Source organism: Vigna unguiculata, chromosome 4 (assembly GCF_037176805.1).
Source record: "Vigna unguiculata cultivar grain cowpea cultivar isolate G323 ecotype 2 chromosome 4, ASM3717680v1, whole genome shotgun sequence".
NCBI classification, from domain to species: Eukaryota; Viridiplantae; Streptophyta; class Magnoliopsida; order Fabales; family Fabaceae; genus Vigna; species Vigna unguiculata.
The window spans coordinates 38,730,114-38,874,292 of NC_140795.1; the positions used below are offsets into that span (position 1 = coordinate 38,730,114).

The window sequence follows — 144,179 nt, forward strand, 5'->3', positions numbered from 1 at the left end:
TTATGTGCCTATAAATAAAGGTACTAAAAATTGATGTACATACTTTGAGTCATATATTGAATTTGATTTCATTAAAGAGAGGGTTCTCTTTGTTCTTGGCTTAGGCATCTGGTTCTTATCAAAGATTAACATCTTTGTGGCGAATCTTCATTTGACTGATCAATCTGCTAGATTGTGGTGTCCTCCATCTCTGTCTTATTCCGCGTTCTTCTCTGATTTATTCGTGTCGTGCCTATTGAGGATTCAAATTCAGAAACGATCATACTCTTTCCTGGATAGGAACATATCATCTGGTATCTAGATCAAGGTTCTGGTTTAAATTTCCTCTTCTATGTTATTTTTCTGTCATATAAAAAAACTACAATTTATCAATGTCTGCTTGTTTTGTGTTTTGTTTTAAATTTTGTTTGTTTCGTTGTAAGGAGTAAAACCCTTAAGGTTGTTTCCAATTTGGTTGATTTTTTTTTTATTTGGCCTATTTTTTTCTCTTTTCTGTTCTTTATTTAAATTGTGTATTTCTACATTTGATTCGTGGAAATTATTTATTTTTGTGTTTGGGATGTGCAAGTACACTTACTTTTGATTTACATGAGTATGAGGTTTTGCAGGATCAATTGTTTAAGTTTTTTTTTTTTGAACTGCAAAAAAAAATAAAAAAAAAATATTGTGGATCAAGTCCAAAGGAAACAAATATATATTGAAAAAAAAGTAGAAAAAGAAGGATCCAAAAAAAAAAGGAGTTCAACACAATTTTTGTTGCAATTTATTTGTGATTTATTAATATCTACTTCCAATCAGTCTTTCTCTTAGAGTCTCCGTGTTGTCTCATTTAAATCTCTTTGGTAGTCCTATTATTTTCTAACTTTCTAATTTTAATTTTCTTGTTTTGGTCTTTCTTTTAGAGTCTCTGTGTTGTCTCATTTAAATCTCTTTGGTAGTCCTATTATTTTCTAATTTTAATTTTCTTATTTTGTGTCTTTAAAATTCCTTGAAGTTTTGTCTAGAGTTTTGAATTTTCTTTGTCCTCTCAAGTCAAGATTTATATCTCACAACATTTTTAACATTGTTTGTTCACTCTTTGCTTAAGTTACTGGAGTTCTTTGTCAAGCCCTAAAGGGAATTTGAGTGGTAAAAGGCAAGAGAGTACATTCCAGAAAAGCCTATAAGTGTGATACACGAGTGAGAAATTGAGTGAAACACTTAGCAGAGTGGTGAGGTCCAAAAAAAAAAATTGTTGCTAACATTTGCTTGTAGGGCATGACTTCTTCCCAGAATAGTGAGCCTTTATCACCTAAGACTGCGACACTTATGGTTGCACTTGATAAGCTCACATTACAAATGAATCAAATGCAACAACACAATCAACAACAGTTTGAAAGGCTCCAAAAGTTTAATGAAGATGTGAGCGTGAGATTAGAGGGAGTGGAGAGAAGAAGGAGACATGATTATTCAGACCATTCTTCTCATAATGATGAAGCGACACATGTTTTTACGCCACGACGAGGCCAAAGACGTGAGGCATTTGGGGACCACATGCTTAGGAGGGATAATGATGATGAGGAGCATGATTTTAGGCCAAGACAAGGCCAAAGATGAGAGAAGTTCGGGAACCACACACCTCGATGAGATAAGATGTGGAAGAAGATTATAATTCCTAAATTTAATGGAGCTAATGACCCGGAAGCTTACCTGGCATGGGAAATGAAGCTTGACCAAATCTTCAACTCTTACGATTATGAGGATGATGATAAGGTGCTTATGGCTTCCTTGGAGTTTGAAGGCTATGCTATGAATTGGTGGAATCAAATCACCGTGGACATAGCTAGAAGAAGGTGGTTGCCAATTTCTACATGGGAGCAATTAAAGGTAGCTATGAAGGAAAGATTTGTTCCTCCTTATTATAAAAAAGAGATCTTCAACAAATTACAAAGACTTACACAGGGAAATAAGAGTGTTGAAGAGTATGTTCAAGAGATGGAGGTCACATTGATGAAAGCTGAAGTGGAAGAAACACATATGGCTACAATGGCTAGATTCTTGAATGGATTAAATAGGGAGATTCAAGATGTGGTGGAAATGCACCATTATGAGACCTTGGAGGATCTTATTCACCAAGCCACCAGAGTGGAACAACAGCTCAAGAGACAAAGCACCTATAGGAAGTCATCCACCTCATGTAGAGATGCGGAGAAATATAAGAAGGAGGAAGCTACTTCTACCATTCCTAAATCTAAGGAGAAGGAGTCCTCACATGGTAAAGTAACTTCTCAAGCTAGTAATAATGATTCTTCACATTCTAGTGCAATTAAATGTTTTAAATGTTTGGGTAGAGGACATATCACAGCCGAATGTCCTAACAGAAGAACTATGATGTTGTTGGCGAATGGTGAGTACATTAGTGAGCATTCCGTGGGTGAATCATTTGAATCATCTAGTAGTGATGAGGAGGAAAAGGAGTGTGAAGTCCCCCCTGTGGAGGGAGATCTCTTGATTGTTAGGCGGTTGTTGGGTAGTATGAATAAGGAGGAAGATGAGACCCAAAGAAGAAATATTTTTCATTCTAGATGTATGGTTAAAGGAAAGGTGTGTTCACTCATCATTGATGGAGGAAGTTGTACAAATGTAGCTAGTAAACGGCTAGTGGAAAAACTTGGTTTTGTGACATCTATGCACCCTAGTCCTTATACTTTGCAATGGTTGAGTGAGGATGGAGAATTGGTGGTAGATAAGCAGGTGAACATTGCTTTCTCTATCGGTAAATATGTCGATGAGGTAGTATGTGATGTGGTACCTATGGAGGCGAGTCACTTGTTGTTAGGGAGGCCTTGGCAATATGATAGAAAGGTAACCCATGATGGTCTAACCAATAAGTATTCTTTCCTGTTTAAGGGGCAAAAGGTGTCCCTAACACTTTTATCTCCTAGAGAAGTTTGTGAGGATTAAATTAAGATGAGAGTGAGAAGAGAGCAAGAGAGAAAAGAAGGAAGAGAGAAAATTCCAGAAAAAGGAAAGCAAAAGGAAGGTAAAAAAATAAGGAGTGATAAAAGCCTTTTATTGAGAGAAAAAGAAATAAACAGAGTGTTGATTAAGAAACAACCCTTATATTTGCTTATGCCTAACAATATTTGTCTCTCTTCTGTGCAAGCTTATTTCTCTTTAGGTATAAAGCAACTTCTTAAAAAGTATGATGATGTCTTTCCTAAAGACATCCCTCATGGTTTATCTCCTAAAAGGGGTATTGAGTATAATATGGATCTCATTCAGGGTGCATCCCTTCCTAATAGGCTAACCTATAGGAGTAACACAGAAGAAACTAAAGAGATACAGAAGCATGAGGCGCAACTTATGGACAAAGGATCGGTTCAGGAAAGTTTGTGTCCCTGTGCTATTCTAGTCATTCCGGTACCTATGAAAGATAGATTGGGGTCGATGTGCAATAACTGTAGGGCCATCAAAGATATCATTATAAGTTGTGTATTTGACCCGAGAGGACCTTTCAGAATTCGGGTCGAATTCTCTCCAAACAGGGGAGAATGATAAAGAATCTTCAAGTGAGACGAATTTGAGGACAAATTCTCTTTAAGAATGAGGGTACGATAGAAGTCTATTTCCTAAACTTCAAGTGGTACGAATTTGAGGACAAATTCTCTTCAAGAAGGAGGGAATGATAGAGGACTATCCCAAGATTCCATACAAGAAGAACTTGAAGATGAACTTTTGGGTTTTCTTTTTGAAATTAGTTATGTTTTATGTTTTTGGGTTTTGAGCTTTCTTTTATAATTAGTTTATACTTTTATGTTTTGGGCTTGGGCCTTCTTGTAGGTTTTGCAGGTTTGCTTAAACTTATGTGCCTATAAATAAAGGTACTAAAAATTGATGTACACACTTTGAGTCATATATTGAATTTGATTTCATTAAAGAAAGGGTTCTCTTTGCTCTTGGCTTAGGCCTCTGGTTCTTATCAAAGATTAACATCTTTGTGGCGAATCTTCATTTGACTGATCAATCTGCTAGATTGTGGCGTCCTCCATCTCTGTCTTATTCCGCGTTCTTCTCTGATTTATTCGTGTCGTGCCTATTAAGGATTCAAATTCAGAAATGATCATACTCTTTCCTGGATAGGATCATATCATACCCTCTCATTTTGCACTTCATCAATGGCGTCATCTTTCTCTCGACCTAAATTGCGGATGAAGTGCACAGCCACCAACCCAACGTTCCGTTCTACGAACATTGATTGATAGATTAACGATGAAGAAATGCAAGTGATGAGCTGATAAAATATATGTGTATTCATGCATTAGTTTAGGCCATTTTTATTCATTTGTTCATTATTCGACTAATTTCATCATGCATTATCTTGTTTTGGATCATAATTTTGGTTTGTGCATTGTTTGTGTAAACAAGTGGCGAGAAATCTAAATATGACATGGAATGACAAGGATTTAAAGGAAAAAGAAAATAAAAGAAAGAGAAAGAGAAAGAGGGGGAAACATTTAGAGGAGAGAGAAATCCACCTCAACAAAGGGAGAGAATGTGGAAAAGATATAAGAGGGGAGGATCATTCACAAAAAGTTTCTTCTTCATCTTCGTCATTCTCTTCTTCCATTAGTTTTAGTTTTTTTTTCATTATGCAGAACTAATTTTATTTTTGTTGGAGGATTGATGTAAGACTCTAGATTTTAGTTTCTACTCTTTACAATTGATGTTTTGTTAATGTTATTTATCCCAGTGTTCTGTTTATGGTTTTATAGTTTATTCTATGAGCAATTTCACAATTGGGAAATTGGAGATTATTTACGATTATAAATAAGACAGGTTAGGTTATGTCATAATTGGGAAATTGGACATATCTAATTAGTTTGCAATAGAGATGATTATTTATTTTTCATGATTCTATTGAATTTTTGTAAACTGACCTAAGGAATTGGGGGTTTGAGTTCAATGAATAGATTTTACCTACTAAGGGATTAGGGGTAAAACAACTTTGAGTAAACTCAAGTGGATGGTTACATCGCTTGCATCAATTGAAAAGGAGTAGAATTCTATAGGAAATGGTACGAAATCAATCCTCTGATAGTTCTTATATTAATTGAAGTTTTTGTTATAATTTTATGCTTGCAAATCTATTAAATCTCATTTGCTCAAAATTACGTAAATTAAGAGTCTAGTATTCAATGAGTCAATTCCAAAGGAAGATATTTTATTACTACATTAATGATTGGTTCACTTGTCAAACGTTTATCAGCAAGCAAACTTTCTTAAGAATTGGAGAGTTCACAACCTCGCCAATCCCAAGTATATAGATATCCCCTTCTTCCATGAAAATGGGTGGGTTTCTCTTCCAAGAACAATTCTCTATTAAGGTCTGAAGCAATTCGTGCAAATGAGAGGTACCTATTATCCTGATTTAGTCAAGGGTTTTATTACAAATGCACAGTTGGAAAATGAAAGCATTATGTTATGAGTGAAAGGGATAAATATTGCTCTAAACAATTCAGTTTGGATATCTGTCGTAGGATTCAAGCTAAGGGGAGCAAATCCTATTTTGGACCTCAAAATGTAAACAAGCTTACAACCTACAAAGTTGGTGATATAAAACATGATGATCGTGTGATGGCATTCATAATAGGATGGATCTTATCTCTAAAGACAAGAAATCATGCTCAACTAACTACTGAGGATATCTTTCTAATTTTTGTCCATGATACAGACCAATTGGGCAGAACTTGTCCATGATACTATTCTAAAGGCCACCAGATTACCCATGTACCCACTGCCATATGGGTTGTTCTTGTCCAAAGTATTTGAATACTACAAATTGGACTTTGTAGAAGAAAACTCCATTGTCCTAAACCACAACAAGTTAATTGAAGTCAACGCTCTCCACTATATGAGTATATTTCAGTTTGACAATGGGTGGGCTTTCAAAGATGAACCCCCTAAGGTTGAGGAATATATTCCACCACCAATCTCCACTGATACATCAACATGACAACCAATGTTTGGTGTCAAACTGAAAACCCCTTTTGAGTGTGGTGTTATGAAGTATATGGTTGTTCTCTCACGCTCTGTCAAGTAGTTGGATGTAAAGGTCACTAAGTTGCTCACATATCACAACATTGATGATGAGGATGCTGAAGTTGATCCAGATAATGTCACCAATGACACTGACCATGTTGATATTGATCAAGATGAGGCAACCAACAAAGACGACACACCTGATGAAGAGGCTGATGATATTGACACTACTACAACTGCCACAAATGATGATGAAGATTCCACACAAGATGAAATGTTTGATTGAATGTGGTTCCACTATTTCTCTGCTTTTGTTGTTGGTTGATGCCCATTTTGGCCTTATGTGGTTTTATTCTGAACATCTCTACTCTAATTTAGTCTTACATATGCTTTCTGGTTTGCATACTTGTTTTGCATACTTTCTTTTTCTTGAAAAATCATATGTGAACTTATAATTGCCAAATCGATCCTTATTTTGACAATGCCCAAAAGGAGGAAGAAATATGTGTATGAATGGAAGTATGTGTGTGAATGGAAGTATGTGTATGCATTGTTGCATAATGTTACTCTTTGTTTATGTGATGTTGCATAATGTTAATGGAAGTATGTGTATGCATTGTTGCATAATGTTACTCTTTGTGTATGCACTGCTGCAAAGAGTGTGTGTGTGTGTGTGTGTGTGTGAATGCATAATGGTACTCTATGTGTATGCAGAATACTGGTGTTGTGTGTGTATGCATAATATTGAGTGCATGGTTGAGTATACTAATTTGATATGTTGATGTTTACAAAAGCAAACACTGAAATAGTATATTATGCTGAAGTTTTTTTAGCCATCATAAAAAAAGGGGGAGATTATTGTTACTTTTAAAAGAAATTAAACTGTTATTTTTTATGATGTCCACATGAAAATAATTGCTTAGAGTAAAGTATATCTTAACAGGATATAGATATGTACCTAGACATGTTGTTTAACCAAGCTAAAGGTGTTAAAGTTGTCATACTAATTGATTAGGATGTTAATCTAATCAATTAGACTAAGTTTGGAAAGCAACAATTAGTTATGTTATCATATTATTTGATTAGGCTATTAATCTAATCAATTAGGTTAAATACGTGAAGTGACCACTAGCTCTGCAAGCATAGTAATTGATTAGGATACTAATATAATCAATTAAATACACCAGAAAATAGTCTGTTCTAACATCATATTTGCATCAACTTTCATTTACATTTTTTAGACTCCAAAGATTAGGGAAAGCATTCTAATAGAGTTCTTGGAGAGAATCTACATGAGTTCTTTAGTGTTCCTCCATTTTTCACTAAGACTTCAAGAAGATTGGATGCTTGTGATGGCAACCTATGCATAAACTCAGGTGTACTTGTTCCATGATTTTCTACAATTGAATTTCTAAATTTTGTCATTGAATTTGTGTTGTTTTGTCATTATGTTAGTGATATGAGTTGGTAATTGCGTGTAGCATTACCTAGTTAAGTTTTTTGAAGGGTTTTTTCAAGGTTTTGTATATCTTATGTGTAAGGGTTACATAAGAGGATCTTGTAATTCTAAACCTTTGATGTTTTAGTGGAATTTCTAGCTAGAATGGCTAAAGACTAGATGTAGATTCAATTGAATCGAACCAGTATAAATCTTGTTGCATCTTGTGCTCTTCTTTCATCATCTTTCCACATTTTGTTGTATAAAGGTTTAAAACAATGCATTATTGCACACACAATGTCAATTGATTAAAGACTCTTTAAAATTTGTTTTAAAGTGTAAGGAATTGCAAAAGATTTACAAAACCAATTCACCTCCCTTAGAATTATTATCGTCAATAACTACTTCTCTTTCTCTATTGTTGTTGTCACCTATATTTATATTGTTATTATTTTGTTCCTTCAAAGAGCATCCACCTATATTTTCCAATTCATAATTTTAAAGTGTAAGGAATTGCAAAAGATTTACAAAACCAATTCACCTCCCTTAGAATTATTATCGTCAATAACTACTTCTCTTTCTCTATTGTTGTTGTCACCTATATTTATATTGTTATTATTTTGTTCCTTCAAAGAGCATCCACCTATATTTTCCAATTCATTTTTCTTATCTGTTTTTATAAATTTATTCATAACTCCTTGATGCAATTAAAGTTTATATCCATCTCTTCTTCTGGATTTTTGGATAGTTTGATTCAAATTTTCTAGTTGACATATCTATATAATTTATGTAAAATAAAAAAATTGCAATATATAAAATACAAGTAAAGATAAAAATATAAAATGAACAAGTTAAAACAATAAAACCTAGTTTTGGTTGTCGAAAAAGTAAACTCGATAGTAAACTTGTAGTGTCTTGAAGTCTGAAGTCTCTTTCTCCTTCTCAAGTCTCAACTTTTTCACAAACCTGCAGAGTTTATTTTAAGATTAATCATTATTAAAATTAATTAAAAAATTAATGTTCTTCTCAACTCGGTAGTAACTTTTTTTTCCATAAACTTGAATTATCTTTCTACAAAAAACCCAACTTTGAATTGTACTCCAATTAATCTATTATCCACCTAAAAACAACTAAACCTTAAATCTTATTAATACTTTTATAGAAAAATTTCAATTTCTCGTCAAGATATATGAAAAAAAAAATCTCAAAACTCGTAAATATAAAAGTATTGAAAAACAAAAGTGGGCAGAAAAAATGCATTTCTAGTGATAATACAAATCCAACAAACAAAACAAAAAAAAAACAAAACAACAACACAAATAGAAAGAAAAAACATTCTAACCTGAAACGAGGATGAAAAGATTCGTACACACGGACAACATGAGATTCAGAAATCTAATATGCAAAATCCTAAAATAAAAGAATAAAATAGAATCAAGATTCATTAAAAGAGAATAAAGATAATTAATAACTTTCTTTTTCCTAAACAAAATTATAATTTACTAAAAAAGGTTTTAACTCATTAAAACTCATTTTTAATACCAATAAAAATTAATAAACAATAATAATAATTAAATTAAATTTTATTCTCAAACATAAACTTATAATTAATTTAATATTGCTTTGTTAGTAATAAAATATTCTTTTTTGAAGCTTTTTTTCTTAAACATAATTTTATAATTAATTTAATATAGATATATTAGTACTAAAAAAATTAGGCATTTTTATTAAATGTAATATTATAATTAATTTAATAGAAAAATATTAGCAGTAAACAAATTTTTTTATGTCTTCTTTCTTTGGAAGCCTAAAACGGGTGTTTTACTTGTTTTACCCTTAACCCGGGCCTGGTGGTGAGTTTCGAAGCTTGTTATCTGGTAGGTTTGTTGGTGTGGGAATTTATGATCAATTTGTGAGTATTGATCTTTAGTCAAAATGGTTAAACAATGAAAGAGAATTGGTAATCTCACTTAATCTTCTGGGTAATGATGAAAAGAAGGATAACATTGCTTAGAATTGGGCAGTGAAAACGAGAGTCATTTCACTTCTTTTATTAGTAAGATCCATCTTTATGACTAGTGGCAATTCTCAACCATAAGTTTTGAAGGATGAAAACGAGAGTCATTTCACATCTTTTATCAGTAGGACCCATCTTTATGACCAGTGGCGAATCTTGACCATAAGCCATAAGTTTTGAAGGGTCAAAATAATAAATTCAAATTTTATATATGTTTAAAAGAGTTAATATGAAACTTCTCACTTATACGCACACTTAATTCTTTGAATCTTAACAAAAATCCCTTTAGTTCAACATTTGAATCCTTACAAGTATGTGAAGAATTCAAAATATGTGAAGAAATAGAATTTGTTTTCATCTTGATGGATATCTTCACTTTTATCATTTTAAAAAAATAATATATTCTTTTATTCTTTATTTATACCTATTTGAAATAAAAAGTTTCAGAATAAAAATAAATTATCAAAATCTAATAAAAATTTGACAAACGTATATATTAAAAGAAAAAATTATGATAATTCAATCACAATTAAAAAATGGTTATGAAAAAACATATAATATATGATTTCCTTTTATATTCATAAAATAATAGATATATAAAAAACTCATGAGATGAAAAATATTTTTTATTAAATTAATATTTTACTATCAAGTAAGACAAAAGAGGGTTATTCATTTTATCTTCAATAATGATGGAATAGAATATATGAGAAATAAGAATAGAAATAATGAGTGTGTGTCCAACTTCCTATTTTTCTTCATACATAGCAGAAGACGTATGAGAGTGAAAATTGGTAAAAAATTAAAAAAATTAACGAGAGAGAAAATAATAAAATATATCAATAAATTTATTTAATTTTTATTATATTTAATTTTATATTTTATTATTTATCATATTAAATATTATACTTTATAAAAGAAATAAAAGTTTACCTAATTTAGTTTCTACTAACATAATATATATATATATATATATATATATATATATATATATATATATATATTACATATAATTTTAAATCTTTTTTAAAATTTAAGGGGTATGGACCAGTAATACTAAGATCTGTCATTGTTTATGACCCAACAACATCGTCAAAATTAAGCATGTCAAAGTGGGCTAGGCTCGTTGGCTCGACCCGCCAGCTCACCAGACCATTAAAAAAAAAGACAGGATTGGTTGGAATTTCTAACTTGCCAACCCGCTATGGTCCGACCCGCCTAGCCTGCCAAACTAGCGGGTCAAAGGCGGGTCAGCCCGCTCTGACCCGCCAACCCGTTCTTTTTTATATTTAAAAATAAAAAATAATTAAAAAAATAAAAAGTGGTGGGTCAGCCTACCGATCTCGCCCTGAAGTGGGACGGGTTGAATTGTCCAACCCATTTCCTAATGACGAACTAGTTCGACCAGATTCGTTTTTAGCTGGCCAAAGACGAGGCGGACCAAAATGAAGGGTTTACTGTTTTATCACCCCTAATCAAAATCCTTCAATGAAATCAGTTGAGGACTATTGCTCCTAATACTTGATTTTGTTTGAGCATAGACATACTTGTTACTCGTGTTCCATTAGATTCATGAGAGTTCACCCTTCCATCAAAGTATGCATAACTTTCCTCCGCAACCACCATGTTTTGTCCCTCGAGAACAACTTTTATGTAACCAGCTAATCATTCTCGATGACGGATCTAATAAGTAGAAATTAAATTAGGTAAATTTTTATTTTTTTTATAAAGTATAACATTTAATTTAATAAATAATAAATCATAAAATTAAATACAATAAAAATTAAATAAATTTATTGAGATTTTTTTATGTTCTCTCTTGTTATTTTTTGAGTTTGTCACATACTTTCACTCTCACATGTTTTCTTTTGTTTATAAAGGAAAATAGGAAGTCGGACACAAACTCATTCTTCTTATTCTCATTCTTCATATATTATATTTCATTATTCAAGATAAAAGGACAATTCTTTTGCTTGATAATAAAATATTAATTTAATAAATAGTATTTTTCATCTCATGAATTTTTTGTATATTTATTATTTTATGAATATAGAAGGAAAAATAATGTATTATATGTTTTTTCATAACCATTGTTTAATTGTGATTTGATTTGATTATCATATATTTTTTCTTTTAATAGTTACGAAATTTTTATTAGATTTTGATAAATTATTTTTATTCTTAAACTTTTTATTTCAAACAGTTATATAAATAAATAAAAAATATTTTTTTAAATGATAAGAGAGAAGATACCTGTGAAGATGAAAACAAGATAGATTCTTTTTCTTCATATATTTTGAATTCTTCCCATATTATGAAGCATGACAAAATCCAATTGTTGAATCAAAAGGATTATTTTTTAATATTCCAGAATTATATGTACAAGTGAGGTTTCATATTAACTTTTTTTTCAAACATATATAAATTTTGAAAGTTGATTATTTTAACCCTTCAAGAATTCTGGTCAAGATCTGTCACTGATATTTACTTATCAGTGTGAAATACAAAACATTAACTCTATCTTGATTATATAAGATTCAGCCATCACAAAATAAGATTCTTATAAGCTCAAGCTCTACACGATCTAATAACATTTTTAATAAGATGTTAGTACATTTTATTAAAGATGTTACTTTAGATCAATTTTATAAGTTATAAGTTATATGTAACATATTTTAATCAATTTTATAAGTTATAAGTAACATATCTTAAATAAATGTCACTATTAATAAAATGAATATATTATGTTATCATTTTGATAAAATGTTTGCTAAACATTAAAGATTGATAACTTTTACAAAACATATTATTATTTATTTTATAATATTGCTAAATTATTTATATTTTAAACAATTTGTAAAATTTGATAAATCCAAGTAATAATTCAATAATAAGAAAAAAGGTAAAACTTTAGTTCATTGTCCTCAGAAACAGAGTCCTTGAAGGTCTGCGATGTGATTTTAACATCAAAACAAAGTCCAGGTGTTGCATAGTCACAGTGAATTTTGAATCATAGTTTTATTTCTCTCTTTTCCCTATCGGCGACGCAAGATCAAGACAGGACAAGTTTAGACAGTGTTGTAATTCGAGTCTCTGTCATCACCTTGCTTTGATTTTTCATTTTTCTCATCTCTGTTTCTGATGTGTTTCTAGTTGTTTTTTATGAGACGAAAGCTGTAGCTAACTTCCTCTAAGAAGTGAATCAATCTTTACCTTTTCTTATCTCATACATATTATGAAATTGGAAGGAAAAGTATGCATGTGTATAATCAGAATATCAAATGTATCTATATTCATTGCTAGTTTTGTTACAATTAACGAATATGCCAAGGCATTTCAGTGCTTCCATGAAGGAGCTTTTCAAACAATATTATTTTCAAACAATTTCATGAAAACAAATTTATAACAATTACAAACTTTTAAATTTTATATTTGAATTTTATAATTGTTATAAAATTTTATATTTGAATTTATAAAATTGTCTAAAAATTATTAAAAAAAATTAAAATAAAGTTTAATATAAAATTTAAATTTAAATAGACTTAATTTAGTTAAAAATATCTATTATAATAAAAATTTCATTACAATATTTATATATTCAAATTGAAACGTTGAAATTACTTCAGTTTAAAAGAAATTATGATTAAATTGAAATAAAATAATAAATATAGACATCAAATTGAGATTTTTTATATTAATAATTGACACATAAAAAAATCATAATTTGATACGTGACAATTTTTTTAAATTAAAAAAAAATTAAAAATTAAAAATAAAGAAAATCACAAACTGACACATAATAGAACCCTAATTTAACACATGACATGATAATTGTTTTAAAAAAAAAGTTAAAAATTTAAAAATTTAAAAAAAAAAATACCACAAGTTGACACGTGATACAAAGTTAATGTCATCCGTAATATCCTAACGAAAAGAACTAAATTAGAATAAATTTTGAAAATTAAGATCCAATTAGGACGAATTAAAACTTGAGGACCTAATTTAAATTTGAGGATATTCCGAGAGATTAAACTTTTATCTAACAATCATATTTTACATAATAAATTTAATTTTACACGAAAAAAGATATATCAACTTGAAAATTCTTCAAAATCAAAGTGGTGTAAATAATTCGTTTTCTCCAACCACAGGTTGAATAATGCACTGAACCATTCCTTTTATAATTTACCTTTTTTGAAAACTACAATAATGTATTTCTCTTCCATAATGTGCAGTAGCATTCAAATTTTTGGAAAGCTATTTGAATTGAATTTAAGTAAAAAGCAGGAGAAAACCATCATGATAGACATGCCCCTATTTATTTTATGGACACATATGAAGCACTTCATCTTCCACTTAAAGATCATATACATACAATGCACACCTCAAACACACAACAGAAGATATATACAGGATATTCTCAATCAAACAAACGACTAACTCTAAATTTTATTGGTAAGATTACTAAAAGACAAAATCTTTTACAAACATTTCCAGCAAAAAAAAAAAAGATTTAAAAGAAACAAAAAATGAATGAATCTAATATCTAGTAGTGGTAATGTGAGAGTTAGAAGTTGCAGCAGCTATCACAGATGCTCCCTGAAATTCTGCAAGTTATTCTTTACAACTCGTGAAATCTCCTGCAACATAAAGCAGAAAAGGATTTTCAGAGATGTTCAAGTTCTTAAATAGTATTATTGAGACCAAGACAAGTAATAGCTGATGCAATCCTAATATAGCAACTGAGTTGATTATAAAAGTCATAGCAGTAAAAATGTGTATGCAATGAGGTTTTGATAAAATTTGTGGACCCTATTGAAAATTTTGCAAGGGTTGTGATTCTCATCAACAGTGAGGGGTTGAATTGGATGCAAATTATTCATTTGAAAATTCATGACACGAAAAGCAATTCACCTGTCCAGTTAAGCAGCTAATTCCAATTACTCGAATTTGTTATGGCTTGTTCATTTTCTATCTCTGCATCAGTGAAAGTTAGAGCTCGCTGTAGCTTCCTTGGAGAGAAGGTTTCAACCTCAACCATGTATGTGGCCGTCACAGGTCTGTGATCGGATAGTTTGAGCTCTGCCCTTCTGTAACTCAACAACTTCATTCCCTTGCCATATGAAAGAATACGATCACACCTGAAAGGTGATTACAAACAACCAAAACTCATCAATGGAAAGACGTGTATCAGATACCACTAGTTCAATTTTCATACATTAATGGAAAATTTTCTCATACAATTTTCAAATAAAATACTAGGGTTAAAAAATATTGATCGAAGAACCTTAGGAGTTGACAAGTTTGAGGTCTTGTCGCTTATGACATTTAACTTGTTTCTTACACCACATACCTGATCTAAAACACCTCTTTTTGACTTTTATGTAGCAGATATGGTACAATCAAGAATAAACATAACACAGAAAATTATTATTATTACTATTATTATGTAGTCCTAAGAAATTTGAAAACAAAGACAAAACAATGGTTTTGTTAATAGATAAATAAATATAAAGGCACAAGATTTGCAAACATGGAATCAGCATCTCAGAATAAATGCATACCATGCAGGTGAGCGCTTTCCAACCTTGGGATCCTCTCCATAGTATTTATCTGAATTAACCTCATACTTGTAAGTTGGTGGAAAGTTTAATATGCCTTCTGACCATCCTCCAAACACACCATTCTTGAGTTCTCGCATGAGCTGTGATAATGATGTCAATTTATTTTATCAAACAGTTAGATAATTTTATAGGATCAAGAGCTAACTAGTTAAAACCTCTTATAGTTAATTACAGTTATTAATGGTACTTGGTTATACTTGTGGGTTAGCTGAAATATTAGAAGAGAAATGGAGGATGAGGCATAAAAGTTGTAGAATTATAGTTATTAATACTAATTAGTTACACTTAACGGCTAACTCAAATACAGTAAAAGCAAAACAGATGGTGAAATTTCCTATAATTATAGTTCAAGTAATGATCTAGCAGTATTAGTGACTTGTTAATTTAGTATGAAACGAAAAACGAATAGCAGTTGAATGGCAGTAGAGGTTAGAAAAACTCTTTTACTAAACAGATAAAGGGATCAAAATATCTTTCCACGGAAACTTTTTGCCAAAAGAAATCCTCTTTAAGTTGGATTAAACACAATGAGGTTGGAGATCATCAGATTTGACCTCATTTAATAGGACTCCAAAGAATGTTCTTGCTCACAAAAATACAAAATGTAGGAGTTGCTATAATACCTGGTCTTTCTCAACTAATTTTGACCACTGCTTTTTTGAGATAAGAGCTTTTGTTTCCACATTTGATAAGTTGATACGATAATTCAGATCACCCAACCAAATTATTCTTCTGCAGATAAATTGAATTTATTAAGCAATTATAATCCACAGAACATTTAAAGAAAAAATTACTACCGTGACTAAACAAAAACAGAAGTTAAAAATGATCCAACCAAATGAGTGGTCTAATAAGCACCCAAATATGGAGAAACCTCCATTAAAAGCTAGGTGTCAAGGTGGGACAACCCAATCACTTCAGTACTCCATCAGGCATCTCATACTACTCAATATGGAACATGGGAACCCCATAATAATCAAGGCCTTATCACAGTCAAGCTACCTAATTTTTCTTTATTATGGCTTTCAATTGTTTTCAGACTCGTTAAATACATAAAATGCTTGACTACAACTTAGTGTGTCTAGTTTTTCCATTTGGAAAACCTCAAACCATGGTTTTGGGGTTCTAAATTGGAAAACATAACCAAAGAAGAAGTCGATAAATTATGCCCACGTGTAAAACTAGACAAAATAGCAAATGCTCTCTGATAACTGTTACAATTTTCTTCTTCATTTCTTTATGTACATCTTTCCTTCCTAATATTTATAACCAATACATGTGAAATACAAACCAAAATATTCATAGTGCAGAATCAAATGTGGGTGGTGGAAGTATGAAATGTATGTGTGTTCAAGTGCATAATGTAGCAAGTTTGTTCATGTTCCAATTGTCAATTACATTATAAATATAGGTTACATATACAGGGAGCCTAGATGAAGTTAAAGCATCATTATTTTGATACTGAGAGACCACAACCAGTTAATTCGTCAATATTTTCCTTGTATTATAATTTTACCGTCTCATACCATGGCAATCTCCATTTCCCTGTATAAACAGTAACTTTTGGTCTACCATAATTCCAACTGATAGAAAAGTGATATCACAGAAGTATTAACAAATAATTAAGCTAATCAAGATACATGTGGAAAAATGCACAACAGCTCTAACAACAAAGCAAACTAACAATTTAGTTTTGTCATGGTATATTAAAGATTGCACTCACTCATGATCAAGGATTCTTTTGGGAAGCCCTATATAGGAAAGAGAATGGAATTGGGTTCTACGAAGTATTTCATGAACATCAGCATTCCTTTTAAGTTCGTCTCCTTCCTTTTCACCCGAGGTAAGGTGGGTACATATGAAACAAAAGAGTGTCTGATGTATGGACATACTGATAGATATTGATCCCTGGAAAATTGGAAAAAAAATTATAATCTGATGCAATATTAAGCAGATGCTCACTCTCCATAACATTAAATATCCCAACAGCACAATCAAGATGGGCCAGATTTGTAATGACTTGTGAGATAAAAATCGTACAGAATAAGAGAAACAGAAACATGATAACACGACCAGCAGGCAATGAGCAATATCAGCAAGCAAAAGGACAGAAAGGGAGAAGGAAAAGGGCAAAATATCATGCACAAAGTTTGATCTTATGTGGAACTATGAAACAGAAATAGAGTATTTCAGTCCTTGATAGATAGCAAGCAAATTATATAAGAACTTAATATCATTAGGATAATACAAGAAAATGTAAAATACAAAACGAAAAGGGGAAAAATAGAGCCGAATTATCAAATATGAAAATATAAGGACCAAAATATACAATTTCAAGTGGTGGACTAAAACTACTGAAGAAAGGGTATAGACCTTGTTACCAATATAGCCCATAATACCAACACCAACAGTTGAAACCTTTAAATTTTGAATATGTTTACGCAAGCTCCGACGAACCCATACAGTGATGAAAATCCCAACCATTTGCTTGCTAACAATCCTTACATATGAAGATCTTCTTTTTCGCTTTATCAAAGCTTCAAGGTCAATTTCAGGAATCAATTCTGTCCCTGGAATTTCACCCATAATTGACTTGAAAGAGTTATATGTTTTGAAAGACTTAGATGATTTAAAGGATTTCAATGATTTAAAAGAAGTTGGTCTATCCAAAACTCTCTGAGATAGCAGATGCAATGGAGGCTCTGGCCAGCTCAAACCAATCCTTTCAGATCCACTAAGCATTCGAGTTAGTTTAGTGGCCTGTTGGGAAAATGACGTGTCCATGTTTTCTGACAAACCCTGTTGCCTATCAAACATCTTTGGAAAAGAAAACTGTCTCTGTAAACCAGTTTTAACCGGCAAATTGGAGTTTACAATATCAGCAGCATCAGAAGCTAATAAATTTGTAGTCTCGGTTGCATCTATGATTGTTCCATCAGCGCGTCCATCACAAAAATTGTTGTCTTCATCCAAAGGATGGACTTCCTCACCAATGTCACTATCACTTTCAAGCAATATTTCTTCTTCTATATCAGGCACATCATCTGATGGCTTAAATTTTGATGGAGAGGGAGGGTCACTAAAGGACTTTATCTTTGGTAGTTCAGGTCGAACTCTATTCAGTGTTTCTCGAATAATATCCTCCCATTTTGGAACAGGACGAGTATCTTCAGCACCAAAAATATTAGCAGGGTTTAAGGGTACAATCTCTTGAAGACTGCAAGTGTAAAGATTTATTTTAGTAAAACGAATGGGATGAATCTTAAATGCATGAAATAGAAGCAATTAAGTATAAAATATTCTAAAAGTGATTACAAAATGGCATCAGACATATTCAGGAGAACATACAATACTGGAAGTGGAGAAAAGAGAAACTTATGACTAGGACTATCACAAAAAATTCATTCAAATCTATACCCAGACAAGCTTAACACGTTGAATAAGTAACAGTATTTGATGTGACACTCATCATTATGTACTTCAAGAAGAACTTTCAGTAACAATCAGTGAAGAACTTACCCGAGTACATAGATGTCGGCTGGTTCAGTGACACCAAGCCAATCATCAATAACAAGGTCATCAGGTGGAAGTTTTCCTCCAACATTCCATGTCCCAACACATATCCTAGGAGGTAAATATACACCAAAATTCAGATAAAAGTGGCTTCAGCAATAACACCAAATAAATTGTGTTTTTCACACTTGCAAACAATTGCACATAATGTGCATTTTTGCTTGACAAATAAACATGAGAATAGTGTCTCACTTCAACTCGTTTTTGTTTATATACTGAGATCTAAAAGTTGATGACTTTTGCTTCCTTAACCTGGGAAGAAAATCTGCAATATAATAGAAAAAAATTAGGCTGATACAATGGACAACAAAGAAATGCAATATACTAAACATTCACGGAAGAGGTGAAAAATCAGAAACTACTAAAATTAGAAATTAGAAGAACTGGATGTTCAAGAAGCTATTGATTACTATGGCATGCTAAAAACTATAGTAATACGTAGCTTTAGAAAAGGAGGAAGAAAGTCCTCACGACAAGAATAACTTTATAAACTGTCTTATTTATTACAGCCGAAAGAGTGTTGGAAAAAATAAATCAAGATTTGCAATTCACAAAGGATATATAAGAGCTACTTGTACACACACAAAAAATCACCTGTAGATTCAGATGGAGTTTCATCATCATAACCACTGTTGTCTGCAAACCGCGACTGTCTTCCCCATTCTACATAATACACCAAACTCAAAGTGAGACATCATCAGCCAAAAGACAGAAGCCTATAACACTCTGAAACAACATAAATATCAGACTTCTTCGCCACTCTACATGACACACCAAACTCAAAATGAGACTTGAACGATCAAACGAAAAAAAAAATCATCAAACACCGCCTATGACACCCAAAAACAACCTCAATTCAGACATTTTTCTAGATCATTCGACAATGAATACACCAACCCCATTGATCGCACGCACAACTTTCCTAATTCTAATTAAATCGACAAAATCCACAGTAACCACCACCCCAATATCCAGAAAGACACACACACACACACACTAAAAATGACAACAAAATGAATGTCGCACAAACTCACCTTCGTTGTCTGAAGCACTTTCAGAATCATCATCGTCTTCATCAGGGTCAGCACTGTAATCAGAGTCGTAACTCCCCATGTTAAGCCACTTACGCATGACCAGCTTTGCCCAGAAGAGCTGTATGCAGGACCAACCGAAACAACATATTTCAGCCCAAGTCCTCTGCAATTTGCCTCAGTTTCCCAAAATCAACAAAACCCCACAACACCAACAACCACGACCACCACACACACAAACAAAAAAAACCATCACAAGGGAGATAGCGAGAGAAAGGGGAAAAAAACAGTACCTGTTGGAGGTGTGGTGACCTATGATTCTTCATCACTGCTGAATATGGCTACCAAAATATAATTAACCAGAATGAGAAAAATGAAGATGGGTAAGAGAGAAGATTGTTGGGTTGTGCCTATACACATGATATACACAGTTAGGTAACAAAGGAAATGCAGTTGGAGCTGAAAAAATGTGCTCCTTTTTTGCTGAAAGATTCCGGGGCTTTGACTCTACAATTTAGTTGGGTTAATCGGAGAATTTTTCGGGGTTTGTAGGAGAAAGATTATAACTTACAACTTTAATCAAATAATTAAACAAAGGGCAATGAAGTTTAAAAAGAATTTTCCGCAAAAACATGGTTATCAACAACATTTGACATGGTTTTATAAGACGGCAACTAGTGGTCCACGATAATCCTAAGTCACCATGGACGGTTAGATTATTCAACATTCATCATTGGACATTATACTTCTACAGAATTTTTTCTGTATCGTTTTATACTGTTGTGTTTATTTTTTCATTTTACATCATTGTCATGTCTCAATACTCAGTGTTAAACTAATCAGAAAGATAGAAAGTAAAGCTCAGCACATTAATCACTTTATTTAACTTGTTAGGTACAATTACATTTAAAGATTATATTTTTACCTATCATTTTTATATTTGCACTTGTAGCAATCAAAAAGTCCAACATAAACCACCAAAGTTTTTCTAGGAAACAATGTTGAGACACAAAATTGAGACAGGAAAAAAAGTTATATAAGAAAAGTCAATTTAAATAACTTGTCTTTCTCAAATTTAAAATTAATTTGTAGTTCTTTTATTTAAAAATAAAAATAGCTACTTTTCTATGCCTATTTTGTAGTATTTTTAGTCCCATATAAGGATTGAAAATAGGCTATTTCTAAATTAGTAAACTTGTGGTGGTAAACACCATCAAGCAATATGTTTTTTAATCCAACTAGGACAAACACAAAGACAAACACAACCTCAACCTTAGCTTTATTTTATTTATTCATTATATGTTTATTTATTACTTATTTTACTTTTTGTGATAATGTATAAGTGACATGTGTGAGTAGAAGAGAAGCAACAAATTAGTATTGTTTTAAACTCTGCTAATATATATAATCTCTAATATTTGTCCTTTTTACCAGTTCTAAAGTTATGTGTATGCATAGATGCATCAAAACACACTGACATTAACAAATGTTATTACTATATAAGAACAAAACAAATAATGAGGATTTGGACGGTGTTAAACCCATAACATCACTCTACAACTAAAACAAAGCAACTACACTATAACAAGGTTAAAAAAGTGAGCGTCACTATGTGTGTAAGTAGCACCTAGGTTCACTAATATTGGTTCCCATTTTATAGGAAATACATAAAACTATCATCTTTTAAAAAAAAAAAAAAAACCAAAGTATGTTTCCCAAAAGTAATAAGCACAAAATAAGCTTAAACAAAAGGCAAATTAGTGATATAATGAATAGGCTTAAAGGAGATGAAGGAATTAACAATTTTGCTAAATTGTTTTTAAGAATATAATTGATCAGACAAAAGTATGCAAACGAGATGTAATAAAATATTATCATTGCTATATTTTTTTTTCATTTTACATTAACAAATAATAATTATTTCTCTTTTATTTTATTCTGTTTTTATTTTCTTTTAATTGTGACATGTAGACTAAAAAAGTTTATTGCAAATTGCTATAAACAAAACATGATAACAAATTTGACCAATTGCTAGCTACAACGATACACACATTTAAATGATAACTACTTCCGTTTGGTGATAAATCAGCAAAGATTAATCCATATAGTATAAATAAAAACTTATTATAATGATTTATTAATCCATTGAACTATTTTACTTAAAAAAAATAGGGATGATTGCATTAATGTGATTGACTGCTAAATAATAGTTAATTTTGAAAAGTGTAAATAATTAAGAGGGAAATAATTGTAATAGTTGCAAATACAATAAAACATGTATGCACCAAAACAGCTTATTTTAACTTGGAATTGAAGAAAGTATAGGTAAAGTTGGAGTCAAGTCATTGCTAAACATTATCACATAAAATTATAAAAAAAAAATGTAATGTATGAGTATTTCATCTTATTATCGTTTCTTCTTATGGAATGGATGAGCATTTTCACTTAATATATGAATACTCTCAAAGCATTTTTTATTGTGTTAATAATCACAAAACACAATGTAATGGGTATAGAGTGGAATAATTGAATAATTTATTTTAAAATTTGACTAAACAGTTTTTAAGCTTTCTTTATTAATCAAGTTGCATTATGAATTGGATAAACTTTTAACATTTTAGCCTGCTCAAAATATATTATGAATTTATGATTAGGATCATCATTTTAAAATCCAATTTTTTTTTTCTCAACTAGCCCATAACACAATAATGATATTTGCAAATAAAAAAATATATGATCATTATAAAATAACATAAAAAGTTTGATTAAATTTATTATCATCATGATTAAATCTGTCTTTAGTGTCTCATTCATCAGTTCTTCATATCTAAAATTTTGACAAAGCATATAATTGCCGACAAAACATATAATAGATTCAATCTATGCATGATTAATGCCAAAAGGTGGCACTGAATTAAACCACCAAGAGAGATGCATGCATGTGATTATGTGAATGTTTGTTCTTCACAATCATTGCCACAAAAGCAATATTGTTTAACAAAGCTAAACAAATTTAGTTTCATGTAACAAAAAAGATAGGCTTATAAATCATGAAATGAAAGCTCTATAATATTTTTTGCATATAGATAATTAGAAGATGTGAGAAAAAGAAAAACAAAATATCGAGGGCATGAAGGAAATAAAACACATACAAAAACAGAACTCTGAAATTTAATGATTTAATGTATTGGTAATAATATTATGTAAACTAAAAACATCTATGTGGGGATATTATGCATTTGAGTTTTGATTCAGATAATTTTTTTAATAAATAAAAATAATACATACTGATCACTCATGTAAAACAAAGACTAATGGGAGAAAAAATATAAACTATTTGGAATTAAAATTTAAATGGGTGAAATAGAATGTACTTAGTGCAGCGTTTTTTTTTTTTTTTCTGTTTAATTTCAATTAATGTAGCCTTGTTGTCTTGATTAATAATTAACAGTGTATAATTAAAGGAATGCAGCTAGCCAGCGAATATTTTTAAGAAAAAAGAATGATTCATTAAGAAAATTATCGGAAGGAAAACATGAACCAAGCCATGACTTATATACTAAATATTATAAAACAACATTTGATTGATATTAAAAGATTAATTTTTGCGATTATTTCATACAATTTTGCAATTAAATGTTTAATCTATATTTCTTTTCTTATTCTTAATATTCTAATACTCCTAAATGAGGAACCTATAATTAAAATAACATGGGTAAAAATTAATACCCAAAGAGTATACATCACCGTTAGTATTGTTTGTATATTAATTAAATAATTTTAAAAAAAATAAAAATCAAAGAAAGAAATAATATTATCAATACTTTTTAATAACTTATTACTTAAAAAAATATCAAATACAAATATTTTAGCAATTTAAAGCAGAATCAATAAATAATATATATATATATATATATATATATATATATATATATATATATATATATATATATATATATATATCACGTCACACACCACACCATTAGTATAGACCCTTTCTATTAATGGGTATGATTCGAATTCCATCATCCACCATTTAAAAAGAAAAAAAAAATAAGAGCATTATATAATGGTGTTTCTTAGTTTCATAGCTATTGTGGGGAAATTATATATGCATCATCACATGCAGCATGGGGCCACTTAATGGAGGTTTTCTAACAACCAAACAACTCAGAAGCATGCATGATCATATATGGAGGATTCATGGAATGTTTCTAATTGGAATCTAATGAATAAAAGCAACAATCTTAAGTGTTTCCTTTAACTCTTTGTCTCAGCACATGCATGAGAGAACATGTTCCCTTCCTTTGTCACATCCATGGAATTTTCAGTTTTTTAAATTTCCAAAACTTTTTCACACCCTTTTTTTCTCTTCATGTTAACTAAGCATCTTCTTTTTCAACTTTTCATGATCAAAAGTTGGAAAAAAGAGCACTTGATTATATTTTCCCAGAAAGATATATACTTGAAAAAGTCTACCCAGAAAATTCATGTGCATGTGGGTGTGTGGGTGAGATTTTGTGCAAGGTTCCCACCTTGTAATTAATTTAATATGTATAGTTAATATGGTATGATATAAAAGACACCCCTCTTAGGATATGGACCAAAAAGTTGATAAAGATCTAACATTTAGATACATACGAGGTGCAATTCAAGATATGGTCCTCGTTTGGTGTGAAGGAAAAATTTTAGTTGATATGGTGTACCTAATTAATATAATATTATAATTATAATAAGAATATACAAAAAAAGACTATTGATGCTTCTTAATTGCTACACTCATGTGAACTATTGATGCTTCTTAATTGCTACACTCATGTGAAGTAATATATATATATTATGATGAATTATAAGAAAAAGTTATTAGTGACATATAAAAAAAATTGTATTGACAGAGTTAATGATTAGTGAATGCTTCGTACTGTTTTTTCTGGTAAATTGAAATTATTTATTTCCCCTAGTCAAAGGTAACTTAATTAAAAAATAATAATTAATTCGATTGATGCATAAATGTTTAAGGAAGCATATTTTTCCACTCCTCTAAAAAATATTTTTGAATAACATTTTCAATAAATATAAACAGAAAGATACCAGCAACATCAAATAAATCAAATCTCTAACAATAAAAATCAATTTCTACAATTTTCATTATAGTTTTTCCACTTCACAAAACAAGTTGAAAAACAAAATCATATTTTCTTTCTCTCACTTATAACTATTAAGAAAGTTATCCAAGCAAAACAACCTTTTTCACCCTCATTATCCATGGCTACACTTTACCAACATCATGAACAATGAAATTTTCTTAGGAAACATTCAAATCACATACACACAAAGAAGAACATAAGACACTTACATGAACAATGAGGATAAAGAGAAGAAAAAAAAAGGGGGAGAAAAACATACCTCGCTAGCTTGAACAATTTTAAAAGAAGTATTGAGCTTGTGAAGTTATTATGATATTGTTGAAGCTAAGCATGCATTTTTGAGAAGATGCTGAAGCGTGAAATTGAAACTTTGCACTTTTCTTTCTAAACCTTTCTATGAAGAAATAGTTGATTGGTGTTATTGTATGAGAACATGAATATATATATAGTGGGAAAAGGAGGCATCTTTCTCTATTTTGCATCTTATTGTTTATCTGGCTCAAGGTGTCGAGGCACGTGGCTTTGGTGTGCTATGTGTCAAAGAGGGTATGATTTAATGTGTAAAATTACTAACTATAGTGTTTGTGTGTATATAATATAAATAAAGTAAACGGTGTGTGTGGTTGTGTTGTAATTGACAAGGAACAAGTTTTAATAAAGACAATGCCATTTAATGAGCTTCTCCTCCTCTTTCCATTTTTCATGTTTTTTATTATATATATATATATATATATATATATATATATATATATATATATATATATATATATATATATATATATATATATATAATATTAGTTCAATTAAATTTATTTATTTATTATCAATTTTGATATTTTTAAATGAGTTTATGATAACTTTTAATGAATATTTAAAATGTTTTAATTTTTTAACTATATTTTGTAGTTTAATTTTTATCAATTTTGATATTTTTATCAAATTTTCATTGTATTAAAGAATATGTGAAGTTAATATATAATAACTAATAAACTTTATTATTGTATATTAATCATAAAAATTTAACATTTTTTTAAATGCAAAAAGATGATAAGATGAAATCAAATTATGAAAGAAAAATAAATTATAAATAGATAATTAAAAATATATAATTTTTAAATACTTAATATATTAAAAAGTTTAATAAAAAATTAATTAAAAATACTAAATTTGAAATTTAATGTGTGTATTATTGGTAAAAGATATTTTGGTGATTGGTTTTTACTTTTGTGATCTATTTATGATGATGATAGGCTTTTGACTAGTCTATTCTAATAGATACACCGACCTATTTGGATAGTTAAAGAATAATAGTGTTGATAGAGTTTTATTGTTTTAGTGGATTAGTGAATTTTGTTTCTTAGGGTGTGTTTGGATACATGTCAATCACTTTCTGATATGTGTTTCTGACACCCAAACAGGACAAAAACAAGCTAATGAATATGTTTGAATTTTCACGGTAAAACCAGTTTGAGTCTCCAAAATCAATTAAAATCATATACAAATAACTCATCTAAAAGCTGAATTTTAACTTCTTTTTCTAATACACCTTTTGTTTTTATTGAGGCTCTTATGATTAACTTTATAAATGCACTATAAAAAATATATACTCATTTTTGGAAAGTATTTGCTTAAGAACATTTTGGCATTAAAAGTGATGTACATTTAATAATCATAATATAATTATTATAGTATAATAAACAATAATAGTTTTATTATTTAAAATTAATTATTAAGGTTTTATTTTAAATCAATTTTAACTAATTTGATTTAATTTTATATTAATTTTAATTATAGGGGTACAACTCTAATATTATATATTTTAATCTATTAAAACAATTTTTTATTTATCACTTATATCAAATCATTTACAAATTTTCATAAATTTTACTTATAAATATATTCATTTTCAACTTTAAATTCCTTAAATAAATAAGAAGTTTTACCTTCAAATCTTTTAAAATTCATCAAATTACACTCTCTTTCAAATCCATTTTTAAAAGTAAACAAAGCCTGAAGGTTTTAATCACTATTTTATATTTAATATAGTGAAACGTGTTTATTTAGTATATTTTACTTTTATCTATTTAATTAATTATTTTACGTTGTGATATGACTTATGTGTTGCTAACTTGTCTTCTCTTTCTTCTTTTGATACTTTTTATTTGAATTAAGATATTAAGATATGCATTTCACTAAAGAAAAAAACATTGTCAATGGACTAAATTATACACTTGAAATCAATCCTAAGAATAAGTTTTCAAACATTGTTTTGGTTCAAAAATCAATTTTAGAACACGTGTATCCAGACATAAATCACATAATTTCAAAATCAGTTTTAGTCAAAATTAATTTCCTTTGAAATAAATTTTGTGAATGTTCATCCAATCGCATATTTTACAGACAGGTGCATTGACTTATTTAAGCCTATAGAAAAACAATAAAATTCATGTTGACTATGTAATGCACTTTTTTGGCTGCTTATAATGAGCTCGCAAATTTATTAGGACTAATAATAGTCTTATTGGTCAATTTGTATGTTCTACTATAAAACAAAAATCTTTAAAAAGTCTTTCAAGTCAAGTAAGGTGTTATAGGAAGTCTTATAACATGTACGCAAATTAGATTCAAATCTTATATAAAGTGTAATTTGACTTAATATACTTTTATTACCTAGTTTGAGTTATACTTGTCAAAAAAAAAAAGAAAAAGTCTAAGTCCATTGGTTCCACTAATAATTTTGAAAATAAGTTTAATTCAATGTACTTACATTAAAAATATCTTAGAGATGACTAATTTTCTTTATTTATTTAATGTAAAAATAATTATATTCTTCATTTCTAGTATTTCAAACGAATTTTTTAGTTGCAATTATAGAATGGTGTCATTGATTGTTATTAGACCAAGCACAACGATTAAACATGGAAAAATAATAACAATCTTAATTGAGTAAAACTAAAGATAGTAACTACTATATGGAGAATTCAACAATTATTATAAATCAAACTTGCAACTTTAATTGTGATATCAAATTGATAAACAACATATTTATCATTAGACAAAAAATTATAACTTCTTATTTTACTTAACAACTTAAACATTATTTTTAACTATGATTTGTGTTACCTAAAACCTATATTAGAGGATAATTGATCCATTTGCAAATACTACACCAAAGTAGGTCCAATTACATTAAAAGACAGCTAAAGCAAAACCTAACTATTCTTAATCATGGAGAAGAACAAAGTGATGAAAATATGGGGCATTTTTTCTTTCATCTCCAAAAAAAAAAATTGAAATCCAGAAATTACCCTTTAATCATTTAATTATAGTAACGCAGATCACACTCCTAGAATGTCGACTTCTGATAAAAAAAATTTTGAATGTCGACATCCAGTGAAAAATTTGGATTATCAAACGTCAAAATAAATATATACCGAAAATTGACTTAAAACATATATATATATTAATTTGAAGTTTTGATTTTTTAATTATATTTAATTTTTATTTTTATTAATTTTTAAGCAAATTATATTAAATTAAATGAAAATTTATAAATATAAAAAATATGTAAAAAAATGAGAAAAAATAATTAAAGTTTAAAAATTTACATTTTAATTAGAATTAAAAAAATCAAATAAAATAAAACATAACATATAAATATATATATATATATATATATATATATTAATTATACAAATAAAATAATAATAATAATACTTATAAAATAAAGAAATAAAGAAATATTTAAATTAAAATAAACAAAACTTCAAATTAAAAAGAAGAATATATATATATATATATATATATATATATATATATATATATATATTCGTTTTTTATTTTCTTAAATTTGAAGTTTATTTTTTTTAATTGTATTTAATTTTTACTTTTATTATTTGTTTAACAAATTATATTAAAGTAAATTAAAATTTCAAAATATAAAAAATATATAATAAAAAAATAAAGAAAAAGAAATTTAAATTTCTAGTATAATTAAATAAAATAAAAAAAACAGAAAGTAATATATTTATTAATTATAAAAATAAAATAATTATAAAAAAACTTATAAAATAAATAACATTAAAAAATAATTTAAATTAAAATAATAAAACTTTAATTAAAAAAAACGAAATAATTAAAATTAAAATAATAAAACTTTAATTAAAAAAAAGAAAAATTATGTATATATAAAATATATTGGAAGTTCGACTTTATATATATATATATATATATATATATATATATATTAATTGAAAGTTTACTTTTTTTAATTATATTTAATTTTTATCTTTATTAATTTTTTAAAAAATTATATTAAAGTAAACTCAAATTTAAAAATATAAAAAATATATAATAAAAAAAAGAAAAAATAATTAAAATTAGTGTTAGTTTTTTTATTTTATTTATATTCTAATATTTTATTTTTTTACTACATATTTTAAAAATAATATGTATTTTTATATGTATATGTGTATATATTTTATTATTTTATATAGAAAAAATGAAATACTTATATATATATATATATATATATATATATATATATATATATACTAATTATTTATTTCTAAAAGATATATTAAACAAATAAATAAAACAGAAAATAATAAATTAAAAGAAAAATAATTAAAATTCGTAAAAATTTAAACTTTAAATGAAATTAAATAGAAGCAAAATAAATTTTTTATTTATTTATTTTTTATATTATTTAAGGTTTAGTAATTTTTAGTTTTATTTATTTTTGTATTTATATTTATTTTTCAATACATTATATACAAACAAAATTATATGTATATATATATATATATGTATATATTTTTTTTTTTCAAAATATATATTAAGAATCATGAAAACTTATGATGCACCAATACTTCAACTTGGGTCACGTATCAGTGTCCAGTCTTTTAGAATATTTTACCTATACTTATCAACGAAGTATCTAATTGATAAAATCGTGTAAACTACAAGAAATTATTTGAATAATGATTATTTTTTGTGACAACAAATAATTAGTCATCACCAATTTCGGTACCAATTTAAAAACTAAAAACTATTGACAACTAAAATAATTAAAAAAAGTTATAATTGGTCTCTAAATTGATAAGTAAAATAATCATTATTATGAATTGTTTCTAAATTGTTCACTAACATTAGCTACAAAAATTTTGACTATCAAAATAATTGATTTCTAAATTGATTACTAATATTAGTTACAAAGGTTTTGGCTACCAAAATAGTTGCTGTCTAGTTAGGAAATTGGTCTCTAACATATTTTTTGTTACTAAAATTTGTCATTATTTAAGAATTGGCTTAATTAACATTTTGGTTCCCTAATTTGTTGGTTTGGTTCAATTTGGTCCCCTTATTATTTTTTTGTTTAATTTGGTACTCTAATTCTTTAAAAAAGTTCAATTTGGTCATTACCGTTAAGTTGACGTTAACACCGTCTCCGTACATGCCACATGTCATTTTGTGGAATTTTTTGTTTATTTTTTAATTTTTTTTAAAATTTTTTAAATATAAAAAAAAAATTAAACTGCCACGTGTTATGTCATGATTGTGCCACGTGTCAACCATGACGATGCACAACCATGATGTGACACATGGCAGTTTATTTTTTTTATAATAAAAAAATTTAAAAAAAATTAAAATAATTGAAAATTCCATAAAATGACACATGGCATGTACGGGAATGGTGTTAATGTAGACTTAACGGCAGGAACCAAATTGAACCATTTTAAGGAATTAGAGGACCAAATTGAACTAAAAAATAATAAGGGGACCAAAATGAACCAAACCAACAAATTAGGGGACCAAAATGGTAATTAAGCCTTAAGAATTTTCTTATAGTAGTACTTTTATGATGACAATTATTTATATTTTTTATGTTGACAACTTTAGTAATATAGTTTTAATTTAGATTCACATAATAATAATCATATATTTATTATGTTTTTAAGAATTATTGTATATTTTTTCAATATTCATATATTGCATATCTATTACGTATTGTATCCTATTATTTTCAAAATAAATGTATAGACGTATTAGATACATGTCGTATTCGATACACATATCGTATCTATGCATTATAGATAAAAACATAAAAAATAAATGATAAAATAAAAAGAAAAACATTTAAAATTTAGAAAACATAAACTTTAAATAAAATTTAAAAAAGTTAAAACAAAATTAATATTTTTTTAATTTAAAGTTTAAGTACTTTTAATTTAATTTATTTCTTAAGTATTTTTAATATATATATATATATATATATATATATATATATATATATATAATTTTGTTTTAATATAATGTATTAAAAAGTAAATTAGACTAAAAAAATTTAAAAACGATTAAACTTTAAATTAAAAAAATATGAACGAATATATATATATATATATATATATATATATATATATATATGTATATATATATATATATTTCGGAAGTCGACATCCGTAATATAAATATTCCGAAAATTTATCTGGTAATATAAATATTTCAAAAATTGACTTCCAATAATATATTTTAACATGCAAAAGTATTTTTCATCAGAATCAACATCCGAAAGTTATTTTGGAGGTGTGATTTGTGTGGCTTTGCTCAAATAATCAAGGAGTATTTTTTAGATTTAAAAAAAAAATTGGAGGTAGAAAAGAAATTTTGGAGGTGAGGAAGAATGCTCCAAAATATGATGGAAATGGATCCCTAAGTATTTGGGTCCTGGCACATTTCTTGGATGTCTTGTATCTTGATGTATACTTTTTCTATTTTGATTAGGTTAGAACAAAATATGTCAATTTAAAGTAATGGGTATATTACAAGTCAAACCTAAAATAAATAGATAATAAATCAAAATTTTATTTCCATATGCATGGTACAAATGTGTTACTCACTATATCTGTGTGCAAATCCTTGAATTTAGAGATTTTTTTTTCCTTTGCATTTGCATGACCTTCAAGTTACACATTTCAAACCAAATGGGTTATACATAAAATTGATTCACCTAAGGAACCCTTTCATTGTTTAACCAAGCTTTAAAAAGTTCTAGACAACTTAAGAAATGTGGAAGGCATAAGCTAGAAGATCTTAACTAATTCATACTTTTTCAACTAAAATGAACATAACCAAATAGCTTAAAAATATAAAAGATATCACATAATTAGCTTAAAAATATACTACAAAATGTAATAGTATAATGCAATTAATATGAAAGGATTTCTTCTAATATTGGCATAAAATCATATATTTGAAAATTATAGAATTACAAAATGTAAAAATATGCTGCAATTATTAATGTGAAAGGATTTCATTTAATATTAGTATGAAAATTATAGGTTTAAGAATGACTTGATTACTATACAAGTCTACATAGATCTAGAAACTTTCAATTGAGTCTTTGATAACTTTATGTAGTACATTGAGTACTCAATAAATTTAATTTTATCAATTGAGTCCCAACTGTTAACTTTTCTGTTAATGGAATGATGTGGTGGTTAAGTGGTTGATGTGATTATTATCTTGTTATGTTACCTTGCTTGTCGCCACATGTCATTTTATTATTTTATTATTTTAAAATACTCATCAAGATAACATTGGCTAAATAATGACCAGGTTAACTCGTTAACAACTATATTATCCAATTAACAAACAAAGTTAATAGCGGGAACTCAATTGAAAAAAAAAATTAAATTTATTGTGGAGTTAATAGACCACAAAAACTTGTCAGGAAAAACTTATCAGAAAGTTTCTTACTTTATCAAGTATTTAAAATACTTAATTGAAAAAAATAGATTTATCGAGGAGTCAATTAAATCAGAAAATCTTACTAGAAAAAACTTATCGGGAAATTTTCTAATTAATCAAGGATTTAAAACATAATTAAATTATTAAAAATTATAGAATGATGCAGTAGAAGCGGCTGTAACCTAATAGGTTGTCTTGATATTTTTCCTCTTATAATGATATTGGATTCCATTAATTGATGGTTAAATTAATGAGTCAAAATTGTAATATTGTTTATGTTTTTTTTTTGGTATTGGTTAAATTCTTAATTCAATTATTTACATTTTACTATGTTTTAAATGCATTTTTATACTACTTTGTGCATGTAACCTCATCAAAGTCATTCGTTCTTAGATTGGCTAATCAAAACAAAAATGGAAACTAGAACTATCCCTCAGAACAACTTGGACGAAATGATATTGGAAAAAAAAGAACTTTCTTGAATTGTACACAATAACTATGAGATGTAGTTTCTACAATGAAACAAAGCAATATGACTTTGACGGATTGATGTTGGAAATCTAAAAGTGAGTCTAAGTCTCACATTGAGTAAAAATGAGACAATTGAACATCATATAAGGATAAAGACCCATAAACTCATCGCCTTAAGGTTTTGGATTAAGAGTGATATCAATTTCTTATGTGTGGGTTGAACTTATGTCTCATTAGTGTTAAATCTCTCCGGTAATCCTCTCTCTCTCTCAAAAGACCCAACAATAATATTAAAGCCTGAGTGCAATGCCAAAATTTTGGTTGAATTACTCTTTTGTTTTATTTTGTTGTCCAAAAATATCATATTGATTTTCTAGTTTTTTTAACCTTAAATTGGTCCTGAATTTTTAAAAATCGATACAATTTGATCATTTTTGTTAAATTTTTTGAAGCGAAGTAAGGAGTTTTCATCAAAATTAACAATGAGATTGTGTCAGTCACATTAACAAAGAAAATCATCATTATTTATAACTTCAATTTTGATGGAAAATTTTTAATCCAATTCAAGAAATTTAACAAAAATAAGACCAAATTGCATTTTTTTGAAACATTGGGACCAAATTGAAACTAAAAAAAACTAGAAGATGAACTTGATATTTTTGAACTGAAATAAAAATCAAAAGAATCTCAAATCTTTTATATAAACTAGTAAAAATATTGATTTTATTTTTTTATGATAATAAAAAATAATAAAAATATTATTATTATTATTATTATAAAATTAAACATAAATAATTTTTATTTTACTATAATTAATTTTCATTTATAATGATTAAGTTTAAAAAAATAATTAAATTAGAAAATAGTTAAATTAAACAAGTGATCACTTAAAAAAATATTAAAAAAATAATTAATTTTATTTAAAAATATTCAAAAAGGTCAAATTAAAAAATAAATGTAGATAATAAAAAAATATCTTATGCATTAATTTATAATTTTTTAAAATATAAAATATATTAAAATATTCATTTTTTAAAAAATATATTTAAAAATATATAATAAATTATGTAAGTATAAAAAAATTTGGGGGGGCCATAGCCCCCCTATGTCATAACATAGGTATGCTACTGTCTGAGTGTGTGTGGTGACCGACTGATAGTGGGTCAGGTAAGCGAGTTCCGTTAAGAAGAATGACAGTATGGACAAATGGATATTTCTTGGACATTCTGATCCACTTGCAATCAGGCCGCCAACGAACCACCATTAACGAGAGTGTGTTGGAAGTCCCACATCAGCCTAACGAGAGTGTGTTGGAAGTCCCAATCGACTAGAAATAAGGCAATTTCATAGTATATATAAGTGAGGTGCAAACCTTACCTTACAAGTCGATTTTGTAGGTTGTCAATCCCTTATGTGTGGGTTGAACTCATGTCTCATTGATGTTAAATCTTCCACAAATTTCAAGAGTTTTCAAAGTACTTTCATCTTTTATTATAATATGACTAGAAAACACTCTGCATGCATGAAGTTTATAAATGGTATGTGAGTCAATGTAAAGTAAGCCATCAAGTAGTAAGACATTCTCCTTTTATTACTTTGAAACTTTTTAGACAAATCTAAATTATTAATAGTGTCCCTATTCTCTCTTATCGTATTACATATATCGCAAAGTGAATGTGCATTCACTAATACTTCCAATCTCTTTAGTATCTAACCACCAAGTCTAACTTTTTTCATTTATTCCATTATTCCTACATATATCTCAATATTTGATTTTTTATTAGTTTATTTAAATATGTACAATATCCAAATTTCTTAATCAATTTTAAGATTTAGAAAAGTGTCTCAAATATGAAAATCTTAAAGTTATTCAGAAAATGGTTTCTTATTTATATAACTTTTAAAATATTTTTGTGATGGTTAAAAACTATCACTACCAATTATACATATATAAATACGTGTAGACAAATGAATGTTGTTTCCTCATTTATATTTATTAATAAAGTTATTTTAGACTGGTAGAATGAAGAGAATTTAGCATAATTTTCAAAATTAAAAGGCAAATGTACACTTATCATTAACTTAAGGGTAATAAAAGTTATCTTTAGTAAAATATTAGTTTATTTAATGTACATTTTTTGTTTTTTAACATTTACAATAACTTGTAATGTATATAATGTCATATTTCTCAAATAATTAAAAAATGATATTGTAGTGTATGGCCCATCGGCAGATCAACCAAGCAGATCAAGGTCAAGCGGTCGCAGGCCGCCCGCTACAAGCGAACCTCATATTGGACGCTGAGGCGACTGGCTCATCGGAGTCTCAGCACTGAACACACCAAATCGGCTACCCGTCAGGCAGACGGACTAAACACTCCCTCCGCCTTCATTTTCAATTGCACTTTGTCTCCACTTTCATGGAGACTCTCACCTATAAGGACACCCGTTAGGCCGAACGACATTAATCAGATAGACCCTCCACCTTCAGTTGGTCGGCCAAACCAAAACCTGGACCAATCAGTTAGACATTAATTAAGATAAAGCAAGTCAGTAATCAAAATTAAAAAGCAATTGGGCCATGATTAAGGAACCCTAATCATAGGTCCACACCAAAAACTATAAATAGGGACTCAATGTAGGTTGATGAGGATCTTTAATTCGCATTTATTACCGCAGTTACGATTATCTATCGATCTTGACTGACTTAAACATCTTAGCCTTTTAGACAAGTATACCGAAGTGGTGGTTGTAAGTGCTTGGCTCCTACTCCCAAAAATATATATATATATATATATATATATAGTATTTTTATAATATTTTTCAAATAATTAAACAAATAAAAAGTATTATTTACCTTCACCAAGAAATATGAAATAAGATAGATAGTAGTGTAATGTACCCTTATCCCATTTCAATAATCTGTGTGATTGGTATGTTGGTGACATTCTGAACAACTTACGAGAACCGAAAGAAGAGAGAATGAAGCAAATGGTTGAAGAGGATACTCCGAAGTGGCACGAAACTTAGAACTGAACCAAACTTCAAATTGTGTCTAGAACATGACACTGATTCTTTGGTCTTGTGAGTCCCTTTTACTTCTCAACTCTTCATTACCTCTTAATCATTTCAGAAACCCTTTGAGGAACAAACAACATGCCTGCCCCGTGAAACTCCCATCTCCTAAATTTTGCCCTTTTACAAATAAATTTACAATTTCGGGTGCTACCCATGTTCCACTTTGTTCCAAGAACGAGGAATTAGTGGTTGATGATAGAATCCAAGAGTTCGAAACGCTAGAGTTGCTGGACAAGCCTTCAATGGTATCCGGTAGAAATGGGTCATCTTCTGAAATTGATGTGCACAGAGAGAGGGATTCTACTGAAGAGGAGGCTTTGGCATTGGCACCCTTTGTGAAGTTCTTAAAGGGAGGAGATGATTCTGTGGTGGAGAAGGAAGATGGTGGGGTGTCTGAAGGTTGTAAGGGAAGAGATGGTGTGGGTGATGATAGTGGAGAAGATGAGAAGGGTTGTGCTGAGTACTATGAGCCCAAACCTGGGGATTTTGTGGTTGGTGTTGTGGTTTCAGGTAATGAGAACAAGCTCAATGTGAATGTGGGGTCAGATTTACTGGGGACAATGTTGACAAAGGAAGTGCTTCCCTTGTATAGCAAAGAGATGGAGCACTTGTTGTGTGATGTGAGCAAGGCTGAAGAGAGTGTTATGGTTGAGGGAAGGATGGGGATTGTGAAGAATGATGATGCAATGATTGGGGGGCCAGTACCTGGGGGAACTGTTGTAGAAATTGGGACCATTTTGTTTGCTGAGGTTCTGGGTAGGACACTTGCTGGTAGGCCACTGCTTTCTACCAGAAGGCTCTTCCGCCGGGTTGCCTGGCATCGGCTTAGGCAGGTTTTTTTCCTTCTTTCCTTCTTTTTTTCCCTTACACATGGTTAGAATTTTAGGTATTGTAACTTTTTTGTGTGATTTGTGAGCGAAATGCAAAATGCTAGGTTATTAAGACTACCAAGTTGGACACAAGGAAGAACATATACAACAAAAGACACGAGTGTGACATGACACCAGCACAAAGACACTTTAAATTCTAAAAATTGTATGACACATAATGGTTAGGATTAAGCACAAATAAATGGTATAAGACATCAATGTTTCAAAATAAAAAATCTTTCCTTATAAATACATCAATGTTTCAAAATTTGACATTTTTCATTGTGAACACAAAAATACTATCATTTATCTAGTTATGGTGTCTCATCCATGTGAGGGAACACATTCAATAGATAGGGTAAAATAGTTGAAGGTTGGTGTATCTGACACTGGCATGGAAAACATTTGAAGATGTCTTTGATTCCTTGGTTTGAAAGTATTTTCATATATTGATAAGTGAATGTTCACAAATGACTATAGTTATATGTGATAATAACAAACTTCAAAGCAATGATCTTATGCCAAATTGTTGCTTTAATCCAATTTTAAAACCTACAATGTCCAATAATCTCTTCTCGTGTCAATGAGATTTAAATCTTCTACATTTAATGTCTTGGGCAGATAAAACAGCTTGGTGAACCTGTAAAAGTTAGAATCACTGAGTGGAATACTAAGGGCCTACTGACAAGGATTGAGGTCTGTGCCATTGAACTGAATACTTTTGTTCATGTATCATACAAGTACATAATTATCTCTTCTTGAAATTGGATATGCAGGGTTTGCGAGCTTTCCTTCCCAAAGCCGAGCTTATGAAAAGAGTAAATAGCTTTTCTGAGTTGAAAGAAAATGTGAGTTCAAGACCTGTAACTTTCCTCCCTGACAAGAGAAAAAGTAATATATAATAGAGTCTTATTTTGGGATAGCTAATTTACTTATGAGCTTCTTCTGAATTCTGATACTCTGTTATTGTATTATCTAATATTGAGTGGATGGACATGTAATAATATTTATAGCTTCGCTGATGTGGATAGTGTTATTATTAGGCCCAATTAAAATCTTTTGTAATTTGGTTCTCCTTGAGTGTGATTGGTGGAAGCCTCTACCCTGTTAATTTGTTGTTTTTTAACTGAGAAGCAATTATCTTTTCAAGCTTTAGGCATGTCTTTACCTTAGAAAGTGGCCACCAATTTTAATAACTACATCCTTAATAATAGAAATATTCGACATTCATACAATTTTGTTTTGACATGTATTCAAAATGATATATTCATAATTACTTTAGTAAGATCTCTATGTTTCTTCACCGGCTTATATTGGTTTATTTTATTTTTTAATTTTTAAACTTCGCCAGTATATTAAAATTTTATGTATCATGATATGTTATGGAGTTCAAGTGATGATCTCAAGTTGACTTTCAAAGTACTTTATGACCCTCATCTCTAGCTCGATGAATTTAATCTGCTTTTCAATTCTTATTGCTCGACATGTTGCCTTAAATGTTTTCACTACTTAAATGCATTTTTCCTCCTTATGACTGAAAATCCCCATCAGTTTGAACACATTAGATGTTTCTCCCACCATTCGTTGTTAATCTTACAGTGTTTTCTTTTGTACATTCGTTGTTCTTCTTAGTTCTTACAACTATTTGATAATAATGATATAGGTTGGACGCTGTATGCATGTACAAATTATTCAAGTAGATGAAGCTGATAACAGTTTGATAATTAGTGAGAGGGAAGCTTGGGTCAGTATGCAAATCTGTCTGTTTCGCTTCTTGTTTCCTAGTTTCAATAGTCAGTGGACATCTTGGTTCTGGTTGCTCTCTTTTGTCCTTTGAAATCGCTGCTACTCTGTAATTGATACGTTGCAGGAAAAACTATATCTTCGAGAAGGAACACTTCTTGAGGGCACCGTAAAAAAGATCCTTCCTTATGGAGCCCAAATAAGAATAGGAGAAACGAATAGAAGGTGAGTGATATCTTGGATATAGATTGTTGGCCCTTCGTGTTTTCTTTTTTGGCTGGTTGGTAAGTCATAGCATTATTCAACAAATTCACATAGGTGCAGTCCTTATTTTCAAAGGAACAATTCCATAAAGTATTGTTTAGATGCTTTCATGTTTCCAATTTCCCTGCTTTAATGTTGCCACTTGTGAAGATAAGAAAAGATAATGCAAGTTTATTCTGCTTATGTGCCCTTGTGCACAGCTTGAACACTGGCTTAAAATCACCTCATGCTTTGAATTTATTGTCGTTTTATCACATTTTACAGTTTACACAGGACTTGTGCTTAGGTTTTCTTATATAATACAGAGATTCGAAGTCTGTTCTGCTGCCAAATTCTAATCACTACATCCTTAATTCTGAATTTGTTGGAATCCTGTAATCATATCAATGAAAAACACAGGGTATAGCAGAAGAGTTGTAAGTAAGTAACCAATAAAATGACAAAAAAATAGTTTCTTTTTTATTTTCTTTTAAATGTGCAGTAATGTCTTTTGCACCAGCCTTTAAGGAAAGCATTGTTACGACTTGTTTGGTGAACAGATATTATATATCATATTGATACACAAAAAATTATCTTTAAGATTCAGTGATCTCAATAATTATTACTGGAGACTGGAGTGTCTTATGAACCTCACTTTTTAACAAAATCCATTGGATGAGATCTTTAAAATGAGAATGGATGTAAAAGACGTAATGGACACCTTTTCCATTGAATTATGGGTTAAAAAAGGTTCCCCTCCCGACCAAATAACAAAATTCCACTCAGTATAATGGGATTTGAACCTAGTTATCACTACATAGTATTAAATGCTAACAGCCAGGGCATTTTTTTCGAGTAGTAAATATGTCCTAGATTGTGTACTTTGATTTGGCAGTTTATCTGGATCAATTCTTGCACTTGTTTCTAAACTTTAACCTAGAAGTACACATGACTAAACTTCATTTATATGCATCGGTGCATTTTACATTGAAATTTGTATTATCTTAGTGAGCACATGATTTTAATAAATTTAAGGTGTGTCAATCTGTCTTATATCACAATTTTTATACTCATGCACATATCTGTCCCTTTTCTTTTTTTGGATAGAGTTGCACCATCTGAGATCCTAGCTTGGCTTTTTTGTTGTTAAGAACTTAATTCGGTCATCCAATTGTTCTTATTTAATATCTTTAAGATCTGCATATGTTTGACTATATATAGCTTGACCTGACATTTAAGTCGTTGAGTTAAAATTGTTTGAATGAATCACTACAGTCTATGTGCATAACCCGACTTTTAAAATTAATCTGTTGGGTACTTTCAGTGGATTGCTACATGTTTCAGATATCACACGAGCCCGAATTCCTTCCATCACTGACATACTTTCTGTTGGTGAGAAGGTTAAAGTTCTGGTCCTGAAGTCACACTCTCCGGATAAAATTTCTTTAAGGTACTGGATTGCTGTTGTTTTTGACTGATATCTCTTATTTTTGGGTGCATCCATTTGTTACTGTTTATTTGGGTTATTTAATGAATCAGAAGAAACCTTCTATGCTAATTAAAATTCTCTACACTTACCACTTATTACACGTGAACTCCTTACAAAATTAGGCATCACCAGGCTAAGAACAAGGTAATAGTGAGGCAAACAATCAAAATAAGATAGAACGATATCCACCAAAAAATAATAACAACTGCTTTATAAGAATACTATGTCTTCAGAATTTATATATATCACCTATCTTGAAATTTGAAATTCCATCATCATGCGACCTCTTTGGATGCCCTTCAGTTCCAAAAGGCTCTTTCCTATGGATACACTAATTGTGTATTGTTTCATGCATATTAACAAGTCACAAAATTATTCAAGCAAATCAATATTATTTGTAAAAATAGAGTGAAGGAAAGGATGGCTGGAGAATGTGATATATCCATAATGAACTGTTCTGCAAAATGGTTTAATCCATTTTTAAAATGAAGTTTTCCAAATTTTAGATATGGTTATGTTGTCACTCTTTGGGAATTTTGTCTTTAAATGAATTCAATGGCACCATGTCATCTATGTAACCAACCTCACCAAGTGGGATAAATATTTTGTAGTTATTGTGCACCATCACAAATGAAAGAAAAAGACCAAAATGTTTGAGCACTATTCCAGGACTTCATGAGTTTGAGTGAGAAAATCTAGCCCAGTTACCTAATGAGTAATGATACGACCAATAGAAAAGGATTATATTAGTCCTTTCATCCACTCCTTTAACAATGCTTTCTTGCAAATTGAGATGAATTAACTTTGCTTTAAGTTGAGTGGACGTGAACTCAATATACTCAAATTTATTTGTTACTTTCCGGTAGACATGCTTTGTTCAACCCTTCCTTTCTCACAAAAGTTGTGTTGAATAACATTAAGTTGTGTTTCTCTTCATGGCATGCAGTATTGCAGACCTTGAAAGTGAACCTGGCCAATTTCTTTCTAATAAAGAGGTATTTATTTTAGTGTTTAATTTCTATGTAAAATGAATTTTTACATTTTCAACTAATCTGAAACTGTGTTGGTATGACTTTTTAGTTATGAAGCCTTAATACTTAAAAAATGAAAAAGTACCTGGGTGTCGAACACCAATACTCCTCAAATACTTCCATATATGCATCTTAAAAGTATACTATGTTTTTTTATTTAGATTTTTATGAGATACTTATGAGTACTTATTTTGAGTGCTTGTGAACATGCATTTGAAATGTATCCAATCCTATATTTTAGGATATGGCTTGGATACTTTCAAAATAGCATCCAAAGAGCTTGCCTTGAAACTTTCTAAGCAGTCATATTCCTCCTCATGGTTTGAAAGGAATCGGAGTACATACTCCTTCATTCATTCTTTGAAGAGAAACAAGACGGATCTATAAAGGGGTGGATATTTGGTTTCTGTTCACTAACTTCAAATTTTTCCCAGAAAAGTTGAAAGTCATAATTATAGAAAAAATAAGAGGCTAAGTTATGGGACATTAGTGGAGGATATATCCATATGATGATGGTGTTCTCTCTTGATGAACCAAACTTCAAAATTATGTTAATTTTTTCTTGATGCTAGTGGAGGAGAGGAGAATGATACAGTTAGCATTAGACAGTAATTTAACAATGATATGCATAATGCTTGTGAATAGGCTATTATATATAGTTAATACTTGTTTTGAGTTGTGCCAAAAGTGTGTTTTTATTGATACAGTTACCCAATACTTGTTATGATATTGAAGAAACTATGCTAGATTTTTAGCTAATTTTTACAAAAGTCTAAGTTTCAAAAAATTAGTGCTAAGTATCTGGACTTAGCAGATTTTAAGCTAATTATTATAGAATTTAAGCTTACTATACACAGTCTTTGATTGGATAACAACATAGAAACCTTTTACATTGTTAGTGCATATACTAGTTTTATTTATTTGTTTAAAGTTCTTTGGTTTGAGTAAGATTGATCTTGGAATATGCTTGTTTCTTTGGTGTCTAAAGAGAGTATTTCTGGAGGCTGATATGATGGCCAAGAAATACAGGGAAAAGCTACCTCCTGCTTTTATCTCTCAACAACCAGAAAGCCTACAAAACAGTGCCCTGCCGTTTGAAAATGAAGCACTTTATGCTAACTGGAAGTGGTTCAAGTTCGAGAGATAATGATCAAACAATTAACCTTGAAAGCATAACATTATTTCATGGAAAAGCTTGATTGACAGAACCTGAAATTGAATGGCACAAAATGTTTTCGTTCTTTGAAGAAAACATTATGAGCTTTATAGCATACGAGCTCTTGATTCAGTCAGTTTCTAAGTTGATTGCATCCATTGCAGAGCACACAAGGTATGAATGTGGTTTCAATAGATCATCAAAGTATTATATGCTTTAATTTTTTTTCCTATTACTTTTTGACCTGTTGATTAATAATCGTTAAATTCATGCAGATTCTTAATTTTGATGTAAGTTATATTTACATGTATATGTATTCACTTCAATTTTGATGTTTTCCTTTTCATCTTGTTTCTTTCCTTAACTTTTCACCTCTTTTTGTTTCATCTTTTTTCTTTCCATAACTTTTCACTTCTTTTTGCTTTTCCTTTTCAAGGTTTCATATCACATGTATATGTATTGCTAATTTGGATATATAATTGATGTTCCAAGATATTGAATCTTTTGATGTTCGGAAATGTTTGCAAGTACCAAAATTATTTTTCCACCCTGCCAAAAAAGTTTTATATAAATAATTATTGGATGAAATTGTTTTAATCCCTTAACTTTGATAAAAAGATGTGATTCTATTCTTTCTAATTTTAAATAGGTTAAATTTCACTACGTTTAAAAAACATGGACCAAAATTATCATTTTAAATATGTTAAAATGTTGTAACAGTAGTTTACGTACCCATTCCAACAAATATACTAAGCAGCATGACTTAATAATGTTCATTCAACATTATTGATCTAAAAGTGATTAAATAATATTTTAAGAAATATTTGTTGGTGTAATTTTCATATATTAACAAAAATATATGGCTAAATTGTAGTTTGATTATGTTATAATATCTTTTAATATTATATATTAACAAAATATATGGCTAATAATGTAGTGTATTGTTGTTATTATCTTGCTAAGTTCATATATAAGCAGTAAATTGTTATATTTGTTAAATTTATCTTATATTCTCTGAATATTTTATGCTTTTATAACAAATTTCATAGGGTCTAAAAACTTTATAAATATACATAGTATTTAACTAAAGAAATATAGAAACAATTTTCTCATAATCTTTTATTCATAAAATTCATAACTCTCTAGTGACTTGGATCACCTTTTCTAAGGTCCAAGGTCCATGCTCTGAATTCCTGTAACAACAAGCATAAGTAATATTCTTGGGTTATTACAATTGAAAGTTTATCTTTTAGGCATGTTTAAAAGTACATTTACTTGAATTTACATGTTCTTTATAGATTTTAAATAAATTAAAATAAAATAAGTTAGAATTGAATTAAAAGGTGACACTTTTATGTGACTGCAAATTTTCTGCATCCTAGCTTCTTGAGGGTAAAAACTACATAAATAAGAGAATAAAAGATAACTAAAAATATGTATTTCACTTCATATTTTCAAAAATACAACAAAAGGATTAAGTATAAAAGGAAAAGAGTTTGATAGAATATCTAAAAACATATTTTACTCGAGTTTTGAAGATTTGTGCAATTATATATTTCTTATCCTATTTTGAAGTGATCAGATTCTCCTCAGTGGTTTTTTTTCATGGTTGTTGTTTGTTTTGTTTTTTTTTTTTTTGGATGTGGTTTTATCCATTGTTGTAATTTTTCTCATGGTTCTGGTTATCCCATTGTTGCGATTTTTCTCATGGTTACATTCTGGTTAATCCATTGTTGTGGTTTTTCTCATGGTTTTGATTATCCTATTGTTGTGGTTTTTCTCATGGTTGTGATTAGAGCCGTTAAGATGGGTTATAACCCGCGAACCAACCCGATTCATCACAGGTTCGAGTCGGGTTGGGTTGAAAAAAAATTACAAATTTCAGTACGGGTTAATAATGAACCCAACCCACTAAGAATCCGACTCATTCGAGTTGAACCCGTGATGAGCCGGGTTGGCTCACCAACCTGCTAATAAAATTTAAATATTAAATTAATATATATATATATATATATATATATATATATATATTATATGTATATATTATATATATATATATTATATTATATATATATATATATATATATATATATTATATGTATATATTATATGTATATATTATATATGTATATTATATATATATATATTATATATATATATTATATATATATATTATATATGTATATATATATATATATATATGTATATTATATAAATATATATATATATATATATATATATATATTATATATGTATGGTTTTGAATTAATAGGTAACATTATTGTTAGTGCTGTAAAATTAATTTAATTATTTAATACTTAATCTTTTAATATTATTAGTTAATATTATTTTTTTCTTGTTTTATTGTAGACGGGGATAAAGAAGATGCTTCAAGAGATGAAAATGTTGTGGATTTATCCATTCAAGACTCTAATACTATAGTTTGATAAGTGATAAGATTGATTTGATGTTAGATAGTAATTTATATTTTTGTGATTTTGGTTTGTATTTGGAGTTTAACATAATTTGGGATTTTATTTGGATTGTATTGAAGTTTATTTAGATTTTAATCGGAATTATAATTTAGTTTTCTTGAGATTGAAGAAAAAAAATTGTGTGTTTTTTTTTTTAATTAAGTGAGCTAGTGAGTCAACCCGTTTAACCCGCCAACTCGTGGTGGGTCGGGTCGGATTCTAATTTTGTTGGCTCGCTAATAAGTGAGCCGGGTTGGGTTGACCCACTAAGTGGCCAACCTATCGCGGGCCGAGCCGGGTTGGGTCGGGTGACCCGTTTTGACTGTTCTAGTTGTGATTATTCCATTATTGTGGTTGTTCTCATTGTTATGGTTATTTCATTGTTGTGGTTTTTCTCATGGTTCTAATTATCCCATGGTTGTGGTTTGTTTCATTGTTTTGCTTATCCTATGGTTGTGGTTTTTCTTGTAATGGTTCTGGTTATCCCATTGTTTTGGTTTTTCTCATGGTTTTGTTATCCCATTGTTTTGGTTTTTATCATGGTTTGGTTATTTGTTTTGGTTTTCTCATGGTCATGATTCTCCCATTGTTTTGGTTTTTCTCATGGTTTGGTTATTTGTTTTGGTTTTTCTCATGGTTTGGTTATTTGTTTTGGTTTTCTCATGGTCATGATTCTCCCATTGTTTTGGTATTCTTCATCCCTTGTCTTGGTTTTTGTCATGGTTATGGGTCTCTCCATTGATGTGATTTTTTTCATGGTTCTAATTCTCCCCATTGTTGAGGTTTTTGTCACTGTTCTTGTTCTCTCCCATTGTTGAGGTTTTCCTCATTGTTTTGGTTCTTCCCCATTATTAAGGTTTTCCTTATGGTTCTAGTGCTTCCCATTATTGAGGTTTTTCTCATGGTTTGTGTTATCCCATTGTTGTGGTTTTTCTCATAGTTCTGGTTATCCCATGGTTATGATTTTTCTCGTAAAGGCTTTAGTTATCCCAATGTTTTGGTTTTTCACACAGTAATGTTATTGATATCGGATAACAGAAAATATCGGCGATCCCAAAAACCTTTATAAAGTTATAACGGAAACCATAACGAGTTATGGCGGAAGTATTGCGGTAAAAAAATATAATTCTACCACATATAATTTTAATTAAAAAGTAATGATATTATGTATAAAAATTCAATTAATAATAACATCATATCAAAACACTACCAATTTAAAGTTCAAAACATAAAATAACAACAAATCATTAAATGTATGTATTATGTTTCTTTCTAATCATCATATTCTTCTTCAACTCCAACATAATTGTCTTCAATGTCATCATCCAATGGGGCATATCCCTCCTCCTCTTCCCCTTCTGAGAGACTCTTGTCAAAGTTAAGTAATCTTTCAAATTCAAAATCAGAGCTATCATGCAATTCATTTTGAACTTGAATTTGAGTCCTCTCTTTACCCTTCTTAGGTTGTGTTGGAGTTGGAGTTGGAGTTGAAATTGCACCTGGAAGATCCAATAACAATACCATCACTTGATGGTTGCTTTCTTTTAATCGTTGCTTGTCTCCTTGTATAAACTACTGGTTCTCTAATATCTGAAGCTTCATAAACATTTGCCCAATTAAGAGTGAGATCGTCATGAAAAACCAAATCATTACCTTCCTCTTCATTATCGTTATCATCATCAACTTCTCCCACTAACCACTCATTACATTCATCAATGTCATTCAATAGAATAGGGTTTATTTCATCCCTAATATTGTATCTTCGAGCAAGTTGTTGATTATACTTTATGTAAACCAAATCATGCAACCTTTTGTGGTCCAGTCTATTCCTTTTCTTTGAATGAATCTGCAATGTGAATAAGTAATATGTAAATTAATTTCTTTCTACAACTTACAAACTAATATAATAATGAAATGAGATATGTCTTATTACTTGCTCAAAAACACTCCAATTGCACTCGCATCCCGGTGAACTACATGTCAAGCTTAAAATCTTGATTGCTAGCTTTTGTATGTTGGGAGTTGCATGCCCATAATTCTTCCACCATTGAGCTACACAAGCAATGAAAGTAGCTTAGAATGTAACCATTATATCTTAGCACAATTTAAAAAGTGTTTAAGTGTCTCACATGGGGCTGTGGTTTTCTTGATTCTTTGGCAAAATCATCACCAAAGAGTCCATTTGCACTCTTATAAAAAGGTAACTCAATTAAATTTTTTTGCTGCACATCTTTACTTGGCACCAACCTTCTGATGCAATCATATAATCCATTTGTAACTTCCAAATCATATTCCATGTTTGGGTTGGAATAAAAGAACTCTGGGTTCAAAAAGTGACCAGCAACATGCAAGGGGCGATGAAGTTGACATGTCTATCTGTTATCAATGATTGTAAATACATCATTGTATTTACTTTCATCGTTGTTGAACGACTTCATTATTGTTTTCTTGGCTTTCTCCATTGCTTCATATATATATATATATATATATATATATATATAGATATGTATATATGTATATATGTATATATATATACATATATACATATGTATATATGTATATATACATATATACATATGTATATATGTATATACATATATACATATGTATATATGTATATATATATATACATATATACATATATACATATGTATATATGTGTATATACATATATATATGTATATGTATATACATATATATATATACACATATGTATATATATATATGTATATATATATATATACATATATATATATATATGTATATATATATATACATATGTATATATATATATACATATGTATATATATATATATATATGTATTTACATATATATATATATATATACATATATATATATATATATGTATATATATATATATATATAACTAGGGATGTCAACGAGGTGGGTAGTGTATGCCCATACCCTACCTGCTGGATAAATATTTGCCTTGTACCTGTACTCATATTTGTTGGGTATCCATTGTGCGGGTATATAACTAGGGATGTCAACGAGGTGGGTAGTGTATGCCCATACCCTACCTGCTGGATAAATATCTGCCTTGTACCTGTACCCATATTTGTTGGGTATCCATTGTGCGGGTATCCGCCTATTTTTTTTCATATCCACGGGTACCCGCGGATATTTGCAAAATTATTTAAAAAACAAATATTTAATCATAAATTCAAATAAAATAAAATAAAATACATCACTGTCATAAATTTTAAATAAAGTTCAAATAAACTCAAGTTGCTAAGTCCAAATAATTGTAAAAGTAAATATAAAATGACGTTCAACACAATGGAAATTCTTTAATTAGTGCTTTGATCAACAAAATCACTTACTCCGATTGGTTCCTGAAAAATAAACAAAATAAGCAAATAATAAACCTCAATTGTCACATGCCAAGTATTCTTATTTGGATTCCATCATTTGACAACAAGCATACCATAAACGTCATTGTCTATATAAGGTTTGATGTATATGCCTAATTTCAAAGAAAGGAAAGAGAAGAATGTCAAGAGGTGTAAGTTTAGCGGGTACGGGTGTAAGATCCGCGAAATTTAATTAATTAATTAAATAAATAATTAATAAATGCGGGAGAGTAGTGCATTTATGACATTAAATTCTGTTATGTATGACGTGGAAAGGTACTAGCTCAAGTGGTTGAGAGTACTTTGTTTGTGTGAGAGGACTTGGGTTTGAGTCCTATGTATGCCAATTGTGTGTGTTTGTTATTATTGTTTTAATGGTATGTTGGGCCATATTTCGTATGAGATAATGCTTGAATTGTGTGTGTTAGCAAGAAACATAAGTTGGCCTGGTGGTTTAGCTTTGATTTGGCATTGGAAAGGTCATGGGTTCGAACCTTGGTAAGTCAAAATTAACTCTTTTTGTTAAAAGATTAGTTGTGGGCTGAATAGGAAAGGGTGGTAAAGACCTAGACAACTTTTAAGAAGAGAATAGGGTTTGGAAAGCTGAACCCGTAATATTATAATCTGATCTGGTTGTATGAATTTGATGATTTTCTGCCATGGATTCTCGGGTTAGCCATGTGATGAATTGGTACTGTTTTATTGGGTGAACCTGCATTTCTCGCTCAGGCGAGATATGCAGGGACACGTACTCTCAATCTGCTCATGGCTATCGCCTAGGCGGAGAATTTTGGGGTTTGGGCGAGGGTTCATCTCGGATTTTTTGCTATCCCGTGTTATTTCGACACCTTGGACTTCGGCATCTTTACTTAGGGATTCCCTGGGTAAATCATCTTTCCCTGCGAGAACAGCTCTTCTTCAGCCACCCAAGCTTGCAGGTGTATAGCTTTTGAATTCGGGTTCCCACCGGATGAGTGGTACGTCTTTTATGTCCTCATCAATGACTTCTCCCTGCATTTCTCGCTCAGGCGAGCTAGGCTCGCCTAGGCGAGATATGCAGGGACACGTACTCTCAATCTGCTCGTGGCTATCGCCTAGGCGGAGAATTTTGGGGTTTGGACGAGGGTTCATCTCACTTACGCGAGTGAGACTCGCCTAAGCGAGAATTCGAGAGGGGTTGGTGCTTTAGTGTGACATTCCACCCAGGCGGGAACCCTAATTTGTTGAGCGAAAGTATGTCTCGCTCAAGCGAGAGGTTTGATGTTTTGGGCAGAACATGATCTCGCCCAGGCGAATGTAACTCGCCTAAGCGAGAGTTCGAGGCGGGTTCTATGCGTGGTGCTCGCTTAGGCGAGGCAATCTAGCTTAAGCGATTTACAAAGGATGGCAGGATTATGTACTTAAGACGTATAAGGTTATGTGGTACTAAAATGTTTGGTGGTGGAATTTGGAAATGCATGAACTAACATGCTTCTAGGGTATCTTAAATGGTGAGCTTGCTGGTGTTCCATGGATTGTGGCTCGAAACGTATCCTTGAGTTGTGACTCAGGATAGGGGTTAGGCACATGGCATTCTATGGGTTGTGGCCCGGAATGACTTCCTTTGAGTTATGGCTCGGGATAGCGGATGAACACGAGGAACCTTGAGTTGTGGCTCGGGTTGGCGAGTGTGCCGGTGGGAGTGTGCTGGTTGTGGCTAGTACGGATGGGTCCAGATGGATTGCCCTCCTCAGTGAGTCACTGACGAGTTTGGTAGTCCTGGGACGTTGCAGACTATGTTCATATTTGGGAACTCCACCCGGCGTTACGGTGTGTGATCCGTAGCATGGTTTCCGCACGTGCTCTATCGATTGTGGCCGATAGGTGTGGCAGCAAGGCGCTTTAAGATACTTAATAGGAGATGTAGAACACTGCTAACATGGTTGTGGCCATGTGAGAGAACTGGGACGAGGTTCCTGTTTGTACTTTAATATACATGGTGGTGACCATGTGGAGGGGAGGTAACGAGTTTTCCCTCTTATTTGTAAATTGTCTCAACAAACTCAAGGTACTAGAATGACTATAGATAAAGCCAACAAGACTAACTCCTCTTTGAATTGTCTTCTTTATCAAAGGAAGCTTTCCAATGTCTTCAAGCATCAAATCTATACAACGGGCAGCACAAGGAGTCCAATAAAGATGATATCTTTTCTCTTCTAACAACTTACTAGCCAACACATAATTGCTTCCGTTATCTATTATAACTTGAACAACATTTTCTTCCCCAATCTCCTCCACAAGGGATTAAGCATCTCAAATAGTTTTTCTCCTGTCTTCACAAAGTTTGAACCATCAATGGACTTGACAAACATTGTCCCTGCAAGGGAGCTCACCAAAAATTTAATTAAGCATCGTTGCTTTCGATTAGTCCATGCATCTGACATAATAGAACAACCATGTTTGCTCCATTGCAATTTATGATCTTGCAACAACTTTTTCGTGTACTCAACTTCCTTGTTGATAAGTGGAACTCTGATTTCATGATAACTAGGAGCGAGTAAATTAGGTCCATAAGCACCTATGGCATCAATCATATCTTGAAAACTTTTCAACTTCACAAGGTTGAATGACAAGCCTGCTTGGTACCAAAATGGAGCAATATATTGATGAACCGAGACCTTTAAATTTTTGTCACATGCCTCTTTGATGTTAGCTTGCCTTAATTTTTCCTTTTTTCTCTTCTCTATTGCAGCAGTTGGATTTCTACAAAACATATCCATTGGTCCTTTTCTTCCACCGCTATTTCTCCCTTTATCATTACTAGCAATGGAAATTTCAACCTCATCTTCACTCTCATGGTTAGCATTGGATGCATTATATTTAGGATTGACAGAGGAGTTGTCTGCTTTTTCTTTGTATAATTTCCAAAGTTCTTCTCTCACATTTTTCGGAGTCTTGGTGCAAGCAGCAGCATTGCCCTTCTTTGCCATGAAATGTTCTTTTGCTCTAGTTACTCCTCCTTTCATAACTTTCCCATAATAATTGCAAATAGTTGAATTTAAATTTGATTCATCCATCGGATGACAATGTTTCCATCCTGGGTCACTCCTATGGGATGTTCTTGAAGGATCATTATCATTAACCATTATTATTGCTGAAAAATAGGTATATTTTTTACAAAATAATTATAGTGAAATTAGATAAATAGAAAAAATAAATAAAAAAATTGAAAAAAAAAACTTGGCAGCGGCGACGATGGGGGCCGGTGACGGTGGCGACCGACGCCAGTGGTGGTTGGTGAATGTGGTGGCCGATGACAGTGGTGGCTGCTGGGTGCTGCTACAATGATGTTGCAGCGGAATGTTGCAGCGGAATAATGCAGCGTTGAAAGAAAAAATTGACTGTTGCTGGATTGATTTTGAATAAAGGATTAAAGAAAATTGACTATTGGCTAAAGGAGAGAATTTACTGCTGGATTGGAGAGAATTTACTGCTGTTGGCTAAAGGACTGAAGGAAGTTAGGGTAAAAAAATAAGAATGAAGAAAAAATGTAAGGTAGATTTGATTAAATAATATTTAAGTGGGTGTGGGCCAGGCCCAATTATTTAAAATAGTCCAACTTTTTTCCCACTCACGCATTTAGGGTTTCCATGCGTTTCCTGTCTTCCTCACATGCCGCCGCCGCTACAAGTCCTTTCTCCTCTTCGATGCTGCAAGTCCTTATCTTCTCTTTCGCTCATCCTTTTTTTTTTCAGTCCGATATTTTTGCCTTCACCGTTTCACCACCGCAACCCGCCATGTACAAAGCGGCCGCCATGGGCCGCCATAGAAAATTGGATTCGCCTCCGCCTTGTTGTGGCGGCAGGCTCGGAAACCGGTACCGATTTCCGCTATGGCAATGCCATGACCGATATTCAATAACACTGTCACACGGTTTGGTTATCACATTGTTTTGGTTTTTCTCATGGTTCAGTTATCCCATTGTTTTGGTTTTTGTCATGGTTTGGTTATTTGTTTTGGTTTTCTTCCTCCCTTTATGTCTTGATGTGGTTTTCCTCACGGTTCTGGTTCTCTCCATTGTTGAGGTTTTCCTCATGGTTCTTGTTATCCTATTGTTGTGGTTTTTCTCATGGTTCTGATTATCCCATGATTATAGGTTTTCTCGTAATTGTTCTGGTTATCCCATGGTTGTGGTTTTTCTCGTAATGGGTTTGGCTATCCCATTGTTTTGGCTTTCCTCGCGGTTTGGTTATCCCATTGTTTTGGTTTTTCTCATGGTTCAGATATCCCGTTGTTTTGGCTTTTGTCATGGTTTGGTTATTTGTTTTGGTTCTCTCATGGTCATGGTTCTCCCCATTGTTTTGGTATTCTTCACCCCTTGATGTCTTGATGTGGTTTCCGTCATGGTTTTAGTTCTCCCCATTGATGTGGTTTTGTCATGGTTCTGGTTGTCCCCATTGGGTTTTCGTCACAATTTTGATATCTTGATGTGGTTGTCCCCATTGGGTTCTCCCCATTGTTTTGGTATTCTTCACCCCTTGATGTCTTGATGTGGTTTCCGTCATGGTTTTAGTTCTCCCCATTGATGTGATTTTGTCATGGTTCTGGTTGTCCCCATTGGGTTTTCGTCACAATTTTGGTTCTTTCCATTGATGTGGTTTACGTCACGATTATGGTTTTCTCAATTGATGTGGTTTTTGTCACGGTTCTTATTCTTCCCATAGTTGTGGTTTTCCTCACGGTTCTGGTTCTCCCAATTGTTTAGGTTTTTCTCACAGTTCTGGTTCTCCCCATTGTTGAGGTTTTCGTCACAGTTTTGGTTCTCTCCATGGATTTGGTTTTCGTCACAATTCTGGTTCTCCCCATTGTTGTAGTTTTCCTCATGGTTCTGGTTCTTTCCATTGCTATGGTTTTGCGCATGGTTATAGTTCTACCCATTGTTGAGGTTTTCCTCTAAGACTCTGGTTCTCTCCATTGTTGAGGTTGTCACCACGATTCTGGTTCTTCCCGTGATTGTGGTTTTTGTTACGGTTCTGATTCTTTTCATTATTGTGGTCCTCATTATTTTGGTTCTCCTCGTTATTTAGATTTTCTTCACGATTTTGGTTATCCCTAATGCTCTTCTTCTTTATACACTATAACAATGTACTCTACAATATGCAATTACAAAAGTTTAAATGTGGTCCCAAACAATTATATTAAATTAATAAAATTTAATTTTCATAGTCATGCAAATATTTTTTTTATAACATATTTGTCAAATATATTTTTAAAAATTGTATTTTGTGATACTATTTATTTAAATTTTGGTTAAAAAAGATTAAATTTAGTTGTATTGATATTTATTATGTAATTTTATTTAAATTATATTTTAAAAATACTTTTTATTTAAGTTTATATTTTACAAATTTATTTTTAAATAATTTTATCTTTTTAAATGTGATGGAATTGACTATTCATCTTTTTAAATAAAACCATTTTATATTTTTTTTCAACTATTGAGCTAAACAAATCTTATGAAAAAAAATCTCAACCATGTATTATTTAAAAAAAAAATCTTCGTTAAAAGTTAAAATACGTCAAGAAAGAATTCAATGTCTAACCAAATATTCTAATTTATTCAATTCAAGGATACAATGACACCACTTGGTTTCTGATTTCTAATTCCATCAATTTAATCTTATTTCTTTATCTGTCACCTCCTTTTCTACGTACACCATCCCATTCCATAAAAAAAAGACAAAAAAAAAAATAATTATACAAATATTAGTTTTCATCGTAAAAAATTGACAATATAATCTAAAACTTCTTGAAACACTATAAAATGGGGTAAAACCCTATACATTTGTGTGTGATTTGGAATAAATTGTTAGGTTGAAGCACTTACATTTATTTCACATAACTTTTGTAGTAGAGACTTAAAAAATAATGTGTTAATCTACATTCATTTAACATGATTTTTGTAATGAAAAAATGAAAAATAATGTCTTAACCTACATTCATTTGACATGATTTTCGTAATGAAAAAATGAAAAATAATGTGTTAACGTACATTCATTTAACATGATTTTTGTAATGAGAGAATAAAAAATGTGTTAAATGAATATAAAAGCATGTAAAGTAATTTTTTTATCAACATTATAACCATAAAAAAACAGGTCATATTTCTCACCATACTAATATTAATATGTTTTGTTTTTTTATAATTTTTTTAAATTTAAAATATAAGAAGTATCTACAATATTTTCTTTTAATTTTGGTATTTTCAAATTTAAAAATCTTGGCACATTATTTTTATAAGTTTTATTTTAAAATGATGGTATTTTTTTAATATAAAAAACATAATATTATTATTATTATAATTATAATTTATTTATTTATTTATTTATAATTGATACGTTTGTCTTTAAATCAATCGTGAGGAAAGTAATCGTATTTGAAGGACATCTTGCTCTGTATTCACTCGTGTCACAACTCAAAAAACATAAAAAAATAAAAATATAAATCACTACCAACAAAGTTATTTCCGTATTGTTGTTGGGCAACTATTTAAGGCTTCCTATTCAAAGCCGCGTTACATGTCTATATCGTAACGATAATTTAATTATTGAACATGAAGTCAAAGTTACCACCTTAATCTCAATTTATTATTACAATGATGTCCCTTCATAAATTTAATATTTATAAAACAAATAAAAAATTATAAATAATAATTACTGTAACATTTTTAGCGGCTGCATAAAAATTAAAAAATAGGATCGTTTCACTATAATAATTAAAACAAAAAAATTTAATGTACAAAGTATATTAATACAGTCCTAGAACAGAAAAGACTATAAAAGTATAACATTTATACAAATCAACTAAAAAGATCAATTCTAATTCTAACCATAGACTACTCACTTACAACCACTCCCACTCAAACTTTTTATCAACTTAAAAGATGACTCATCAACCTCCATAGGTGCCTCTAACACTGTAACCACATTTGCTCCCATCGAATAGGTGATCATCGCAAAAGAAAGACAAATAACACATAAACACAAAAGAATGGTAAGCTAATGTAAACAAGAAAATATTCATATGAAAACTTAACTCAGTTTACCAACATAACACACATAGGCATACATATAAACAAAGATACAATTACACTAAACTCAATTATCCGGATACATGCAAGTGACATCGGATCTCTTGGTGGCTTACACTTGTGCGTGGTTCCCAAACTCTGCAGAAATTGGCCTCAAGGGGTTATCACCCAACCACTCACAAGGTAAATCCCCTTCACGCCTAAGACTTGATCAAGTCCAGTGACTAGGACCTCCTGCTACTCCTCACAACATAACTCATTATGCTCTACGTGAGCCTTAATGATTATTAGAATGTCAAGATACCAACCAATACCAAGTCTTTATGTCATTGCATATACTAAAAAACCACCATATAGAATTTCTCCTTGAATAAACATCATAACTTCGCATGCTCACACAACATTTCATACCAATCATCATCTTATATATGCCCACAACAACATTTTTATCTCAATTCATAGCAATAAGGACTATAAAATCCAGTTCAAGTATACACAAAACATCCAAAGTAACCAAAATAGCAAAAAGCAGAGTAATCAGTGTTATACATAAAATATATCCAAACGGTGAAAACCATTTATTTAACCATAGACTTCAAAACAAAGATCCTACTAGTCAAAATGAAGATTCATGTGCCTAGGATTAGCTAATTTCAACTTAATCTGACGGTTAACAAAGTGAGAATCTTCATTTTACCAATAAGTCGTAGTGCTGAAAACTGGGTAGCGCTCAGTGCCAGAAAGTAGTGCCCAAACTAATCAATTCGCAAAATCAGCGCTCAACACCACCTGGCTAGCACTCAACGCCACCTGGCTAGCACTCAACACCACCTGACTAGCGCTAAGCGCCAATCGATAAGCAACTTTCACTATATTTAAGTTTTTTCGTTTAACATTTATTCACAATGAGATGTAAATAATATAAAGACATTTTTTTTACAATTTTGCTAACCTTTTTCTTTAAATGATTTTTTTTTTAAAATAATGTAGATGTGAGTCTAACTTAGTGATCCCTCAAATTTCGTATAATAATCCCTCAAATTTAGTTTCTAGCAATAAAAATTAAAATCGACAAAAAGGTTCTTTGAGTAAATACTATAGGATTATTATACACGGGAAGTGATATTTTGACAATGTTTAAGTGGTTCTTATGTGTCACTTGATTTTTTTTAATTGCATATTGTTTTTCACGATGGCAAAGGAACAAGAGAAACCCGTGATTCTTTGTAATTTTTTATTTTGAATGTCAAACTCTTTCGTGCTCCTGCTTTGTGTTGAATATAATATTGCAAAGGCATATACATATATATATATATATATATATATATATATATATATATATATATATATATATATATATATATATATATATTACTTTTGTAACAAAATCACGCCTCCCTTTTAGTTGCCATGATATTTTGAAGCTATACCCACACCTTCTAGAGCAGCACATGAAGTGGAGATATCCTTTAACATGCAATGGGGTGGTTTGGCAATTCCGTGGCATGATTCTTATGAACGTTGAGGAGTTGTTGATGTTTTTCTGCAAGTTGTGTGATTCATCCACAAACCTTGGTGGGCATATCTTGGATCTATTATATTCTCTCCATAGGCCGTGGTGTTAGATCTACTCTCCAACCTCTATAAATAGAGGCTTAAGTTCACCTCTGAAAACACACAACTCACACTTCCTTTCACCCTCTATTGTTTCTCACTCTTTCCCATCTTATACTTCTTTTTAATATCATGGGTTATTTATTTACTCTTTTTTTAAAGAGTTATCTTGCTTGTTCTGAGATCCTCGGAAATTCTGAGAAGTTCCTGTTGTATCCTAGGGGGCTTGCGCAATACACTATAGATAGATCCTTAAGGGCAATGAATCTACACGCTTGAGAAAGTATTTTTGTTCGTGATTTTGTCAACTACTACTACAATCTTAAGGACTTATGGATGAACAGAACAACAACAACACATCCTCTACGGAGAATCCAAATACTGTTTTCAGAGCTCAAATAGTCTTTGCAAACCTTTTCCGGATGTGTCAAAAATTGAGGTATTCTCTGGACAAAACTTCTAGCGCTGGAAAGAACGTGTGTCTACCCTTTTAGACATGTATGGAGTTGCTACTACTCTCACATCTTCAAAACCCAACTCTAGTGTCCCTTCAAAATAAGTTGAAGACTGGATTCATGCAAATAAGGTATGTCGACACACTTTACTTAGTGCATTGTCTAATGACCTGTTCTATGTGTACTATTCATACAAGGAAGCGAAAGAAATTTGGGATTCATTGATCCTCAAATATATTATTGAAGACGTAGTCAGACAAAGATTCATCATAGGAAACTACTATCGTTGGGAGATGATTGAAGATAAGGACATTAAGATCCAAATCAACGAATATCACAAGTTGCTTGAAGATATCAAAGCAGAGAACATAATATTTCCTGATGAGTTCGTTTCAGAACTCTTGATCAAGGAACTACCGTCATCTTGGACTGACTATAAACAACAGCTGAAACACCAGCACATGAAGATGTTGCTTTAAGAGCTCATTACACATATCATAGTTGAAGATACCAACATCTAGGAATGTGCTACTACAAGGGCTAAAGCATTATTTGCAAAAGCTGACATTGTAGAAGAAAAACCTACACCAAAATGGTACACGAATAAACCTAATCACAATAAGAAAAGTAATTTCCGAAATTCCCGTCCCAAAGGATCTAACCCCACCTTTAAGAAAAAGGGAAATTGCTTCGTATGTGGGAAGCCTGACCATCATGCACCTCAATGCAGGCATAGAGCAAGAAATGATAATCCTCCTAAGGCAAATATTACCCAAGGGGAAGATACTATAGTTGCAGTCGTCTCACAAGTAAATTTGATGACCAATGTGAGTAAGTGGGTGGTAGACTCTGGTACTACTAGGCACATATGTGCAAACATAAGTGTTTTTACCTCTTATACCAGTGTAGGGGAAGGAGAAGAACATGTCTATCTTGGTCACTCCAGGACAACTCCTGTCCTAGGGAAAGGAAATATTCTTCTAAAACTCACATATGAAAGACTCTAGCCTTGAGTGATATGTTGCATGTGCCCTCTATTAGAGTTACCCTAATATTTGTAGCACTACTAGGAAAAGTTGGGGTTAAAGTGTCATTCGATTCTGACAAGATTGCAATGACAAAAAATAATGTTTTCGTGGGGAAGGGATATATTGATCAAGGTTTCTTTGTACTCAATATTTCAGAAATTATTAATGAATCTTCTTCTGCTTATATTGTTGACTTGTATGATGTGGCATGCTAGATTAAGACATGTGAGTTCTTCATATGTTATGAAATTGCAATGACTAGGATTAATTAGCGTGCATGATAAACAAAGTGGTAAATGTGATATATGTGTAGAATCTTAAAATAACAAAGAAAACTTGTTATTCTGTAGAATGTCAAACTAAATTGTTAGGGTTAATTCATTCTGATCTAGCTAATTTAAAACAGACTATGTTTAGAGGTGGTAAAAATTATTTTGTAACCTTTCATAGATGATTATTCTAGATACACCAAAGTGTACTCAATCAAGCATAAAGATGAAGCTTTTGATGTGTTCTTAAAGTATAAGGCAGAAGTAGAAAATCAATTGAATAAGAAAATCAAGAGAATTAGATCAAATAAAGGTGGTGAATATGTTTTGTTTAATAAATATTGTGTTAGAGAAGGTATCATCCATGAAATAACCCCACCATATTCACCTGAGTCTAATGGAGTAGCTAAGAGAAAGAATATAACTCTTAAGGAAATAATGAATGCCATGCTTATTAGTTTTAGTGCACCTAATAACCTTTGGGGAGAAACCCTTCTTATTGTATGTTTTTTATAAAATAGGATAGCTCATAAGAAAACCAGTAAAACTCCTTATGAGTTGTGGAGAGGTTATCAACCTAATCTTAAATATCTAAGAGTGTGGGGGTGCCTAGCTAAGGTAATGTTACCCGATCCTAAGAAAAGGAAAATAGGTTCTAAAACCTCTAATTGTATGTTTTTAGGCTATGTTGAACATAATGCTGCCTATAGGTTTCTTGTTCTTAAAATGATGTAATTGAACATAATACTATTGTGGAAACAAGAAATGTTGAGTTCTTTAAACATATATTTTCTTTAAAGGTTAGTGAGACACCTAAACAGTCTATAGATAAAAATAGTGATGACATGTGTGAAGTTTTGAGAAGAAGTAAAAGACAGAGGAATGAAACTTTTTTTGGAGATGACTTTTACACTTATCTAATTGAAAATGATCCAACAGCCTTTCTAGAGGCTACTAGTGTTCTTGATGCAAAACAATGGGATAAGGCCATTAGGACTGAAATTGAATCAATTCAGAAAAATAATACTTGGAGTTTAGTAAATTTGCCTAAAGGAGCAAAACTCATTCGTTGTAAGTGGATCTTTAAGAAAAAGTATCACCCAGATGGATCCATAGATAAGTATAAAGCAAGGTTAGTAGCAAAATGTTTTACTCAAAAACCCAACATAGATTATTTTGACACCTTTGCCCTTGTGACTAGGATTTCCTCAATTCGAGTTTTGTTAGCCTTAACAACTACCCATAAGCTAGTGATACATCAAATGGATGTTAAGACTGCTTTTCTAAATGGTGATTTAGAGGAGAAAATCTATATGACTCAACCTGAGAGGTGTGTTGTCCTTGGTTAAGAAAATAAGGTATGCAAGCTTTTAAAATCTTTGTATGGGTTAAAACAAGCACCAAAACAGTGGCATGAAAAACTAGATAGTGTCTTACTGTGTGATGGTTTCTTACTTAATGATGTTGATAAATGTGTATTCTAAATCTGAAAATGGTGAATGTGTCATTATATGTTTGTATGTGGATGACATGTTAATATTTGATACATGCATTGATATAGTTTCCAGAACTAAATTCTTTCTAGGATCTAATTTTTAAATGAAAGACATGGGTGAAGCCAATGTGATTTTAGGTGTTAGAATCATAAGGAAGGGAGATAGTATATTACTATCCCAAGAATAATACATTGAGAAACTTCTTAGGAAGTTTGGATATTATGATTTCAAACTAGTGAGTACCCCATATGATGTAACTCTAAATTAATGAAAAATGGAGGAGAATCTGTTTCTCAACCTCAATATACCCAGATAATTGGGAGCTTACTGCACTTAATGAGATTTTCAAGACCTGATATTGCTTATGCAGTAGGTATATTGAGTAGGTACACTCAATGTCCTAATCAGGAACATTGGGATGCACTTGCAAGACTTATGAGATACTTACGAGGTTCAATGGATTATGCCATTGAATATAGTGGATTTCCTGCTGTACTAAAAGGATACAATGATGCTAATTGGATCTCTAATTCAGATGAGACAAAATCCACTAGTGGTTATATATTCACACTTGGGGGTGGTGCGATTACATGGAGATCAGCCAGGCAAACAATTATTGCAAGATCAACAATAAAATATGAGTTTGTTGCTCTCGAAATGGTTGGTAGTGAGGCTGAGTGGTTGAAAAACTTCTTAGCAAACATTCCTCTAGGAATGAAACCAACCCCATTTGTGTCAATACATTGTGATTGTCAATCGTTAATAGCTATAGCTAAAAACAAGAACTACAATGGAAAGAACAAATATATACAATTAAAACATAATTTGGTTAAGCAGCTGCTAAAGAGTGGAATTATTTACATTGATCATGTGAGGTTAAAACAGAATCTAGCAGATCCTCTGACTAAACCCTTGGGAAGAAACATGATATTAGAAACATTAGGGGAAATAGGTCTTAAGTCACTTCCAAACAAACAAGTGATGGTAACCCAACCTTTGTGATTGAAGATCCCAAGAACAAGGTTTATATGGGTAAAAACAAGTAACTTGTTAGTTCTGATAACACTAAATTGATTTTAAATCAATTATGTCCATTCTTATGGTGTGTGTGTGTGTGTGTGAAAGTTCTAGAGACTGCATTTTTTAGAGGTTAAACTTTGTGATTAAAATTCTTCGTGGTGTAAGAATTTTAGTTTAAACAAAGTTTTAATGATTTTCATATCCCTTACGAGTGGTGTATGATTTGCAGCATACACTTGATGAAATCACCTATATGAGTGTCAAGTGGGGCCGCTTGTATAAGATTTTTGCATGATCTCTAGAGCACTCATGAATTTCGGGCATGCACATGGCCTAGTAAGCGCAACACAATGATAACAGCAAGGATTGTGGGGGTGTATTGTGATTGATAAACCGCTAACACACACTAAGTATTTTAGTTCATATAGCTTACTATACCAACTCTGATGCATTACATCCTATGTGAGACCCAATGATTTTCTTTCTTAGTTCGTTCTATATCTTACCTTTTGCAATATGTGGGGGACTGTTGAATATAATATTGCAAAAGGTATATATATATATATATATATATATATATATATATATATATATATTTCTTTTTGTAGCAAAATCTATTTGAGGCGCCTCCCTTTTAGTTGCCATGATATTCTGAAGCTATGCCCACACCTTTCGGAGTAGCACATAAAGTGGAGATATCCTTACGCAAGCAAAGGGGTGGTTTGGCAGTTCCGTGGAATGATTCTTATGAACGTTGAGGAGTTGTTGCTGTTTTTCCGCAAGTTACGTGATTCATTCGCAAACCTTGGTAGGCATATCTTGGATCTATTATATTCTCTCCATGGGCCATGGTGTTAGATCCACTCTCCAACCTTTATAAATAAAGGCTTAAGTTCACATCCGAAAACACACAATTCACACTTCCTTTCATCCTCTCTCGTTTCTCACTCTTTCCCATCTTATACTTCTATTATAATATCCTAAGTTATTTATTTACTATTTTTTAAAGAGTTATTTTGCTAGTTCTGAGATCCTCAAAAATTTCGAGAAGTTCTTGTTGTATCTTGGGGGTCTTGAACAATACATCGCAGATAAGTCCTTAAGGGCAGTGAATCTACACGCTTCAGGAAGTCTTTTTTTTTCGTGATTTTGTCAGCTACTACAACACTTTGTTCTCTCTCGCCTTTTGTCCATATTGCTCCATCGTAAAGGTTTATCTGTCTCTTTCGCATTGTTTTAATATTAAGGTTTCTTACATTATGATGGTTGTATATTCGTTTCTTCTTGTTGTCTGTTCTTCCATCTTTGAGGAGTGTGTGTGACGTATTCCGTTTTCCCTTTCGTTCTTTCAGCATACTAGTTCAAAGATATTATAGGTAAGTTTTCGTTCTTCCAGCATTATGTTACTTTCAAAGTCTTATTTTATGTTTTTTAGGTTTAGGGATTTTGTAACCCTTGTTTTTGTAACCCCTATTTTCATATGTGTAGGATGACTTGATGGTTTATGGAAGAAAATCCTTAGATGTCCTTGATTTTTTTTTCTTGGGGTTTATATTTCGTAGTTTTCCTCAATTGACTTATATTTAACATGGAATTGAATTGACAAATGGTTATCAGGAAGTGCCTTGAAGCACATGGCTACATTTTGTTATCTTAAAGAGTGTTGTCTTTCCTGCTAAAAGGTTGTGGAAGTTTTTTTAGGTCCCAAAACAAAACTTTACTTTGTGTTTGGACGAGGGATTTCAACAATTTCAAGAAATTGAAATACATAATATTGAAACTCTTATCTCATATTTTTTTAAATCAAGCTCTTTGTTTCCATTGTGTCAATTCCCATTATATTTTATATTCTACATTTATTTTCCTTCAACCCACGAATATTTTGTTATTATCACCCTTTATCAGCAACTAACCAATTAATTTAGACCATATTAGTACCCCTAGGATAAATATTTGAACTTGTCCACTATATTACTTGTGTGATTTGATACACTTACCAACACGTAACAATTAGCCTATGGATTTGTTCTTTGGTCCTAGGCACGAAGGGGATTAACCTTGTATGGCTGGGTGATAACCCCTTGTGGCTTTGTACTCTACGGAGTCTAGAAACCATCATAGGTGCACACCTCCAGTGAATCTTATATCCAAAGTATGTATCCGGATAATTGAGTTTAGTATCAACTGTTATTTTTGTAGAATCATGTATTTTATTTATATTAATGCTAAAGTGATATGACTTATTTTCTTTTGTATAAATTTCTTTGTATGCAATTTACCCTGTGGTTTCTGTGTTGTTTGGTTTGCTTTTATTTTTCTTTTGCAATATCACTTAATTGTGTGAGTAGAGAAAAACATAAGTGAGATTCTCCTCTAATAGACAATCGTGAGGATGCTGAATAAAATTATATAAGAATAAAGTTTATATCAGAATAAAATTTTAATAGAAATATTATTACTATTTAATATAAATATTATCACTATTTTTAATTCCATTTCTTCATAAATATGGTCTCATCTCACATATTTTTGTAATTACATTTTATATAACCAAATAAATTATTAATTATTTTTTCCAAATGTGCTCTAACTAGTATCACGTTTAATTTTATAGTCATTTCATTTTACTAATAATTATTTTAATAGTTACATATGTATTAACACATAGAAATAAAATACATTAATGAATTCGTTCTCAAAGGTGTCTTTGTTGTTCTTACTATGTAGAAACATTCATCTTCACCTTAAAATTCATTCAAGAATGACATTAAGGATGAAGTATATGTTAGAAATATTTTAATATAATTTTAAAAATAAATAATTAAAATAAAAATTCTACTGTTACTCATGTTTTTATAGACCTTTAATTTATGGGTTAATGTGTTTTATGATTAACGACTATATTTTTATTACAATTTACTCCTTTGTCTCCTTTTGCTACCTATAAATACCACCTATGTGCATGGAGAAGGAAACAACAACAACAATAGAGACAACAAACACTAGAGTTTTTCTTCTTCTTTTCTTCTCTATATTATCTTTAAGACAATGTTATTAATAAGGTTTGGAAATCCTTGGCTGCACTCGATCGATCTGACGGGTTGTCGTATCTTGGGAGGGAAACGCATATGATTTGAAACACATATGATTGTGTATTTTTTTAGCCCTATGCAATAGGGGCGTTTTCTCTCTAAGGATAATGATATGCGTGTCTCAACCCAGACTATTTATACTCCTTACCTTTTATCTATTATTTATTATTATTATAATAATTATGGAGTCTCTAATTAATATTCTTTGTTTTATATATATGTTTTATATTATTATTGATTTAATAATTATTATTATATCATTTTATATTTTTATTATTATTAGTATTATTTGAGTAATCATTTTCTAACTGTATACCTTTATGGTATTCGAATGAGTCTATATAAAATAAAAACATTCAAATCAAATAAATAAAAGAAAGATGAAAATAAGTTTTGACAACCTTTTCTTAATATATAAAAATACTCCAAAACAATACATATATTTTGTATGCTCTTACGGTTCTCAAATTTATTAATTTTCTCGCCTTTATTTCCCTAAAACTTACCAACAAACCAGTGAAAAGAACTAAAGATTTCATCTACCAACAAGAACAAGATCCAAATCTGTGTACCAATAGAGCTTAGGAACATCTACTCCTATGTGATGATTACATGGTTTCATAAAGACTAGGAGCCAAACGAGGTTTGATGAGAACTTCAAGGGGAGTAACCCTAACATTGGTCAATTCCACTGCTGCAGTCATATCTATAGGTTCACTTGAGGTTTTTGAGACATCAAAGCAGTGAAGAAAGTTTGCCAAAGTTAAATAAGAACTTCTAAGCCCAAAGGTTATTCCTGGGCATACCCTCCTACCACTTCCAAAAGGAATGAGCTCAAAGTGTTTTCCCTTCACATCCACATCTTTGTGTGTGGTGAGGAACCTCTCAGGCTTGAACTCCAATGGCTCTGGCCAAATGCTAGGGTCTGTTTGGATCTTCCACAAGTTTGTGATCAAACGAGTTCCTTTCTTCACATGGTATTCTCCAAGCTTGCAATCTTCTCTGAATTCACGAGGCGCATTAAGAGGAGTGGGTGGATATAGCCTCAGCGATTCCTTAACAACTGCATGAAGGTACACCAACTTGTTTATATCTGACTCAGTCACAAGTCTCTCTTTCCCAATGTGAGTGTCAATTTCTTCCATCACTTTCTTCAATGTGTGAGGATTGTTCAGCAGCAAAGACAGAGTCCAGATGTTAGTAGCAGAGCTTGTGTCTGTTCCTCCCAAAATCAATGCCTGCAAAAAAAATTGGGTACCAAGTCTTCAAAATTTGTGATTCATCAAGTTATAAACAAAATCTACTAGATAATAACAAATCGAAAAAATTAACGGAGAGATATAATACGAATGAAACATACGTGAATCTAATTTATACATGATATCACCTCCGATCAGACCAACACAAATTAATACAAAAATGAAAGAGAAATTGATGATGGCAATCACAAAGTGAAACGCAATAGAAACGCACCATTGCGGTGGCTTTGATGATAGTATCAGAATCAAAGCCATGAATGTTGGTTCCATTGATCTCCGAGAGCATCAATTCCATGAAATCTTCACCTTTGTCACCTTTCTCGGCGTTCAAATTCCTTTTCCTCTTGTGTTCTTCCAACCATTCCGCAACCACAGCATCCAGCTCCTTGAAATTCTCCTTCATGGCCTTCTCATGCCCTCCGAAATCGAACCGCCTCAGCCACGGCACCGCGTCCCCTACGGCGAACACCCCCAACAGCCGCATGTACTCTTTGAACGCCGCCAAACAAATCCGCGCTTCTTCCTCCTCGATCACCGCGGTTTCTCCGAAGTACCTCTTCCCGGCAACCATCCTCAGCACCATGTTGAACGCAACCTCCTTCAGCCACTGCGTCATGTCCACCATGAAAAACTCCTTCTCTGTTTTCCCACGTCTCCACTTGTGGTAAAGCTCTTTCGCCGAGGTTCTCACCTCGGAGATGCGCACGTGCGAGAGCGCCTCGATGCGGTGGTCTGCGAGGAACACGAACGCCACGTTCTTCCTCATGTCGCGCCAAAATTGGCCGTAGGGTGCGAATCCTAGCATGGCGAGGTTGTAGGTCATGTTTTGGCAGGCCACAAGGTAGGGGCGGTAGGACACAGCGACGTCGTTTGTGGTGAAGCACTCTTTCGCCATTTCCCAGTTGCTTATGACTACGGTTTTCACTGTGCCTATCTTGATGCTGAAGATGGGGCCATGGCGGTCCGCCAACTCGCCCAGGAGGTAGTGGGTGGCCGGGGACCGCGCTAGCAGGGGGAGGTGGCCGATGATCGGCCACGCGCCGGGAATTGTTGGTGGTTCTTTGTTTCTGGTGCGGTGGAGCACAAGGAAGAGGTAGAGGAATGGCGGGATTAGAACCAGAAGAGCAACTGTGAGAGGGGAAAGAGTTTGGAGTGACTCCATTTTAGTCACAATATTTCTTTCAAGCTTCTGTACCCATGTTATATATATATATATATATATATATATATATATATATATATATATATATATATATATATATATATATATATATATATATATATATATATATATATATATATTTGTATGCGATCACCAATAGAAATACATGCATACTGAAGTTCTGTGCGAGTTTTATAAGGTAATAAAAAATATTTACCAAAAGTATTTATCAAATCAATAAAAGATAAAATTGGGCAATAAAAATGTGTAAAAAAAGAGAAAAAAACTGTTATTAATTGCTGCAATGAATATGTTGTCCTCTTCATGTTAATAAAAATTGAGATTATCATCACAATCTTTGTTTCTTACTAGGCTTAAAAGTTTTATGGAAAAAATATATCACATATTTTTATCATAATAAAATAGCTAAAGAAATTCGTCACAATGTATATATAAATTAAATATGAGATAAAAAAGAAAGACATAATTAATAAAAAAAACATTAACATTATGTTGAATTGAACTTTGAACAGTATAGGTCAATAAAAAAAAATTCTAAAAACTTATCAGTATCAAAAAACCTTAAAAAGGAAAAGTGATATATTTGGTATTCATTCTTAGAGTGTGTTTGAAACGTGGTTGAATTAATTAATTTACTTTGAGAGAAGGAATTGACATATCTAATGCGTATATTAAGTCCATATGATGACAGTTTTAATTTAATTTTACAGTTTTAATTAATTTTTTTTGTGAGTTATACTACATTATTTTCAATCTTTTTACAAGTTTTTATTTATTTCAAATACAAAGATTTTAGAATATTTACATTATCATTAATATTTTATTTAATTCTTAATATATTTTTAAATTTTTTTTTATATTTACGATATTATTTAAAATTCTAAATTTTATTTTTATGTTTTGTAAGCAGTCTAGAAGAAATATTTTATATAATTTAGGTATTAATGTTACGACTAAGAAATTGTGGGTTTAAAGTAAATTTGCATTAAACGTTCAAAGGGAAATTTTCATTTTTTTAATGCTTAAATAAATTTTAATTAATAAAAAGTTGTTGATTTTTTTTTTAAGTGGACCATTATTAGTATTATAGTGGTGAGAGAGAGTCACATGAAACTCAGGACCAACAATATTTCGTCTTTTTCTATTGAAGAACAAATAAAATAGTGTTTTTATAGATAAAAGAAATTCATCTAAAATGTTTTAACCTCTATTTGTTTCCATGCTTCCACTCAAATAGAAAGTAAACAAAAAAAAAATGAGAAGAAAAACATGAAAAATGATATGTTTTTGAGAAAAAGAAAAATCCGTAACAAAAGTGAGATGATTTGCAAGAAGAAAGTTTAAATATTTAAAATATAATAGTTCTTTTAAAATTATTATATTATAATAATATAATATTCGTGGAAGAGTTTATTTTTCGTTTTGGTAATACAAGAATGGCGTGGACCACACCAAATCAAATGGAGATGTGCAAAAGGATAAAATAATAAATAATCATTTATTAATAAAAGTAAATTCATTTATTAAATTTATGTTAGTAATTAATGAAAATCAATTATGATGTTATTAAATTTATGATAGTAATTAATGAAAATCATTTATGATGTTACTAATATTTTTTAGTAATCTCTGAATCATATCATTTACTCCAACAATTCAAGTATACCATAAAAGAAGTAGGGGTGATCATATGCCCTCCTACCGGGTGAGTCACGATATTAAACCTGATATTGATCCCGCATAAGCCTGCAATCTATGTGGGCCCACCCATTTGTCTGTATAAAAAAAATTTATATTTATATATATATATATATATATATATATATATATATATATATTAGTTATTTATTTTTTGACTTCTGCATGAACGTTCTAAATTTTAACATGAATGAAAAAGACAAGTATTATGTACTTTTTAATGTACTAAAATTTGAATAGTATGTCGTATATATCAAAGTATGTATGTGAATATAATGATAATGTTGAATTATCAATTTATCATCAAACTTTCCAAAGTCTTTTTTTTTATTTTGTGAACTTGTTTAAGTTTCTAAATTTGTTGAACATTGAAAGTTTTATCATCATAAGAATTTTAAAAAAATATATAAGCAAGCTAGCATGCGAACTTGCACTTATACGGAACAACAAAAGTTTTCAATCCATGTTAAAAATGCAGGGTGAACTAGCCCGACCCGCATTTTATGAATTAAGTGCAAATCGGACCTAAATGAACTAGACTGCATTGTCACCCCTGAAAAGAAGCTCTCACTTTCTCCTTCTAATTCTTTATCCAGCTACATTTGCACATCCGAACAGAGCCTTTATGAGAAACATATATTATTATATATTATTATGGAACATATATAATGTAAAAATAATTACAATTGAAACTTAAATTCAAATTATTTTAGAAAAAAGGATTAAGGCAGGAAGAAAATGTTTTGTAGATTGGGTGACAAAAGAATCAATGTGACTCATTTTGTGATTCATGATTCATAAAAAGGAGTAGGATGGGTTGGTCCACTACCCCGTCAAAGGTTAAAGTAGTAAGTATAGTTTTTAATTAATTTATATATATATATATATATATATATATATAAATATATTAAAAATTCATTTAATTATATAAATATTTTAATCTTTTTAATCTTTTTAATTAAAAAAATTAAAATGATTATTTTTGAAATAAAATATACTATTAAATTATAAAATAATTTTATGAAAATATAATTTTTATAATTTTATTATGCATACTATTTTTATTGTGGAAATGATTTTTTATTATAATTAATTATTTAAATTCAAAAAATAGTTACTAACAATTTAAAACTGAAAAAAAATTATGAATAATTATTTGAAGTCAAAAAATAGTTATTGAAAAGATAAAATACAAAAATAATTGTATATATATGAAAGTGAATCCTCTTCATTAATAATCTGTGAAAACACTGTATGTGTTCAATTTTTTTATAATAATAAAAAATAAAAAAAATATTATTATTGTTATTATTATAATTATAAAATTAAGTATAAATTATTTTTATAATTTTTTTGTAATTAGCTTTTATTTATTTTGTAGATAATATTTTAATTAAAACAAATGGTTAAGTTTAAAAAATAGTCAAATAAAAAAATTTAATTTAAATAAATTGTTGCTTAAAAGGTAATATTGATAAAATAATTATATTATTTTTTTAAAAAATATTTAACAAATAAAATTGAAAAATAGATGTGAACAACAAAAGAACATAAATCCCATTAAATATTATATATAGGTATAGATATAAAAATAAGTATCAATAGTATATATGTTAAACTATTTTATTATAATAAATATTTGAATTTAATTTTTATTAGTATTAATGAGTGAAAACACATGCGTTCATGTATGTTCAATTTTTTACGACAATAAAAATTTATTATTATTGTTGTTACTATAATTAAAAAATCAAATTAAATAATCTTTATAACTTTATAGTAATTTCTTATTTATTTATAATTAAAATTGGTTAATTACAAAAAATATAGTAAAAAAATTGGTTAAATTTAAACAAACGATCACTTAATGGATAAAATAGATAAAATAATGATTTTAATTAAAAAAATTATTTAAAGGGTAAAAATTGAAAAATAAATGTGAACCCCAAAAAGGAGAATCTCTTTTATATATAGGTATAAATGAATAAAGTTATAATATTATTATTGTACTATAGGTATCCGAAATCATCTTGACCTATATACTTGAGGTTATCTCAAGTAGATGATGTGAACGTCTACTTGACATCATATCGATCTAAAATGATCGAGATCATCTCTATTCATATGTAATCGAGATAATTTCGGCCCATATCTACCTGTGATCACCTTAAATAGCCATGAACACCTACTTGATATAATCTCTTTTTGTAATGACTGAGATCACATCGGCTTAGTCACATTGTAATAGTGAGGATCAACTATGATAAAATGAAAGTCAAGAGTTAAAATGTATTAGCAATATCATTAGACCCAATAAGGTGAAGACCCGTAAACCTAATATAAATAATATTGTTCACGAGCATTTATTAGAGCATTTAGAGACACGCCCCCTCTCGACTTGGAATGACACCTGGACTTGGAAGCATCTTGACTTGAAGGTTGAAGAGTAAAGAAAAGAGCTTCTTGTGGACTCTTTATAGTGTGCTTTCGATCTTACAAGAATTTTGGAACCTACCACGGGACCGAGATATATTTTGTGAAGAAAAACTTTCACTACAAGAAAAATTACTATTACCTACTGCAAAAATCTGTTGGTAAGTCACAAAATCTATAGGTAAATCAATTTTAGCCACATAGTATTCAAGGGAAAAAAATTCATAGGTAAACTAATCCTAGCTAACGTTACCTACCAATTAATTCATATGTAAATTACCTACGAATAAATCTATAGGTAATGTGCTTGTCAGCTTTTCTGCTTAGATAAGGTTTCCTAAACTATTTTTATGAATCCAAACTTGTTTTCAACCTTTGGTTTTAGTTTTATATAAGAATTCTCAGTTCTAAACTATGGTAGTTATGGTAGTCAAACAAAAGCCAATTAGGGGAACCACTACCATACATGCAACACAACATTGCAATCAAATCCTACCCATACCAAGACCTTCAAATCAAATGTTGCATACATATATATATATATATATATATATATATATATATATATATATATATATATATATATATATAAGTACTCTATGAACAATAACATCAAAAGAATAATAATAAACAAAATCAAATTCAAAACAACCCCACTTAATGAAATAGGTAAGCACTAATTGAGTAAATTTTTTAAACAAATTGACTAATTTTATTAGACAAACATTTATGTGTATCCTTTTAACTACTTGAGTTAGTCTAAAAACTAGGACTCCATAACTCATAGCAAATCAAAGTTTAAACCAAAAATATAACAAAATGTTTCTTAAAAGTCTTACCATGAATCACATTCCATGATAGACTTTTTATGCTTTGTTGAGTTCTCCGACCACCAAGTGAAGCTCTCCGTCCCAGAACAAGAAAGGACAGCAAAATGACATGTCACAAGATTTGATGTTGTATCACATTTAACATTGTATGAGGAGGTTGTCAGGTTTTACAGAGGGGGTTTCACTGGGGAGAACAACACCAATGAGATCTGAGCCTAACCACATAAGACACTGACACCACTCTCAACCCAAAACCTTAAGGCAATGAGTTTATGGGTCTTTATTCTTATATAGTGCTCTACTTTCTCATTTTTGGTCAATGTGGGACTTAGATTCACACTTGGATTCCTAACAATCTCCCCCTTAAGGGTGAGTCCCTTCAACCACATTGGTACACTCCCCCTCCAGCGAAAGCATTCCCAACCACGAGTACTCCTTTTCTGTCCTTTTCTGTACCGTCGTTCTTCTTAACGGGACACGCTTACCTGACCCACACTGTCAGGAAGACTTTCGATACTAGGATCATACTGGTACTACACTCGTTTGAGCCGATATTAACCATCGGCTCTGATACCACTTGTCAGGTTTTATAAGGAGAGGGTATCACTGGGGAGAACAACACCAATGAGATCTGAGCCTAATCACATAAGACACTGACACCACTCTCAACCCAAAACCTTAAGGCAATGAGTTTATGGGTATTTATTCTTATATAGTGCTATACTTTCTCATTTCTGGTCAATGTGGGACTTAGACTCACACTTGGATTCCTAACAGAGGTGTACATGTTTCTTTTCTCACGATGAACGTTATGCATACACTCTAAATTTTTATTATTATACTTAATGACATAAAAAATGAATTCTAAATAAACATGATTGTTATAAATTCAAATCATAATAGACTAGCCAAAATTGTTCAACAAAATGTGTCATTTATACTTAGTAGAAAATCCAAACTTTTAAAGGCAATAACTGAACTGTTTATCATGATCCTAATGCACTATCTTTTATAAGGAATAAGGACTTTTCATAATCTTGCTTTAACTACCTATAAAATTTGAAAAATAAAATACAAAAAATAGTTCAAAATAATTAAATATGAAAATAAAGATAAAAAAGATCAATTAGGAGCAAGCATGAAACAAAAATGGACTTTTACCATTTAATTTAACTAAATAAACTATTTATTGTATCTACAAGAAGTAAGATGACAAGTGTGAGAGACGTCAGTAACACCTCGAACGAGATTACAACACTAGTCCTCCAACTGGAGGCATAAGTAATATGTCCATTGTGTTGGGAGGAAGTCGCAAGCTTCCCTTTGTGGATGACATCATGGAAACCCCATTACTAAGCAACTGGAAGTCTCTAGTTATAGACTGATATGATGGTAGCATAGATCCCTACAAGCACATTGATGTTTGTGTCATCTAAGTCAGCCTGTACACCATGGATGATGTCGTCATGTGTGGGGTTTTCCCCACATCTCTAAAAGGAGAAACTCTGAATTGGTTTACTATCCTTTATCCATAGATTTTTTCAATACTTTAGTGACTCATTTTGGGACACAGTTTGCAACAAGCAAACCTCACCATCTTATCTCCATAACACTTACGAATATAATGCAAGAAAAAAAGCAAAATCTCTATGGGCCTTTATGAAGCGTTTTGGAAATGTGGCTCTCAATATCAGAAATCTGAATCCCAAGGTGGGCTTACTTCATATGGTGACGACTTTGCGACAAGGACCTTTTGCACATGACTTGTGCATGACACCAATTGCAGATCTGGATGGGCTGAGGCAAAGGGCTACAAAGTTCATGGAGCTAGAAGAGTTGAAAGATTTTAGAAATAAGGTAAGGGTCAAGACCATGTCAACAGAAGAGAAGTCATTAGATTGGGATCTAGCCCACAAGGTATACCCCTCTTAATGCTCCCAAATATCGCGTCTTGGAGGAGGTTCTTTAGGTTTATCTATTGGTGACTCCTAGGAAGTCACAAACACCTCAAAATGCTAACATGAGGATGCATTGCCATTATACGACCGATGAGTGTGTAGCCCTTGAGGACAAGATTGAAGAGCTTATCCAAGAGATGATGTTGGTAGTTCACAAGGTGAACCGATCGGGAAGGTTTAATGGCAAGAGAGATGGTCACATGGTTCAAGATCGAGATGAAAGATATAGAGAAGCACCAACCCAATAGGAGGAAAGACACCCAGAGCCTAAACCACGTTCAAAAGGGTTATTAATACCATTTCAGGAGGATTTGCTTGAGGAGGTTCATCAACTTCAACTCGAAAGAGATATCTAAGAGCGATATAGTTCATCAACATTGTATCTAGGTCTGCAATGAGGAGGATGTCTCAGGTAAGACACGAGAAATTTAATTAATTAAATAAATAAATAATTAATAAATGTGGGTAGTGGGAGCTTTTATGACAATTAATGTTAGCTTTTATGACGTGAAATAGTACTAGCTAAAGTGGTTGAGAGTATTTAGGCATGTTGAAAAGACTTAGGTTTGAGTCCAGTGTATGCAATTTGTGTGTTATTTTAATTGTTTATTATTTTAATAATAAATGCTTGAATATGATGAGTGATAATACAATTTTAGATTTATAGGAATTATCACGAATTATGAATTGGTTGAATTGGTTGTGCACTTGCTTTGGGATTGGATGGTTGTGTGCTCGAACCTTGGTAGACACAAATTAAACTTTCTTTCTGCTAAAATTAGTTGGTATATTCAAGACCTTGCTGGAAGGTGACTAGTCACTAGGCGACTCATGCATTATAGACCAGGTTTCTTGAAATTGCTAGAAACCACCTGGTGGTAATCAGGCCCTGCTAGGCGATGCAAGCTCTTTGGCGTATAACGTGAGTCATGGTGATAATGTTTAAAAGTGTAAGACCTGAGAAAATTAAATAGTTATTTAAATAATTATTTAATTATGGCGGGTAATAGAAACATTTAAAGCAATTAATGTGAGGAATTATGATGTGGAAAAGTACTAGCTCAAGTGGTTGAAAGTACTTGGATTGTGTGAGAGGACTTGGGTTCAAGTCCTATGTGTGCCACTTGGATGTTATTTAAATTATGTGTTTTTGTGTACTTATATATTGAATGCGTGGTGTGATGATAAATTCCTAGAATTGTAGGAGTTATCATGAACTCTGGATTGGTTGAATGGTTTGGCCTTGGTTTGGTATGTGTATGAGTGTGGGTTCAAACCTTGTTGAGAACTAAATAATTTATTTTTTGCCAATTTTTCCTTTGGCATGAATATGAAAGGGTTAGAAACCTAGCAGCCAATGGGGAGGTAACTTAAGGGCTGGAAAACAGAGGGATAATTAAACATTGACTGGCCTTAGTGTAATTTTTTATTAAAATTCGTGTAAGGCACTAAAAGGGTAATTAAGAGAGAGTGATTGTGAGAAAGGAAAAGAGATTAGAGGGCAGAGGCTGAGGGTTGAGTGTGAAGGTTTGAGAGAAGGTTTCTGAGGTATTTGGCACGGTGTAAAGCACGGAGTGGAGTGCAGGCCATTGTGAGAGTGCAAGCACATGATAAGGGTGGTTTTGAATTAAAGGTTGCATTCAATCCGAGTTTGGAGCGAGGATCAGAGGTAAGGGGAGTTGTTTTAATGCTTTTTGATTCATAAACAATGTACTGCGTTGAAATGGATTGAATTGTATGAGTTTTCGTGGTGAATGGTGCTATCGTTCGTGAATTCTGGAAATCTGTCCAAAAACCGCGTGGCGGGCATGTATGTGCCGTCAGGCGGTGCATCAGAGTTAACCCAATTCTGGGTGTTGTTGTTTGAGTTGCTTGGTGGCGAGTTTGACCCGCCAGGCGGTGCATGCTGTATAATGTTGTTTCTGATATCTTTTCGTGGATTTTGTGATGTGTTGTTGTTTTCTTTCGATTGATATGTTTAATGGATTGTAGTAAGTGATGATGTGCTTGGTATTAAGTGTTTGTGATTATATAAAGTGAGTCGAACATGGAGAATTCCTAATAGAATGGGTAATTTCATCATTTGATGGGTGCGTAAGTATTAGGGATTGGACAATCTGAGAATGCGTTAGTGCGAAACCATATTGAATAAGATGACTGAATCTGTGAGTGGGGGGAAAGGGTTCGCGAGTACAGAAAATTGGGTCTGTACCCATAATCTGATGCGCCGCCCGACGGTCTCTTACTGATCGCCAAGCAGTAGCGACGTCACAGGGATGATAGGGGAATTGGCGAGGTGGTCTGAGGAAGGAACGTGGCTGTGATTGGATTGTGAATGAAATGGACATGAAACGATAATTAAAATAGGAAGCTTGGAATGTTGGATCTGTAATAATTGGTTGTGGTAAGAATATGTGGATTGATCAACTATAAGAGTCGAGATTATTGTGACTCAATGATGTTCAGGGTGGGAGAGGCTCTGAGGTGAGGCTGGAGCAGTCTAAGAGAGGACTAAATCATGTTTCTTCACTAGAGTAGGTCACTAGGAAAGATGGATTAGGGTTGGGAGGTACAAATAGATGAATAAGTTGAACTACCATGAATGAACCAAGAGTAGTAGTGTGATAAGTGGTAATAACAGTTTGGTGTTTAGAAATTCCAGAATGGGAGTACTGGACTAAGTGGTAAGAGTGTTTAATTAAAATAGACCCTGTGAGGATGTGATATTAAGGTTACTAAATGTCAAATCATGACTAGAGTGAGTTAGGGTATAAATCATGGTAACAGACCAAGATTGAGGTGCCACTAATCCTTCATTTCGAAGTTGAACAGTAAGGGAACAAGCTTAACTTGGCGTGGTTTAATGGTGTAAGTTCATGTGCGCTGGCCTATGCAAAAATATCAGATAGGGTGTGGTCACTGGTGTAGCGCCTGGCGGCACGGGGGCGTGCGCCAGGCGATAGAAACCACTACAGAGGTCTCTACAAAGCGGGGCGCCTGCGGCAAGGGTGTGCTCCGCCAGGCGGTGCTTGGGATACAATGGCGCTGAAAGAGCGCTGGCGCCTAGCGGTGGGACATGAACCGCCAGGCGGTCTGAGCCTGTTTCGCCAGGTGGTGCTGGCTGATACGCCAGGCGGTTGTGCAACAGGTTACAAGTTGTGTGTGTTGCTTTTAATTGACAATGACATTATGCTTGGATCGGGAGATGCTGTGCCATGAGCGAGTAGGTTCATGGATGGTGATTGACATGTGATGATATGAGCGGGAAGGTTCATATCCAGTTACGCTCACGTGGGGATACAAGCGAGGTAGGTTCGTATGTTTCGTGCTCACGTTGAGAGATGCCACGTGCGGGGAGGTACGGGGCTGGTGGATCACATGTGTTGGACTATGGGCGGGTAGGTCCGTAGAGCAGGACTACGAGCAGGAAGGTTCGTAGAGCAGGACTACGAGCGAGGAGGTTCATAGAGGCAGGACCACGAGTGGGCAGGTTCGTGTGAGCGTCATATTCCCGAGTCCAAGGCTAACCAGTTGTGTGATTTGAAGGCTATAAAGCCTTGGGGTTAAGGTCTTGGCCAAGAACTATGTAGAATGGATAAGATGGGTGTATACTTTATTTTGCATATTGTATATCTCTTATTTTATTTTTCTCAACTCACCCTTTCTTGTTTGTGTGTTTGTGTATGGCAATGATCGTGTGATTCGTTACACGGGAGCAGATGTTGAAACAGGTGGAGCTGATGATGTCCAGCCGACGGAGTGAGGGCTAGCTTTGGGGATTAGAGCTAGGGTTTTTCTCTCGTGTATTTACTACGTTTTATCATGAACATGAATTTTGGAAACTTGTAACACTTTAATGTTATGTTATGAGTTTTAGTGCGCGCTATTTACTAAAATTAAATTTTCCCGCGTTGGGATTATTAACTAGACAAACTTTGTCTTAAATTATTTATTGTATTTATTTATTTTTAAGTAATATTCTTTAGGGATGTTACAAAAAGGAGTGTGATACCATGTGCGTTAATGTTTAAATTGTGCATAGATATAGTATGGAACACTAATTATTTGTTGGGGTAAGAAATTGAATAATTGGTGGGATTTGGGAATTTTAGGGTTTCTCGCAGGTACAGTGAAAGTTGGTTTACCTAGAAATTGACACACCGCCTGGCGGTACAGACTTACTGCTAGGCGACGGCCAATGTCCAACAACCTTTTGGTGGACTATGTTTTGACAATGAGATGGATTCCCGTGTGGGTTCATTTTGAATCAGGGAAATGGTATAATGAGATAATGTGAGGTATTACGTAGTGGAGTGTCTAATGTGTGGTTGGTGAACATGTAATAACGCTAAACTTGTTCTAGATAAGTCAGAGGAATGAAAGGATAATGTAGATAAAGGACTGCCAAATTATGATTAGGTGTAAGTTGTATGCTGAACGTGAATTCTGGTCTTGGGTGTAATCCTAATACATAAGATGTCTCACTAAAATGGGCCTAAATTAACCAACGAGAGACTAATGTGTTGTGTAGTTATTGAGGTTAGGTTAGCTTGAGATATTGGGTCACAAAGAATAAACTTGGGAATGGGTTGAGATACTTTTATGACAATTGCATGAGTTGGATGGTATCATTGGTTCCTGTGATATATTCCTAAAAAGTATGATTTATATTGTAAGTTATATGCATTGGTATGATTCAAATTGTGAATACATGTGAGTGTATAATTATGCTTAAGGTGTAGAAGTATATAGTAATTGTGTTATGTCGAGATGATTGAATATGTAGTGTGACGAACTGGAGTGATGGGCTTTTGGTGGTTAGGTTCATTAGAACCTGTTCCAAGGTGCAAAACTAGTGTTTGCTCATCATTGGTATAGCGCCTAGCGGTGCGGGGAAGACTGCTAGACGATAGGACCATCAGGGATATCCCTAGAATGTGTGACGCCTGGCGGTGAGGAGTGACCCGCTAGGCGATAGCCTTAAAAACACTGGATCAGGATTTGACTAGCGCCTGGCGACAAGAGGTGTCTACCAGGCGGTCTGCATTGTGATTTCGCCCGACGGTGCTTAGGCAGTGCCAAGCGATAGCGAAGTGAGCAATGTGCTCTTTTGGTTTGCATTTTGCGTGTTTGCGATGTTGGACTTGGACCAAGAGATGCTTGACTATGTCATGAATGGGTAGGTTCATGGTTGGTGGTGAACACGTGATAATATGAGCGAGAATTCATATTATGATGCTCTCGTGTGAGGATATGAGCGGGGAAGTTCGTATGTTTCGTGCTCACACTTGAGGGCTGCTGCGAGCGGGGATGTTCGTAGTTGTTGGATCACGTGTGTTGGACTACGGGCGGGGAGGTCCGTGGAGTTGGACTACGAGCGGGAAGGTTCGTAGAGGTAAGATCACGAACGGATAGGTTCGTGGAAGCATGTATATCCTGGGTCCATAGTCAAGTAATTGCTTGTGTGATTTGGATGTGCATGGTCTACAAGGCTTTGGGTGATACCTTAAGGATGAACTTTGTTGTAGCATTCCTTGAGTTGTGGCTCGAAATGGTATCCCTTGAGTTGTGGCTCGGGATATAGGGTAAACACGTGACATTCCTTGAGTTGTGACTCATAATTACATCTCTTGAGTTGTGGCTCGGGATGACAGATGAACACGAGGAATCCTTGAGTTGTAGCTCAAATTAGCGAGTGTTATCGATGTGAGTGTGCGAGTTGTGGCTCGTACGGATGGGTCCAAGAAGATTGCCCTCTTTGGCGTTAGCTAGCGAGTTTGGTAGTCTTAGGACGAATACGAACTATAGTTCATATTGGGAACTTCACCTAGCATTACGGAGTCTGGTTCGTAACAGGTTTCCCACACGTGTTCTACAAGGTGTGACTTGTAGGTGGAGGCAACAAAAGGATATCTTGCAGTTATCATCTAAAGACGTAGAACATGGATAACATGGTGGTGACCATGTGGTATGGAATCAAAGGATAGAGTTCCTTTAAGGAATGTATGCATATTTTGAATTGTATATATATGTTTATATGTTAGCTCACCCTATTTGCTTGTGTTTGACGATGATCGTATAATGCGTTACACAGGAGCAAATGATGTTGTAGGTGGTTCCGTTGAGGCATAGAGTCAGAGAGGGGCTAGCATGGGAAAAACGTTATCAAAGTTTATTAGTTATGATTAATTTTGTAAAACTTTATGTAACCAAACTTTGACGTTGTAATTGAGTTTTATGTATTATGGATTTTGGATCACTCCTAATGTAATAAATAATTTTAAATTTCCCGCATTTTGGGAAAAGACTTTATATTAAATGAGGTTTATTTAAAATTTCTATTTTCATTTATTAAAAATTAGTAATATCCAACCAGGATGTTACATCTCATATCATATTTATTGATGCTGACTTTAAAGTCCTAGATCTTGAGTAGGATGACCCTATGGTCGTCATGGTGGCGATTGAGAACTTCTTCGTCAAGAAAATGCTAGTTGACCAAGGGAGTTGACATCTTATACTAGAAGATGTTTAAGAAGTTGGAGTTGTTGGAGGATGCCATGCATCTATATGATGAACAAATAATAAGCTTTTTAGGACAAAAGATAAATACCAAATGGTATATTGACTTATACACTACGTTTGGAGAGGAAGACTAACGAAAATGATACCTATTCAGTTTTTGGTGGTGGATGCTAGAACATCCAATAACATTCTTCTAGGCAGACCTTCCCTAAATCAGCTTAGTGCAATTGTATTAACCTCACATTTGGTGATGAAATTCCCATTCACATATGGGTATATCATCACTTTCCATGTAAATCATAAGACAATCCTAGAATATTACATAACGAGTCTCTAGTTGTCGATCCCTTGGTACACCTTCAACAATGTTGAAAAAGGGAGAATTATCAACTTTGTCTTGGAGGTTAAGGATTGCCTACTAGATCCCAGAGTAGGTAGTGACATCAGGATCGAGGTTGTCGGAGACACCAAGCTTTTTGTTTTGTAGAAAGGTTGAGGTTTAAAGATAGGAGTCACCTAGAAGGGAGAAGATGAGAAAGTAGTAGGACATGTACTCGTTGAGAATATGAAGTTGCTTACTTGGACTACGACAGACTTGCTAAGCGTTGATTCGAGAATAGCTTGTCATAAGATACTTGTCTTCAGAGAAGCCAAGCCGATATCCTAAAAGAAGAGAAAGTTGGGAGAAGAGAGGAGATTGACCACCAAGGCCGAGGTGGAAAGGTTTCTCCATGCAGGATTTGTGCGAGAGACACATTATATGACATGGCTCACCAACGTTCTATTGATCATGAAAGCTCACGGAAAATGGAACATGTGTACCAAGTACATGGATCTCAACAAGATTGACTAGTTGATGGGGTTGTTGGACAAGAGGTGTTGAGTTTCCTTGACGCTTACTCAACTTAAAACTAGATCCTCAAGGCGGAGGGAGATAAGCTCAAGACAACTTTTATAACAAAAGGGACTAATTATTATTACGAGGTCATGCCTTTCAGTCTAAAAAATGCAGGGGTGAGATATCAGAAGCTTATGAAAAGGGTGTTTTATGACTTCATTGGTCGGAGTATATAAGTATATGTCAACGATATGATGGTCAAGTCTTGCTCACCATCTCAGCATAACAAATATAAGCTACAAATTTACTTTTAATTTGAAGGTCCATTCAAAAATGACAAATCTCTTCACTCATAAGTTTTCACTCTCACTCGCTATATAAATCTCATCACACACGTCTTTTTCATTCATACTTATTTGTCCACATTTTTTTTTCATCTCTTTCCTCCACATTTTTCTCTTGATATCCTCCATTCATATTACATTCAACTCCTTCATCCACTATAATTTCTTTTTTCTATTTTACTCCATTTATATATTACTTTTGTTGAATATAAAGACATTATACAAGATTTCTTTTTTGAAGTTATTGTCATTAAGTGGTCAAATTGACATAAATTAAATTAATATTAAAAATAGATTTTATTTAACGTCAACTACCAATGCTAATTTAAATAAGTTTTAAAATAAAAATACATTAGCTTCATCTTGACTAATTCTAAATTGTTTTAAATAAAAATAATAACTTAAAAGTTAATGATGAATTAGCATTGACTTAACCGATACTACATAATCTTAAAGGATGGATGGTAATGAATTAATGTCCATTGTTTTAGAGTTACACGGAAGTACAATGCTAATTAAATGTTAATAACTATATAACATTGAATTTTGTTTGTTGTTTCTATCACCTCAAAAGTTTCATATAGCTTAGAAATCGAGATCTAAAACTATTTAAATACCCTTTTATCTTTTTACCCTTCAAAATATAAGGTAATTAACAACAATTTTATTATCAAACTTAATATTAAAACATTAACGTTCATCGTAAAGCCAAAGCTGATAACAAAATTATTAGTTCCTTAAGTCCTTTGAAGCGTATAATTTAGAAGTTAAATTATTAAGAAGAGTGTAGAGAAGTATTCCTTTACCATAATTTAAAAAATTTGGTAACCATTAAATGAGATGAAAAGTTCTTACAAATAATATTATTTTCCTTCAATGTTTCATATATGGAAATCAATAATAGAGAAGTACATGTTGTCACCTATTCCAAATTCAACACTTGATTCACATGTCGTCCACACTTTGTCCTTTTCATGTCTAACATTGAATAAATCAACCCCTCAACTCTTCAAAACCGCAAGCAGTCACCCAAGAAGAACAAGTTGAGAGATTCATCACAAAAAATGGAGAAGAAAACCATGGCTAGGAGGGCACATTGTTTGGTGCTGGCATATCCAGCTCAAGGTCACATCAATCCCATGCTTCAATTCTCAAAACTACTGGAACGGCAAGGGGTGAGAATAACTCTTGTCACAACTCGTTTCTACTACAATATCTTGCAAACTGTGCCTCCTTCTATTGCCCTTGAAACCATCTCTGATGGGTTTGACAATGGTGGACTAAAAGAGGCTGGTAGCTTCCAAACCTATTTGGAACGCTTTTGGCAAGTTGGGCCACTCACCTTTTCTGAGCTTCTTGAGAAACTTGGTAGATCAAGCGATGACCATGTTGATTGTGTTGTCTATGATTCATTCTTATCTTGGGCACCAGATGTTGCTAAGAGATTTGGGATTGTTGTAGCAACTTATCTCACTCAAAACATGATTGTGAATAGTATATACTATCATGTTCTCTTGGGGAAGTTGCAGGTTCCACTCACAGAACATGAGATTTCCCTTCCAGCCATGCCTAAACTTTATCATGAGGACATGCCTAGTTTCTTCTTCGGTGAGTATGTTACTTATCTTGATTTTGTAGTTTCTCAGTTCTCCAGTATTCACAAAGCTGATTGGATCCTCTGCAACACCTTCTATGAGCTGGAAAAAGAGGTAACAACCAAACAATTTCAATATATAGATTGTGTTTAACTACATGAGAACTTTTCTTATAATCTGTAGTGACTAGAAAACTCTTTTAGATATCAGATTGGATGGTGAAGGTTTGGCCACAATTTAAGACTATAGGACCAAACATTCCATCTTTCTTTCTAGATAAACAATGGGAAGATGACAAAGATTATGGGGTCACAGAATTCAAGAGTGAAGAATGCATGGAATGGTTAGATGATAAGCCAAAAGGGTGTGTTGTTTATGTATCATTTGGGAGTATTGTTTCGTTTGGTGAAGAGCAAATGGAAGAAATAGCTTGTTGTTTGAGAGAGTGTTCAAGTTATTTCTTGTGGGTGGTGAGAGCCTCTGAAGAAACCAAACTTCCTAAAGATTTTGAGAAAAAAACAGAAAAGGGTTTGGTAGTAACATGGTGTTCCCAATTGAAAGTTCTTGCTCATGAGGCTGTTGGGTGTTTTGTGACACACTGTGGTTGGAATTCCACTTTAGAAACTTTGTGCTTGGGAGTTCCAACAGTTGCAGTACCATATTTGGCAGATCAGAGCACAAATGCAAAGCTTGTTTCAGACGTTTGGAAAATTGGAACCAGAGCTCTGGTTGATGAGAAAAAGGTTGTGCGACGAGAAACTCTGAAGCACTGTATAGATGAAATAATGAATGGATGTAAAGAAATGAAGAACAATGCCATTCAATGGAGGAGTTTTGCAGTAACCGCTGCTAGTGAAGGTGGTAGTTCTTATGAAAATGTCAAAGAATTTGTGAATAATTTATGGCATTCTAAAATGGAGATTACTTCGTGATCAGAGAAGAAGTTGCTGTGTTGTATTTCCCTGTAACAGGTTGATCAATAATTCAGTACATTCATAAGCTTCATGATCAAATGTACTTCATGATATGACAAATAATTCCTGTTATATTTTCATGCGAACATTTTATTATAACTAATAGTATATCCATTTTATCAGTTATATGTTGCCTTTTGTATGTAGTTATTTTTGTTTATCAGTAAATTTGAAATGAAGTGGTGGATTATTGTTTATATACAGAACATGCTGTATTATCTAAGTTGATGTATAATCTAAATGATGGAGTAAGGTGTATAAATTGTTAACCAAGTCCATACACTTTAACAAATTGTATTACCAGTTGTACTAAAAGCTTATCTCTACTTTGTCGATATCTTGATTACAACTCTTAATTATGCATTCAGAAGAATCAAAGTTATATGATGTATATTATATTATAGAGTGAGTCACTAATCACAACTTGGCTCTCTAAGAGTGAGTCACTATCCCAACATTATTATTATTGAACTAGTTTCCAAAATCTAGGGTACAGGATATTTATTATAAACATTTCAGTCGGTACATTTCAGTCAAGTTGTTGAGTAACATTTAACTTTTTTAAATTAAATATATTTTTAGTTTCTAAATTATAGGTCGAAATTAAATTTAGCTTTTATCTTAATCTTTGATAGCGTTTGGTTTTTAAATTTTAAAAATAAATGGATGCAATTCTTACTATCATATAATATAATGTTAAGAATCTGCTGACGTGACAAATGACGTTGTTAATTGTGTATTTATGTGTTGATGTGAAAACATACTGAGAACGTGTGGATATATAGAGGTGTCAATTTGGCCCCTAGCCCATGGGCCAGCTCTAGCCCACTCTTCATAAAGCTTCATTTTAGGGGGCCCCCAAATGAGGGGGCCAAAAAAAACCCCAGCCCCAAAGCCCCCTCTCTAGTGAGTTAGGACTAGGGCTAAGGTGGGTCAGCCCCCAAATAATACTACATTAAGAAAGAGTCAAAGATCAAGTTAAGTGACCCAGACGGACTCGATGATCCGGACGGGCTCAACGACTCGAACGGGCCCAATGACCAGGACGGGCCCAATGACAAGGATGGGCCCGACGACCAAGATGGGCCCGACAACCCGGACGGGCCCGACGAGCCAGATGGGACTGACGACCCGGACGGGCCCAACCACCCAGACAGGCCCAACCACCCGGACAGACCCAACTATCCTAACGGGCCCGAAGACCCGAACGGGCCCAATGACCCGAACGAGCCCAATGATCCAGACAGGCCCAACAACCCGAACGGGCCCGACGACCCGGATGGGCCCGACAACCCGGACGGGCCTAAAGACCCGAACAGGGCCGATCATCCAGATAGGCCCAATGACCCGAACGTGCCCGCAACCCGAATGGGCCCGACGATCCAAACGGGTCTGACAACCCGGACGGGCACGACGAGCCACATGGGACCAACAACCCGGATGGGCCCTACGACCCAGATGGGCCCAACCACCCGGATGGGCCCAACCACCCGGATGGGCCCAACGATCCTAACGGGCCCGAAGACCCGAACAAACCCAACAACTCGAACGAGCCCAATAATCCAGACAGGCCCAACGACCCAAACGGGCCTGCAATCCGGATGGGCCCGACAACCCAGATAGGCCCAACGATCCTAACGAGCCCGAAGATCCGAACGGACCCGCTGACCCGAACGAGTCCGATGATCTAAACAGGCCCAACGACTTGAACATGCCGCATGACCCGGACGGCCCAACAAACCGAACGACCCAACGACCCGAACGACCCAACGACCCGAACGGGCTCGATGACCAGGACAAACGACGAGCCAAATGTGCGCGATGACCTGGACGGGCCCGAAGACCTGAACGAGCTCGACGACCCAGAAGGGCCTGATGACCTAGACGGGCCAACGACTCGAACAGGCCCGACGACCCAAACGGGACCAATGACCCTGACGGGCCCGATTATCCAGATAGGCCAAACGAGCCGACGACCTGGACGGACCCGTCCACCCGAACGCGCCCGTCCGCCCGAGCGGGCCTAATGATCCAGACAGGCCTAACGACTCGAACGAGCACGACTACCCAGATAGCTCGGTGACCCGAACAGGCCTAATTAGGTCGTTGGGTTTGTCTAGATCATCGAGCCTAATCGCGTCGTTGGGCCTATCTAGATCATCGAGCTTGTCTGAGTCGTCGATCTTGTCCGGGTCGTTGGGCCTGTTTGGATCATCGGGGTGTCTAGGTTGTTGGGCCCATTTGGGTCATCTAGGTCGTCGTATCCATTCGGATCGTTGGGCCCGTCCAGGTCCTCGGGCCTGTCCAGGTTTTCGAGCCCATTCAGGTCGTCAGGCTCATCCGGGTTCGCTCGGGTCGTTGGGCCCGTCCGTGTCGTTGGGCCCGTCCGGATCGTTAGGCCCGCCCGTGTCGTTGGGCCCGTCCGGGCCGTCGGGCCAGTCCAGGTTGTCGGGCCCATTCAGGTCGTCAGGCTCATTCGGGTCGTCGGGTTCGTCCGGGTCGTCGGGTTCGTCCGGATTGTCGGGTTTGTTCAGGTCGTTGGGCCCGTCCTGGTCATCGGGTTCGTCCCGGTCGTTGGGTCCATATAGGTCGTCTGGCCCGTTTGGGTTGTTGGGTCTGTCTGGGTCATTGGGCCTGTTTGGGACGTCGGGCCCGTCCGGGTCGTCGGGCCCGTCGTGGTCGTCCGACCCTTTCGGATCGTTGGGCCCGTCCTGGTGGTTGGGTGCGTCCGGGTTGTCGGGCCCATGTAGGTCGTATGGCTCGTCTGGGTCGTCTAGCCCATCCAGCGCGTTGGGCCTATCTGGCTCGTTTGGCCCGTCTAGGTTGTCGGGCTCGTCCGTGTCATCGGGCCCGTCCGAGTTGTCGAGCCCGTCCATGTCGCCGGGCCCGTTTGTATTGTCGGGTTTGTCCTGGTTGTCGGGCCTGTCCGGGTTGTCAGGCCCGTTCGGGTCGTTGGGTTAGTTTGGATCACCGGGTCCGTTCGAGTCATCATTCTTGTTGAAGTCGTGGAGCAGGTCCGGGTCATTCGACCTATTCGAGTCGTCGTGCTTGTTTGGTTCTTTGGGCCTGTCCCACAAATAGTAATATGTTTTAGAAAATAATATATTTTTTATGTGGAAGATGAAAGCCCATGGGTTGGCCCTAGCCCACAAGACTTTTGTAGGATTTTTGGCCCTGTGAACTTCTTTGTTGGAGATTTTTTTTCAATGTGGACTTTTTTGACCCTAGCCCACATGGGTCAAGGCCAAACCCTCTGGGCTGAGCCAAATTGACACCTCTATGGATATATATGTGACAATACCATTAGTCACCAACAAATTCATAATGTCGTGTAATTACGAAGATTATATCCATGTAATTGTAACGAAACTCCTAACCATCACTCCAATAACTAAATGCAAAATTATGGGGTCGTTCAAGTCAAACATAGGGACTTCACCAAATTTTTCATGTTATATATATATATATATATATATATATATATATATATATATATATATATATATATATATATATATATATATATATATATATATATATATATATATATATATATATATAAAATAGATGTTGCACATAAATTTAACGAGTTTAACAAACAATGTGATTTAAAACAGGGTTATAACGTGACACTCTATTAGCCACGTTAAAACTAAAATAAAATAAATGTCGTTACTAAAGACTAAATCCATAAATTTTAAAACGAGAACAACATATTGATCAAAGTTTGAACGAAGAAAAAAAAAACACGTTCAATAGTTTAGTGACGAATAACATAATTAATTTTTTTTTCAACATAGCACGTTATGCACAGTATTTATAAGAATATCATGACTTTGTTTCTATGTCAGACTTTGGTCTCTCAGGAGCTGAATGCTGAATTCTTACCTTTAATGTGGCAATGCTGTACCAAAAAACCACTTGAAATATGGTTCTCAAGTAACCATATTCTAAACTGAATTTTTAAATATTTTTCTGTTGTTTAAATTATTTAAGGAAAGAAGAAGCAAATTTTATAATACTCAAACTTCTTAAAATAAAATAAATTACACAAAAAACCTCCTACTTCTATTTTTATATTTGTTTTCTAAGTAAAACCTTTTTAATAAATTTCAATACTTTTTTCTATTTTATAAATGTTAATTTAATTTTTTTATTTTGTTATAATTTTTAGATTTCTACTTTTATATTTTTTTAATTAAATTATTTTTTCTAAACAAAATTTCTATATTTCTGTAGTTTTAAATTTTTATTTTTTTATTTTTTAAATAAAAATATATTTTTTCAAATGTAAATAGTAAAATGGTAATTAAGAAAATAAAATGCATGTAGGTCTTGTATAAGAAATAAAAATGTGAAAAAGATATTCTGCAGGAAAAAATTCCACAATAGTAAAATGGTAGTTAAGAAAATAAAATGCATGTAGGTCTTGTATAAGAAACAAAAATGTGAAAAAAATATTCTGCAGGAAAAAATTCCACAATAGTAGTACTATGTGTTATGTTAACAGCAGAAGCTGAAGCTCATACGTCTGAGGGTTTGACGAAAGGAAACGTGGATCCAAATAGGGTACAAAACGCTAATTTGCAGTTGCAAAAGGCCATAACCAAACAAGGAAGAACGAAAACGTTGTTAATGAAATGATAATTTCCATAGTTCCCGCCATAACCTTAAACCTACAGCATCACTCATCAAATCCACATTCCAACTCCAATGATCCCTACCTTCGTAGAAACGTGATTTCGCTTCTTCTTAAGAACCGCAGGAACCCAAAACATGTTCAATCAATTCACGGCCACGCCATAAAAACTGGAACTTCGCAAGACCCTTTTGTGGCCTTCGAACTTCTTCGCCAATATTGCAAGCTGAACTCCATCGATCATGCTACCAAGCTCTTCTACTGCACCCAAAACCCAAATGTGTACCTTTACACTTCCCTCATTGATGGGTTGGTGTCCTTTGGCTGTTACACTGATGCCATCAACTTGTTTGGTCAAATGGTTCGTGAGCATGTTTTGGCTGATAGCTATGTAGTCACTGCGGTGTTGAAAGCGTGTGTGCTTCAACGAGCCTTGGGAAATGGCAGAGAGGTTCATGGGCTTGTTTTGAAACATGGGTTGAGTTTGGATAGGTCCATAGCGCTGAAGCTGGTTGAATTGTATGGGAAATGTGGGGTCCTGGAGGATGCGTGGAATGTGTTTGATAAAATGCCTGAACGGGATATTGTTGCGTGTACCGTTATGATGGGTTCGTGTTTCGATTGTGGGATGGTTGAGGATGCTATTGGGGTGTTCAATGAGATGAGGAGTCGGGACACGGTGTGCTGGACATTGATGATTGATGGGTTGGTAAGGAATGGGGAGTTCAATAGGGGTTTGGAGATGTTCAGGGAGATGCAAGTGAAGGGTGTGAAGCCTAATGAGGTTACCTTTGTTTGTGTCTTGTCTGCGTGTTCACAGTTGGGAGCTTTGGAACTCGGGCGATGGATTCATGCATACTTATGCAAGTGTGATATTGAGGTTAACTGGTTTGTTGCCGGCGCTTTGATCAACATGTATTCGAGGTGTGGTGACATAGATGAGGCTCAGGTTTTGTTTGATGGGGTGAAAGTGAAGGATGTGTCAACTTATAATTCCATGATCGGGGGATTGGCTATGCATGGGAAGAGCATTGAAGCTGTTGAGTTGTTTAGGGAAATGCTTACGCACAGGGTTAGGCCAAATGGTATAACATTTGTTGGGGTTTTGAATGCTTGCAGCCATGGAGGGTTGGTGGATTTGGGTTGTGAGATATTTCAATCAATGAAAAGGGTTCATGGGATTGAACCAGAGGTAGAACACTATGGCTGCTTGGTTGACATTCTTGGCAGGGTAGGTAGGCTTGAAGAGGCCTTTGACTTCATTCTGAGGATGGGAGGACAAGCTGATGATAAAATGCTATGTTCTATATTAAGTGCTTGTAAAATCCACAGAAACATAGAGATAGGAGAAAAAGTTGCAAAACTTTTGAGTGAACATTCTGGAATAGATTCTGGATCATTCATCATGCTGTCGAATTTCTATGCTTCCTTGGGAAGATGGAATAATGCTGCAGAAGTTAGAGAAAAGATGGAGAAGAGAGGAATGATAAAGGAACCAGGGTGTAGTTCTATTGAAGTTAATAATGCAATTCATGAGTTTCTTTCAGGAGACCTTAGACACCCTGAGAGGAAAAAGATCTACAAAAAGTTAGAGGAGTTGAACTATTTGACAAAGTTGGAAGGTTATTCACCTGCAACTGAGGTGGCTTTACATGATATTGATGATGAACAAAAGGAATTAGCTTTGGCTGTACATAGTGAGAGACTTGCAATATGCTATGGACTAATCTCAACTCAACCTTTCACAACAATTAGAGTTGGAAAAAATTTAAGGATATGTGATGATTGCCACGCAATGATCAAGCTTATTGCAAAGATTACTAGGCGAAAAATTGTGGTTAGAGATCGCAATAGATTCCACCACTTTGAAAATGGAGATTGTTCTTGTAATGATTACTGGTGAATGATACTGAGTTTAGTATATATTTAGACGCTTAATGATTGAAACCTAGAATTTGTTAATATATCAGCATCTGTTTTAATTCGACAAAATTATATTATATGAAGATTTCCCTTAAATTTATGTGTAAGTTAATCATATTAATGATATACCTATGCTTATATTGTATCTATCATCTATTATAGGCGATGCTTACTACTCACATTTTAATTAAGTATTCACTAAGAATATTGTTACAATTGAATTGAAAAATATTAAATTATCTAAACATTTTTTAACTGATGTTGAATGATCTAAATTAGCCAACATCAGAAACATAATTATTTAATGTATCCATTCTTAAATGTAATGCTATAATCTTTAAAGTTGATGCAATCCAACAATAAACTCTAAAATCAGTTCAACTTTATATCCGTCTACTCACACTTTACTTACTTAAGAACAACTAAATCTTAAATGTAGAGTTTTTTTTGTTTTGTTTTTTGAGAGCGAAGGTGAAGCCCATATAAATTTTATTGTCACCTAAAATTCATATGTAAAATATTTTCTTAATTTTTAAAGAGCAGATTTTTTAATTTAATAAAAGGAGGGAATAATAAGGGCTATTATTTTTTAATTCTGCTTTTTCTTTTTAATGTTAGATGCCACTTTTTTAAACGTAAGAGAGAGGGAGATAGTAACTTTTTACTTTTACCTGCAATTTTTACAATGTAGGTTTTATGGTGCAGCTTTTATGGTATAGGGTTTTACTTTTCAGAAATGGACTTTTAAAATTGGACTTTTGGAAGTTTAAAAGATTAGGTTAAAGATTTAGGGATTTAAAAATGCGTCTCTGTTTTGTCACTCTCACAAAGAGAGGCTGCACGAGATGTGAAAGTTGCTGCTGTGAGATGCGAAAGTCGTCGTTGATGTTGTTGTGAGAGTCGACGCTGCAAGAGACGCCGCTAATAGAGGGCGCTGTCACTGTCGTTGCCGCCACAAGCTCTATATGCTCATTTTTCCTCACTGTTGGAAGACATTGTGATGAGAGGCTGTGAGAGAAGCACTGTCGCAATAGGAAGGGACTGCATCGAAATTGCCGCTCCCAAGGACCTGTGAAGATCCAACACGATCTGTGAAGATCGCGTGTTTAAAGTGGAGCGAGATCAGAGAGGATGCAAAAGATCGTAGTATTGTATAGAGCTGTCAAAGTGGGTCAGAACCCGTGGGCCAACCCGGCCCACCACGGGTTTGGGTCGGGTTGGGTTGAAATTTTTTTACAAATTTCAGTACGAGTCAATTTTTGACCCGGCCCACCAAGAACCCGGCTCACCCGGGTTGAACCCGTGGTGGATCGGGTTGGCCCACCAACCCGCATGGTGACACACATTATGTTGGACTTTGCAATGTTGGACTGTGTTTTTAACCAAGCACATTGGTGGGTTGACAAATGGAAACCTAGCTTCAACTAATTAAAGTATAATTATTGGAAAAAGTGTAATTAGTTTGCTGAAAAAAGTATTGCATTCAATAAAAGATTGGATAAGTCACAAGAATGCTTTGATCTTAGATAGTAATTTGTATTTTTATTTATTTATTTTGGTTTGTATTGGAGTTTAACATCATTTTGGATTATATTGAGATTGTATTCAAGTTTATTTAAATTTTAATCCGAAATATAATTTCTGAGTTAAGGAAAAAAATTATATTTTTTTAATTAAGTGGGCTAGTGAGTCAACCCGTTTAACCTACCAACCCATGGTGGGCCGGACCGGGTTCGAATTTTTTCGGCTCGCTAATAAGTGAGCCGGGCTGAGTTGGCCCACTAAGTGACCAACCCGTGGTAGACCGGGTTGGGCCGGGCCGAGCGGCCCATTTTGACAGCTCTAATATCGTACGATCTTACGTTTTGGGTCGCAATTTTGACAACTATGCATATAAGACAGTGTGCACGTGAAATAAATAGATAAAAATTGAAATTGAAAAAGTAATAGAAAAATACAAGATGAAAAATAAATGTAAGAAAGAAAGTTTAACAAGTGTACTATAAATTAGAAAAAACGTTATAGAAATCATATAAAGTTTGGCATTCCCATATAAAAAGTTTGACACTAAAACTTGTAATATTGAAGGGAGAAAAAAAACACAAGGTGACACTTTCGAACGATTTTAATATCAATTTAAAAAGAACAAATTGATTCTGTTTAATAAATATTGGAACTCATAACAAAAATTATAAAAATTGGAATAAATAGACCAAAATATAAAGATAAAATTACTCATTAACCCTTTTCTAAAATAACTTTTAAGACTTCTTGTTTTACAAATTTTACGACTAAAAAACATATAAAGACACCGTCCCATGCAGAAAAAACACAAATGGTGTGTAGGGACTGTTGACAAACAAGTCTCTCTCTAGATAAATACTCTCTATATTCATATTTGTTGTATTTTATAATGAATCACTACATGGTCCTTTTATAGGCCTTTGGACATGACCCTTCAACTACATTCATTAAATATAACCACTACCTAACTCACAATTAATGAACTCTATTGCATGCTTAATCAATCCTAGACTCACTCTCAACCTTTTGCAATCTCCTAGACAATTAATATAGCAACTCCCAACTACCCACATTTAAGTTTACCCAACAAAATCCCCTCATAAACTTAAATGGTCTTCTTGTCCTTCATTTCAAGTATCATCTTATTGTTCTCAAACAGAGAGGATGGCAACGACTTTGTAAACATATTTGCAGCTTGTGCTCAACTTTCGATGTGCTCCAACTCTACATTTCCTTCTTTCACTTGTTCTTGGATGAAGTGAAATTGAACATCAATGTGCTTGCTTCTCTCATGATTGATCAAGTTTTTTGTCAATTCAATGGCCGACTTGTTATCAACTCAAATCACAGTTCCCTTTTTTTTTGCTTCAATTCTAGTTTTCTTAGAAGGTTTCTAAGCCAAACTGCATGGCAGACACTCCAGGATGCTGCAACATACTAGGCTTCACATGTTGATAGTGTTACAATGGGTTGTTTCTTTGAAAGGCAGGTGAACGTCGTGCTCTTCCAGTGAGTATACCTCAGTACCTCTATATACTAACTTGCTATTCCAACAATCAGCATTAAATCTGGTCTGGTATTTGTAAGATACATGAGACTTCCAATCAGACTTCGGTATTTGCTCGCATCAACTCGGTCTCCATCTCATATTTAGAAAGTTTTGTGCTAGGTTCCATAGGGGTGGAAACCGGGTTACAACTCGTCATCTTAAACTTCTTCAAGACCTCCTCAACATACCTTTCCTACGACACAAAGATACCGTCCTTCCCTTGAATGACTTCCAAACCAAGGAAATACTTCATAAGACCTAAGTCAGTCATCTCAAACTCCTTCTTCATCACTTCTTTAAATGCTTCAATCAGCTTGACATTATTCTCTATGAAGATAAGGTCATCAACATAGAGGGCAATGAACATCACATATTCTCCTTTCTTCTTTATGTAAAAAGCATGTTTATAAGGGCACTGTTCATACCCATTCTTCTTGAAGTAAGTGTTGATTATTTCATTCCATGCTCGTGGAGCTTGCTTCAGGCCATAAAGTGCCTTCTTCAATCTCAACACTTTCTTCTCTTCTCCTCTTCACATGTATCTAAGTGGCTATTCAACATATACTTCCTCCTCCAAGACTCCATTCAGAAATGCTGACTTCACATCCATCTCCAAGATTGTCCATCTGTGTTGAGCTATTAAGGAAATCAGCAACCTGACTGTTTCCATTGTCGTAACTGGGGCGAATACTTCGTCATAGTCTATTCCTTCCTTTTACTTGTACCCCTTCACTACAAGTCGAGCTTTATATCGCTCGATTTCACCATCAGAATTTGTTTTCTTCTTGTACACCCACTTTACGCAAATAGGTCGAGCTCCTTTGGGCAGATCAGTTAGCTCCCATGTGTTGTTGCGTTTGATTGCTCTAATCTCCTCATTCATCGGCTTTTGCCACTTCTCCTCCTGCACAGCCTCTTCAAAGCTCAAGTCTTCTGAATCTACCAAGAAATATACGACATGTACTTCGTCATTCGATTTGTATATGTCTTGCAAGCTTCACGCTCTAGGTTGTAGAGGTTCATCTTCTTCATCAGAAGTCTCATGATCTCTCACAGCTGGTGGTGTATCTATTTTCAAGCTTCTAGAATCATTCTTCGAGTTGTTCCACTTCCACTCGCTCTTTTCATCAACTTGAACATCTCGACTCATAATCGCATTCTTTGTTATTGGGTTGGACAACCTATACGCCTTGGTTTTTCCATCGTACCCCATAAACACATACTTCTTGCTCCGATCTTCAAGTTTGGTCCTTTCTTGAGCTAGAACATGACTATAAGCAATGCTACCAAACATTTTGAGGTTAGACATGTTGGCACAAACAAGCTTGAAGCAAAGAATTGATAAAGTCATGTGTATGAAGATCATATGTTTTTGATGAAGATTGATGAAGATCCACTTGAAGATTAAGTGTTAGTGTGTTAAATCTGAAAATAACATGTTAAATGTAATGTCTTTGTGTTATATCATGTTGGTAGGCTATATGACATAGGTTAGATGTCTTGTGTGCCTTAGTGTGTCTCTTTTAATCTGTTAAAATGGGTTATAACAAGCTAAAAGGTTTGATGTATATAGTTTCTAGTATGAATGAATTCAATCAGTTGAATTATTTTTCAATCGACTGATTTCACTTAAGTCAAGTGAAATCAGCTGACTGTACGGAAAATTCAATTGACTGTTTTCACTTAAACCAAACTATATAAGCTGTGTTTTCGCGGGCAGAGGTGTGAATCTGAGTTGTTGAGTACGAAACTTTGTCATTCTTCTCGGAAAACTCTCTTTCTCTTTCTCTATCTCTTTGTGCAATACACAACTACAACACGTGCTTTGAAGATCTTGGTTGATCTTGGAGGCATTTTAGCTTGTGAATAGCTTGAAGAACACATGTATGGTTGGCTAGGGACAACCACCATCAGGTTTGGATGTTCTTGTGCCTCTGATTGGTTTTCCTGATGTGATTTTAGGTCTGTTAGTGTGATTCTTGTAGGGTGTGTGTCTAGGTTTTTGTGTTAGTCAAAAATCTTGTGTGTTTCTTTGTTCAAAAGTGTAATCTTGGTGTGTGATTTGTAAAACTTTTGAATATAGTGAAAACCAAGCTTAGGTTGTCTTGGTAAACTGGATGTAGCTCTATGATTGAGTGAACCAGTATAAAAACAACTGTGCAATTCTCTCTCCCTCATCTCACTCACTTTGAATCTCTCTAAAAACTCAAGAAAACCAAGCAATTCGATCTTTGGTGTTATTTAATGTGTTCCTATGTAATCTAAGGTTGTATACTTGTTAAAAATATTGATTGGAACAAGTCTTGTATGTAAAAGATTGTTGTTTGAGTTAAATCTACAAATTCTGCATTATACATAAATCTCCAGTAGTTTAGCCGACTGATTTGTCTTTTTAATCGACGGTTTCATAGTTCAAGAACAAATTATTCTGCTGTTTTATGTTTTAATCGATTGAAAGTGTACTGGTCTACTGCATTTACATCCTAAGTTTCCAGTCTATTTGATTCAATTGAAAAGAGGTTTAAGCTTTCGAAAACGTTTTATAAAGCTAATTCAACCCCCCCCCCCCTTCTTGGCTTAAATCACCATTTCAAAACTAACAAGACACAATCGGCTTTCTTCCACTCTAGACTTCTTGCGGTGTCTTCTCGTTCAGCTTAGCATGTGGACATATATTTTGCGCATAGATGGCACATTGCACTACTTCCGTTCAAAACTCCTTAGGCACGTTCTTGCTTTTCAACATTGTTCAAACCATGTCAAGTATGGTTCGATTTTTCCTCTCAACTACTCTATTCTGTTGGGGTGAGTATGGTGCTATAAGAAATCTCCTTATTCCTTGCAACTCAATTTACTTCATGAATTCGAATGAGATGAACTCGCCTACTCGGTCAAACCTAACAAATTTGATAGGCATGTCAATCTCCTTTTCAACCATTGCTTTGAACCTTTTAAACACTTGGAACACCTTGGATTTCTCCTTCAAAAAATACACTCATGTTTTCTTGAAAAATCATCTATGAAAGAAATGAAATACCTTTTCCCACTAGGGATGGCAACAGGGCGGGGACGAGTTTCGCTATCCCATACCCATCCCCGTAAAAAAAATTCATCCTCATCCCCATACCCAAACCCAACAGGTATCAAACTTTTGTTTCATCCCCATCCCCATTGGGTAACGGGTATAATCTTGTACCCATACCCGTACTCGTTTTATTACTACTTTAATATTAATTTTAATTAATTTTTATAAAATAATAAAAAATTACGATAAAGTAAAACATAATATTATCAAATATTCAATATTATGAGGATGGTTATTTCTTCGATATTAAATACTTTGAAATAAATTATAATTGTTTACATTTTAGATTAGAATACTAAATAAAATTTCATGAGAACCAAAACATTTATTAAATTTGCAAACATTAATGAAAGGAAAAAAATATTCAAATTAATTTTTTTAAAATGTTTGTTTACTTCAATTTTTTAAATTATAATGGATCTCTTTTTTATACACTAAAAAAAGTTATAATACATCACTTAATCAAAATGACATAAAGAACAAGTATTAAACATAATAATAAAATTTTAACATAGATCTTGTATCTTTTGAACTCGAATATATGTTAGATGGTGATAAAAAAAATATTCATGGCAATTACATTAAATTTTTATATTGTAGCAACTAAAAATTATGTATACAATTATAGTGAAAAAATTAAAGTATGATTGTAATGAGTTAGAAAATAAAAAATAATTAGATAAAATATATCGAAATAATATTCTACACAATGAAAATAAACAAAAAATAAAAATATTAAAAAATTAACAAATGTGTGTCTTATAAACAATTTGGAGACTATTGAAAGAAATCACACAAAGGAAAGAAAATGTATAATTAAAGGTATGATAAGATGAAAAATATCTTAGAGATCTAAGAAAATTTTTCAAATATCAACATATATACTCAAATATACTCAATGGTTGAGAAATAACAAAAAATTGTCTTAAGGAAACAAAAGAGTTCTTGAAATGAAACAAAAATTAATAATAATAAGTAAAAAATTGTTTTTTTTTTTATATTACCTAGTAAATGAAAGGTTTATGTTATTAAACACTTAAATTGAGAGTATTAAACATTCTCATGTGAAAGGAAAATATATATTAAATAAAACATTAAAAAATAATAGAAATATTCAAATGTTAGAATTTTTTTTTTTTAAATTAACATACATCATTTTAACATAATTACATAAAGGTTATGATAAGATAAAAAATATATTAGAGATGCGAATGAGTTTCATAATAAACCAAATAATTAAAAGAAATAAAAAATAGAAAGTATATATATATATATATATATATATATATATATATAGGGTTACTTAATTAATTGTGAATATTTTAATAATTTAAACGAGGATAGAGATATAGCGGGGACGAGTATTATGGCGGGGATATGTACATCCCCATCCCCATCCCCATACCCAATTGAAAAAATTGGGAATTCCCCATACTCATACCCATACCCAGTCAATGCGGGGATTCCTCGTCAAAACGGGGACGGGTTCGGACAATACCCACAGGGCAAGTTTATTTGCCATCTTTATTTCCCACTGAAAGATTCAGGGGTAATTGGTCCGCAAATGTCTGTGTGAATTAATCTGAGTTGTTCCTTTGCCCGGTACTCGGTAGTCCTCGGATGCTTCCTGAGCACGCACTCTTAACAAAATTTATTTTCAAACTCCACAGTTAGAAGTCCTCGCACCATCTCTTTTTTCACCAACTCTTCCAGCCCACCAAAATGCAAGTGGCCAAACTAGAAGTGTCACATCATAGCTTCATCCTTCACGTCAAGTTTCAAGCACCTCTCTTGGACTATTTTCAAGTCCAGCTTGTACATCCTGTTCTTCTTCATCTCTACTTGGGCAATCAATCGATCTGACTTGTCTTTCAAGTATAGTACTCGGTCTTTCATCAAAACTGAGTAGCCTTTCTCCATCAGTTGCCCCATGCTCAATATGTTGCTCTTGAGATCGGGTACATAATACACTATCTGATTTCTCCAACTCAGTTGTTCTTTTGCAGGTACCAATAGATTGTACCCCGGCCTTTTACTGCCACCTTTGATGCATCTCCAAATGATACGTGTCCAGCCTCAACTTTGGTGAGCTCCTTAAAAATATTATCGTCCCCGCACATGTGGTTGCTTGCTCCTGTATCAAGGTACCAAACTGAGTTGTCAGAACAGCTCGGACTTAGCTCAACACCTGATCTCCTGGACATCATTAATATTCCTTCTTCTTCCTCAGCATCCTCAGAAAGGAAGTTCGTTTCCTTCTTGCTTTCAGATTGGCAGTCCTTCGCGAAATGTCCAACCTTCCCACAATTGTAACATTTAACTCCTGAATAACACTCTTTGGCAAAATGATTGTACTTACCACATTTGAAGCACTCAACTCCTAAGTTGTTCGACTGACCTCCTCATTTTCTACCACCATGACCTCCACCTTGTCCTCGGCAATGCCAATTTTGTTGGCCGACCTGTTCTTGACCTTTTTCATATCCTCCTTTGCCTCTACCACCTTGGCCTCTAGTGTTCTGAGTATAAGGAACCTTCATTTCCCTAATGGTTGCCTTTGCTTGAAGTGCTTGATCAAGGGACTCCTTCTTCTTCCTTCTTCGTTGCTCATGCGCTTCAAGCGACCCAGCAAGCTCTTCCACCGAGAGCGTTGTCAAGTCCTTGAATTCCTCTATTGCGCAAACTATATTATCGAAGTCGTCGGTTAACGACCTCAAGATTTTCTCCACCACTCGATAAGCGGGCAGTGTCTCTCCATTTCTACCGAGCTGATTCACTACAGTCTCAACTCGGGAGACGTACTCGGCAACCCCTTCAGCTTCCTTCATCCTCATCCTTTCTAGCTCGCCTATGAGAGTTTGAAGTCGGACTTGCTTCACACGGTTATCCCTTTTGTGTGCCTTCTCTAGAATATCTCGCGCTTCTTTTGAAGACATTACATTTGCTATCTTCTCAAAGCTGGACTCATCAACAGCTCGATACAGCATAAATAGAGCTGTTTTGTCCTTTGCCCCTGTTGCTTTTAACGTAGCAAGTTGGGCTATCGTCATTTCTCTAGCGTCCTCTGGTTCTTGGTGCCCATTTTCAACCATCTCCCATACTTCTTGGGAACCAAGGAGAGCCTTCATCTACAGGCTTCAGTTATCATAGCTGACACCTTTTGATAACTTCGATAGGGGCATGTTGTTAGCTAAGCTGGCCATCTCGATCAAACTCTCTAACTCAAACACTCAGACTCTCAAGCTTTGATGTCAATTTGTTGACAAACAAGTAACTCTATGGATAAATACTTTCTATATTCAGATTTGTTGTATTTTGCAATGAAGCATTACATGGTCTTTTTATAGGCTTTTGGACATGGCCCTTCAACTACATTCATTAAATATAACCACTACCTAACTTACAGTTAATGAACTTTATTGCATGCTTAATCAATGTTAGAACCACTCTCAACCTTTTGCAATCTCCTAGACAATTAATATAGCAACTTCCAACTACCCATATTTAAGTTTATCCAACAGGGACACTGTTACACAAACATAGGATTGTGCAAACTAAACCAACGAAAGGAACATTCTTATCTTAAAACACACACTCCTTAAAGTATTGTTTTTTGTATAGCTAGAGAACATGAAATGACAGTAGTAATGTAACATTTACAGACATACCTGAATATATAATAATGTATCAAAAACCTATGCCGGCATAGGTTATATATGAATAAATAAAAGCACTAATATTGACTTTTGAACACCACACGCTCCCCCACGTTCCAAAAAAAGTTTTGTTGGTTGGAAACATCGTTACAGATATAACAGAGAGCTTCTATATGATAACTGAAGATTAACTTGTTGATTCTATTCCTGACAGGAGATTCATGTGGCAACTTCATCACCCGGTTCCTTCTTCTTTCTTGATCCTATTTTCTTTTATTTCCGCAACGAAACGAGATTCAAGTCTTGTTTTCTGTGCAGTTTTCTTCTTCCTAAGTTAAGGAGGTTTTCTAAAGAAAAGAGGTAAATATTTGTATATTAGACTTAGATTTTGATGATTTTTGTTGCCATATTATAATTCAACAACTTCACTGTTCAATTGGCATAGAAGATTTAATGATTGGACTAGACTTTTAGATTCAATGTGCATTAGATCTATGTTTGAACAAGAATAGCATGAACAAGCAACAGAGTTTTATTCCTAGAGTTGTGCTTGGTGCATCTTTCAGGTTTATTTCTTTCAAGATTTGAGAATCACTTCAGCAGGGAAATTATGGAAGCAAATGGTTCTTCTGTAAACATAAATAAACACCATGATTTAGTGAAACAGGTGAGAGAGATCCTAGAACAAGTGGAACTTCCTGAGAATTCTATAGTCCATGAACAATGCGTTTACAGAGTGCCTCACAAAATTCGCCAACCAAATCATCAAGCCTATACTCCTCGTGTTGTTTCCATTGGTCCCATTCACACCCCTTTTAGACCTGGTGGTGACATTAGGCTTGAACCAATGGAAAACCTCAAACTGCAGTATCTCAAGAGCTTCATCACTAGGTCTCGGCTAAGTGTGGAGGAATGTGTCAGTAAACTTAAAGATTGGGAAAGGATTATTAGGTGCTGTTATGCAGAGCCAGTTCAACATAGTAGTGACGATTTCTTAAGGATGGTTCTAATTGATTCTTACTTCATAATTGAGCTTTTCCTTAGATATTATTACTATGATAGATGGGTAGAAATTGACCCTTTGTTGTTACAACCGTGGTTGGCCAATGATGTTGCACTTGACTTGATACTACTTGAAAATCAGCTTCCTTTTTTTGTTCTAGAGGGCCTCTACAAGCTAGCAGTTCCTCATCACGAGATTCCTAACTTGCCCTCTTTTGTCAATGTAACTTTCAACTATTTTAAACCTCATAACCAACAAAACATAAGACCTGAAAAAGTACTTGGTGTGGTGCACTTCACTGATCTCCTCAGGACTTTTATGCTACCATCATCATTTGATCGTAGGATTCGAGAAAGAAGAGTTGATATAGTTGATCATCTATATAGTGCAACCCGGTTAAGGGAGGCTGGTTTGGTTTTGGAGGTTAGTCCAAGTGCGTGCTTACTTGACCTGAAATTTCATAAGGGTGTGTTGACAATGCCATGCATTAAGGTGCATAGCTCAACTGAGATATTTATCAGGAACATAATTGCATTTGAGCAATGCCACCTTCTGTGTTCACCTTACATCACCGAGTACATTATGATTCTAGATTTTCTTATCAACACAGGGAAAGATGTGAACATACTAGTTGAAAAGAAAATCATTGTTAATTTGTTGGGTGATGATGATGCAGTGGCTACAATGGTTAACAATCTCTGCTGCAATGTTACCCTGCCATACATTAAATCAGATTATCGCTGCTTGTGTGATCAACTGAATAGTTTCTATGAAAATCCTCGAAACAAGTACAAGGCAATCTTTATGCATGACTACTTCAATACACCTTGGAAGATAGCATCTACCATTGCTGCAATTGTGCTACTTTTGCTAACCTTCATTCAGACTGTATGTTCAATCGTGGCACTCTTCAAAAGAGGGTGAGATTTTTCTGTGTAATATCAGTAGTTAACTGCTATTTTAGTTTGATAAATTCTGAGGATTGATCTGGGTACATAATCACACCATATCATTATGAATTGACAACAATAGTAAATTTTGTTTAGTTTATTCTTTTTTTTAACTTTTAAGTGAATTACTTTGATCACTTAACTTCTAAATTTGAATCAATGTTATTCTTCATCAAGTTACGATGAATGTTAGTGTTTCATGATTAGTAAGTAATTCTAAAGCAATGATGATCTTTTTACTTTCAATGATTTTTGAAGAACGTCTTTAATGTTTTCACTGTCACTTCATTTTTCATTATCCCAATACATACAATACATTATCCCAATGAACATTTTGTCGGTTGAGTCTCACCTTAAATTGTTTATTTTAAGAGATATATACTTTAGTAATACGAGCGTGCATTGGTTTAGATCGATTTTGGATAAATTTATTATTCAACTTCCTTATCATTTGCATAGTGTTTGAAAACTGTTTCGGGATCAAATTTGAATGATCCACGGTCAAATGAGTTTAGGAAGGTAAAAGCAAAAGCATTTTAGTTGTTTGATATATTCTTGAGTGTTCATTTTAACCAACAAAAACCCTTCTCTTATTAAGACGTTCACATTAAATACACAACAAAAAGATAGATGATTTTCCATTTTTAGTCGCAAGCACTTTGGTCTTTTGTTTTCTAAACCCTATAGACTAACAACATAACTGGTGGCAGCATCCTAGCTATGAGCTACTCCTGCAAAAAGATGCGTCAACACCAAATTATATTGTGTTTCTTTCTTTCTCCCTTTTTTCTTCAAAAAGAAGGTTAAATTATTCCTTTTAACAGAAACATGATTCAGAAGACAATCTGCAGTCTGCAATTGTTTCTTGAATCAGTTTAATGTTGAAAAAGCCTAAAGATGAAAGCAAGACAGTTCTTTCTTGAACAAATAGTTCCCCCATTGTGTATTCCAAAACTTTGGTTCACTTTTTTATACAAAATCTTCACCCCCTCTCCTAGAAACTTGTTCATCCTAGTTAGAAGGAAAGATTTATTTTACAACTAAGTTTTGCAAAAGTTCATGATATATGGCTATTTGTTGTCACCTCCTCCTTGCTATTTGGAACGTCCTTTTCAGGAAACTATTTGCAACTCGATCATTTCTATAACACAATACCCTTAAGATTGTGTTGGGGTCTGTTCTATTCCACTTTCCTGTAGTTGGAGGCATTGACAACTTCTGGCCATTTCCAGTGACTCCTACTCCACCTGATTCACCGGTTAAGGTACTCAAGTTTTCCACCAGTTGTTCAGTACTCATTCCCATAAGTTCTATTACACCCTCCACAACCTCAGCCTCTTTCTCCACCATATTTTCTGCCAAAAATTCTTCTCCACAAATGTGGAACACCTTCTTCAAACTTTCAAAATCATCTTGTATAAACTGGTGATCAGATTCATTGAACACCCTGGTGGTTCCTCCAGCTAGTAAAACTGTTAGGAATGCATCAAAGGAAGCCTTCATAACTTGCTTCACTGCCACTTCTTGAGCTCTTTCTGTTAGAATTGCTGTCATTAGTTTGATGTTATGTTTGAGGATTGTCAACATTTTGTCGATCCGAGCATTGGCTACATCACCAACATAGAGGCTATCGTAGAAGAAAGGATTTGAGTCAAAGAACATGAGCCGGTAGGAAGCAACTTCTGAGACATGTTGGCATGCTGCTAGGATGGCAGTGTTGGTTGCTTCAAAGTATGAGATGCTCTTACTTTGAGCCTTCTGATTATTTGCAGGACTGTGGCGATTTGAAGGAACTACTCCTTCTGACAAGGACAGTGCTTTGTCAATTTGAGGAATATGAGAAAGGATATAGTGCAAGGAGTTGAGACGAATGTAGAGGCGTTGTGTTCCACGGCTAGTGCATGAGTGAGGATGCTTTGCTTCATATATGGAATATATGTTTGGATCTTCACAACTAACACTGCATGGACTAGCTATCTTCCACAGCTTGTGGAACTTTGAGTTCCTATTGCACCTTGTCAATGGAGGAAGCGAGGGAATGTAGTTCTCTTTCAAACCTGAGACAGTTTTGATCAAAATATAACAAATCAGAATCATCTTTGCTGCTTCCTAGTCTTGAGTGTTTTTTGTCTTTCATTTAAAATTCAAACTAAACACATGTTTGAAGCTTTCTAGTGTAGATAGATTTAGCTTTAGAACCACTTACCACATGCTGCAACAAACATTATGTACTCCCGCAACACTTTCTGTAATCCATCAACAAGTTCTTGAACTAAATCTTCAGTTATTGATATTGGAATTTGGAAGAATTCTTGCACAACTTTCTTGGACAAATTCATCAACTCTACTACTGATTTTGCATATGGCTCTGATTTGGACTTTGGATTCCATGCCTGAAAAAAAGAGAAAAGATGTTATGTAGTCTTCTAAATGCACAATGTGTTGTGTTCTCCTCCAATTATGTTTGTTAAGAGGGTAAAACTTACTTCGTTTTCTTTTGCTCTCTGAAAGCAATCTCTCACTTTGAGTAGTGATTCATCCATCCATTTTTTAATCAGGGTCAGTGTGGTTGATTCAACTTCAAAAGGAACCATCTCTCTCACTACTGTTTTGCCTCCATCCTCACAATCGACTGAGTCTTCAACAACCATTTGAACCAAAACATCTTCTAGAATTTTAGCCCTACGCAGTACTAAAATAACCTCAACTGTTTCTGATGTGGTCATTTCACTTAAATATTGCTTTAGCACATGTCCGTAGCAATTGTTTAGAGTCATTGCTGCTACTGCAGCTGCTATAGAATGCCATTTCTTCAATACTGGACTATAACTCTGTTTCTCCTTGTTTGCTAAATTTTCAGTCTCCTGAGCCAATTGAAGCATAATCTCACTTATTTCTACCTTTGTTTCAGATTCAGCAGATTTATCATTTGCTGCTTCCATCATCTACAATAATCGGAAAACAAAGACATTATGATAATTCCCTATTCACTTTTAAAGTAAATATTATGCATTCTTTTGACATATCAACCTTTAAGATTGTTTCTCAACTGTTACCTACCTTTTCAAAAGCATTTTTCACGGAAGAACGAATATAATCATCAATCTGGTCCTCCGAGGCATCCCTTGTAGTTTTATCTCCTCTATCTTGCACTTCTTCATCAGAAACTTTGAAATCTCCCAAAATCTTGGTTGCTAATCTCACTACAGGAAGAAGGTTTTCGATTTGTCCGATATTACCTTCTTGAAAACATTCATGATAGTTAAGAAATCTCTTATCTGTCCATTCCTTGAGTGATTTGAGCATAGATGTCAATATCTCAATATACAAGGACTCTTTTTCTTTCTTAGTATCATTTGACACCTCACTCAATGTAGCAAGTGCGGCACAAACAAGATCAGGTTCTGTCTGCCCAGTTTCCACATATTGTTGAAACATCACCCATGCAAAGCAAACATTGTGAATTGGCTTATTGATTCCCAATGTTGACCAAGTTTTCTTTATGAGCTCAAGTTGGTCATCCACCTCATCAAGCACCGCTGTCTCCTCCGTTTGATCAAAAATGGATTGGAGAAGGGAAATGTAGAGATGAACGTTCACAGGGTATCCATTAGCCCAGTGGCAAACATTGGTGGGATTGTCATTAGGAGTTCTCATTGATAAGGAAACCACAGAGTTGGTGAAGGTTCTCATGGTGTCTGAGTTTTTGCAAGTGTCTAAGGGTTTGAATTCAGCACTACGGATAATGTCTCTAAGGTGCATGGCATATGTGTTGTTCTTATCTATGGGAATTGCAGGGTGAGAGAGGAGACCGGCTTCAAGGAGTTTTAGCTGCCTCTTCTGCCACAAATGGTACTCATGAAAATCACTGAATTCTGAAGGTTTTAAGTGGCGAAGAAGTTCCAATGGGAGAATGATAGTTTCTGCTTGCCGCCCAAGCTGCAATTCATGTGTTTTCCAAGGAAAATATGACGTAATAAACAAAAGTTACAAAACATTGAAAACTTCACCCAAAAGAAAAGACTAAACAACGTAATAAACAAACACAGACATTATAATGCCTACCAGTTCCTAGATACGAATCTTAAAACAAGCATTACAAAAGTTAAAATTTCAGCCTATGAAACACTTTGTGATTAATGCAAACAATCAAATGCTGTATAAGTTAAAATATCAGACCACGATGACAATGCAAATAAAAGAAATAAAAGAACACGTTTAAATGTGCAAGACAAGAAAAATGTCTGCGCATGTTGTCTTACTTGACCAACAAGCGTCCTCACAAGTGTTTTCCTCAGTCGGCTATCACTCTGCTCCGACACCCCCATCTGTAGCCTCATGACTTCCGCCATGGTCATCGCCCGTCGCGGCACAGAGCGTGACCGTGGACTCCGCTCCGTCACCGGCGATGCCGGCGTCGACGCCGTCGTGGACACCATCACCCTTTGGGACAAGGAGCTTCTCATCATCTTCAGCCCAAGCGCTAGCTTCATCTTACTTGTCTGCGTCACCCCCGGACTCTTCCCATCACTATTCCCATCATGCTTCGAGTAAAATGTGATCGCGCTCCGGCCACCGAACCCTGGCGAGGATCGGCACGCTGTGAAGAGGATTTCATACGCTGTTTCCCTTATGTCACCGTGGTCCAGACCCTCCAACTCCTGAAACGGCCATGAGAGGTCGCTGCTCTCGTCGTAGAGACACGACCTGCGACAATATACAAACAAGTTATTTCAGAGAAACAGGTTTTGCAGAGATATATAAATCATGGCTAACTCTTCTACGATTTTAGAAAATGGTCGCAAACAAACAACAATTGCGACCACAACATCAAACTTTTTGAGTTTGAGGTGTCTGTGATTAGATGACCACAATCTCAGCTGCATTATAAATGTTTTTAATTTCTAATCTCCCTTTATTTCCTTAAAACATCATTCTGTTTTGATATGTTGTTTCATAAACAACTTTTTCATCAAAGATTGTGGGGTGTTTGAAAATGCAACTGCTCCCAATATCAAAAGATGCAACCGAAACCAAAAGATTAAAACTTTGCACCCTTGTAATAAACAATAATAAGACGATTCTATTTAGATGCATCGAAAAACTAAATGAATCAAATTTTGTGAACATGTCAGAATCATCAACTTCGGCACGTTAGCTTTTGAAAAAAACAAATCTACGTAAGAGTTTAAAGCATACGAATCAGTTTTAATCTATAAAAAGGGTCATTTTTTTTTTCATGTGAAAAAGCTCAAATCTTTTGCATGAACATAAATGAAAAAACGTATCAAAAGGATAATGCATATATATATATATATATATATATATATATATATATATATATATATATATATATATATATATATTGACATGATCACAATACATAACCTGCGTTTGCCGGTATTGGAATAAGTGTCATGATAAAAGTGGTTGAGGGAGGATGATGAGGTGGAAGGAAGGAGACCGGAGTCAGATTCCTGGAAGGGGGTAGGGAAGGGTCCAGGGTAGGAGTCACGGCGGCAATGGGAGGCGGTAGACGGCGGCGAGAGCGGGAGGCAGGAGGGACCAGGAAGGGACTCACGGCGGCTGTGAGATTTGGCGGGGCGGCGATTCTCGAAGATGGAAGGAGGAAAAGGATCCGGAGTGGGATCTTGTTGGGTTAAAGACGGAGGAGGGATGAAGATGGTGGGAGACAACGGCGGAAAGGGGCCAGGAGCCGAGTCGCGGCGGCGGGCATGAAGACCCATATGAGTGGTGGCGTGAACAACAATGATATCTAAGAGAGGAAAAGGTGAGGGGAAGAAAGTTTCGTAATTTGAAGTTTCTTTTAGAAAAAGAAGGAAAAAAAAAAAGAATGAGAGGTGATGGATAAGGTATTCTTGGCGGGTATGTCTGTTAATTACCGTTGCATGTGTCAGGTTGATGATGAGAAACTATTATTACTATATTAGTCATGATGAGTTGTTGGTTATTAGCTACAAATAATGTTATCTAAAATTTTACTTTAGAAAGACATCCAAAAACTTTTGGTATGCATGCATGCATGCATGCACCTCTTTGCTTGGATACCAATATTCCTTACTTCATTTCATTAATTAGTATTTAATACTTTGCCAATTATATCTAATTTACTAAATTTTGCTTCCTCGAAGACCCCTTCAAATATTAACTATAAATTGAAAGCTTATCCAAAAGTAAAACACCAAAGGGTTAAAAATAATCAAACTTTTATTTTCTTTTATGTGTTATCAAATGGTGTACATGAAAACTTCCATTTTTATTCTGCACCTATACAATATCAATAAGATTATATTTTTTTTTAAATATAAAATATTTTCAAAAAATTAAAAAAAATATATTAATTTTTATTAGGTGTTAGATAGGGTAGAAAAATTTGATGATGTTCATATAGAATTTTCCATATATAGAGAGAGATAGGAAATTATGCATATAAGATATGGTTAATGTTAGAGGAGCTATATATGGTAGTTGTTGATGATTGACATATATATATATATATATATATATATATATATATATATATATATATATATATATATATATATATATATATATATATATGTTCAATATTTTAACTTTTTGTCTATGTGAATTATGAAAAGACCAAAAAGTATTCTACGTTTATCAGTTAACTTACATTGCCTCTGATTAATTTATTTTCTGATGGAAAACTATTAGGCATCTGCTTAATACTTTTTTCATAATATTTTCTCAACTAAGTCACTAAACCAGTGTGTTCATTTTTTTTTTAAATGATGTGTGAATAATAATGAATGTGGAATAGATTGCGATATTATTTTATAATTTAAATTTGAAAACATAATATATTAGATGTGTTGACATATTTAGATGTACTCAACTAAGAGTTCTAAAGTTACCTTGAAAAAGACAGAAGACAATTTTTCCAAATTGCATATATAATAATGAAACAAGGCTGGAACAAATAATCTCTAAGCAATTTCTAAATCTTTTTCAAAAGGGTAAGAGAGTCTTTCCCAGGTAAAATGTAATTATTGATCATTTTTTTTTATAATAGTCTCATATGGTATGATTTCTTCATTTCATTTTGAAATAATGTTATTCATGTCTCGAATTTTATGAAGAAATTAATCTTTGACGTGAATAAATAGAAAATGAATTATTTAATATAAACTACAAGTAAACATATAAGTTTCCAACACCAAATTCCAACATTAGTAGAAATGCAACGCAAAAAAGAAAAGTTAAAAAAACATGAAATTATTTTAATACTTAATAATATTACGTAGAACTTATACGTCGGTTAACCCAATGTCACTGCAAGAATTGAGAAATTGACTGTCAAGTTGTAATGTAGAAATGTAACTTTGATGTTAGATAATAATTAATACAGTTGACATGGTCAACATTAAGTAATGTTAATTATTATTAACTTCTTTTAATAAGTAAAAGTATTGGTGTAAGTGTTAAATTAGTTTTGGTTAAGACGATATTAATAGAGTACGCATGATAGACATTAGTAAAGTCAACTTCGTAATGTAAGCTAATTCCGTAATGTAAGCGCATAGAAACATTTTCACCTTTTTTCTTTTCTAACTAAGTAAAAACTAATTGTGCTAGTGTGGAATTCGCTTCAAATTGAGACAAATAACATAAATAAATAAATAAAATTAGTATCAACTTAATTGAGTTAATTTTATTTATATTTTATTAAGTTATAATGTTAACTAGACTGAAACTAGTTTTATTATTTATTTAAATCAAAATGCTGCATTTTGATTGTCTATGATGCAAGAAAATCATAAATTTTCAAATCTATTGTGATTGAGAATCATCCCTCACACAAGAAAATAAATATATGGCAATATTTGTGTTTCTAGCAAAAATATATATAATAGTGAGTCATACAAGTGTTAATTAACATAAGATAAACTTTTAATGATTTTCATGTAACTTAGTATCTATATCTAAATTAACTTCACATATTTGTAAAACAAAAATTTATACATCATCTATATATTATAATTTGATTATATCACTAATTTGATTTCTAAAATAATTATTATACACTTACTAATTTAAAGCATGCATAATTAAATAAAACTATTCCAGATAAGATCGATAAAGTAGACTATTTTTATTTGAGTTAAACTGTTTAAAGAACATATTAATCGTTGAATAGCTACACAAAGGTCAAAGAGACTTTTCAATTTTATATATATATATATATATATATATATATATATATATATATATATATAAAATATGTAGTATCTAATATTCAAATTTTAACACTTTCAAGTCAATAATAGCTCCTTAAGAATCTAAAATATAAATTAATTTACATTTATTTTTGAAGATGAAGATTTAACATTTTCAAACATACTTTGATGTGTATATAAACCTCAATAGTCATTCATTAATAATGACGAAATGTCATAAATATAATAATAAATAGAGAAAAATATGTTTTTGTTCATTCATCTAAAAATTAAAAATAATGTCCGGTCAAATTTTGGATCAGTTTGATCATGTCCTTTTAAAAAGTATTAGTTGTGGTATATACTTTTCTATGGGCATCAAAAGTTTTGGTTCGCCACGTGTTATATTTTTTATAAAATAAAATACTAACATCGTCGCTAACTCACACATTTTATAATTAATTTACATATAAAAATAAAAAGAGTTAAAAACTCAACGTATGGAAGTGCAAATAGTAAATATTAGACGCAGAAAATGGAATGGGTTCATCCAACTACAACCTTCATATTATTATCATTGATATTATTTTAATTATATTATTATTATCATTAATATTATTATTACATAATATTATTATTATATTAATATTATTATTATGTATTATTAGTAATATATTAATAATATTACATAATAATATTATTAGTAATACGAGACCAAGTGGAAGAGGATATATAATTTTTTTGTTTGTAGTAGGACTACAAGATAAATATATGTTTTCTATTATATGTTTTGGAATATGTTAAATGATCTATGTTTTTGTAATTTCGTATTTTTTTTTATTTGTAAAAGAGTTAGAGAACCTTAAAAACTAGAAAGACTTAATGAATATAAAAAGACAAATTTGTATATACAACTAAAACACTTAGAAATTGGAAAACATTCTTCTTTTGAGAATTTATACTCATTGTAGTGCATACATATAATTTGATTATCTTATTACTCAATTCTTACAATCTGGAAACAATGTTTTATTTATTTAGGCACCACACAAATATAGTAATGTTTACAATATTTGGGATACTATTGTTTAGCAACAAGGGTTTTGAGCTTGTTTATGAGTATATCAAAGTCATCTTTGCTTCTAATGAGACTGAGACGCACGTAATGATTATCAGCACTGTATACACTTCCTGCACGACCATTGATGCCAGCAGCTTCAAGGATTTCATAGCAGTTTTTGTCTTCTTCTCTCTCACACTTCAACCAAGCATAAGCTGCGTTTTCAACAAATTCAAACCAAATTGTTAGCTAAAAACAAACCAAAACTTTTACCTCATGTCATTAGTAATTGACGTTTACCTGGTGACAACTCTCTTTCCCTTTGGAAGAAGGTGCAGTATTGGGAAGACAGTTTCTGCAGAGAAAAGCGTTTTGATTTAGATATGGTTTCTTTCAACTTTGTCCAACGATGTCTCATGGTTGAATATGCAAATTTGAATATCTCTTTTCCATCATCTCCTTCAAGAACAACGTCAAAAAGCTTTAGTGCTCTCAGCTGAGCCTCACGGGAAACTCCCATGGTGTTCATATCCAAATACGTCAACATCTTTTCATACACCGCTTTGTCCTTTATTATTGCCCATCTGTTAAAATATCACAGAGTATCATCAGAGGGTCTTAATTAGTTCAAATTTATCATAATGAAATTTATAGTTTATTGGATCTTTTGTTTCAGTCGTACTATCAGATTTTTATCTGATGATCTATTAATATCTAGTTTCACACATAATATATATTAGACTTTCAATTCTTAACACCATTAACAAAAAGTTTACCATTTTCATTGAATTAATTTATATAACTGATGATGAATGTTTGATAGGATAAATATCTCACCCAAATCTGCTCCCAGCGTGGCCTGTGAGCTTGGAAATTGTGAAGATCATAAGATCATCATCAACTGGTGAAGGAATGGCAGTGTAATGTGGCCAGTAATAGGCACGATCATTGATTTGTTTTACATTATCACCTTTAAGAACTCCCTTGGTCAACTTTCCATCAGGATTGTTTGGTGAAGTAACAAACTCAATAAATGTAGAGCTGCTATCTGTCTTGTTTATCCATGAGGATGTGCTTCCTTCATAACTAAAATTCCTAGCATTGAAATATTCTGTCTGTGTTCTATACACCTGCAGCAAAAGTATTTGTTAAAATGTATAGATGTGTGGAGAGAGAATCACCGAAGAGATATATAACAATCAAACATGAGTTCAATAAATATACTGTCCTTTTTTTTATATGATGTTCGACTTTCTCGGATTAATCGAAGTGGAACTTATAAATATACGTATAAATTTTGCTGAAATAAGTGTTGAATGGAACTACTTACAGGGTAATATGGTGGTGTGGCTACTACTTTTGCTGGAGAGTGTGAAGAGGCATCGGGAGAAAAGGCATAAACTGCAGCATTTAGGAGCTGTGTTGAGCCACTTCCAAATATAATGTATTTTCCTTCAGTGATTGCATTTCCAACTATGGCATGAACTTTTTTTATATGTTCTACCAATAGTTCTGAAATGTATGATCCATCACTGTAAGAATAACCCATTCTGTGCCACCCTGATACTAATATCGCACTGCTTCTCGCATGTTTCTTCCAAAATGGCTCCAAAAAGTATGGATCCCCACTGCAATTAACATTCAAACAATTTTCACCCCTCACCACTGCAATTAATGTAATTTTTTTTATTTAGTTAAGTTTTAAATGTTTATAAAAGAAATTAAGTTTTAAGTACCTTATTGACGTAGATATTTTTAATTAAATCACTATTTCTAATGAGGGTTTGAAATATTTCTATTTTTTTCTTAAGTGTCTTATCGTTTGATTTTACATGAAGGAGTATTTCCATTTTCTTATTTCTAAGTTGTCAATCAACTTGCACCATCCTCTTTAATATCTTTCAACTCATCAAATCAACTTGCACCTTCCTTCTTTAATATCTTTCAAGTCATCGAAAACAAGTTGACCAATTGGAGAAGATTAGTGAGAAAAAACAAATGAATTAGTCAGTGAGTTGAAAACGTGAAGGCAATGTATCCGATTGATGCAAAAATAAATAGGGGATACTTTGACCAAAATAAAAAATATATTGAGCACTCAACTTAATCAAAAAAAATTATTGAAAACTCAATTAAAAATATTTAAATTTGTTATATATTTAAGATTTAATCAAGCTTTCTTTTATAATTTATCATTTATCTATTATTTCGTGATCAACTTGTATCACCATACATGTATTAAAATAAATAGTTCATTAAAAACATGGTTAGTTATAAATATGAATAATAGTCGATTGTTTTGTAAATTAAAATATTTGATCAAAGGAATATAATCCTTGGCCATGAATCCGATATGTTCATAAAAATGAATAACCTACCCAATTAGTATTTTACTATCTTTTTCTTACTAAAATTTTTCAGATTCTTATTTTAAGTTTGTAATCCAACTTTTGAAAGATCTTGGGTTTGGAATATTTTATTCATTAACAATTTTTCTATCAAGGAATATATTAATTGAGGAAATAAAAATGGTTAACTCAACGACTTCTCGTGACATGACAGGAACATCTGTAGTTTCTTTGTAATATACGTTTTAATATCTTAATTACTTCAACATAATCAACTTATTTGAATATTATAGTTTATTGAAAAATCTACACGAAACTATCTTCTTAGACATTTAAATGATGTGACAAACAAGACTTCCAACATGTAGTTACCATCACCATGTAGTCATACTTAACAACAGAGAAAAAAATGTCAACATAGATAAAATGAAAAGTAATGATCAGTAATATTAGGGTTAAGATTAAAAACAAAATTCTCAAAAGAGTTTCAAAACCAAAAATATTGAATCTTTCGGATTGGTTTGATGTAGAATCATAAGTTCAGAAAAGTAATATTTGAGTTACAAAAAGTACAGCCTTTGCACAGCTTCATAGATATATAGATAGGAAAAAATATTAATTGTGCAAGACAACTATTAATTGCTCAACTTCATAGATATATAAATAGGTAAAACTACTACTACAAAACAGTGTATAGATTTGCATAAATTTTCTATAAATATAATTGTATATTTACAAAAGTAATAAAATAATTTTTTTTCAACTCTTTTTAAAAATTATCAATACAAAAATAATTAAATAACAACAAATTGAAAACAATAAATAATTAGCCATTGATTAATTTAAATATTATTTTATAAAATAAAAATTAATAACTTCTAAAATAGTCTTGATTATATGAATATAAGATTATAACTTATGTGTGAATTAGTGTTTAAATTTATCTTTAAATTAACAACCAAGAAATTATTATCTAAATTAATCTCTAATTAAATTAGAGGTTAATTTAAAGTCGATGATAAGTAGCTAAAATTTTAATATAATTAATCTTAGGAACCAATTTCGATTCTAATTTACAAACTAATTATAAATTTTTATTAAAAATAAAGACTATTTTAAATATCAATAATTTTATAAAATAAAATCTAACTTAGTCAATAGAGTAATAATTATTTTTATATCTAAATGTGGTTGTTATTTAATGATTATAATGTAGTGTGTGTTTCGTGTATAAATTAAATTAGGGTTAATTATGTTTCTATTCCTTGAATTTTGATGGAAAATTAGAAATTTTGATATATTTTTGTCTTCAAACTTTATTTTTTAAACAATTGAACTTTTAAAGTGAAATACGTAGTTAAAACAATTTAATAAAATTAGATTAAAAGAACTATATTCATTAATTTTAAAGTTTAAAAACTAAAATATATTAAAATTTTTAGTTATAATGAATTCCGGTTTCTTCAACAACTAAAATCATACTTAGTTTATTAAATTATGTACCTATTTTGTCCTATGACAGTCACGTAAAACATTCTCTTTCAGCAAAACACTTGGAGTATCTTTCATGTAACAAATGGAATTTCATAATGAATTATAAATCCACTTATCCTTTTACATAAATTTCATAAAGTACATATACAAATATATAACTCTTTTAAAATAATTTAGGAACCAAACCCATATTTAATAGAAAAAAAGAAAAAAAACTATAGCAAAAATGAGACCACAGGTTGAAATCATAGCAGTTAGTATAATGAATTTTATGAGAAGGGTTTACCTTCCAGCGTTGGCAGAGCAATTAGATAAAAGCTTGGAGCAATCAGATCCAGTGTAGCATTGATTGCACTCACAAACTTGTTGGTGACCTTTAAGAACAATACCATCAAGGTATGCGTTTCCATGTCCTGAACATTCTATGGCTGCCACAGCCTCGGCTTCTTCTGCAGCTTCTCTGCTCCAACTGATTTCTCCTCTGCAAACAATCATGTTTGAGAAACACAGCACAAACATCAATGTCACAATGAACGATAAATTCATTGGACTTCTTTTTCTCGCCATTCTCTCACAATGAAATGATGATAATATTTTCATGCAGTTTCTGAGTTCAACTTTGAGGTTTCTGAAACAAAGTGGCTCATGCCATGCATTTATATAGCCGGAGATGAAGCCTACATGTTTGAATATTGGCTTTTCAAAATGAAGGATAAATAAGGACTGAGTATGAAGAGAGTTTATTAAGTGTACGCTTCTAGATCTCAAAATTATGACACGCGCTGACTTAAGAAAAGAGAACATATATATTTAACATATAACAGTGAAAACTACCGTACATATGTGTCCACTTTTATTTATTTTATTCTATTCCAGTAAATCTTTTATTAAATTTTGAAAATAATGTTTATTAAAAAATAAGTATTTTTTATAAATAATTATTTGAATTTAATAATATAGTTCATAAAATATAAAATTAAAAAAAAACTTTTTATTATAAGTAATTATTTAAATTTAATTACTTCTTTACATTTTTTTAAACGTTTATTAAAATTAAAATTATATATTTTTTAAAAGTAAAATCGTGACGGAACACATCCTCAAAGAATTTTCCAAATTCAAATTACAAGCATAACACCAATATAGATATTGATTGAATTCACTTGACTAAATTGTTATTTAATATATGTTGATGTAGACACTGTAACATAAAAAAGGTAGAAAGTAAAAAAATTCAAGATTATAATATGGAAAATGATTTTGTGATTATTAAATTTTGACAACTTTCTCTTATAATATGAGGTGATATTTTTTAAGTGGTTTTTTATTTTTTTATTTTTTTATTCTTAATATTTCAAAATCAGTTAGAAGATGCCACAGTAAAAAAGTTATCAAAATTTAATAATAAAAAAATATCATTGTCCTTGTAATATATACATTTTTATTTTCATGCTATCACTACAAAACTGCAAAGAAAAAAGAAAAATAGCTACTTATGATAATATGATAAAATGTTGGTCATAAAAAGGACGCTAACATCGTTGACCAAATAGACGCTGCCCACTCTAAAATGGTAATACATAATTATTAAATTTAAAAAATAAAAATATATAAGAGTCGATTTCCAAAAGAATTAAAAGTGGACATAAAACTAATTTATATATTCAAGGCTTAATTAATGTTTGGTCCTAATTTGTTGGTTTATTTCATTTTGGTTACTTTATTATATTTTGGATCAATTTGATCTTTTAATTTTTAAGAAGGTTCAATTTGGTCTCTACCGTTGAATTGATGTGAACAATGTCTCGTACATGTCATATTTTGTGAAATTTTGAATTTTTTTTTAAATTTAAAAAAAAAAATAAACCGTCACATGTCACTTTATGGTTGTGACACGTATCAATTTAAGAATTTTTTATTTTTTATTTAAAAAAAATACTGTCACATGGCAGGTCACGATTGTGTCACATGTCAAGCTAACATTGATTGTTTTCAATTTACTCCCTCTATTTGAAAATTTGATTCAATTTAGTCCCCCAATTTTTTAAAATGATTCAATCAATGTTAACTTGAATATCAATGTTAAAAAATTGGGGGACTAAATTGAATCAAAATTATAAATAGAGGAACTAAATTGAAAACAATCAAGGTTAACTTGACACGTGGCACAATCGTTATTTGCCACGCGACAGTATTTTTTTAAATAAAAAAAAATAATTCTTAAATTGACATGTGTCACAACCATAAAGTGACACGTGGCAGTTTATTTTTTTTAAAAAAATGAAAAGTTCACAAAATTGACATGTGACATGTAGGGAGATGGTGTTAACGTCAACTCAACGGTAAAGATCAAATTAAACATTTTTAAAGAATTAGAGGATGAGCTTGAATCAAAAAATAATAAGGGAACCAAAATGAACCAAACTAACAAATTAGGGGACCAAAATAATAATTAAGCCTATATTAAAAATAAAACTTAAACATTACTGACACTACACATTAATAAATTTTAAAGATTAAAATACAAGCTCTTTCGAAAATATTAACTAACTAGGTTTTCGTATTTGAATTTATTGTAATTGGATTTTTACTTTTAAAAATGTGTAACAATTAAATTTTTTTTCTTTAATAATATATTAATATTATTGAATATATGTCACGAGTCAATTTCTTTTTTTTCCTTAATTTTGTTTTAATTTTTAATTTTAATTTTAATTTTTATTTAAAAAATATTTTTATGTCACATGGTAAGACACTATCGTGACACGTATCAAGTCATTCTCTGAATTTTAAATTGGTTCTTGTATATTGATTCAATTCAATTTTAATATTTTTTTTAAAGTTAATCCATTTCAACCTTCTTCAAATTGAAACTATATTTAATTTTTATATAAATACTATAATTAATATGTTATTAAATGTTTTTAATAAGATTAAATTTATTTTTCTAAATTTATATTTTATATTTAACTTTATTTAAAATTTATTTTAGATATCATGCCATTTGTGATTCTTTGTTTTGTGTAAGGCAACCTCTTCTGCAATCCTAACGTAGGTTTTGCAAAGTTCGCACACAACTCCAACCTGACTTTTGTTATGGAATCTCCCAACTCGTATTTAGGTTTTCATTTACCCTCATCCAACATGTTTTCATTTTCACTTTTTCAATCTCTTCTCACATTTGTTCCATTGTTCAACCCCATGTTTGTTTTGTAGTGTCTCATAGGTTTGTGTTTTGCTTTCCTTTTTGTTTTGGTTTACTCTTATCAACAATAAAAGCCACCTATGTAATTTTATATTAACACAAAATAATCTGGAGACAATTAAGCAATCTAACAAATAATATTATAATCATATCACTCAATTAATAGAAAAATTAAATGATAAAAACTCAATTGAAAAATATAAAGTATTTTAGTACTCAATATGTAAAAAAATAAAATAGGTACTCAATTAAAAATATTCAAATTTAACATAAATTTGAAACTTAATTAAGCCTATGAAAAATTAAACAAATAAAAATAGTGTGTAACTTGATATAAATATAAGTAGTTAAATAAATTAAAAATATAAGATTAAAAATAATTCATTTAATATAAATATAAATAATATAAATATATTTCTATATGGAACCAGATTGTTTTGTGAGATATGGTATTATTCTCATGCTTTTTGTCGGGATATGCATTCAAGATTGGGATGTCCTCGCCAAGTGTGATATAATGCACCACGGAGGAGCAGGTACCTGCAAGTACTCCAACGTTCAAGTCAATTGGAGCAAAAAATATGCAAGGATAACAAATATAATATTGAGTTTTTACATAGATTTTACATGTAGCCAGAACTGAACTACCTTTGTATACTTGTCTTTTATTAGTTACCTTAAGTAACGCTTGGATTCTTCCATAAATGTTAATGAATGTCTCATTGTAACTGCCGTAACATCTCGAGTTAATGTGTTATCGCGATTACTATAGTTCTTACTTGCATCTATTTGACATACCTCTCTTAGGCCAAGATGTACTCACTCTTAGGTCGAGATGTACTCACTCTATGTGATAAGTATTGTTATTTTTTGTTGCACTGTGAAGGTTGTCCTGACCAAGATGTGTTAGGACCATTTCTGCCTAGATGTATAACACTTTACACAATTGGTAGGTTGTCCTTATTGGTAGGGGGAGCTACTTCACCTATTGAATGAAGAATGATTTTGATGATGTCTACTGGTTTAGAATAAAACATAGCTTGATTAGGATATGCATTAGGAAAATAGCTTCTCTTTATCAAATGTATTTTAGGCCTGCTGTGTAATCTTGCATATGATTAGTTTTGTAACTAATGGATTAGCTGTGAGTATGGCACAAAGGAAGTGAAAACATACTTACGATAGTCGATTAGGTAAATTGCTAATCAATTAGTGACAGCAGAAAACTCTGTATAAAAGTTGTTTTTAGTATCTGTTTGGAGACTGGAGAAAATTGATAAATCACGCAGTTTTTCCCTCTGAGAGAGAATCTTCTGATAGTCACAGAGAGATTGAATAGTCTGGAAGATCACTCAAGTGCAGATCCAAGAAGATTGATGGTTGATTCTACCATGATGGGTCTTGCTTGAATCAAGGAGCTTTTTCTCAAATCTGCACAACATAGGTGTATTCGTTTCTTGATTTTGTTTACTGTATTTCTGATTACAGTTGCTTCAGTGTTTGAAGTGTGGACCTAGGTGCAATTGTGTGGATGCATTGCTCCTAGGGGGAGTTCTTGATTGGTATATCAAGTTCTTGGGTTTTTAGGGTCTAGAATTATATAGGGGTGCTTGTAATTCTTGAATCCTGTTTGTTTAGTGGAATCCTCCTAAGTGTGTTACTTAGGAGAAGACTGGATGTAGATTCGCCTTGAATCGAACCAGTATAAATTGTGTGTCTTGTTTCTTTCTCTCTCTCATAATCTTTCTTGATTGATTTAAACAGTCCATTAACCCAAAACTGTGAAATTGATTAATTGTGCTTTAAAACCTAAAGATTTATTCAAGATTCATCTTAAACCAGACAAAAGCCTATTAATCAATTCATATCCCTTTGTGGTTAAGATAATTAGACAGATCTGTTTTTTAACAGTCTTGATCGAGATGTGTCAAGACCATTTTGGACTAGATGTATCAAGACAACCTTGGACTAGATCTATTAAGACCATCTTGGAATAGATGTATCAAGATCATCTTGAAATAGTTGCATCAATGGCCTTACATAATACATTATCCCCCTAGGCTAGTAGCAAACTAAGTGTAGCAAGTGTTTGTATTAAGCCTTACATAATATATGAAGGTTGTCATGACTAAGATGTGTCAAGACCATTTTAGCCTATATGTATCAGGGTCTCTGTATATAAAGCTCACCAAGTTATTGGCCAGGATGTATCAGACCCTCCTTGGTTGAGAGGTATAATACCTTTCTTTCATATGGAATGAGGGAAGGAGTTTGGGAAGCAATCATATCTTTGGCCAAGATGTACTAGGACCATCTTGGCCGAAATGTGCAAGTCCAACACAATCTGACATGTGCAAGTCCTACATAATACGAGAAACAATATCTTTGGCCAATCGATGTATTGGGACTATCTTAGCCGAGATGTGCAAGTCCAACACCATTCGAGATGTGCAAGTCCAACACAATTCGACATGTATAAGTCCTATATAATACAGGAAACAATATCTTTGGCCGAGATGTATTGGGACTATCTTAGCTTAGATGTGCGAGTTCAACACCATCCGAGATGTGAAAGTCCTATCTAAAACATATGTTTCTTGTCATTAGTTTAGCGAAGGGATATTACTATGGTTATTTTCAATGTTAAACTACGGTATTTATGCGTAGTAAAAAAATGGAGAGTTTAAGACTACAATTTTCAAATGTAGTTTATAGTACATAATAGGCTACAGTTCATGAAAAAGTCATAACTTATATTCATGACTATAAACTATGTTTATTAAAGAAATCGTAGCCTATGCATGATTATAGGTTACAGTTCCTTTAATAATTGTAACCTATAGTCATGAATAGGCTATAGTTTTTTCATGAACCATAGTCATATGTGATTTAAAAAAAAAACATTTAACTAACTCTACACTATAAGCAATACAAAAATTTAGTTTTCACCACTAGTATTGATTTTAAAAAAATCACTAAAAATAGGTATAAATTGATTTTTTAGTCAAATATTTTTCTGATAACTTTTATTATTGTATATTTGTTTATAGAATGTGTACATTGCACATATTTTTCACATGTTTTGTTTTGGAAGGATTTGGTAGATAAAAAACTTGAAATAATCATAATATTTATTGTGGGCCTCGAATTAAGATGTGTTGAACTGTAAAGTTGTTGGAAATTGTATTTCCTTCCAAGGACCAACACCCAAAAGTGGTTGCAAAAGAAAGTTAGTCGTCCAAAATTTCATCATTTATCATCTCTTTTATAATTTTTTTAGTATTTTTGTCCTAATTTCTCTACATTTCATACATTTATTTCACTTACTTGTACTCTTTAGAAAATTCTAAAATTTGGTAGTCTTTTCTAGTAGTAATTAGAGATTTTTAATTCTTTTACATTTTACATTTGTTATACTTTCATGTATACAATATTTAGGGTTTAGGGTCCATCATCCTCTAAAATTTGTGCATACAAAAATTGTCAATATACATATAACAAAAATAAATTGAATATATCATCATATAATTTTTAGGTTTAGGGTGTAAAGAGGAATGCAAACCTAGGAGCGTAGTGCTTGAACGTGAATTAAGTTTCATGGCGAGGGAAAATTTGCGAATGAAAGAAGAAAGTGAGGAAGAAAATGAGAGAGAAAACCTGAAAAACAAAGGCACTTACAATGGCGAGAGACAACAATATTATGCACGAACCAAGTAAAAAATGTTGAAATTAATCCAATTTAAAGAGGTATGGACTAAATTTGTAAAACCATAACCTATACTCAGGGTGTTTGAGTATAAGGAATTGTAGCCTATACTCTGGTGTTTGAATATAGGCTGCAATTTTATCTAAACTGTAACCTATACGTTATTAGTAATTTTGAAAATGTCATTGTGTTTTTATAAATTACTTTTTTCTTGTGACCATAATATATACAACGTAGTTAAATGACATATTTACACTAGTGTCTACATAATTATTTTTTCATCGTGAATATTATGAGTGTGTTCGGATAAGCTTCTTGCTATCTTTCTCCAGTAGTAAGAAAAGTTGAAATTATTTTTCTCATAAACTAGAACTAACTTATGCATGATTTAATATGTACAAACTTTCACACTTTTTTTCTATCTTTTAATTTTACACTAACACAAAAATGATTTTTGATGTCTGCTATTTTTGACTTTTGACATTAGTGGAAACTCTAACATCATATCCAAGGACCTTAAATTGACTTGGAGTTGAAACTCGACGTTCAGGAACATCAGTTACATTAGAGTTTGACATCTCTTAAAGATGAATACCATAACACATCGACATCCAATTGGCGTCGTTTCAAACTAAAATTGGGCAACATTTGAGGTTTGTTAGTGCACTAACAAACATTAAAGGACGTTGGCTATGGCCTAGTCCAACATCCTTTGATATCAGTTAGTGCACTAACAGACATTAAAATATTGTTTCTTCTATTATATTTAGAAATTACCCAAACCTGAAAAACATATAATATTCCAGCATAACTCTGAAAATTTCCCAACACAAACTATATATCAAAACTAAAACTATTAACACAAAAATGTAATTATTAATACTAAAACGATCAAAACTAAAACTATCAAGACAAAACTAAAACTTTCATAATCAAAATCTTGTCATATACAATTTTCAAGCAAAGTACTAATGCTATAGTGAGCCCTAACTTCATCATTCCAGTAGATACATTGCTCACCACTATTTTATTTTCTTTAGTGTGTCATTTGTTGTAGGTGATGAATTCTTGAATAGTTGAAAAAGTAACACAACTTCATTAAGTGTGGATATTAATAAGTTTGATATGAATTCTAATATGTGAAAAATATATATTATTACCTCTATAAAATCTTCTCCAATTGCAACTCAAATGATGATTTTTATCCAAGACATAACGTAATAGCCACATTTCCATGATTTTTTTCTGCTTGTTACACTAAACGTGAATTTGCTATGAGTTGGGCTTACCCACAACTCTAATTAAATTGGAAACATTATTGGTTAGTATTAATATAAACTAATATGAAAAAAAAAAGTAACACCTATGTTTGTAACATGGATTTCAAATCAGGTTTCACCTTCCTATGCAGGGAAACCATACAATTATGCATTATCTTGGAATGATGACCATTAGTTGTCAATAGGACATACAATGAATTAGAAATAGTTAGTCAAATAATTATCATTACTTAATAAAATATTACATTCAGTAACACCTACCTATCTTTGTAGGGTGCAAGGTACATCTCTCTTTATGACTAAGATATTCATGTTTACAAATAAGTTTACTTTAGCATGCAACTTCTGACATTAAAAGTTCATTTTACATTGTTACCTTCTCTTTAAGATAATCTCACTTATTTAGAATTTAAATTCACTTTTTTTTTCCTGTCTTAATTACTAAAAATCTCATATTACATGGGACTTTTCTAGCAAATTTGTTAAACAAATTTGCAAAAAAAAGACTTTTTCCTGCTGTTTTTTCTAAGAATCTTAATTGGCAGGTAATTCCTTCGTGGGTAATTATTTCTTACAATATTATAACATTTGTAAGTATTTGTTACAAAATTTTGTTGTGAAAAGTGTTTTATACATAATATTTTGCAAAAAAATTAACAGCAATTTAATGCAAATTATTTTTTATAACAAAATTTATAAATATTTTCTAAAAAAAATTTCAAAGTAAAATTGGCATAAAATATGAATTTTTTTAGTTATGTGAAGAATTTATTAAAAAGTTTGTCCAAACAAGTATAATATTTATAGGTAATTAAATATTTTGTGTTTATGATTAATGATATTTATATATTTATGATAAGAATTATTTTAAAATTTCATTATTTAATGCTTGAAAACTTAGAAATTGAAAGAGTTTCAAGGAATTTAAGAATATAAAGTTGAAATATTACTATAAAAGAAATCAAATTCTTTTGTTGGACAGATTGTGTGATAAACACGGAAAAAACTTCAGGAATGAGTCATAAGTTTATCAGACAAATAAATTTGACTCTAGACATAAAAAATGTTTTTCAACAAATAAAAATAAAGTAAATAATATTGACCAAAATATTGACATGTGATTTGATTTGAGTTTCATGTTTCTTATCCACGTGCTTCATGCCTAATACTTTCTAAAAAGTATCAAAATGGAAAACTTTTAAAATAAATAGTTAAATTAGTAATTTATGTTTAAAAGTATAACCTTTTTCTCTAAGATTTTTTAAGGATGATTTTGAATTTTTTATAATTTAATAAAGAAATTGTGTATCGCCCCTCAGAGTTTAATTTTCTTTTTAAAAAGTAGAGGTTATTTTTTTACTTCCATTGTTAAAGTGGCATATATATATATATATATATATATATATATATATATATATATATATATATATATATATATATATATATATATATATATATATAATTACTTTCTCACAACAATTAATTTATTAGAAGAAGATAGTGTCCATTCTATTATTGGTGCAACAAACAAATCCTTGAAGCTGACCTTTTGTTTTTCCTATCAGAAATTTCGAAAATTCAAATTCATCAACTTAATTTTGATATTAATTCTAAGAATAATCGCCATTACACTTTGACTCGATTTAATTGACTTGTATTACATAATAATTTAAATACCCTACAACAATTTAAAAATTAAAAATATAATTATATATATATATATATTATAGTAAATATTTATTCACTTTTTTATTAATGTTTTTCTGTCTTATTTATTTTTTCTTTATTTTCTTGCAGTCAGACTTTTTTTTTTCTTTTTTTCTTTTACTTTTCTTGTTGTTGTGATTACAAAGAAGGCCTTAGTATTATTATTACTTGTAACCTTATGTACGCAAAAACATAGTGCTATTATTTTTTCATTTATTTTTCAAACAAATACTATCTTCTGAGTTTTCGGTTGCTATCTCACCTGCTAATTCATTAGGTTACAGGTAGACTGGAACAGGCTGCCAATTGGTCTATTTAAATTTTTATAATAAAAATAAAAATTATAATAAATTAAAATAAATTTCTTAAAAATTAAGATAAATAATTATAAAAATTAATTTTTAAATTATATTATTTAAAAGATGAAAGATGTATAATATATTGTAATTTAAATTATTAGTACTTTTAAATTAATTTTAAATTATTAATTATAATAAAATAATTAATAATATAAAATGAATAATTATTTCAATTTATTATGAAAAATATTAATTGATCAATTAAAAATGTAAAAAAATATTTATATGATTCAAGAATAACATTATATGCTTCTTTAATACCATCAACGTGGATCTTCACCATTTACTTTTATTCTAGAAGAGTCAAAATAATATATTTAAAATTTAGATTAATGTTTTCGGTCTCTCAACTTTCAGTAAAAGTTAGAATTAATCATCCTTCGAAACTTTAGATCAATTTAGTCATCATCTTTTGAAATACATAAATTTAGTTCTTTTAAGCTAATTTTGTTAAGTTTATTTAACGTTTCTAAGCGTTTCTTAGCTAACATTAAAGCGAAGATATGTTAGACGGTGTAAGCAACTCAAATGTTATTATGAAATTCTTTTGAATAGTCAAATAAACTTAACAAAATTTGGTTAAAATGATTAAATCCACACATTTCTAAAGTTGGAAACTAAATTAGGTCAAAATTTCGACATTTTTTCAAAATTTACTTTATTCATTAGATATTTTATATCACTATAACTAATACAACAAAAATGAATACGCAATTTAATATAATTATAAATATAAAAGAAATCTAATATATTTTTCTTTGTATTTAAGCCAAAACTAAAATTTATTTTATTCAGTGTAAATAATTATACTGCCCGCAAAAATTTTATTTTCAATTTTATTTCATAATCTTGTTTGATAAAAAATATATAAAAAGAACTTTTTGTTTAAGTAAAATGCATTTCCTATTCTTATCAAAGATCGATATAGTTCAAAGATGATTAATATGCTTTTTCAAATTTAAATTAATTTTCTATTAAATATGTATTAAAAATTTAGTGACAAAATTATTAATTAATAGTAAGTGAGTAAGTAGAAGGGCGATAATAAATATTATAATTTTTTGCAAATTCAATAACTAATTAAATTAATTGTTTTAAAATATATAAATATATTATAAAATTATAATAAGAAATGTATGAAAAAAATTGGAAGGAAGGGTCATGGCCGGACCAACTAAGGTTTGTCCCTAAATACCATGACAAATTGATTACAAGTTAAAGAACGTATATCTTTTATACTCAGACTTAAGAAATTCAATGCACATGAGTTCAATCAAAATCAATTTATCATAATTAAACTCTTAACGTAGCATATAGACTTTATTTTTAAGTTTAATATTAGTAACATGCAAACCACAATTTCTCTGCCACTAAAATAGTCATCTCCTATTTGTATATTTTTTGTAGTTAAGCCAAAAGTATAAACTACCATGTAACAGATATAGGCTCTCTTTCGTTTCTTTTTGTTAGCATGGTTACTCTTCTTAACCTGTATATAAAAGGTTGTACTGTTTTTAATAATAACATAGTCAACATAACATTTCTTATGCATTCTCTCTCTCTCAAAACCCTTTACATCCAAACAAGTATAAGGAAGATATCCTAGATAACAAGAGAAACCTCTTGAGATATATAACAAAAGAAATATAAGCATTAAGAATGTAAAAGTGACTTTTAACATGACTTACCTATTGAAATCATTTTGATTACGTTCCACTAACAATCATCGCAAACTTATCAACTAAGATTTTGTCCTGATTTTGAAATGAAAATTAGCTATTAGCTATATGATAAAAATCAATTATTTATTGTGTGTTGTAAATTTTAAGAATAAAAGTGTACTGTATGTCCAATCAGACCACCGGCAATGTATAATCCGCCGGCCCATCGAATAAGGTTGGGAGGACTTGCATATGAAACAGGATCATCGGTCGATCGGTCCACAGAAACCATGTGAACCCATGAAGGACCATCGATCGATCGGTCACTCAAATAAACTACATATGAACCCACAGAGGACCATCGATTGATCGACCCCACAGGTAAAACACGTTACCTCATAAAGGACCATCGGTCGGTCGGCCCCACAGGTAAATCACACCTTACCTCATAAAGGACCATCGGTCAATCGGTCCCATAGGTAAATCACACGTAATCTCATAAAGGACCATCGGTCGATTGGCCCCACAGGTAAATCACGTTACCTCATAAAGGATCATCGGTCGATCGGCCCTGCAGGTAAATTACGTGTTACCCCTTAGAAGACCATCGGTCAATCGGTTACACAAACATCACGTGTGAATCCACGAAGAAGACTATCGATCGACCACACAGATTAAGTACATATCACTTAACTCATAGAAGATAACCCGCTGGGTTAAGCGACTATCGGCGATCATCCAAACAGAAAACCTAGACCAATCAGCCGGATTAATTAAAATTAAACAAGTCAGTAATCAAAATTAAGGGATCATTGGGCCGTGATTAAGAACCCTAAGTACAGGCCCACACCGGAAACTATAAATAGGGCCCCGAGGTAGGTTGGTGAGGATCTTTAATTCGCATTTATTACAGCAGTTACGATTATCCACCGATCGGTCCATCAACTGACTTAAGCATCGAAGCCTTTTAGACAGGTACCCCGATCGTCTGTCAACTGATCGAATAAGGAGGAAGATTGCTTGACGAGGAAGTTACAGCAGATTACTTGGAGAGGAGGCATAAAAAAGAAAGGAGTAAAATTGAACTGGTTCTTAATAGGTGTTTGATCCCTACACCCGAAACATAAAGAAATGACATTTTAATTCATACCGAGAAGGATCCAATTTATTGACAACCTTACAAACATCAACACAAAAAATATTCTAAAAAAAGTGAAAAAATATTTTCCAAAACTATATAGACCAGGAGTACAATCACCATTAAGAAAAAAAAAAATGCACGCTTCATCTCATCAAAATCAAGAGATTTAATAAAAAATTATTTTCATTCTTAGTTACTTTATTTGTAATCCAATTGATTAAACTAATCATTTCAGTAGAGAAAATTTTTCATAATAACATCTAAACTCCCACCTAAAATACATACATCGGATGGGAATCTAAATTCTAACTTAATTTTTCTTCCGCATTTATTTATGCAATTTTAAATTGTTTTAGAAATGAAACAATCTCCATGGCTGCTTCAAATGAACTAGGTAACAACATTTGATATAATATACGTAAAATTAATAGGAAGAATTGAATATCGTAAGAAATAAAAAAGAATTTTTCTACTGAATGTTTAGGGTTATCATTTGTGATATTTTCAAAATATACTATTTTAAAATTAATATATATTACAAAAATTAATATATCATAATTCAATATATTTTGAAGATAAATTATAATAATAATACCAAAAACATCAGCAAAAACCTTGAACTTGAAAAAGTCATGAAGCAAGCAAAAGTATAATGGTGAAAAAAAAATAGTTACAATACTTTTCTTACACATAATATTCACTCTATTCTTCTAAATAATGACCACTAATTTACATACTAATTTATAAAAGTAAAAATTATTGATTATTAAAATAATCATTATTATCAATAAAAAATTATAATTGGTCATTAAATTAGTTTTTAAAATTTGCTATCATGGTTTTGGCTACCAAAAGAAATTGATTATTAAAAATTAGCTCTCTAGGTTTTGGCCACCAAAATGACTTAATTTCTAATTTGATCTCTAATTAATTAGTGACCAATTATAATTTTTTATTTATAATAATGACAATTTTAGTAACCAATAATTTTTAATTTTGCAAATTGATATCTAGATAGGTCACTATAGAAACTATCTATTTTATGTTTTTAAAATTAGTTTTTAATTGAGAATTTTCTTCTAATGTCACTTTCTCATTATCTAAAGATCTTTTTAAGGAAAAAAATTTAATAAAGAAATACAACACTAATAGGACATGAATTATATTTTGTATAAGAGATTGATATCATCTCAAACTCAAAATCTTAAAACAATTTTTTCATGAATGTGAGATTATATTGAATTTAGATTTAGACTCCAACTTCTGAGTTATCAAACCATGATAAATTAACCACAAAAGCAACCAGATTATATGTTGCATGCAACTCAGTGATTGTTTTATCCAAGTGATGATGTAGTCAAGAATAATTGTTCATGAAGAAAAAATAAATGGAGTTCATTGGTTAATAGAAACAGGACAATTTGATCCATTTGGTCAAGACATAAACATCTTCGGCAGCAGGGGCCAACCATGAGAAAACCACATGGAAATTTTCATCCTTACCACAACGTTGATTTTTTTTGCCAATAAGGTCCACAAAGACGCTTCGGTACAATGTCCCATAAATGTCTATACCAAACTGAGAACAAGAACAAAACCTTTTCACATTCACCTGTAAATTCAAGTAGTTACTATAAAGAAGAAGAAAAAACAAACTATATATACATTTCATGATACAACGAAAAATCCTAGTAAGTGAATGAATTTTAATTTAAAAAAAAAATAAGCTGAGTTATTAATTAAGGAAACATTAAAAGTTGTCATCCAACAAATTTTGTTATAAAAAATCTTCTTTTATATTATATATATATATATATATATATATATATATATATATATATATATAATAACCTCAACTAGTATCCTATTTTTAGTAAAAGGGTTTTCAACTTGTTAATGATATCAAAGTCATCTTGGCTTCTAATGAGATTGAGAAGTACGTAATGTTTATCAGCAGACAATCAAGGGTGTATTTTTGGAGCAAATAGATTAGAGTGCTTAATTTGAGAGTTAAAATCTTAATAAATCCTTATTCATGAGTTAACTCATATATAATACACTTTAACACCATTTTCAATTCAAATCTTAATTATAACTAAAAACTTAAATGTTTTTGTAAGAACAAACATTCAAAAAAACTAATTTATAAGCTTTAAAATAGAGTAAAGGATGAACATATTTATTTTACAATTTGAACATGATATGCAAATACTAAGTACCTGTTAATCATAAGGAGAAGGTAATTAATCAATTTGTAAGTCTTTATACTATATTTTATCATCAAAGCTATTTATATATTATTTTTAATTGATGTATAGTTTTATATTTGAAAAAATTAGAATATTTCATATAGTATTTTTATGTAGAATAATATTTATTATTAATAAAAGAAAACACAAATAATTAATATAAGAACTATAAAATGAATAAAAAGTACACAAATAATAAAAATAAGATAAATTTATATTATATAAGTGAGTACAAATCTCACTTTATAAATTGATTTTGTAAAATTAAATTAAATTTAAAATTCATGTTTTAATAATAAGATAAATAGTCCTTTAATATGTAAATCCTATCAACATACCAACATAGTTCATAAATATATTTATGTGATATATTCAATCGTGGTCACAATATAAATATTCTAAAACAGATAATATATTTTATTAATTGTTAAGGATTATTTTCTTTCCTATAAATGAGATTATTCAGCAAGACACAATTGTTCATATACGTCAAATCAAATTGTTCATAGCACAAGTTTGAATCTTCACAAAAATAATCTTCACCCAAATTTTTATTGCTTTGGGTCAAACTAGTTTTGTGGAAGACAAAGTCTTGGGATGCAAGTATACTAGGTTAACAAAAAAAAAACAATTTAAACTAACAAGAAAACAAATAGCAAAAGCTATGTTTTTTCTTAGTGGTGATCTGAAATTTTTATTTAATTAATCTTTAATAATGACTTGAAATTGCTATCCTATACGGTCTAAATGCAGGCGCAGATAAGAAATATATCAAAACGTGGTGATTTGAATATTACGCTCTAGATGAATTTTATATATTAGAGTGAATGTCAAGATATCCTTTCATATGTCATGTTGACAAATTTTTTGTACGGAAACATATCTTGAATACTGTATTTAATTTAATATTTATTCTTGTCCTACAAGAAAATTCTATATTATAACAATTTTAATAAAAAAAATTATTAATTACTGTATTAACTAATTTATAAAATAAAAAATTATTGATTACTAAAATAATTATTATTATAAATAAAAAATTATAATTGATATCTAAATTAGTATACTAAAATTTTGACTACCAAAAAAATTATTTTATAAATTGGTCATTAAATATTAACTATCAAGGTTTTGAGTACTAAAAGAATTAATTTATGAATTAGTTTCTAATTAATTAGTAGTCGATTTAACGATCAATTATAATTTTTTGTTCATAATAGTGACTATTTTAGTAACCAATAATTTTTTATTTTTTTAAATTGATATCTAAATTGATCATTATAATTACTAACAATTTTTTGTTACTAAAATTGGTTACTATTTAAGAGTTTTGTTTTAGTATTAATTTCTAAAATATATTATTGTCAAACCTTGTACACATATACATGTGAGTAATTTTCAAAATTATCAAATATTTTATTTATTTTAGCATTTTAGTAGGAAAAATAGAATTTAAGTATAATTCAAAAATACAAAATTGACTTAGTAAGGTAAGATTTACATTCATCAATATAATATGATTTGGTTATATATATAATTGATGTGGGACCTTTATCATACTCCCTCACGTTAAGGAAATGGATAAAAATGATTAGATGGGGGACCAATAGCGGGTAATACAATAGTCCCAAGAGTTTTTGTTAGGAGAGAGATTGATATGCTCTAATATTATTTTAATAAAGTAAAATTTAAGTTTAACTAAATATAACAAAACCAATTTGTACGATTAGATTTACACATGCTTATATGCTATAATTTGGTTATGTCGACATGAGATTTTTAACATCTTTCTTGAAGTTGAGAATTGAATATATGGAGCTTTGGACCAAAGGGAACCAGATAATAGATGAAATAATAGGCCTATGAAACTTGATTAGAACAAACTCTAAATAATCCTATATAATATTAATAAAGTAGCATTTAAATATAACTCAATCTCACAAAAACTAACATGAAAATATGGTTTACATCCATATATTATAATTTGATCATAATGTAAGATATCTAATAAGATCCTCTTAACGCTAATATATGTTTTTAAGTTAGAGTTGTTTAAAAGGACAATAATAAAAAAATATAGATAAAAGTATCACACAATAAAAAAAATTATCATAAAATATTGTCATAAAACTATTTCAAGCATGTTATAAAATTGGATGTTAATGTTATAAAATTTTGTCATAAAACTATTTCAATAAGTTTTCTAAAAGAATACATGGATAAAAAAAAAGTAGAAAAACATAATGAATAGTTAAGAGAATTCAAAGAAAAAAATGCAAAAAATCTAATATATATATATATATATATATATATATATATATAATATTCAAAACTCCGAATATTGTTATTTAGATTTTTCTTAATATTGAAATTGTAATTTCGAGAGTAAAATGTCCTTTCATTGATTATTTTTATATAATAATGTCACCTATTTAACTAACAGAAACATGAGTGAGTTAGAAATATGACTCTTTTATGTTGACTGTAGAAATAACATAGTTAACCTCTTCCACTACAACAAAACTAATAATTTGCGAGAGAAATTAACGAGGAAAATTATTCTTTACTAATTTCTCGCTGTTTGGCGAGAGATCAACATCAAAATGATTTTGTAGATAGTTTGTGAAAAAAATTAATGAGGAAAATTATTTCTCATTAATTTCTCGTTATCTAGTGACGGATCAATGACAAAAAAATCTTGTAGCTAATTCCGTAGTGCTATTTCTGAATTTTTCACTCAACCATGGAAAAAAAAAGATGATGTTTATTTTTGTTTTAATTATGTATCTTAAAAATTGTAAGGTTAAAAATTTACTTTTTTATGACTTTGATTATTTTTGAACATAGTAAAATTTCACACATTTCATCCAAATGTCTAACAAGATATATTATATTTTTTTATTTACCATTATATTTTTTAAATGTATTTAAAAAAAATAATAACATGGAACCTTTTGGTAGTTGACACTTTGTTAGGACCATCCAATCACCTTTATATCTAATTCTTACATAGATGACTACCATATTTACTAAGGATTTTGATAAATTAATTTTTTTATTATGGTCAAGTTAAGCATTAATAATCTACACACGAACTTGTGAAGTTGATAAGATTATTGTTTCTATACGTATGTACTCAATTCAAATTTTCACTCGACACTTTAACTGAAATGGTTTAACGTATCATAAAAAATATGACTACATTACTAATTATAATTCATCGTAATGAATAAAAAAATTTCAATTTTTTTTGTTTTTATTAAAAAACTATAAATAATTAAAAGAAAGAAAATTTTCCTTTTTAAAAATAACGATGAAGCAATAAGTAATAGAAAAAGTGAATAATAAATAAAAGGAAAAAAAGAGAGAGCTTTATCCATGTTTTTAAACCTTTACCCACTTTCTTTTTACACCCCATTTGTTGTTCACACCACAGTGATTTTCTTTTCGACCAACATTTGAACGTTGAGGTTAACTGTCCAAACCATTGTGTTCTACAGCCCCTCACTTTATTTTCACACCCTTCTTCCACAATGGATTTTTGGCCCAATACATTTTCACACTAATTAAATAATTTCATTTTATTTTCACAACCCTATTTTACATTGGACTGTTGACCCAGGTCCACATTTTATATTTTCATTTTTTTTAAAATTAATTCAATCTCACAAAATTAATTTATAAGATGAGGTTTTCACCCATTTATATGGTATGAGGTACTATGTTGAAAATTTCATATTAATTAAAAATAAGATAAGTTTATAATATAAAATAAGTGTAAACTTAATCTTATAAGTCAAATTTTATGAGATTGAATTAGATTTAAAATTAATTTTTTAATAAGATTGCCATTCTTTCATTACACTCATCGTCTCCACATGATTCATCACCAGAATCTACAGTTTTAGCACCTCTGAGACTACACGCAAAAGAAAATCGATCACGAACCCACCCACCACCTCCGAGGCTACCAGCCTTTATTTATTTTTTGGGCTTTTTCCTTCCTCACACTGAAACAACCATTCCTTCCTAAATCCCTATTTTTTTTCCTGCACCCCTAAATTTTATACTTCCCCTTTTACTCTTAAGAAGTTATATTAAAGAAAGAAAGGTTAAAATATATATATATATATATATATATATATATATATATATATATTACTAAAAATTCTCATATTACATAAAAATTTTCTTATAAATATGTTAAAAAAATTTGTAAGAATAAACTTTTTTCTGTTATTTTTTCTAAGAATTTTAATTGACAAGTAATTCCTTCATAGATAATTATTTTTTATAAAATTATAAAATTCGCAAGTATTTCTTACAAAATTTGTTGCAAAAAGTGTTTTATACAAAATATTTTGCAAAAAAAATTGACAGTAATTTCCTGCAATTTTTTTTATATAACAAAATTTATAAATATTTCCTACAAAAAAAATTCAAAATAAAATTGGTAGGAAATATAAGTTTTTTTAGTAGTGATATGTATTTTCTTCTTCTTCCTTCACAACTACACCACAATCTTCATTCTCCCTTTTTCTTTGTTCATTTCTCTTAACAACAACACTACAAGAGGATGGTGGCTTTTCGATAAGCAGGGATTACATAGTTCTTTTAACTATGGAAATGAGGTTACGACTTTCCACAATTGTTTTCTGTCTCAATATCTTAGAACCCATGCGTTGTCGTTGCTACACGTTGCCTACCACCTCACCAAACTGGACTTCTTGATGGGCTTTTATGTTTTTAGCTTTTAACCGTTGACTCTTTCTTTTTCTTACTTTTGTTCCTATAAATAAGCCTTTATGCCTCTTCATGTAAAGTCAAGTCACAAAGACCACTTTCATCAATAACAACTCTTTTCTCTTTTTCCTTTTTGAGTCTTTTTCTTCTCCGCCACGCATTCGTTGTGTTTGTTGTTTTGTTATACTGAGTTACTTGTTTGCAAAAGTCTCTATCTCCTTACAAGAGCATGATTTCCAAGATGGTATCAGAGCTTTTCAATTAAAAAGAATCTGCTCCGCTGGTTTACTCCGATCTCTTCTTTTCTTGTTTCTTTTTATCTGTTTCTTTCTTTTCTCTCTACCCGTTATCTTGCCATCATGGCTAAGGAAGAAAAGTCTGAAAAAGAATTATTTGTCAAATGAGAGTTATTTGTACTTACATCCTAGAGAGAATCCAACCACTGCCCTTGTTACCTTTGCTAGATTCAGGTAACCACCATTCTTGGAGTAAATCTATGCTAACAACTCTTAATGCGAAAAATAAGCTCTAGTTTGTCAATGGCTCTATGCTGAACCAGACAAGAATGAGCTTGCACACGATTCTTGGATAAGATGCAATAATATGGTAGTTTCCTAGTTAGTACATTCTGTATCACACTAGATCCGACAAAGTATTTTGTGGATGGAGAGTGCTGAAGAAATATGGAATGATCTGAAAGCACGTTTCTTTCAAGGAGACCTTCTCCGGATATCTGATTTACAAATGGATGCAGCTCATTAGGTTGCACCTCATATTCTTTCTTTAAAGAATCAATTGCCTTTGTGAGCTCATTAGGAGTTTCAACTATGTTTATGTCACCTACATAAACAACAATTATGGCAAATTCATTATCGAATCTTTTCATATAAATACAAGGACAAATAGGGTCATTTTTATACCTCTCCTTTAACAAGTACTCACTAAGACGGTTATACCACATACGTCCTGATTATTTCAATCCATAAAGGGACTTATTCAATTTTATTGAATAATCTTCTTTAGAATTTACTTTGTTGGGCAATTAAATCCTTCAGGGAGTTTCATATAAATATCATTCTCCAAAGAGCCATACAAATAGGCTATAACAACATCCATGAGGTGTAAATTCAGACCTTCTTGTGCAACAAGGCTAATTATATATCTAAATGTTGTTGCATCCAACACTGGAGAATATGTCTTCTCAAAATCAATTTGTGAAAAACCTTGAGCAACTAACCGTGCTTTGTACCTAACAATTTCACCATTCTCATTTCATTTTTGTACAAAAACCCATCTGTACCCAATAGGTTTTACACCCTCAAGTGTGCGAACTACAGGTACAAAAACCTTTCATTTAGCAAGCGAATCTAATTCTACTTGGATTGCATCTTTCCAATTTGGCCAATCATTTCTTTGCCGACAATCTTCAATTGCAATTGGTTCTTGATCCTCATTGTCACTTATAACATCCTTGCTACATTATATGCAAAAACCTCATCAATATTGACTTTATTACGGTTCCATATTTTATGATTCATAACATAATTTATTGAGATCTCATCATTTTCAAAAATTTCAGGTACCTTAGGTTCTTCTGAAACTGAATCATTAATTATGTCAAAAGAATCTTTTGGGACTTTTACCCCCTCGATTAGGCCATCTTTCCTTTTTTTCCCTTTTTCTCATTTGAGGATTTTTATCTTTGGAACCGACAGGCCTACCACGCTTCAGGCGTGTTTGAGATTCATTTGTCATATTAGAGTGTCCACCAGGAATATCAATTCTGATTGGAGCATTAGTAGCGGGTATATGCGACTTAGTTACCATTTTTGTGTCAGTAAAAGCATCTGGTAATTGGTTGGCCAATTTTTGTAAATGAATTATCCGATGAACTTCTAATTCACACTCTTTTGTACGAGGATCAAGATGAGATAATGATAATTCATTCCAACCAATATCCTTTTCCAGTTTCTTTCTTTCTCCCCCTAACGTTGGAAAAACTTATTCATCAAAATGGCTATCAGCAAATCGAGCTGTAAATAAGTCACTTGTTGATGGTTCATGATATTTTATTATCGATGAAGAATCATATCCAACATATATTCCCAAACGTCTTTGAGGACCCATCATAGTCCTTTTTGGTGGGGAAATTGGGACATATACAACACACCCAAAAATTCTTAAATGAGAAATATTAGGTTGCTGACCAAAAACCAACTGCAGAGAAGAGTATTTGTGATAATTTGTTAGTCTGATGCGAATCAATACTGCAGCATGCAGAATTGCATATCCCCAAGTAGTCATTGGAAGATTAGCTTTCATAAGTAAAGGTCTTGCAATCAATTTTAGACGTTTTATCAATGATTCTGCAAGTTCATTTTGAGTATAAACATGTGCTACTGGATGTTCAACTTCAATTCCAATTGGCATACAATACTCATTAAAAGCATGAGACGTAAATTCACCAGCATTATCAAGACGAATTTTCTTAATTGGATAATATGGGAAGTGGGCTCTTAACTTGATCAATTGTGCTAATAACTTAGCAGATGCTTGATTTCGAGTTGATAGTAAACAAATATGTGACCATCTAGTGGACGCATCAATTAATACCATGAAATATCTAAATAATCCACATGGTGGGTGTATTGGACCACAAATATCACCTTGTATTCATTCTAAAAATGAGATTGACTCATTTCTAATTTTTTCTGGTGATGGTCTTATTATCAACTTTCCCTGCGAACATGCAGTACATGAGAAATCATTGGACTGAAGAAGTTGTTGACTTTAAATTGGATGTCCACATGAGTTTCAACTATTTTTTGCATCTTGATATATCCAGGATGACACAATTGATCATGCCAAACAAGAAATTCATTCTTATTTGTAAGCTTCTAGCTTACAATAACATGCGTCTCAGTCGCATTAATATATGTGTAGTACAAACCATAAGAGAATGCTGATAATTTCTCCAATGCACATTTTTTATTTAACTCAATTTGAGTGATATAAAGATATTCAATATCTCCTTCATTATTTGTCTCAATATGATATCCATTTAGACGAATATCCTTGAAACTGAATAAATTTCTATTGGACTTAGGAGAATAAAATACATTTTTAATATGCAATCTTGTACCTCTTGGTAGAAGTACAATAGCTCTTCCGGAGCCTTCAATTATATTTGTAGTACCAGAAATAGTACTAACATTGACTTCTCGCATTACCAAACAAGAGAAAAATTTATTACTCTTGAGAATTGTATGAGTTGTTGTATTATCAGCAAGGCACAGATCCCCATCATTGGTGTTAATGCCAATATTCATTCTTCGTATAAACATAAATATCAATATTAGATATTACTTTGTAAGAGGAGAAGAAAAAATAAATAAATAAAAAGAGAATTTTATTCATAAAAACTTATACATATAAAAGCAACATGAATTAAATATAAAATATTGTCTTAAAATTTTAAAACATAATATAAAATAAACTAAAACTATTTTCTAACACTCCCATCACCAATAAGGTGATCAATGCTTCCATCGGGTTTAGAAAAGAAATCACCAATATCAAGATGAGTAGTATCCATATGGCCATAATCAAAATCACCATCTTCATAGGCAAAGTGTGTTTTTATGTTCTTCTTTTTAAGTGATTCTTGGTAGAGTTCAACAAGATGCTTTGGTGTATAACAGGCACGGGTCCAATCCATTACTGCCACAATGATAACATATATTTTCAGCTTTTTTGCCATTATTTTCACCCCTTTCTTTTTCCTTTTTCGCATTGTTGTTCCACTTCTGTTGATGAAGTTTCTCTTTAAAATTTCCTTTATAACCATGTGCACGACCATGATTAATAGCACGACCATGGCTACGACCACGACCAAAATTACGACCACGATTATTATTAGGGTATTGACCTCGTCCATGATTATATGGATCAGATGTTGCTGCATTCACTTCTGGGAATGGAGCAGAACCAGTTGGTCGGGCCTCATGATTTTTCATCAAGAGCTTATTATTTTGTTCAGCCACAAGAAGGCATGAAATCAATTCAGAATATCTGTGAAAGCCTTTTTCACAATATTGTTGTTGAAAAAGCAAATTAGTGGCATGAAAATTGAGAATGTTTTTTCCAACATATCCTTATCAATAATTTTTTCTCCATATAGAGTCAATTGAGAAGTAATTCTAAACATGGCAGAATTATATTCACTTACAGTTTTAAAATCTTGCAACAATCATAACGAGCTTTTGGCAAAATCACAATTTTCTGGTGGTCATATCTTTCTTTAAAATTTTTCCAAAATACAGAAGGGTCCTTTACAGTAAGGTATTCAATTATCAACCCTTCATGAAGATGGCGACGAAGGAAAATCATAGTTTTAGCTTTATCTTGTTCAGATGCTTTATTTCCTTCTTTAATAGCATCACCCAGACCCATTGGATCTAGATGAATTTCAGCATCTAAAATCCATGATAAATAATTCTTTCCCGAAATATCAAGGGCCGCAAATTCAAGCTTTGCAAATAAAGTTTGTGAATGAGAAAAAGTAATAAGTCTTCATGCTCAGTTGGATAGCCCTCGTGTTGATAACGTGTTATAAAATAAAAGTAATAAGAGAGAGAAGAAGGAGAGGAAGAATAGAGAATGAGAGAGTAGGGAGCAACTTCTGTTAGTATGTGTGTCTTATTACTGATAGGACGAGTCCTATTTATAGATACAATATGGTAATCCAGAAAGGATATAAATCAAATAGTTAATACAAAATATTACAAATAGAGTAATGAATCATGAGTATCAATTATATCAATTATGAGTAATTGTATCAAATTCATGGATGACCATTAATTAATAACACTTTTTAATTTATGCAAAGGAGTAGTCTGTTTTAATAAATTATTATGAAATTGGTGAAGTCGTAAGAAGAAGTCTTGATGACGACTTTATTTTAATTTTTTATGTTTCAACTGAAGTCGTATTAGGAGTGACGACTTTAAATTATTTTTGGTTAAATTAATCGTATAGTACCCAGTTTGGGACTAGTGTGTCAAATAGGTACCCGGTTTTAAAAAAGTGTCAATTGCATCCCAACTTTTGAAAATTGCTTCAATTAGGTCCCTTTCAGACAGAGTTGACTAACACCGTTAGTCTACGTGCCACGTGTCAATCTGTGATTTTTTTAATTTTTTTTTTAAATTTTTAAATTTTTAAATTTTTAAATTTTTTTTTAAAAAAAATAAAAATGCCACGTGTCAAGTCCCTGTGTGTGACGCGTGGCATTGTCAGTACCACGTGACATTGTAATGCCACGTGTCAGTGTCACAATTAGATGTCATTGTGTTGATTTCGATTTAGTCCCCACATATGTCTTTTTGTTTCAATTTAGTACCTAAGTATGTGTATCTGATTCAATTTTGTCCCATTTTTTTTTTAATAATTAAAATATTTTTGTAATCCATTTTTTATAAGATTAAAAATAATTAAGTATAAATATTTTTACAAAATTAAGTACTAATATTTATAATGTTTCTCTCAATTTCAGACCAAATTTATTATTTGTATAAATGTTATACTAATATTTTTTTATTAAAAACGACTTTTTATCATATTACTTTATTAATTATTTTTTTATTAAGTACTCATGTTTTGTTAATTTTTTTTTCAAAATAGAACAATATTGTCTCTTACTAATTTTAAATCAAAATTTTTATTGGTATGAATGTTATACTATTTTTTTTTTATTAAAAATGACTTAATAAAATGACTTTTACCACTAAATTTTAATATAAATATCAAATACTTAATTTTTTTAAAACTTTTATACTTAATTACTTTTAATTTTATTAAAAAATATTTTAATTATTAAAAATTATTAGGTCAAAATTGAATCAAATACACATAAGTAGGTACTAAATTAAAACGAAAAAACATAAATGGGGACTAAATCGAAATCATCACAATGGCATCTGATAGTGACACTGACACGTGGCATTACAATGCCACGTGGCACTGACAATGCCACGTGTCACACATGGACTTGACACGTGGCATTTTAAATTTTTTTTAAAAAAAATTTAAAAAAAATTAAAAATTTAAAAAAAATAAATAAAAAAAACCACAGATTGACACATAGCACGTTGACTAATGGCGTTAGTCAACTCTGTCTCAAAGGGACCTAATTGAAACAATTTTCAAAAGTTGGGATGCAATTGACATTTTTTTAAAACCGGGTACCTATTTGATAAACTAGCCCCAAACTGGGTACTATACGATTAATTAAACCATTATTTTTAGTGTGAAGTTGTTAGAGACATGAAGACTTTAGTTTGTTTTTTTTTTTTATTTTGTAAACTTCTTTTTTAATTTGTCTTTATTATTTATTTAAATGTATTATTAATTTGTTTAAAGTAAAGTGATATATAATTTTTATTCTGTTATATTTTAATGATTTATTTTGTTTTTTTATTTATCTAATTTAATTTTAAAAATAATTTAAGGAATTGAATCATGATAAAGATTATTAGAGTAACAAGAGCTATACTACAAGAATGCAGCTTATTAGCTGCCAAAAACCAACGACAGTCAGAAATGGGACTCTACTAGGGACGGTCAAAACCAAGCTACATGGTCATAAGTGCAGATGTGATTCATAGTGTCAGTTAAACCGACGCAAAATGGACGTTAAAAATAATATAATTACGTTCGGTTGTTAGTCCCAAAAAAAGATAAAATATTGAATTTAAATTTAAATAATTTATTGCGGCCCAAACCCAATATTAGGGGTAACAAACCCTCGAACCCTCGATGTGAAGAGAACTCTCATGGCGACGAAGCTTCAGAGGAGAAACATGAGAAAAGAAAGGAAGCGTGAGGAAGAGGAGAAGAAAGAAAGATCGAGAGAGAGGAGAGCTTCGAAGGTAAGCATAAAAGAACTGTATTCTGTTTTAATCTCTATCTTCTTCTTGTATTCTCTGTACATGAAGGAGATCTATTTATAGTCTCCGAAAACAAACCCTAACTAATTAACAGACAGCCCTAACCAACGATTAACAGAAAACAAAACATAAAACAGAAAACCCTAGATCTAGGGGGTTTTCAATACCCTCCCCTCAAGCTGGGTGATGGATGGTCATTAGCCCAAGCTTGGGAAGAATGGTCTTAAAAGAGGTGCGATGGAGGGCTTTTGTGAAAATATCCGCGAGTTGCTCATCGGAGCGAATCGGCAGTAAGTGGAAGAGTTTCTTCTGGAGTTTTTCGCGGACGACGTGACAATCAAGATCGATATGTTTCGTGCGCTCATGGAAGGTGGGGTTGTGAGCTATTTGTCTGGCAGACTGGCTGTCGCAATATAGGACAGATTGGTCGGTGTGCTGAACATGGAAGTCGTTGAGAAGGTAGTTGAGCCACTGGATTTCGCAAGTGGTAGTGGCTAGGGCACGGTATTCGGCTTCTGAGGAGGACCTGGACACAGTGCTTTGTTTCTTTGACTTCCAAGAAATCAAGGAGTTCCCTAAGAAAACGCAGTAGCCAGTAACGCTGCGTCTTGTGTCTGGGCATGTGGCCCAGTCAGAGTCGCTGAAGGCTTTAATTTGAATATCATTAGTGGCAGCAAAGAAAAGGCCATTGGCAGGACTGGTTTTTAGATATCTGAGGATGTGTTGGGCCGCTTGTTGATGATATATGGTAGGAGCCTGCACAAATTGACTAAGTAAGTGTACTGAATAGCAAATATCAGGTCTTGAGTTAGTGAGATAAAGCAACTTCCCTATCAAACGTCTGTAGGAATCAGGATCATCTACAGGTTCAGCAGTTTTGTCAAATAGATTTTTAGTGTTGTTCATGAAAGGGGTTTGACATGGTTTGCAATCCAGCATTCCAGTTTCAGATAAGATGTCCAGAGCGTATTTTCTCTGGCATAAGTGTATTCCTTTGGTAGATCTAGCCACTTCAAAGCCTAGGAAGTATTTTAGGCTTCCTAAATCCTTAATTCTGAAGGCTTCATGTAGGGAGGCCTTTATTTTATCAATTTCGACCAGGGAGTTGCCTGCCAATATTACATCATCTACATACACAAGGAGAACAGTAAAAGTGTCTAATTTTGATTTAGTAAAAAGAGAATGGTCAGATTGGGACTGAGAAAAACCAGCAGATATCAGAAACGAAGATAGTCTAGCAAACCATTGACGGCTGGCCTGTTTCAAGCCATAAAGGGACTTAGTTAACCTGCAAACTTGACCTGGTTTAGGAACCTGAAGCCTAGGAGGTGGATTCATGTAAACCTCTTCATCAAGGGTGCCATGTAAGAAGGCATTATCCACATCAAGTTGGTGTAAATACCAATTTTTGGTGGCTGCAATGGCTAGTAAAAGACGCATAGTAGTAAGTTTAGCAACAAGAGAAAAAGTATCAATGAAATCAATTCCCTCTAGTTGAGTGTACCCTTTAGCAACAAGCCTAGCCTTGTGTCTTTCAATAG

General features: G+C 31.9%; 9 protein-coding genes and 3 pseudogenes across 15 annotated transcripts; 6 read left to right on the top strand and 6 right to left on the bottom strand.

Moving 5' to 3' along the window:
• The first annotated feature begins 2,025 nt into the window (after nucleotides 1–2,025).
• LOC146887137 (uncharacterized) lies at nucleotides 2,026–6,307 on the top strand. Its single transcript, XM_085672042.1, has 4 exons — nucleotides 2,026–2,932; nucleotides 3,161–3,402; nucleotides 5,714–5,947; nucleotides 6,083–6,307. The coding sequence occupies exons 1-4, from the start codon at nucleotides 2,026–2,028 to the stop codon at nucleotides 6,305–6,307; spliced, it is 1,608 nt and encodes a 535-aa protein (XP_085528168.1).
• A 7,586-nt stretch (nucleotides 6,308–13,893) lies between these two features.
• On the bottom strand, nucleotides 13,894–25,253 carry LOC114182206 (type IV inositol polyphosphate 5-phosphatase 3-like). 3 transcript variants are annotated; one of them, XM_028069021.2, is made up of 12 exons: nucleotides 25,111–25,253; nucleotides 19,998–20,045; nucleotides 19,708–19,825; nucleotides 19,268–19,336; nucleotides 18,866–18,938; nucleotides 18,620–18,724; nucleotides 17,474–18,317; nucleotides 16,824–17,008; nucleotides 15,724–15,832; nucleotides 15,041–15,180; nucleotides 14,391–14,617; nucleotides 13,894–14,116 (listed from the first exon to the last, which is right to left on the bottom strand). In XM_028069021.2, exons 2-11 carry the CDS (start codon nucleotides 20,028–20,030, stop codon nucleotides 14,407–14,409), a joined length of 1,887 nt encoding a protein of 628 aa, XP_027924822.1. In that variant the 5' UTR covers nucleotides 20,031–20,045; nucleotides 25,111–25,253; the 3' UTR covers nucleotides 13,894–14,116; nucleotides 14,391–14,406. The 3 variants fall into 3 exon arrangements, with proteins under 3 accessions (XP_027924822.1, XP_027924821.1, XP_027924820.1); XM_028069020.2 differs by having other exon boundaries at nucleotides 19,708–19,870; nucleotides 25,111–25,249; XM_028069019.2 differs by lacking the exon at nucleotides 25,111–25,253 and having other exon boundaries at nucleotides 19,708–19,870; nucleotides 19,998–20,418.
• Nucleotides 25,254–35,972: 10,719 nt separating this feature from the next.
• LOC114182538 (protein PIGMENT DEFECTIVE 338, chloroplastic-like) lies at nucleotides 35,973–45,227 on the top strand. 5 transcript variants are annotated; one of them, XR_003604110.2, is made up of 9 exons: nucleotides 35,975–36,981; nucleotides 37,639–37,713; nucleotides 37,794–37,865; nucleotides 38,681–38,761; nucleotides 38,888–38,985; nucleotides 40,328–40,453; nucleotides 41,439–41,487; nucleotides 42,512–42,853; nucleotides 45,050–45,227. XR_003604110.2 is itself a non-coding variant. In XM_028069427.2 (8 exons), exons 1-8 carry the CDS (start codon nucleotides 36,133–36,135, stop codon nucleotides 42,668–42,670), a joined length of 1,509 nt encoding a protein of 502 aa, XP_027925228.1. In that variant the 5' UTR covers nucleotides 35,975–36,132; the 3' UTR covers nucleotides 42,671–43,025. The 5 variants fall into 5 exon arrangements, 2 of the variants coding, with proteins under 2 accessions (XP_085528861.1, XP_027925228.1); XR_003604111.2 differs by lacking the exon at nucleotides 45,050–45,227 and having other exon boundaries at nucleotides 35,973–36,981; nucleotides 40,348–40,453; nucleotides 42,512–43,025; XM_028069427.2 differs by lacking the exon at nucleotides 45,050–45,227 and having other exon boundaries at nucleotides 42,512–43,025.
• A 1,186-nt stretch (nucleotides 45,228–46,413) lies between these two features.
• LOC114180752 (uncharacterized) lies at nucleotides 46,414–48,248 on the bottom strand (annotated as a pseudogene).
• A 2,170-nt stretch (nucleotides 48,249–50,418) lies between these two features.
• On the bottom strand, nucleotides 50,419–51,653 carry LOC114180753 (uncharacterized; annotated as a pseudogene).
• Nucleotides 51,654–60,726: 9,073 nt separating this feature from the next.
• Nucleotides 60,727–61,461, top strand: LOC146887138 (secreted RxLR effector protein 161 pseudogene; annotated as a pseudogene).
• A 3,491-nt stretch (nucleotides 61,462–64,952) lies between these two features.
• On the bottom strand, nucleotides 64,953–67,013 carry LOC114182469 (cytochrome P450 82A4-like). Its single transcript, XM_028069344.2, has 2 exons — nucleotides 66,045–67,013; nucleotides 64,953–65,809 (listed from the first exon to the last, which is right to left on the bottom strand). Exons 1-2 carry the CDS (start codon nucleotides 66,990–66,992, stop codon nucleotides 65,180–65,182), a joined length of 1,578 nt encoding a protein of 525 aa, XP_027925145.1. The 5' UTR covers nucleotides 66,993–67,013; the 3' UTR covers nucleotides 64,953–65,179.
• A 15,592-nt stretch (nucleotides 67,014–82,605) lies between these two features.
• LOC114181669 (mogroside I-E synthase-like) lies at nucleotides 82,606–84,334 on the top strand. The gene is made up of 2 exons (XM_028068180.2): nucleotides 82,606–83,348; nucleotides 83,438–84,334. Exons 1-2 carry the CDS (start codon nucleotides 82,704–82,706, stop codon nucleotides 84,164–84,166), a joined length of 1,374 nt encoding a protein of 457 aa, XP_027923981.1. The 5' UTR covers nucleotides 82,606–82,703; the 3' UTR covers nucleotides 84,167–84,334.
• Nucleotides 84,335–88,648: 4,314 nt separating this feature from the next.
• On the top strand, nucleotides 88,649–90,866 carry OTP80 (Tetratricopeptide repeat (TPR)-like superfamily protein). The gene has a single exon (XM_028067906.2). It carries the CDS (start codon nucleotides 88,849–88,851, stop codon nucleotides 90,748–90,750), a length of 1,902 nt encoding a protein of 633 aa, XP_027923707.1. The 5' UTR covers nucleotides 88,649–88,848; the 3' UTR covers nucleotides 90,751–90,866.
• A 9,824-nt stretch (nucleotides 90,867–100,690) lies between these two features.
• On the top strand, nucleotides 100,691–102,637 carry LOC114181718 (UPF0481 protein At3g47200-like). Its single transcript, XM_028068250.2, has 3 exons — nucleotides 100,691–100,826; nucleotides 100,903–100,944; nucleotides 101,151–102,637. The coding sequence occupies exon 3, from the start codon at nucleotides 101,195–101,197 to the stop codon at nucleotides 102,509–102,511; it is 1,317 nt and encodes a 438-aa protein (XP_027924051.1). The 5' UTR covers nucleotides 100,691–100,826; nucleotides 100,903–100,944; nucleotides 101,151–101,194; the 3' UTR covers nucleotides 102,512–102,637.
• A 526-nt stretch (nucleotides 102,638–103,163) lies between these two features.
• Nucleotides 103,164–108,379, bottom strand: LOC114181737 (protein unc-13 homolog). Its single transcript, XM_085672836.1, has 6 exons — nucleotides 107,926–108,379; nucleotides 106,800–107,244; nucleotides 105,598–106,476; nucleotides 105,024–105,482; nucleotides 104,744–104,930; nucleotides 103,164–104,594 (listed from the first exon to the last, which is right to left on the bottom strand). Exons 1-6 carry the CDS (start codon nucleotides 108,282–108,284, stop codon nucleotides 103,618–103,620), a joined length of 3,306 nt encoding a protein of 1,101 aa, XP_085528962.1. The 5' UTR covers nucleotides 108,285–108,379; the 3' UTR covers nucleotides 103,164–103,617.
• Nucleotides 108,380–111,661: 3,282 nt separating this feature from the next.
• LOC114181274 (tryptophan aminotransferase-related protein 4-like) lies at nucleotides 111,662–116,300 on the bottom strand. Its single transcript, XM_028067682.2, has 5 exons — nucleotides 115,927–116,300; nucleotides 113,129–113,426; nucleotides 112,636–112,928; nucleotides 112,099–112,382; nucleotides 111,662–112,013 (listed from the first exon to the last, which is right to left on the bottom strand). The coding sequence occupies exons 1-5, from the start codon at nucleotides 116,238–116,240 to the stop codon at nucleotides 111,820–111,822; spliced, it is 1,383 nt and encodes a 460-aa protein (XP_027923483.1). The 5' UTR covers nucleotides 116,241–116,300; the 3' UTR covers nucleotides 111,662–111,819.
• Nucleotides 116,301–144,179: the final 27,879 nt, after the last annotated feature.

Coding starts and splice junctions, on each gene's coding strand:
- LOC146887137 (XM_085672042.1), top strand. CDS start 2,026: ATGGCTAGATTCTTGAATGGATTAAATAGGGAGATTCAAGATGTGGTG. Junction 3,403..5,713: donor GTGCTATTCTAGTCATTCCG/GTACCTATGAAA, acceptor TCCATGATACAG/ACCAATTGGGCAGAACTTGT. Junction 5,948..6,082: donor TCAAAGATGAACCCCCTAAG/GTTGAGGAATAT, acceptor TCTGTCAAGTAG/TTGGATGTAAAGGTCACTAA.
- LOC114182206 (XM_028069020.2), bottom strand. CDS start 20,030: ATGAAGAATCATAGGTCACCACACCTCCAACAG. Junction 19,871..19,997: donor GGTCACCACACCTCCAACAG/GTACTGTTTTTT, acceptor GGCAAATTGCAG/AGGACTTGGGCTGAAATATG. Junction 15,181..15,723: donor AATTAGTTGAGAAAGACCAG/GTATTATAGCAA, acceptor TCATTATCACAG/CTCATGCGAGAACTCAAGAA.
- LOC114182538 (XM_028069427.2), top strand. CDS start 36,133: ATGACACTGATTCTTTGGTCTTGTGAGTCCCTTTTACTTCTCAACTCT. Junction 37,714..37,793: donor GCCTACTGACAAGGATTGAG/GTCTGTGCCATT, acceptor TTGGATATGCAG/GGTTTGCGAGCTTTCCTTCC. Junction 41,488..42,511: donor AATTTCTTTCTAATAAAGAG/GTATTTATTTTA, acceptor TGGTGTCTAAAG/AGAGTATTTCTGGAGGCTGA.
- LOC114182469 (XM_028069344.2), bottom strand. CDS start 66,992: ATGGAGTCACTCCAAACTCTTTCCCCTCTCACAGTTGCTCTTCTGGTT. Junction 65,810..66,044: donor TCATCAAAGCCACCGCAATG/GTGCGTTTCTAT, acceptor TTTTTTTTGCAG/GCATTGATTTTGGGAGGAAC.
- LOC114181669 (XM_028068180.2), top strand. CDS start 82,704: ATGGAGAAGAAAACCATGGCTAGGAGGGCACATTGTTTGGTGCTGGCA. Junction 83,349..83,437: donor TCTATGAGCTGGAAAAAGAG/GTAACAACCAAA, acceptor AAACTCTTTTAG/ATATCAGATTGGATGGTGAA.
- OTP80 (XM_028067906.2), top strand. CDS start 88,849: ATGATAATTTCCATAGTTCCCGCCATAACCTTAAACCTACAGCATCAC.
- LOC114181718 (XM_028068250.2), top strand. CDS start 101,195: ATGGAAGCAAATGGTTCTTCTGTAAACATAAATAAACACCATGATTTA.
- LOC114181737 (XM_085672836.1), bottom strand. CDS start 108,284: ATGGGTCTTCATGCCCGCCGCCGCGACTCGGCTCCTGGCCCCTTTCCG. Junction 107,245..107,925: donor TCCAATACCGGCAAACGCAG/GTTATGTATTGT, acceptor ATATTGTCGCAG/GTCGTGTCTCTACGACGAGA. Junction 104,595..104,743: donor AATGTTTGTTGCAGCATGTG/GTAAGTGGTTCT, acceptor AAACTGTCTCAG/GTTTGAAAGAGAACTACATT.
- LOC114181274 (XM_028067682.2), bottom strand. CDS start 116,240: ATGAAAATATTATCATCATTTCATTGTGAGAGAATGGCGAGAAAAAGA. Junction 113,427..115,926: donor TGCTCTGCCAACGCTGGAAG/GTAAACCCTTCT, acceptor TGTTAATTGCAG/TGGGGATCCATACTTTTTGG. Junction 112,383..112,635: donor CACGCTGGGAGCAGATTTGG/GTGAGATATTTA, acceptor ATATTTTAACAG/ATGGGCAATAATAAAGGACA.